The sequence below is a fragment of the Anopheles moucheti genome, chromosome 2 (assembly GCF_943734755.1).
Source record: "Anopheles moucheti chromosome 2, idAnoMoucSN_F20_07, whole genome shotgun sequence".
NCBI classification, from domain to species: Eukaryota; Metazoa; Arthropoda; class Insecta; order Diptera; family Culicidae; genus Anopheles; species Anopheles moucheti.
Genome location: NC_069140.1, coordinates 15,897,163 through 16,032,413, shown reverse-complemented (window position 1 = coordinate 16,032,413; position 135,251 = coordinate 15,897,163). Strand labels below are relative to the sequence as shown.

The 135,251-nt window shown below is 46.4% G+C and overlaps 25 protein-coding genes across 34 annotated transcripts in view; 13 read left to right on the top strand and 12 right to left on the bottom strand.

Moving 5' to 3' along the window:
- Positions 1-10,794, bottom strand: part of LOC128298511 (uncharacterized) — an 18,377-nt gene extending 7,583 nt beyond the window's left edge. The window contains exon 1 of the mRNA XM_053034262.1: positions 10,723-10,794. The gene's annotated coding sequence lies outside the window, so the exon portion shown is untranslated. The remainder of the gene's footprint in view (positions 1-10,722) is intronic.
- Positions 10,795-25,888: 15,094 nt separating this feature from the next.
- On the top strand, positions 25,889-30,050 carry LOC128296833 (COMM domain-containing protein 4). Its single transcript, XM_053032333.1, has 3 exons — positions 25,889-26,103; positions 29,345-29,485; positions 29,562-30,050. The coding sequence occupies exons 1-3, from the start codon at positions 26,101-26,103 to the stop codon at positions 30,027-30,029; spliced, it is 612 nt and encodes a 203-aa protein (XP_052888293.1). The 5' UTR covers positions 25,889-26,100; the 3' UTR covers positions 30,030-30,050.
- LOC128296832 (leucokinins-like) lies at positions 26,208-28,123 on the bottom strand. The gene is made up of 2 exons (XM_053032332.1): positions 27,409-28,123; positions 26,208-26,870 (listed from the first exon to the last, which is right to left on the bottom strand). The coding sequence occupies exons 1-2, from the start codon at positions 27,926-27,928 to the stop codon at positions 26,458-26,460; spliced, it is 933 nt and encodes a 310-aa protein (XP_052888292.1). The 5' UTR covers positions 27,929-28,123; the 3' UTR covers positions 26,208-26,457.
- Positions 30,051-30,545: 495 nt separating the features above from the next.
- On the top strand, positions 30,546-34,904 carry LOC128305379 (arginine/serine-rich coiled-coil protein 2-like). Of its 3 annotated transcripts, none has more exons than XM_053042797.1 (5): positions 30,546-30,792; positions 31,511-31,669; positions 32,847-33,125; positions 33,195-33,574; positions 33,641-34,904. In XM_053042797.1, exons 1-5 carry the CDS (start codon positions 30,727-30,729, stop codon positions 34,770-34,772), a joined length of 2,016 nt encoding a protein of 671 aa, XP_052898757.1. In that variant the 5' UTR covers positions 30,546-30,726; the 3' UTR covers positions 34,773-34,904. The 3 variants fall into 3 exon arrangements, with proteins under 3 accessions (XP_052898757.1, XP_052898747.1, XP_052898768.1); XM_053042787.1 differs by having other exon boundaries at positions 31,505-31,669; XM_053042808.1 differs by lacking the exons at positions 30,546-30,792; positions 31,511-31,669 and adding exons at positions 32,006-32,396; positions 32,500-32,726.
- A 51-nt stretch (positions 34,905-34,955) lies between these two features.
- On the bottom strand, positions 34,956-49,263 carry LOC128302322 (ubiquitin carboxyl-terminal hydrolase 32). Of its 3 annotated transcripts, none has more exons than XM_053039121.1 (11): positions 48,340-49,263; positions 44,797-45,031; positions 41,101-43,829; positions 40,719-41,027; positions 39,837-40,174; positions 38,383-39,032; positions 38,063-38,229; positions 37,696-37,964; positions 37,444-37,629; positions 36,687-37,370; positions 34,956-36,607 (listed from the first exon to the last, which is right to left on the bottom strand). In XM_053039121.1, the coding sequence occupies exons 1-11, from the start codon at positions 48,395-48,397 to the stop codon at positions 36,335-36,337; spliced, it is 5,898 nt and encodes a 1,965-aa protein (XP_052895081.1). In that variant the 5' UTR covers positions 48,398-49,263; the 3' UTR covers positions 34,956-36,334. The 3 variants fall into 3 exon arrangements, with proteins under 3 accessions (XP_052895081.1, XP_052895097.1, XP_052895090.1); XM_053039137.1 differs by having other exon boundaries at positions 39,894-40,174; XM_053039130.1 differs by having other exon boundaries at positions 39,837-40,153.
- Positions 49,264-49,629: 366 nt separating this feature from the next.
- Positions 49,630-54,336, top strand: LOC128301796 (ras-related protein Rab-8A). Of its 2 annotated transcripts, XM_053038430.1 has the most exons (6): positions 49,630-49,782; positions 49,894-50,541; positions 52,046-52,106; positions 52,185-52,389; positions 52,478-52,618; positions 52,686-54,336. In XM_053038430.1, the coding sequence occupies exons 2-6, from the start codon at positions 50,418-50,420 to the stop codon at positions 52,779-52,781; spliced, it is 627 nt and encodes a 208-aa protein (XP_052894390.1). In that variant the 5' UTR covers positions 49,630-49,782; positions 49,894-50,417; the 3' UTR covers positions 52,782-54,336. The 2 variants fall into 2 exon arrangements, with proteins under 2 accessions (XP_052894390.1, XP_052894398.1); XM_053038438.1 differs by lacking the exon at positions 49,630-49,782 and having other exon boundaries at positions 49,837-50,541.
- A 28-nt stretch (positions 54,337-54,364) lies between these two features.
- Positions 54,365-56,152, bottom strand: LOC128301785 (trichohyalin). The gene is made up of 2 exons (XM_053038418.1): positions 55,786-56,152; positions 54,365-55,708 (listed from the first exon to the last, which is right to left on the bottom strand). Exons 1-2 carry the CDS (start codon positions 56,063-56,065, stop codon positions 54,474-54,476), a joined length of 1,515 nt encoding a protein of 504 aa, XP_052894378.1. The 5' UTR covers positions 56,066-56,152; the 3' UTR covers positions 54,365-54,473.
- Positions 56,153-57,306: 1,154 nt separating this feature from the next.
- On the top strand, positions 57,307-59,471 carry LOC128305973 (peptidoglycan-recognition protein LB). The gene is made up of 3 exons (XM_053043629.1): positions 57,307-57,941; positions 58,624-58,947; positions 59,020-59,471. Exons 1-3 carry the CDS (start codon positions 57,857-57,859, stop codon positions 59,226-59,228), a joined length of 618 nt encoding a protein of 205 aa, XP_052899589.1. The 5' UTR covers positions 57,307-57,856; the 3' UTR covers positions 59,229-59,471.
- A 4,165-nt stretch (positions 59,472-63,636) lies between these two features.
- LOC128301517 (glutamic acid-rich protein) lies at positions 63,637-68,354 on the top strand. Of its 3 annotated transcripts, XM_053038051.1 has the most exons (8): positions 63,638-65,022; positions 65,207-65,339; positions 65,617-65,706; positions 66,025-66,652; positions 66,935-66,973; positions 67,204-67,457; positions 67,531-67,750; positions 67,827-68,354. In XM_053038051.1, the coding sequence occupies exons 1-8, from the start codon at positions 64,008-64,010 to the stop codon at positions 68,022-68,024; spliced, it is 2,577 nt and encodes an 858-aa protein (XP_052894011.1). In that variant the 5' UTR covers positions 63,638-64,007; the 3' UTR covers positions 68,025-68,354. The 3 variants fall into 3 exon arrangements, with proteins under 3 accessions (XP_052894021.1, XP_052894011.1, XP_052894030.1); XM_053038061.1 differs by lacking the exon at positions 66,935-66,973 and having other exon boundaries at positions 63,637-65,022; XM_053038070.1 differs by lacking the exon at positions 65,617-65,706 and having other exon boundaries at positions 63,639-65,022.
- A 493-nt stretch (positions 68,355-68,847) lies between these two features.
- Positions 68,848-71,652, top strand: LOC128299692 (solute carrier family 35 member G1). Its single transcript, XM_053035726.1, has 3 exons — positions 68,848-69,126; positions 69,206-69,516; positions 69,591-71,652. Exons 2-3 carry the CDS (start codon positions 69,314-69,316, stop codon positions 70,426-70,428), a joined length of 1,041 nt encoding a protein of 346 aa, XP_052891686.1. The 5' UTR covers positions 68,848-69,126; positions 69,206-69,313; the 3' UTR covers positions 70,429-71,652.
- Positions 71,634-76,989, bottom strand: LOC128299690 (tetratricopeptide repeat protein 39C-like). Its single transcript, XM_053035725.1, has 7 exons — positions 76,618-76,989; positions 73,992-74,482; positions 73,553-73,918; positions 73,110-73,479; positions 72,857-73,008; positions 72,652-72,784; positions 71,634-72,589 (listed from the first exon to the last, which is right to left on the bottom strand). The coding sequence occupies exons 1-7, from the start codon at positions 76,789-76,791 to the stop codon at positions 72,071-72,073; spliced, it is 2,205 nt and encodes a 734-aa protein (XP_052891685.1). The 5' UTR covers positions 76,792-76,989; the 3' UTR covers positions 71,634-72,070.
- LOC128299693 (nucleolin-like) lies at positions 74,996-75,714 on the top strand. Its single transcript, XM_053035727.1, has one exon. It carries the CDS (start codon positions 75,036-75,038, stop codon positions 75,618-75,620), a length of 585 nt encoding a protein of 194 aa, XP_052891687.1. The 5' UTR covers positions 74,996-75,035; the 3' UTR covers positions 75,621-75,714.
- Positions 76,990-78,764: 1,775 nt separating the features above from the next.
- Positions 78,765-80,904, bottom strand: LOC128299142 (apyrase). Its single transcript, XM_053035012.1, has 2 exons — positions 79,725-80,904; positions 78,765-79,643 (listed from the first exon to the last, which is right to left on the bottom strand). The coding sequence occupies exons 1-2, from the start codon at positions 80,571-80,573 to the stop codon at positions 79,197-79,199; spliced, it is 1,296 nt and encodes a 431-aa protein (XP_052890972.1). The 5' UTR covers positions 80,574-80,904; the 3' UTR covers positions 78,765-79,196.
- Positions 80,905-83,613: 2,709 nt separating this feature from the next.
- LOC128297988 (tubulin alpha-1 chain-like) lies at positions 83,614-98,833 on the bottom strand. 3 transcript variants are annotated; one of them, XM_053033709.1, is made up of 5 exons: positions 98,709-98,833; positions 97,126-98,626; positions 94,291-97,038; positions 92,871-94,193; positions 90,987-92,555 (listed from the first exon to the last, which is right to left on the bottom strand). In XM_053033709.1, the coding sequence occupies exons 1-5, from the start codon at positions 98,823-98,825 to the stop codon at positions 91,849-91,851; spliced, it is 6,396 nt and encodes a 2,131-aa protein (XP_052889669.1). In that variant the 5' UTR covers positions 98,826-98,833; the 3' UTR covers positions 90,987-91,848. The 3 variants fall into 3 exon arrangements, with proteins under 3 accessions (XP_052889670.1, XP_052889671.1, XP_052889669.1); XM_053033710.1 differs by lacking the exons at positions 90,987-92,555; positions 97,126-98,626; positions 98,709-98,833 and adding an exon at positions 83,614-85,128 and having other exon boundaries at positions 93,013-94,193; positions 94,291-95,041; XM_053033711.1 differs by lacking the exons at positions 90,987-92,555; positions 92,871-94,193; positions 94,291-97,038; positions 97,126-98,626; positions 98,709-98,833 and adding exons at positions 83,614-85,128; positions 85,881-86,027.
- LOC128297990 (tubulin alpha-1 chain-like) lies at positions 88,003-90,433 on the top strand. The gene is made up of 2 exons (XM_053033712.1): positions 88,003-88,149; positions 88,902-90,433. The coding sequence occupies exons 1-2, from the start codon at positions 88,147-88,149 to the stop codon at positions 90,249-90,251; spliced, it is 1,353 nt and encodes a 450-aa protein (XP_052889672.1). The 5' UTR covers positions 88,003-88,146; the 3' UTR covers positions 90,252-90,433.
- A 765-nt stretch (positions 98,834-99,598) lies between the features above and the next one.
- Positions 99,599-100,502, top strand: LOC128309651 (histone-arginine methyltransferase METTL23). The gene is made up of 2 exons (XM_053046088.1): positions 99,599-99,742; positions 99,900-100,502. The coding sequence occupies exons 1-2, from the start codon at positions 99,623-99,625 to the stop codon at positions 100,500-100,502; spliced, it is 723 nt and encodes a 240-aa protein (XP_052902048.1). The 5' UTR covers positions 99,599-99,622.
- Positions 100,503-100,544: 42 nt separating this feature from the next.
- LOC128309650 (SRA stem-loop-interacting RNA-binding protein, mitochondrial) lies at positions 100,545-100,932 on the top strand. The gene has a single exon (XM_053046087.1). It carries the CDS (start codon positions 100,545-100,547, stop codon positions 100,824-100,826), a length of 282 nt encoding a protein of 93 aa, XP_052902047.1. The 3' UTR covers positions 100,827-100,932.
- On the bottom strand, positions 100,907-102,948 carry LOC128309649 (probable ATP-dependent RNA helicase DDX55 homolog). Its single transcript, XM_053046086.1, has 2 exons — positions 102,761-102,948; positions 100,907-102,697 (listed from the first exon to the last, which is right to left on the bottom strand). The coding sequence occupies exons 1-2, from the start codon at positions 102,863-102,865 to the stop codon at positions 100,967-100,969; spliced, it is 1,836 nt and encodes a 611-aa protein (XP_052902046.1). The 5' UTR covers positions 102,866-102,948; the 3' UTR covers positions 100,907-100,966.
- Positions 102,949-103,050: 102 nt separating this feature from the next.
- Positions 103,051-105,287, top strand: LOC128296792 (cleavage and polyadenylation specificity factor 73). The gene has a single exon (XM_053032277.1). The coding sequence runs from the start codon at positions 103,158-103,160 to the stop codon at positions 105,228-105,230; it is 2,073 nt and encodes a 690-aa protein (XP_052888237.1). The 5' UTR covers positions 103,051-103,157; the 3' UTR covers positions 105,231-105,287.
- Positions 105,288-105,420: 133 nt separating this feature from the next.
- On the bottom strand, positions 105,421-110,856 carry LOC128297309 (uncharacterized). The gene is made up of 3 exons (XM_053032933.1): positions 110,523-110,856; positions 109,547-110,047; positions 105,421-109,486 (listed from the first exon to the last, which is right to left on the bottom strand). The coding sequence occupies exons 2-3, from the start codon at positions 110,023-110,025 to the stop codon at positions 106,438-106,440; spliced, it is 3,528 nt and encodes a 1,175-aa protein (XP_052888893.1). The 5' UTR covers positions 110,026-110,047; positions 110,523-110,856; the 3' UTR covers positions 105,421-106,437.
- Positions 110,848-112,061, bottom strand: LOC128297311 (uncharacterized). The gene is made up of 2 exons (XM_053032934.1): positions 111,854-112,061; positions 110,848-111,784 (listed from the first exon to the last, which is right to left on the bottom strand). Exons 1-2 carry the CDS (start codon positions 112,013-112,015, stop codon positions 110,963-110,965), a joined length of 984 nt encoding a protein of 327 aa, XP_052888894.1. The 5' UTR covers positions 112,016-112,061; the 3' UTR covers positions 110,848-110,962.
- Positions 112,062-112,181: 120 nt separating this feature from the next.
- On the top strand, positions 112,182-115,693 carry LOC128309656 (gamma-tubulin complex component 5-like). The gene is made up of 4 exons (XM_053046093.1): positions 112,182-112,343; positions 112,413-114,200; positions 114,263-115,481; positions 115,560-115,693. The coding sequence occupies exons 1-4, from the start codon at positions 112,263-112,265 to the stop codon at positions 115,601-115,603; spliced, it is 3,132 nt and encodes a 1,043-aa protein (XP_052902053.1). The 5' UTR covers positions 112,182-112,262; the 3' UTR covers positions 115,604-115,693.
- LOC128309657 (DNA-directed RNA polymerase II subunit Rpb4) lies at positions 115,623-116,265 on the bottom strand. Its single transcript, XM_053046094.1, has 3 exons — positions 116,104-116,265; positions 115,863-116,043; positions 115,623-115,797 (listed from the first exon to the last, which is right to left on the bottom strand). The coding sequence occupies exons 1-3, from the start codon at positions 116,165-116,167 to the stop codon at positions 115,623-115,625; spliced, it is 420 nt and encodes a 139-aa protein (XP_052902054.1). The 5' UTR covers positions 116,168-116,265.
- A 328-nt stretch (positions 116,266-116,593) lies between these two features.
- Positions 116,594-121,435, top strand: LOC128309837 (dynein light chain Tctex-type). The gene is made up of 3 exons (XM_053046318.1): positions 116,594-116,738; positions 117,754-117,919; positions 120,222-121,435. Exons 1-3 carry the CDS (start codon positions 116,718-116,720, stop codon positions 120,368-120,370), a joined length of 336 nt encoding a protein of 111 aa, XP_052902278.1. The 5' UTR covers positions 116,594-116,717; the 3' UTR covers positions 120,371-121,435.
- LOC128309836 (spore coat protein SP65-like) lies at positions 118,003-119,418 on the bottom strand. Its single transcript, XM_053046317.1, has 2 exons — positions 119,115-119,418; positions 118,003-119,042 (listed from the first exon to the last, which is right to left on the bottom strand). The coding sequence occupies exons 1-2, from the start codon at positions 119,416-119,418 to the stop codon at positions 118,084-118,086; spliced, it is 1,263 nt and encodes a 420-aa protein (XP_052902277.1). The 3' UTR covers positions 118,003-118,083.
- Positions 121,436-135,251: the final 13,816 nt, after the last annotated feature.

Sequence of the window (135,251 nt, the reverse complement as noted above, 5' to 3'; positions counted from 1 at the left end):
CTATCTTTCCCAACCCGCAGCCAAAGCCATTCGTTCACGACCATGTGGCCATTCGTTTGCTCCGTTCGCTGGATCCCTGGTAGTACACACTCTGTCTGCCGTGCGAGTCCGGAGGACCATATCACTTCTCTACCGGCTGCCAGCGGTGTTCACCAGGGCTCTGGTTTAGTCGTTAAGTGTTATTGGAGTTTAAAACAGTTTTGCTTTTATTTATTTAAAAAACGCTTCTCCTCCTCCTGCTGCTGCTGGCCATTTTCACCTGGCCGCTCGATGTGTTTGCACGATCGGTGGCAGTGCAAAGAATCTGGCTGCATCAGAACAGAAGCACAGAGAAGTGGCAGTACCTGATTTCAGCATGATAGCGCCAATAAATTTCACCGGAACGAGCACTTACAGCAGCAGCAGCAGCACCAGTGTGATGCTGGACAAAAAGCGGCCTGTACCCGTGGAACGAAACGGGAAAATTCCCCCCCAATCGTCCCTCCTATCACTCCCCCCACCGAAACCGATTTAGTGCCGCCGATGGGAAAATATTTATAGAGATATAATTTTCCTCCGATGATTATCTCCACCCGACCGACGATGCGGCGCCAGATCTTTCGTTAAGTCCATCATGGGTACTATGAATCACTATCACTTTTAGACGCTTCTTTTTTTCTCTCTCTGGTCGTTGTTGCTGGCGCTCTGTAGCGGTGTGCTTTCGCTAGACGCAGAAGCATTCGCACAAAACTACAGCACTGACGAACGGCTGCTGTGAGACTCCGGGATGTGATTGTATAAATACGCACGGATTAACTTATTAGGATTTGGAACGGTTCAACAAATAAATACTGACTGCCACAACTGAAGCGTGGCACTTCTCGGCACTTGCCGTCGACTGTAAGATAGGTCAATTCATTAGCCCCCGTCCAGGGTAGATGAATGTGATGTTGCTTCGGGGAGGGGACGTCATTCCTTTACCAAACAAGTGACAATTTCTTCAAGACATTAATGTATCAACAAGACATTTAACTGATAGACATTGAGGGATTTATGCACGTTACAATAGGCGTACCAGGCGCCTGCAAATAAATGCAATAAATATTACAATATTTGCCTACCGAAAGGTCAATGTAATTAACATAGGCAAACGGATCAACCTCACGGTGCAGGTTCAAAGTTACCTATTAACCTAAAATTGTGGCCACCGCGTCTGATCCGTTGTGACGCTAGCGCGTAATCACACACATCACACGCTTGCTGATCAAACAGGTTCAAGCGCACAATCTCATCAACAAAGTTGCCGGGATGCTCGCGATGCAATCGATGAAGCGATGCGTCAAACACACTTCAAGAGACGCGTCCCAACATCAACCCGAGCCACAAACGCGCTAATGCGGCGGATGCCATCACCGATAATCAATTCGTGCCGTGTTTGCGTAACAGCATACGGCATACGCTCAATTACGCACACCGTGCTGTACGTTGCGGTCAAGTTGCAAGTAAACCCGAACGGATTCGAGTGCCTCAAAGTGATATCGGAGCTGGTTGGTGTGAATTCCAGAAACGCTGCCAGGTCGGGATTTTGTCAGAACACCGGCGAGACCGCGGGTGGAATTATCTAATCTCTAAGTGTGTTATGAAATCATCTGCGTCCGAAAATGATTTCCCTCCCTCCCGGGATTTCTCAATCACAGAGAGAGAGAGATTTAACTCGTCCTGACATGAAATTGTCATACAAAAGCCTACAACTAACCACCACTAATAAATAGGCTGCATCTTCATCTTAACCCAATAACTCCATATTTTGCCGAATCAACTTTACTAGCTCCGTTTTTTTCTCTCACGATCCCTCTTCTCTTTCAGCCCATTTGGCACACGAGCTCGATCCTAATGATGTCCCACAGGACACAAAAAAAACCAGCCAAAGCCTAAACATCCACGTTCCAATGTGCATCTTTCAATGTGCCTTGCTCCACTCAAAAGCTCATCTGTTTTCACATCATGTTTATCATCGATACGGATCATTAATCGTTCTCGTGTCACTTCCGTTTGCCTCTGTGCTCGTTCGCTCGCTCGCCGAAGCATCGTACCAGAATCCAATATTAGGTCGGCCTACCTCAGGTCTTTTCCGCCGAAAGCCTCCGCTTCTGGAGGTGCAAAATCTACATGAAACCGGACCCACCATCATCCACCCCAAATGGCCACCTCCGTTCAGAGATATTGACACCGTTTGCTCATTTGTTACGAATTTTCGGGCGGTCGATAAACTTTTATGGACCAACGGCTATCTCGTCCGGGAGCCGAGGACTCCGGTTTGTCCTTTCCGAATGCCGGATGTGTATCGCTGGCAGGAGGAACGCAACAACAACCAGAAAAAAAACGCACACGTGTTCAAGAGCTTACCCGCAAACCGAAAGCTCTAAGTCGTCCACCGCACACACCGGACAGTAAAAACCCATTGGCCATATAAATTGTGCCCGATTGATATCCATCGACATTCGGCTCGGCGTTCTTCCAGCGTGTACGTGAACTGGAAGAAACTTTGCCAGGGACAGGTCGATTAATCGATGGCATCACTGTCGAAGTTGTTCCCGATTTGTTGTAACTTTTTCTCTTTTTTTCACCTCCCCTGGCTTGGCTTAGCAAAACTATTTGCCCACTTCAATCCTACATTACTTTTCGGAGACTCTTCCAGCGCAAACTTCTGGCTGGGGCAAAGCGTTAGCGACAGGTCATAATGCACTGCAATCCTGTCGCAAACGAGTTCCGCTGACGTAAGCTCACCAATTTTCACCCGTAACACATGATTCCCGACGAACCGAATTAGCCACTCCGGTAGACGCATCCCAACATTAGCTGGCCTGCGCTTCGTGGTAAATCACATTAAAAGCTTCAATGCCACGTCGTTAATGTGTTTGTAGGGGAGAGGAAAAGTGTTTTGCCGCTCAAATTAAAGACATCATTTACGCCCGCTCACCGTACCGTTGATGGACGATCGTTAAAGCTCAGCTCAGCTTCATATTTCCCAACCGTACCCCGGTCATGTAGCAATCCATTTTTCCCATTCGCCGCGAAACAAACATGCTGTAAAACGGGTGGGGGTTTACGGTAGCGCACCAACGTTTTGTCATCTTTTCATTAATGGAGATCGCAGATCCTATCTCATTACTGTTTGGATTTTGTTTTCGAGTCGGGTCGTTCTGGCAACAACAACAAACGACGAAAAAAAAAGAAACCATTTGCATTCAAATCCCTCTTACATGCGATGAACCCACGCAGATAAGCAGCGTGTATTACACACCGTGTTTACGCCAGAAACTGAAGCCGGTAACTGGAGCTGGAACTGGGGCTGGAATCCCAGAAAACACCAAACACTCCCAGCCCATAACACAACGCGGCAAATGAAAAACGAATCCGTCAATGGGGCAGCCACATTGGGAGGGCCAATAAAGAAACCATCGGCAGGCATGTGCCGACCGTCACCCAACGCGAGTGCGTACACGCAGACACGCTTTTTTGTTTTGCAATTTGACAGAATGATGAATGGCACCTGGGAACGGGCAAATCGGGGTGCCTCAGCTATTGCAGCAGCATCATTCCCTTCGGAAGCTCCCATTCGGCGCCATTTTCCGATCATCATCTTCGGGAGCGTGCCCCGGCCGAAAATCGCTCGCGAGCCATTTATCAACGCGCACACGTCACGAAACGGTAGTTAGCTGCTAATAAATTTCCATCTCCCATTTGGAAATGAGATTATAATACCCCCACGTGGGATACCGCCCCGCCGTTTCGGTGGTGGCGTTTTTTTCCGGAATGGGAAGAGAAGTTCCAACCCATAAGCCGTAAGATAACGAATTAAATATGTTCTTCCTGAGCACTTCATTATATTTGTATCACTCGTCACAACACACACCGGCCCCAGCGGATGCAGCGCTCCAGTGTGCGTCCGTTTTCTTTACACCACGAACTTATCAATCCACCTGTTCCACCAGCGATAACGGTGAGACATCAGCTTCCCCCTCGCACGCCATTTGGGGCGCGAGGAGGTGGAAAAACCATTGGCGATCGGTATTGCAAAAGTGCCTTCGTGGTTTTTGTGGTCCAACGTGGCCACACTGTCTGAAGCCGTCGCCGTCCGCGGGAAAAACAAACGCAAACCGCCCGGCACCGCAAACGGGCGCTCTCTCTCTCTCGCTTGCGGTGCCGGACGAAATCACACCCATAAATTTCCACCGGCTTAGCCGTGGCGGATTAAAATTGAATTTATGAAATTCGTGTTACGCCGCACGTTACAATCATCGACTGTTGAATTGCTGGTGCGGGTGTGTGTGTGTGTGTTCCCGCAAGCGGAAGTGGGTACAGTCTTGTTTGCTTGTGCGTGTGCATGTATACACCGGAGAGAGCTTCCGGTTTCCTTTTCCACTCGTTTTTCCATCCAACAGCCACCCCGTGCCACCGTGGATGATGATGAACGGTTTTGGCTGTGGCCCGGTAAGGCTCACGCTCGATCCGTACCGAACCGTGCCAGCATCCACTCCGGAGGGGCCGAACTTTATGAACTGTAAATTACTAGTGCCACATGGTAGCTTTACAGTTGGCACTCATTGAGACGGCAGTAAGGACTTTACGTCCTCATCTCTCATCTCCGCACACAAAGCCGATAATAAGTCGCGGTTGCGTTCGTCGCCAAATCGTACTCAGCGTTTGCTAAATTATTTACAACACAAGGCCTGGCATTTCCTGCCACATTTCCTCCAGTCCTGGCGTACCCGGCGTCCGGCCAAAACCTACCGCCTACCGGGCAAAAGTACATGCGTCGTCACCATCGAACCCGTGTGCTGCCAGCTTTCGCTCATAAATCCTTCCAACCGCAATCCGCTCGTTGATAGCGTGGGCTGTTTGCTGAGCGATGATTGAGCGTTCTAGCGCACTGTCTGTCAATTTCGTGCTAAATCCCATTCATTTGGTTCACCACGAACGTGTGTGTGTGTGTGTGTTTGTGTGTTTGTGTGTGGTAGATTTTTTTCCTCCTTGACGACAAACTTAATCGATCGGTTAACCTCGCATCAATTTCAATGTTGATGTGTAATTGGCATTTTGAGGAAATTTTCCATATCCGACGAACCCGTAGGATGATATTTTACAAAATGTAGCAAACCGCATGTTAAAGAGTAGTGCAAATGTAGCATGAAGCCATGCATGATTGATTCAGATTCATGAATCTTAAATAAGCTTTGAACTGTATTGCTTTGAACTTCACAAAACTTCAAAGATTCATGAAATGTCAAATATTTCAGATTGCTTAAAAATGTGTCAACATTCAATGATTCCAAAATCACCTGGACATCATCATTATACGCAGTTTGTTTTATTTCTAGTTCCTAAAATAAGAAATCAAGAACCTTTAAAAAACACTGTACTAAAATTAAGGTTTCTTCGCAAAAGATTCCTGAATCTATGACGATGCACAAATCTTCAGCAACTTATGGATCTATAAGAATTCCTTTTGGAAATTCATTTGGGAATCGCCTCATGAATTGAGTGACTCTTTACAGAAGATTCATAAGAATTTTGTTAAAATTCGATATAACATTACAACCATCATATTTATGCAAATACAGCGCCACGAACTATAGCTTAACATATAAGAACAATTGTAAAAATAAACCATCGCATTTAGACGAAGAAGTACCTGATCGAACTAGAACCTTCGATCAGCTAACAACGCACGAGATATTCCATCAAACGTTGTTTTTCAGGATGTGTTTTGCTTATATTTCTACCACCGAGAACGCACACTGACAACTGCGTCAAACCTGTTCATTTTCCTTCAGAGAAACCATAACCACCAAACAACACCTTCCACGTAGTTGCTTCCATATTCGGTCGAAACCGATTCCATCAAATGGCTAATCGGAAATGTAAAGGAATAAAAAAAAACTACAACACCGTACCGTAACATGTCTGCATTGCAACAGTTTGCACCGTCACCATCGTTTGTCCACGGATGCCTGGGATGCAAAAGTTTTCCCCGAAGGGAAATCCAATAAAAACTACCCCTTGGCAACACACACTCTCGCTCCCCATCGATCGACAGGTGAGGGCAATCGATTCTTGCTCGGTGCACCCTTTGCCTGGAACCGTATGGTGACCGTGTTCGGTTGCCTGCACGTGCAAATCACATCAACCTAGGCACACGCAATCAAATGTCCAAGCTTAATTGCTGGCGAAGGAATACGTGCACTGTGAGCCGGTTGTGAGAGAAAAGCGCAAGAGCCGGTCGAAAGCTGTCACCCTCTAACCGCAAACATTACACGGCGACAATCGCGTTTCGGTGGCGATCCTTTTCCGTTTCAAAATGACACGTTTCAGAGTAGTGTCACACCGTACCATCAAGACGGGGTCTGTGCCCGTGTTCCGGGTGGATGATCTTTCCGGATTGGTACGAACGGTTGGAGCTACGAACCGCTACCATCTGTGGTCAACACATACCGTGGTGGCCATGCATCGCGGCCAGCAGGCAAACCTCGGCAATAACCCCGGTTTGGTTGGGGCCGTTCGAAGGCTTGGGAGTGTTCAGCGAAAGTTCGAAAGCATTTGTCCAACAAGTTTGGTATATGGGTTAAACATGGTGTATTGATTTCCCGACTCAACTAGCAACAATCGCCCTTGCACCCTGTGCCCTCATTAACGATTCATCATTTATTGTCTGTTAGAAACAATTTCCAACCACCAGACATAACATCCATTACGGAATTGGTGTATCATTTCAGGGTCAGTGTTTCAGTCACTTTTGGCAACGTGACGTCCGTAAGCGCTGGTTCAAAGAAAAACGGCATCCAAGTATGCGCCAATTTTGAGTTTATTGTGATTTTGCCCGTTGCCTAGCAACCGACGTTTGGCGTTTGAAAGATGGAAATTGAAAATGGTGAAAAGCATAAAATTACCAATGCACCCTTAATGAACTGCTTTGGATGTTTTCGACCAAAGTGATTTCTTTTTTTCGTCTTCCTTCCATTACTTATGAACCCACATTCAAAAGGCAAATCGTTTCTGGTCACGATTGTTTTTTTTCCTGTCTCGAATCGTACTTCAATGCAAACATTCTTCATTTTCAATGCCCTCAAAGTTATGCCCCAGCTATGGACAGTTGGTTTGCATAGAAAAAAAAAAGCGGTGCTATTTCCCCGAACTGTGCTGCTCATCATTATGAGATATTTTCATTTGATGAGCATTAGGGCCATTTCTTTGCCAGATTTCTCAACGATGGTGGTATGGTAATGTGACGTAATAGTCTAAATTTGTTCAAAATTGACCGTTTTCATTCAATGCCGGGATCAGATCATTTTGAGACCATGGTTATCACTCCAGGCAACGAAAGAAATAGGTTCCACGAGTCTCGCGATATAGAATTTTGGCCTTGTTCAGAACAATTTACTCTTTACGCTACATAAATCCACACAACTAGAGCAAGTTATTGAAAATCTACGTCTTCTCCCGATAGAATCCCCGTAACTCACAGTGAATTGAAGTGTTTGTGAGCAGCTTACCTGTGCTGAAAAAGCATTAAATTATCAATTAAAATTTAATTACTCTTTGCAATCTTTAACGGTCACCCTTTGGTGCGGAAAAGCGGAAAAACCACGCTGAAGTTGACATAGTGACAACTGCCACCACGAAACCCCCGCTCGAAATCAACGCTCAAAACACACCCAAAAACCCTCGACAGGCGTTAATTTAACCTTTCCAATTAACTTTACCTCCTTCGCGGCGCAGATTACAGCGGCAAGGGACGCGAAATGTTTACAGATCCCTTTTCATCTATTTTTATGATGCTCGCGCGATGCGAGCGCACAATGAAACTAACTGTCCAGCGGCATACACACTGTGCCACGGTGCCACGGCGTTTCGCATTAATCTAATGAATGTTTAGCGAAGGGCTTGAACGCGATGATGAGAAAGCGGTAGCAATTTGAGCATTTAACACCAGGCCCGGTTTGATGTAACATCGTTAGTCAACTATTTTATGCTTCAATGTCCGGGAGAACCCTTTTTCCAGCTGGACCAGGCAACTTCCCTCGATCGATTTCGGATTGGTTGCTCAATAATCTTTAAGCTTTGTGTGTATTCTTATCAACTCATTGCCTACTGGCTTAATTTCGGCATCGACTTCAAAGACGCTTATAAACCTTTCTACCGGGGCCTACAGGAACTGGGCCTTCAGGGCTAAAAATGGCACATCAAAAGTATGCGCATTATTCAACAGAATTCATCTGCTAATTGCATTCATCAACTGTTTCCTTACTGTCCGCAACCATTGTGAGTTGCGTAACCCGAGCCCCAAGATCGCCCCCTTATCTAGGCCACCCCACAACAATCGGTTCGATGCATGGAACCGAGTGCTGCTAAAAATGAAACAGAAAATCAATATCAATCCATTCTGCTGTACCCGGGCACTTGAACCTGCCACAAATCCAGACGAATGCTTCTAATCGAATTAAACTTCCTTTCCATACCAGCGAATACCAGCACGTATTCTGCTGGGAGAATATTGCAACGTTGCCGGCAGTAGATGTTTTTTTTTTTTTTTGCTTCATACACGCTCCGTTGTCTAATCCAATCTGAAGGATGGACGGGATACACTCACACAACACAAAATGCACCGTGCATCGAGACGGTAGAGCGTTTGAGGGCAAAAACGCACAATCAAACGCTATCCGCCGATCCGGACTCGGGACGAGATGCGATGGAAGCTCGAGTTGAGTCATTCGCAGAGCAGAAACAAAACTGCAAATAAATAAAGCAAACGTACCACGCTAAAGTACAACCGATGCAACAAATTCAAGCAGCGATGCAGTGCGATTTTCCTGGAATGTCTTAGCATTCAGAGCAGAGGAGGAGGGCAACAATCATAAAAATTTAAATTGAATGAATCCTCTTCACAACTTCTTTTGATACTCGGAGCGCCTCGGACCTTCGTTGCATTCGTTGTAACCAATTGGAACGAACGATCGGTATGTTACTATTTCATCATTTCTTTACTCTCCTCCTTTGTCTCAACGCGCCCAGCACTGGGCCCGCTCCAGGGGCAATTTCCAGAATTGCTCACAGAACAGTTTTAAGCTTTTATGGATATTTCTTCATTTCGTTGGCCACCATCACGGTGGAAATGTTAACTGAGCTAATGAAAGAGCGAAAGTTTGTATCACCATCTAGCGTGGTTCAACCTTGAAAAATACGAAACAGGGAAAGATGAGTTCATTTGCTACTGCGCTTATATCTACGCGATGTCCAACGATGACTGCACCGACCACCGTCGAGAATCGACCATCGAATCATCGAATGCACCAAAGTCTCTTGCACGCGCGTCACACGTCGTTGTTCCATAATCATAAAGCCCCGTAAAGTGTTTTGATAACAATCCCAACGGTGGCACATTAGCGAGCGGAACACATCAGCCTCCAGCGAACGCAACCAGCAAACGACAACAACACTCGTCAAGGCTTTTTGTTTTTTGGGGCGCCGTGCCGCATATAATATAATGTGCTTTTCTTTCTTCGCGATCCTCCCGATTTCCTTCCCGGGGCCCGCGGGTACACTCGCCAGAAGTTATCTGCTTTTACCCGTGTGAGCACACATTAGCATAATTTCGTAAACATTTAAACGAACGCAACCGGCTACGCGCGTACGCATAGCCCGCATACACTAAATGCCAGTAGCCGGTCGGCTACCGCGTCCACCGAAAACGAAAAAAGATGGATGCGATACGCCTGGTCCAAGGAAAACCGCCAAATTTATGGCCAACACCACCGGCGGTGGCACCACCGGTCGGTGTGAGATGGTGTGAAACCCACCGCTACACCACTAAACGGCACCGTGAAAACAATAGATCACATGGGCATATGAGTGGGAAAATTAAGCGCACCCTGGAGGATGGTTCGGTCCGTAGTGAAATTAAGCAACTTAACGACGGACGGGTAGAATATGACGGTTTTGCTGTTTGGTAGCGACGTGGACGTTCCACCAGCTCAAAGATTGCGTAAATTCCCGCAGCCGTAGGTTGCAAGTCGCGGGGATATTTTCCGCATCGTCGAAGGATATTGCCAGATCAGTTCCAGATGATCGATCTGCTAGTCACCGTTCTACAAAGTACAATCTCCTTTCATCTACACGGAATTAGCTGCCCACGATCCGACCACGAACCAAGCCGTTGCGGATGCGCACAGGCGACGGAACGATCATGACGATGATTCCAGGTGTAATCGATTTAAAAAGTCTGCTCGTTACCATCCGACTGCTTCGCTCATCCAGCCCGTCTGCCCGTTTGCTAGCAGAAGCTGCGCCACGAACGAATAATAGCCCCTGTTGCGAAAGGAGGCCCGATACAATAAGCCATTAAGGTGCAGATCACTAGACGGCAGCTGCGATCGCGACCGTATTTACTTTGGCCCTACCGAACGCTTTGATATCCGCCTCAAATTCTTACCATCGAAACCATTGCGAAAGGAGAAAAATCACACAAACACTCCCTACCATTCGGTTGCCTTTCACCGATAAGCGTAATAGGTGCACGCTCCAGTCAACACCTTTCTGTTGCTTCCCGAGATTGCAATCAAAGCTCACTACCGCGGCCAGCTTACGGGGGAGCCGTCGGTGCTGCAATGATTTATTAAATCACATCACAAACTATCTCCCATCACCACCACCCCCGCCTTAACAAAACGATCGTTATCGACTCACTATGAATTTTGATGCTGATGGTTTCCGGGCGGGTCGTTGATAACGGGTGTGATCGTTTCACCTCAGCTAAACATTTGCACCTGTGTTCGGGGTGGTTCGCTTATGTCACAGACAGTTTGCTTCGCCGTTGCCGTTGTTTTTCACTTTTTTCGCACATCAATCACCCACGCCGAATACTTTTGCCGTACTTTGCTTAATGATCCTTATCGCTTCTGATTCATCAATCACTGTAAACACCGTCACTATGCTACACCCTCAGCGACCCACAGCGATCACCGATCTGCTTCCGACAGTGTTGAATCGTGGTAAGGCGAACGAAAGACTTCAACGCAACAGCAAGCGACGAACGCGATCTACACGCAAGCAAGCAAACACCATACCGTGCACCATGTCGAAGGTTCAAACACCAAATAACGCCATTATTTCGCTCGTGGTTGAATTTTATGAAAAACAACCCCAAAACGGATCACCCCAACCTGTTGCCTCCGACACTCCACGGTGTCGCGCACGGATCTCGTTTGAATCTTCACCAATTGTACACGCGCACACGGGGGAAGGGGGTTCGTGCGCTTTTTGGCCCCGTTGCAGTCTCCCGGGCGTTCGTGGCTCGTACCGTCTGCATTAGGGTTAGCATCTCTTTCGCTCATTCCCTTTCCGCTGTCGGTGTCGCTTTATCCGTACGACATCATCATCATCATCACCATCATCATCAGCGGGCCCAAAACAGGCCACAATGAAGAAACGGCACACTCGCTCTCTGTTTCTCTAATTCACGGTTGCACGTGCTCACCCGCAGCGGCCGCTCATCGGTACGCGCATCGGCTGTGTACTTGCACAGTTGTTTTAAACCATCCCAGCATGGGGAGCGATTGTAGTTTGTTGCCACCGCATGGCCAAACTGCGCCACCATTCCGGGTGAAGAAGGGTCGATTGCATGCAGTTGTGGCTCGTGCTTGGAAGCTACGAATGTACCCGCGCGCCCTCCGCGCAGTTTGTACAGGTGAGCAGGGTGAAGAGTTCGTCTTCATCTACCTCCACCATCACTGCGTGGAGGAACCGAACAACTCGTGTGAACTATTTCTGATCACGAGGCTACATTATGCGGGCTCGGAAACGCTCCAAGACAGAATAGAATCACCTTCAACGAGATCGAGTTTGCTGCGAGCGTTGCTCGTTTCACATGTCTTCTCCATCATGGAAACAAGTGTATCAATCGTGTTCGTTTTCCACTTGGCAAGAAAAAAGAGCCATTCATCATCGGAGCGGCAAACCCGTTAACACTTGAAGCAGCTGTTTTAAGACACTTCTTAAATCAGATCAATGTTTATTACCATTTAGACCTCCAAACCGGCTCGCTAAATGGATAATCGCATTTGCCACCTTTGCGTTATTATGCAAACAGATACTGAACAAGCTTATTTTTCGTAATTGAGCTTTTACCTCGAACACTTTGCGATTAACCATAATTGTATAAATATTATTTTTAAATTAATCATTTAAGAGTTTAAATTATCCACCAGTTACGGCCCAAGGTTGTGTGTTGCAATTATGGTTCGATAATTGGACGGTTCCACTGTCGGCTACTCTCTGCAAACAGTGTGTTTGGCTTGGGTGCTAAAGTTCGTGATGACTTGATCAGTGTGGCACCCCCCCACTTGCAAATTTTCTTCGCGCGAAAAATGTTTAATTTACATAGCTCAAAATTGAAGGGAAAAACGCTCAGGTAAAATTATAAGGTAATCCATTCACCCTTCTTCGAATGGCGTAACATTCGCAGAATGGCACTAAAGACACAGTCGTTCCTTTGGACGAGTCCTTTTGCGCTAGCGTAACCTCCGCCGGTTCCACCATCAATCAATTGACGCCGTCCAACCGTACGCGGCTTAGATGGCGAAAATAGTCCAAAATGGTCAATACTGTTAAGTCGCCGGGTACGGTTCTATTTTGCAAACCTTCTTTCCCTTCCCCAAGCTCACGAGCGCACGGTATAAACGGGCGAAGGAAAAATGTATCACGAGCAAAAGAATATTTTTTTTACCTTCCATCTATGGCCGCTCAAGGTGATTGCAGTCTGCCCGGGGTACTAACCCAATGTGTGATATTTCATACCGATGCACGGTGCGCGCACGACAGCCGGCGATGGTCAATGGATCAGGCTTTGTGGGCCGCCGGCTGCACAATGGGAAGATGCGCCGCAATATTGGAGCAACCGTGCTCACGATCGATCGCTAGCTGCCTGGGGTCATCTCATTCGATTGGTGCGATCTTCGGAGGGTTTTGACACCTTTAATTGTATCCTCACCTGATGCAGAACTGACTCGCTCTCGGGTCAATTTCAACCGAGATGGCGTAACCGTATCCACTTATCTGTCCGTTTGACATCACGGTGTTGAGGTGTTGAGGTTAAAAATGTTGCATTTCTCGTGAAATTCGCACACGAGCTGCTCGAGTTCTAATTCGACTAATAATTAACCAAGATTTGGTGTTTAATACCCTCTCCCCAGCACAGGGCTGCAATGATCGCGGGAAACCTCCCGCCCGAAATTTGCTACTACTATTTAACCCCCAACCCCGGTGGGAGGACCAATGAACCGCAAACAATCGACCGTTATGGAAATGGACTCGCGGTGAAGTTAGTGTTGCGTGTACATAAATTATGACCGATACCGAAAGTCAATTCCGAACAAAACGGTAGCATCCGGAGGCGATGTTGAGCGGCACTCACTAACCGCGTAGCAGCGTCCATCGTGCAGCAGCTTTCAAACGTTCAGCGCGCACATGAAGCTAAAAACCACGATTCACTCTTGTGAAAGGAAGAACCTTGACGGGCAATTACCCCAAACATGTGCACTTGTCCAACAAGTCCCACGGAGATGTTGAAGAAGAAAAAACACCAACTTCCAACTTCAAACGGAGCAGTGATCATTTCTTGATCTCCCTTCAGCCTGCGAACCCTTAAGCCCTTTTAGCTGGTGTGATGGAGAGTGAAATAAGCTTCATGATGATCGTAACTGGCCAGAAGAGGCGATCACCACAGCGTCATCGTTTCCGCATTCTTCCTGCCACGATCCCACCGACCACTAACGGTGCACATTTTTCTTCTGTCCGTCGCGCTGTGTGCAATGGGCCCGGGTGGCTTCGACACAAATCATATTTACCATACCGAAAGGGTGGCGAGCGTGGAGTTGGCAAGGGCTAACGCTCACCTGTGTATCGAAAGTGAACGTTCCTTTTGGGTCCAAAACGGTGCCGTAACTGTGTTACGGTCGCTTTTGTAACGCGAACACGACACGTTTACCGTACCATCCGGCAATAAAGGGACATTGATGAAGAAGAAAAAAAAAATCTAAATATATATATCATACACATGCCCAGCGATCCTCCCAACTCTCCCTCAACGCAACCGCAGTTCAGAGGAATCTTCAGCCCTTGTCCAATGTGCTTTTCCCTCACAAAGAGTCCACCGGGAAGGTAAATTGAACCGCTTACAGCAGTGTTGGATGTCAATCGAATGGACGAATGCACATCCCCTTTTACCGCCCGCTCCAATGTCTCGTTACCTTCAGGCGGCAGCTTTAATCAGCCTGGCAGAAGGTCCAATGATGCGTTCGACACGAGCCCCGAGCCTGGAGCGGAATCGATTCGATTCGAGGGCCCGATAATGCACCGCCACGACGACGGGCGCTGGACAGCATTTCCAAAGCATACGCTCACTGTTACCAATACGGAATGAGCTGGCTTTTGTGCGATCTTTCGTCGATGCTAATGCTAGATTCGTTTTCCAAGCAAACCCTCCCAACGGGTGTGTGGCGATTACATTGTAAAGATAATACCAACCATTCATGATCGCGTTTCGCTTCTTGCTGTGGCTCGCTTTACATAACGCTACCGAGCAAGCGGTACCGTAGCGGTGCCCCGTTGGAAAGGGAACTTATTTGTATTTTTGAAGCCAGATTGAATTAATAGATATGCAGAACTGTTGATTTTGTGTCCCATTCATGGTGGGTGTATGCGTTTTGTACAGTTCAATCATTACATTTTTTTTTGCCATTCCTGGTACAAATGAGAGCGTCATGATCAAGAGGGCCACTATCGAAAACGTATTCGTGTGTGAGATGAGTGAATATTAATTAACAAAAAATTGTTCTACATACGCGCAATGTGAAGGTGAACGATGCATTAGTGTATTAAGTATATTTCTGCATTTAACAAGTAATAATCAAAAATAATACATTCCTGCAATCAACATTTACAAAACTCTCAATCGATATTCCCTCACGATGTTCCCGTTAAAAAAAACACGCGATTGAAGGCTAATTAATTAAGTTTGCCGGAGGTAATTTATGCATCGATAGGAATAAATTAAAGCTTCCGACAAATTCTTGGTAACAGGCCTGTTTACTGAAGCTTTCAAATGAATCATTATGAAATTAATTTCCAGTAATACATACCTTTGTTGCACTGCGGATGGTACATGACGTTTTTCGGAGAACGGACTTTTAATTAGCACCAGCAGGTTGATTTCTTTTCGATTGCAATATTTCACGTTAAAGAATGCTCCACTTGGAGAAATCTCACCAACAATCGTCCCGCGGCTCGAGCCACATTAAGCTGCGCTCGCTGCATCACTTGGTTCCGTACGGCAAACTCTCACCCATCGTGATACAATTTAATCGCGGTGACCTCTGGCCAAATGAAAGTGACAATGTTTTACGGTTGTTTTTAACAACGTCGGTTGATTTTTACGAGCAATACCCGTAAACGCAATTAGCGATGCCACAGTTACGCAAGCACTTATGAGGGATGATTTTTCTTTTGCGCTGGCCATTTTGCGATCGGAAAACGGCATCGCTGGATATGCTTCACCCTGCTGCCCTGCCCTGTTCCAAACCTTATCAGGATGCATTCGGGCCGGTGTCAAGCGGTGGTGGTTGTTGGGGCATTACTTCACCGTGATCACCGGGGCGTTCGTACCCAACGGCGTCGCACACATTGCACCTGGGGGAAGTCCAACAACCCGTGAGAACGGCACCGTCAACACCTTTACCAGTTTGGCTGCAGTTTGGCCAGAAAATGAAACACAAACGGAACATGAATTTATGCGGGAACAGGCGGCTGGTCACACACACACCCCCGAAGGGGTCAGTACAAAAGCTAAGATCACATTTTAACCAGCGCACAATTAGTTGCACCTTTTCCACGACCGCAACATCGCAACACGACGGTTAGGAACGATGTTTTTCTAACAGCAAACCGATGTTGCTAAAGATATAGTCGAAAGATTACCTTAAACATAGATTATCTGCCGCGATGAAGTGTTTGGGCGTGATGGGGATCGGTGGTGCGGGAGACACTGCACTTTCAACACTCTCCATCATTGCCTCGGGTGGCCTTCCCAAGGAAACGCAAATTCTCATTACGAATTCGCGAACATAACAACAAAAAAATCCTACTCCATAAATCTGCAAACATGTTGGGCTATTCAATTTCGCGTTTTTTACTGGTTTGTTGGCTGTTGTTGGCACTTGCCACCCATTTTCCTTACCATACAATAGGAAAAGCTTCGCTCGCTACACGCTGCTTTCGGTCGATTTATATGCATTCAGAAGCAATGAATAATAAGAACCGGCGCATTGCATCAAGCCGACCAATGAACCATCGAAACCTGCTTCGAAGAGAATGTTTAAACTATGCTTAACGTTTGTTCGCATCGCCTTTTATCATTCCATCATTTGGGGAATGAGAATAGATCAAGCGAAGATCAAGCTCGGAAATCTTTCACCAGACACCGAACGGGGAAAAGAAAAGTAACATTCAACCAACCATTCACTTTCAACCTGCCCACTGCCGGGAAGAATAGGTATGAATCTAATAAAAGATGGCAAATAAAACGGCGCACTGTGGCGGGACATTTAATTGCAGCCACTTTCGCGATATGCCAGCACTGACGATTGATGACCGTGGGCTGCCTCGGATGCCGACTTCATCATTGGCGACCAGAAAAATAGCCGACGATGATGATAACGTTTTAAACGCTCGCAATATTGAGCCACCAATCAAATGATCCCCGACATCAGGGGACGCAGCTGTGTTACGTATTCTCGAGGGTGTTGTACTGACAGAGTACTACTGGTAGGCATTAAAAATGGACAGAGTTTGGATGATAGTTAAGCAAATCTTTTCGGGGGAAAATGCATCGACGTCTTAGTCAGAATCTTGTTGAGTTCGAAACTATTGGTATACATTGGACTTCGTTTGAGTTATATCCCAAAAAGTTCTTTCCTTCGCAAGCAAACTTCATCGAGAGGGATGGAGATCTTCAGTAAAAGGTTATCGATCATCAGACATACATGGGAGATTAACTGCTGGACAAATCTAGACTAACAAAACCTATCTTTTCCGGCTACTTCTTCAACAGTTTGAACGATTGTCTAAATCTCCAGAGCGAACGAAAGTGGAACGGTAAAGTGGATACTTTACCTCAGGGATCTTCATCTTTAGATTCTGTCGCACTGACGGGTAGATACAGTATAGAATTCATTGTTGATACTCAGGTCCCTCTTATCATTATTATTGCCATTATTGCCAGATGAGTTTCTTCTTCCTAATTTTCTACTTCCTCTTCATGGTTCAGTTACAGTACAGCACGTCGTGATCGTAGGCACGAAGCATCGATTGCAGATGCTTGACTGTTACCAGTTTACTGATAATGTTGTAAAACCAAAGAATTGCTACAAAAGGCGAAACAATTATGGGTAATCCACTAGGTGACAGGGTGCTTGTACTAATGCAAAGGCATTATTTACAAACACGAATACGTTTTTGTTTTTTTAAATAAATTTCTTAAATAAAATAATAAATAATTTTTGTCCTATAATTAAACATTAAAAAAATTTAATTCTGACGCAGGCAGTTGAATTGAAAACATTTTAAAACATTTATTCAATAAAACAGTGCATATTGTGTAACATCTCTAGTTGGCTGCGGTACATGAGATGTTATAATTTCATTTAACATTTTCCGTATAATGCGTCCAACAAAATAAAATTCACTCACACCGACAACAAAGAACCCTTGAGGGGTGATTTTCTCTTCTCTCTCTCTCTCTTTTTATTGCCACACTCACAAACCGGGCCGTTTCACTATGCTGCTGCTAGTATGTAATTATGCTCGTGTACTGTTTCATCCCAAAAACCCGACCCCGCATGGCGCGAGAGCACAATTCACCCAAAACAATCGCGGAAACGCGCGACGGCGAGTGTACCCTCCTGCCACCGATGGCTTATTTAGCCACGATCGTTAGCGATCTTCTGTCTGCTACCCCTCACCCCATTCGATGCGAGTGCCCATCAGGCCTGTACCGCTATCCAGCCTAATCCGGTCCGTAAACATGCAGTGCCACTCGTGTGGTGCCTCCCGCTGCTACAGGTACCGGTCGCGGTTGCAGACATTGAACTAGAAGGTCGCTTAATTTTCAATTTCATCTCAAACGCGCACTCCACGTACACACACACGCATTGCTGCTATGGCACTTGGCGGCAAATGGAATGGCGAAACACGGTGGCCGAGTGGCCAAATAGATGGACGAACAGCAGCAGTGGCAGCAGTAAGCCTAACGAGTTCCTACAAATCGAAGACGAACCGTCCCGTCGGCTGATGAAGATGAAGCTGACCCGGTGTCATCAAACGCATCAGTCTCCCGGCGTCGGGTTAAAACTGAAAGTTTACGCCGTGATTCTCCCCGCGAGCTCCCAGGGCAATCTGTCGAGCGTTTATCTAATCACCACTACACTTTGGAAGGCACGTGAACGCGAAAATTAATTAACATAAGTTCAAGAAACATCCGATCTATCACGGCTTTGTTCGGTCGGTTCGATGCCGCTCCCAGGTTATGTTTCGATGAGTAAAACACAACAATCGGTGCTCTCCGGTTGCCACTGTTTGCTTTCGGTTCAATGATAGTAGGCTTAGACAAATACCCCCCGTGCAGTTGCCCGAGAAATACCAGGCCGGGAGCTTCTTTAAAGCAGTGGATTCAATTACCATTTCCCGTATCGATTGCTGCCTTTTAGCAATCGGTGCACACCAGCAGTAAAAAGTGTCCTCTATTTATCTGCCAGCAGCGCCGTGTGCATTCAACAATATTTACCAAAGCCAAACGACTACCAAACAATTATGCCAACGACGATGTACACTCTTTTTCCGAAGCTGTTACTTCAATCAAAGCAACCCACAGAAACCCCATTCGCGTCAATGTGGGAACTCGTCCACGTTTTTCAGGGCATCCACGGCCCGCATCCAAAGCCTCCGAAGTCATCAGTGATCAATTGCGCGTGCGGTTGTGTGAGTGTCTGTATATGCATTTGCTGTGTTTAGTTATGCTATTTCGCCAGCACATAACGCTTCGACCTCCTCCTTTTATGCTTTTGCTTGTTTCGATTAACGTTTCCATCACGATTATCTTTCTTCGCGTGGCACGCGTTTGCTTTAAGACCGTATCGCGTGGTTGGCCGCCCTGGTGATGCACCTGCTCAATTATTGGCGTGCTTTCCCGCTTTTTTTTCCTTGTTGTTGTTGTGCCCTTTTATCCCGCATTGTTGTGGGTGACGCAATTACCGTAGTGCGCCCTTTTGTTAATTCGATATTGTGAGGGACGCTGTGTTGTTGGTTTTGTTAACTCATCTTTTTTACAGCTTTCAACTCTTCCCTTTCCCGACTATCCGAGCACAACCGAATGAATGAGAAAGTTAACACAATTATGATGACATCAAATCGAATGACACTACATTTTCTTTACAAGTTGCTTTTAATTGTTATCTCGTGGTTTTTTTTCTTTCTTCTTCTGTGCTGGCATCTTTTGTAATCTTGTTACATTCACACCACATCCGTCAGCGCACGAATAATCCACACTTCAAACGTATATAAAAAGGATATCCTTCAGCCTCTGAAGCTTAAGATAGGAGATATGTGCAAATAAGGAGATTGTAATAAAAATAAAAAGAACGACACACACATCACCGCAATAAAACAAACCGATGGATGACCTTGAGCGGCCATGGCTTTCGGCGAATTCCTCTTGGAGAGTGTGTCTCTCTGGTTCCTGCAGCGCAGCGAAGTTCAGTGTCGAGCGAATGTAACCTTCGGTCTAGGAGTAGAAGATGATCCACCAAACGGAGGGGCTACTCAAAACCATTTAGGAACAACAATCACCACCATTTGGCAGTTCACCGTCGAGAACCATCATAATCCGTACGTGGAGATCGCACGTAACCGATGCCGGAGGACGGATTCACCAAACGAAGCGCACTTGCACAGAATATCATTTAAAAAAAAACGGTCCTATCGGAACTCCGTATCGAAGGCACATACCTTTCTACAGCACCCATTTATCTTCCGCACTTTGGCTGGCGCAATTGATGCGACCTCTGGTACGTAATCCGCACAACCGCGCAACGGAGGCACCAAGGCACACTCTTTACGCACATATGTTCAAGATCATAATCGCGATCGCGAACGTAGATGACGCGTGGGTTGCCTTCACTGTGGTAGGGGTTTTTTCGTTTTTTTTGGTTGCCATTCCGTTTTTTACCCGCCATGCGAATTAGACGGCACGTTGGTATGGCGCAATGCACTCGCGCTTCTTTGATGAGCCGGTGTGCAGTTCCCAGCCAAACCGACCGCCAGCCGCTCGCAACGAGCTATTCCTAATGGCGTTCCTATTTGATCGATCGAAGCCGGTATTGATCTTCGATCTTTGTGTGCAATAGCTGCAGCAGTACCTTGCTTGCTTGGGCTGCATGTTGGTGACGAGTTCTTCACACCTTTCTAACGCTACATTCCTAAACCAAACGATAGCACCCGTTTGTTCGAATAGCCGGAGGGTTTCCGCTTCCATCGGGTCTACGTATATGCATATGCTTACTCTTCCGATTGACCTCCTTTGCTTCATCCACTTCCGGTGACTTCCATTCCCACGAGCTCGCTGCGGGTTCTTTATGTAAATTTTTGTCTGCTCGTTGATCGTGTTTCATCACACGCAACACCAGATGCGCAACCACCGAACAGACGCGTGTTTGCTACCTACGAGTGACGTATTGTGACAATCTGTCACATCCTGCACGAACCGGCAGGCGGTCGGAGTGTTTAATGTCTTCCACTCTTTCTCGATCACGATTGCGTTCAATCGACGCTACCGATATTCAGAATAGGCAATTAATCTGTTGCTTACGAATGAGGGCCCTTCACCCTTGCTTGTCTTGCAGTTTGGAAAGGGAAAAAAAGGGTCTGCCAGTGTCTCAGCGACATCTGAACGAACTAATTAAAAGCGACACCTTCGGAAAAACGGAGAATCCAAGCCCGAACCGTTTGACTGGAATGGGCCAATGCTGCTACAACTCGAATCAAACCATCAAATCGGTGTGGTGGTGCCATCGTTTGTTGCCGCGTTTTTCGCGTAACCGGTGGCTAAAATATCCGTTTTTCACCACCACGATGTTGAATGTTAAAGTGCTGTTGCGTTTCCATCTACTGTGCCCGGATACTGCTCAGCGCCTATCGAACGGTTCAGGTTTATTTTTACGATCGTCACCGTTGGCGTTATTACGCGTCCTGTTTTTACATGGTTTGCACCTCTTTAAACATTATTTGCCTACCGAAAACAACACTCTTTTTTTTTTCTTTCTTTCTTTCTTTCCTCCATTTACTGCCCTGCTGAACCATTCGTGTGGTGAAGTGTGGCGAATGTTTCGTACCGAGTGGACCACCACTTTTCGACACCTTCAACCGTGAGTGACCGTTAAAAAAGTGTAATTAATCATTATAATGAATAATAATAATGTCGTTGCTTGTGGCGTGTCTCGACAAATTCCATCCAGACCTTCATCACCGTTGGGAAAGGCACGCGAAACAAAAAAGCTGACGTTCGAAAACCAAAAACAAAAGTTGGAAAAGAACTTGCATAAAACCTTGCCGTGCTGTTATTAAATATTAAAGTTCGTTTAAAGTAGAGTTTAAAGTAACGGTTGTTATTGCCAGCGTTATATATTAACATGCTAAACGCTAATATGCCAACATCCTCTCCGTAAGGACGCGCCCCACATAAGGATGGTTTAATTAGCATCACGGTTCGCATACCAGCAGCAAATCGACATGAACCGGACAAAAAGATTTCTCGCAAAGTGTAATTTATGCCATCGCACCACTAATGGAATCGTCATTTTTCCTGATTAGTACCGTGCAGGATACGCCCGACTGCTTCGAGCACGTGTTAGCACGTGTAGTCGTCCACTCAGCCCATCTCAGCATATCTACGGGCCACATGCGTGGTTACCACATCCCACCGTACTAAACTTTACACTAACTTCACGGACTATTACACCCATTATACTTCAAGCCCTAGGAACCAATCCATTCGGTCCTTATCCACGATCAACATTGCCGGGCGCCCGGCAAGCCTTTCCCCAAGCCTCCCCCCCCTGGCCGAGTGGGTGTTTGAGAACACATTATAAAATCATTGCCACTCAAATATTTACGCCTTTGGCATCCCTCAACTATGTACTTTCCTTTTCCAACACGCACAACATCTCACTCTCTCTCTCTCTCTCAATCTCTCTCGTTTCATTTACAGCTTCCGAGGAGAATTCAATTCTCATGTGCATATTGCACTGTATGCACTGCGGGTCGTTTCATTTGCTATTGCTCCACCATCGTACTATGGCGGGGACGAGTTTTAGACAACTTTTAGCCGAGCCCGACGTGCAAGGAACAATCGATGAAATTTTCCATCAGTGCTTTGAATGAGTTGGATGAGTCTGAGAAGTATTGCGTACACCGTCATCACCATGGCAACGGTATGGTGTATGTTGGGTTGGATTGCTGTAATGAGTACAAGGGCCTTCCTTTCATCTCCGCTAGAACCACCGACATGCGTTCATACCAGCGTGATACATTAATTTAATTAGCACAAATCAATCCACGAAAATCCCGTATTTCTTGCCTACGCTACATTACACATCTCTGGATTTATTTTAACAACATTCGATCGGTCCAGAAAGATGGCTACCTTCGCTTTCCTTTCATCATCAACTCTTTTGCGCTTGCACTTCACTCTAACCTCCAGACATTACCGGCTTTCGCTCCATTGCGCCAAGTTATGATTTATAATATCTACTGCTAAGCCTTTATAGCATCAATTTCTATCGCCTGCCCACTTACAAATCCGAGCTTATCGATGGTAGGATATTATGTAAATTACTGACCAAACATCAGACCATGGGCCGGCTTCGAGGAGATGCAATCGTTACGCGCTCGACAAGGTAAATATTAGCTATTAATTAAGCGCAGTTAACCGAATTATCTCAATCCCTGCAGCTGGAGAATGCTGCAGACACGGCGAGGAGCTTCCCGAAACGCGTCCAAACATCCAAAAGCCTTCCATCGGCTGGAATTTCCCGCTTCCACAATAAGCGTTTTTGTCCGACCTCAGTGCACATTCCCCTGTTGGCGTTTAAACAATAAATTAATTTCGTTTTTGACCGGAGCTTTAGTGTAGTGTCTTGTTTTTTCTACTAGTTCATTATTTTTGTTCGTCCCTTCGCTTTCGATACGTCACGAACCCGTGCTTTAACGAGCTGTCACCATCACAAAAGCCCTAGAAATGTTTTACATGCTGCTTTATGATGGCCACTCCAAGAGAAAATGAGTTATGGTGTCCATATTGGGAATGGGAAATCGTTACACTGTTAAAGAATTTTATCCACTCGCGGTTGCTGTTCATTGCGCGGCGACTTCCCAAACGGTTACCAGATCCGGCGCCACTCCATTCACTGCCGAATGTGAGTGGAGGGTTTGGTTCGGAATGAAGCTAAACGATGCTCTCAATTTGCTCCGTTTCCGTCACGAACGGCGAAGGGCCCAACCACCTTACGGGTGGTCAATGACGGTGAAAATAAGACAAACTTCATTTTTCAAACAAAGGTAGTCGCTCGATCACGCGTTCGAAAGTCATAATCTGGCTGTGGCTCGTTACAAGACATAAAAGGGACGCAGGTTGTCATTTTCAAACGATGGACGCATTAACCGTGTAGTTTCTTTTCCTTTCAAACTCAAACGATCTTATTATGGCATTGGATGACATTCGAACTAACTCGTCGAAGATCCATTTCCCATCTGCCTTGATCGTATCTAGATCAGCGAATGTCGTCCACGGTCAACTGTACGCAATTGTCCGGCTTCTACCGATCGTTTATCGCATTCTTCATCGGCTGAGTACACTAGCAACTCAAATCCTGTCATTTCCGTTCCAATACGAGCGGGTTTTTACTCCTCACGAGCCCACCATAACGGCCTTGAACGTCGTACGGTGTACTGGTTCATCACGTCGTTGCTCTACATATCTGACGCCCTCAACTCGACCCACCATGAAACCATTCGTCCAGACATTGTTTACATGTCTGATGTCGAGTGAGCCTTCAAACGTATCGTCGTCAACTTCCCTTCTTTATGCTTGCTCCGTACATACCCCTGCCAAGAAGGGATCACCGTCCAATCCCCTTTTCTTACACCACCGACGCGTTAGACGACAGCAACGCCAAGGTCAAAGATCGTTTGTTTCGGTGGCGATCGATGGTCAACGTTACGCAACATTCTTGCGCGCACGTTCTCCATTCATCAATATCCAGCCAGTTTGGCCGGGACCAACTCCATGCAGCCTTTCCAAATACTTCTAGCAAAGATGTTACTGGAGATGTCTAACACGAGACGACAGTCGTAGCGTACACCTTTTAGATGGTGTTGCAAAGAGTGGTTCCATTGCTCACGTGCCACTGCTCACTCCCGTGTTCCATTTCCAGCGGCTACAAAACAGCAACAATGGCAACACAACAGTAAACTCCATATTTTAAAAAGAACCAACCACAATGGAATCGATTCTCCCGTCGATTGCATTTGCAGATGCGATGGAAAGTGCATCACGGTGGCGCTACCGAGAGTACTCACTAATGGTTGCTTCTTTAGTCCCGGGAACGCAGCTCGCCCTGTCGGAGCGGCTGTTCCGTTGCCCTAACGGGTGTACTTGGCGATTGCATTCGACAGACACGCTGAAACTGTTCAATGCTCGATTGTACCTAGACATTCCAGCATTGCTGCAACACACTGACGATCCTTTCGCTTCGCAAGACGCTTCGATCTGCTGTAGCAAAGATGCATCGCTTAAAGCTTGTTGGAAGCGGCAATAGAAGCGCCAGCAGCGTGTAATCGAGAAGAAAATATCTCCTGCTGGCGTTAACTTTGTGCCACTTGTGAGGCTTATAGCAAAAACGAATAAAGGACCAAACATCCTTTGGCGGATTATCAGCGACGTAAGAGATTAAAACATGCACTTATGACTAAACCCTTCAGTAAAACAACCAGCCCCGGGTCGCATTTGAAAACGACTCTCTGCAAGTTGCATTCTTGGGCGGTAGCTCGCCCATACCCTGCGGTAATTTCGGCGAGTAGGTGAAAGTTTGCTAAACATTTGATTGAATTACAGCACATACCAAAGCTGCTCGGGTTAGGTGACGACGGGAATCGGAATCTTAGCCAAAACTTTTCACACATCTTCATCCGACCGGGCAAATCGTCGGGTCGTCGCAAATCAACCATACTCTGCAAGCGTTTTGTAATCCTATGCTACCACCACAAGACTTACACAAGTTTACACACTTCCAAGCGCAATTTCGTATCCATGGCGAAGAGTTGGCGTGATGATGAAGATGCTATATGCAGCAAACCAATTTAATCGTTTTGCCCTAGTCCACCATTTAGGTATTCGGACGTCTCTTGGACGGTTAGATCTACAATTCTTTTTTGGACTATTATGCGCTGTTATTTATAAAGCACTTTTCCTGTAGAAAGGTCTGGAAAGAAGGCGAACATTTTACAATATTTAACATATCTTTTGATAACTCCGCAACGAAGAGTTTAAAACTCTCCGGTTCGGTTCTGAAAGTCATCAACAGATGTCAGTTCAAGAGAATTGATACTCACACATAGATGGCGCTCTCTCAAATATGTACCATGAAAACTTGTAGTATTCGCCTCTCCCACATAAACGGGTTGGCAAACATATTGTATTAAACACACGCACACACACACGCATTGTGATTGATTCCAACCCTACAAATCAAAACAAACACTTGCCGTTCTGTGATTAAAGAAAGTTTTTCGGCTTTTAAAGCTGCTTTCCGAAGTTTTAAAGCAATAAAATAGAGTTTTGGGTTTCTCTCCTGTGAAAAACTCATATTTGTGAATAGTATCGAAGCGCAATAAAATCAGTTCCGGTGCTGGTGCTGGTGTACTCGCTTATCACACTGACCGCCCTGATCGCCGATAAGCAGAATGGTAAGTTGCTTCCATTCTCATTCTCAGCATCCACCCTCAAAAAACGTACGCAATCGGGTTTCGGTTCGCAAACGCAAATCTTTATTCAAATATCCTTGCTGCTCTGTGTGTGTATGTCTGTTAGTATTTTGCGAATGTGCGAGCGAACTGCTTACGGGGAGCATTGAATGGCGTTTAGCAACTGGACGATAGCAATAGTATAATACACCACAAAACATGCACTGACCGGAGGGGTAAGCTTCGAATGGCTGGTGATCGGTGACGACGGTTGCTGGCGTGTTTCCCTCATCTTACCAGGGACAAAATCTTCCTACTACCTGAGAAGCGACGACTGTCTAGTTAACACCGGTCCGATCAGGTGGAGGACGAATCTTCGTCCGTCAATCCGCTTCGTTTGCCACCCCACGAGTGGAACGGATTCCGGATGACCACCTTCGGTTGTTTGTGGGCGCGCGGTATGGTGCGTTTACCACCCCACGGATAAAACACCTGTGCCGTGTTCCGTTTGCCGCCCCACGAGTGGAACTTTTGCTTCGACACGTAGCGCGGTGTGTCACGTTTCTGAAGCGCTGCCAAACTGCGGTCGAACGGACCCTGCCGGGAGCAGTACGATTCCAGATAGTCCCGCACCATCCCGATCAGTTGCTGATCGTTGAAGCGCTCCAGAAGACACTGGTAGTACTGTTTCACGTTTCGCGAACATAAACCATTATGGGTCGATCGTGTAAGTTGCATCGTCAGACCATCTCGTTGCAGTTGGTTCGATGCTGAAAGTTAATAAAAGTTAATTAATATGATATTTAATAAACTCTAATCATCGTCAGAACTCTCTCCGATTTCTAACTACTGTCAGAGGCTTTTCCATTAGATCCCTGCTGTATTTTCAGTGTATTTAATTGCTTTTTATAAAATTTTATTTATAGTTTTTTCTCTTTAATCACACTGCTAGCCGGTGCATTACTGTCCCGGAAAGGGCACACATTTAAAACACACATCTCCCCCCGTACGTACACGTCATAATTGCATGATTGCGTTACATTAATTCAACTAACTTTCCCGCTACCAACCACACCTACCAGAGAGCAACCTGGCGGGCAAAAAGCAATCACGCTAAAATGACTTACAGAACCGTCAACAACTAGCCAAAGCAAACATGCCACCACGTGTCGAATGGACGGCGTACATACAACAAAAAAAAATACACCGAGAGTTTCCGTGTGTAGAACACGAAAATATATGGTTCTACTAAAAACCGGGCACAACATCAGCACCTTCCAGCGAACATCCAAAATCAAATAAACAGACCGTTGATTTCCGGTCGAAACGACCCCACCACCCCATTACCCTTGAAGGAACTTCCGATGCTACCGTCCACCAGCGCAGTGGGGCGATCTCTGCTGTGCGATATTTCAGCGCGCGATTCGACCGCGACCTGTGGCGGTTCTCCAATCTCGTCCGCATCATCGTCCTCCCGGTCGCCCTCGCCGCCAAACAGCAACGAACACGCGTCATCAAACCGTACAACTCGTTCCACCATGTACTTCCGGTAGCGATTGATCAACGATTCGAGAAACATCAGCTCGGTAGATGGCGGTACGGCGTGTGGGTACTTGCCAGACGAAATCAAATTGTTCCCATCATCACCGCTAAGCACCCGCTCGCGGATTCTGCTCCAAACGTTACCACCCAACGCGTTATCACTCGATAGCGTAGCTCGGAGCGCTAAATCGCTGCCATCGGGTTGTGTACGATCACAGCGACACGGTTGTGGTGCCCCGGCTAGCACAAACGCAACCGTGACCAAAGCTAGACAAAACATGGCCATCCGGTGTTCTGCTCTTCCACACACGCCCACACGCAAACACACTGCACCGAACTGAACCACCGAAAATCCCAGCTCCAGGAGTTTGTTTGCACTATTTTTCCCCTTTTTCTTAATCCTTTGCGTCCCGAAATTTTTAAACTGGCGCTCTGTGTGTGTGTATGTTCTCTGTCGCAAGCCACACTCTTAAGCAACCGAACGCGACACCGGTTGCTGCATGTCGACGCGGTCACGGTCAATCGCAAACTGACGCACCTGTTGAACGGCGGATGTCCTTTTTATATACTCCCTTCCTTTCGCGAAAACGAAATCAGGTACGGCGCGTTCGGCTCGGCGAGACACGGGTTTCAACGGGTGCGTGTCCTCCGGTCCGGGGATTTTTTTTGGAGGGGGGGTGGAACCTACACAAATCATTGATTCGTAAAATAATTCCAAAGGGAATGTACTTTCCTCCTTCTGGTCCTGCTGCTGTAGTGAAGTATCCTTGATTGCAGACAATTACAAACGATTGAAGCACTTCCAACAAAACGGCAAATATAAATGCGCTGGTAGGCGTGGGATGGGAGGGAAGCGCCTGGTTTAAGATTTACATCCATTATCAAAGCCTCATCCTTCGAAACCATTTCACCCCAAAACCCGAGTGGCGGGCGCGCACACGCAGCGAGACGTGCGTAATGAAAAGTTTCACCCCTAAAGAAACGGGCTCTAGCCCGTTTGGTGCGATTCCTGGTAGAAGCGGACATCAAATGGCCAGCCGGAAAGTAATGGCGCTCAGACCTCGGTTGTGCTCCTGACGTGCAATCAAATCTGCTCAACCGACCGGAACCGATGAAGCACGTTGGCACTCATTTGAAAACTTACACCTTCTAAAGAGCCAGTGTCACCCACCGGTCCATTCGGCCCGAATAATGCTCCCATTGCTTTGTGCCGGTGTTACAAAGTTGAAGTCACCCCAAAGCTGGCGACTGTCCATTTGGCCATTTTACTACTTTCGTGACGAAAGCACATCCTTCGCTGTGGATCACGCTACACCGATCGCTGGAGTCTCGCAAAGGTGCGGCAGGGGCCCAAGTTTCAACGATTTATAACCCGCGCTTTAAGACACGACGCGGTCTACAGCTAATGCCAAATTCCTCCAGGTAAAATCCTGGGCCACCCAAAAAAGGTCCGCAGGATTGTACATCATTCGTTGCAGAGAGCAATTAAACCAATTCGACTATACCGAAACTTTGAAACTTTCAAACTGCCAGTCTTGCCCCTGCAGTTAACTGGCCCATTTCGTTTAATGAAGTTGGTGAAAGTTTGCAACCCCATGATGAAGTTGCCTTTCATGATGCTTCACTATCAGCAAATCTACATTCCGTGGCTGTGTGTTTGCGTGCGTTCTGTACCGTTGATTCTATTGCTTTGCCGTTTTAGAAATTTCGCTTCTGTGGCGATGGAGACTGTCCCGACTGGGTGCTGGGTGAGATCCACTCCAACCTGGCCCTGCTCACCACGAACCAGCTGAACGATCTCGGAGAACATACGGCAAAGTCAATCCTTGGAACGGAAATACCGGTAAGTAATGTGTTCCGCTAAGCTACGCTTGTTACTACCCGAAACCACTTTCGAACGCTTCTGACCTCTTTTGCAGGAGAACGAAATCAGCAAAATCTATTCCATCACCAAGGGTTCCATGGATGCACCGAAGGGTGGTATCGCCTGTCTAAGATTTCTGCTAACCAGTGCATCCCGGTACAACATGAATAGTGACGACTTCAGCACGGAACTGCAGCAGCTGGGACTGCCGAAGCAACACACGGTCATCATCTGCCGGTTGTTTGACGGCTACGTTCTGAAGATACGAGCCGTGCTGCGGGAGAAAAGTTTAAGCATCAATCAGCTGGACACATTTAGCTGCAGCATTCCGAAGAATACGATCGACTGCATTCAGCTGAAGATTGGCATACAGAATGAGATCGTCGACGGGTTGCCAAAGAAAACGTCCCATACGGTCAATCTGAATCGCAATGATGCGCTGCTGTTACTAAACGAGCTGAAAGCGGTCCGCGATACGATGGAGAGCTACAATTTTGATAAAAAATATTCGGAAGAAAAATAAAATGCCTTTGATGTGATGCAAGCGGAACGACGGGTTTAATTATCTTCATAAGCAATAAAATACGAATAGATCGATTCTGAAATGGACTTGAAGGTGATTTTCTTGGAGTTTTTTGGTGCTAGCACGTGATTAACGGTCGCATGTTAAATTGCAACCATCTACATGCACCTTAACATTTGCATGCAATACCCTAAGCACATTGGTTGACTTTACGGCCAACAGTTTCTTAGTGTACTCTTAACTTTTAATAGATTTTCGAAGATTTTGTACTTTCGTGTAATATTTACGAGCTTAAACAACATTTTTCCTACTTAATGCTCGTTTTATTTTAAAAGAAAAGATTTATAAACATTGCTTTGCAACAGGCGTATTGGTTTTGGTATCGTAGTAATCAACTATGCAACATAAACGTTCTGACAAGCTAATCAAATAGAAACACATACCCACATACACAGCACAGAGCGAAACCTGCGCATGTATAGAACAGGCGAAAGAAGCCCGAAAAAGTTCTCTAGAAATTTTCTGTCAAGTTGTTTGTTTGTTTGGGGTGCATTTTTACCGATTAAAAAGACTATTTTCACCTACTTTCAACGTCTGGCAATCCGTACGAAAGCATCGGCGATTGTTTTTGGCTCGTTCGAAGACCGGAGGACATTAAACCTGCCCTGTCTCCTATCCCGAGACGTAGGATAACAACATGGACTTTCTACGTAACTACGAAGCGGCGGATCAGGAAGAATCGGAGGATATGGAATCGAATCGGGTAAATAGTCGATGTTGAATGTTTGGTCTTACCTTTCCCGTAACACGCAGTGAACGTTTATGAAGAGCGCGCATTTCGATACGCATTACGAGCCCTTCAAGCCCTTGCAAAACTTTTGCTTTCGGGACGGCACATGCCACCCGCCAATAAGCCATATAAGGAAGCTATAGCAAATGTGCGATTAAGGACAAGTGACAGAAGCTGCAGAAAAGCTAAAAAAAGATATTTGCAAGATTAAATTTAGCCTTTTGGCGGTACCTGGCTGGATGTGATGAAAGTATCACCCATGTGGATTATGCCTTACTCGCCCTGTAGAGCGGACATTCTGCGCGGAACATTATCGATTTTTCATAGAACACTGAGATCAATAGCAAAACCATGTATGCCTATACTATCGTAGGCCGAAGGGCTTCATGGGATGGTTCATGGGGAAGGAAGATTATGTTTTGTTTAGATACTGTTGATAATGGGAACCGTAATGTTGGCAGTACCTTATTGTTATCAAGCTAAACATCTCTCTGTGCCTACTGCTCAAGGTCACGAAAGTGTCAATCCAATTCGGCAGTTCCATCTCGATCTGCGTAATGTGGAATGGGTTGTTACCGCACAAGCAACCGAACAAAACCCCTCTATCAGTTTGTGAAGACCATTTTAATAACACAATTCGCCTGTCTTGCCTGTACATGTCCTGAATAGTTGCCCCTTCCCATAGGAACAGACCGCGTCACCGACTGGTTCATCGAGCTCCTCCACGTCGGTCGAATCACCCAAAAGACGGAGTGGTTCTGGCAAACCATCGGCACGCCGCAATGAGCAGAAGTATGACGATAAGGACGATAATAAGGCCGGCCATAAACCACGCAAGGAGCTGAACGAGGTAAATATTGAACGTGCTAGGTTTAGCTTGTCTCGTTCACATTTTCTATCTGTACCCAATTTTGTTGAATTATTGTTCACCGATTTCTAAACACAAACAAGATGCTTTCAAATGCAAATGCTCTTGATGGCCGCACAGAAGCAAAATATCTGCGGACTTAAATTTCCCATTTGTCTCCTATGCCGTTTGTGTTTTCTATCTCTTCTAAAACGTTACGATCTTAAAAACCAGTTCCATCATTCTTTTGAACCACCCACCTAATGTTATTGCCAATAATTCTGACGCCTATTATGTTGTCGTCCAAAGAACACCACAATCATTTAGCCTATAAAAATGCATATGCCACAAAATTCCTCAAACACACACAAACACCCACTCAAAAGAACGTTCCAAGAGCAACATCCGGTGCGTCCTCCGTCAGGCCAACCTCCTTCCGCCGCAAGCGGTCTCAACCGAACCTTCGGCACCGAAAACTTCTTCTGCCGCAGGGAGCGCGTAAGCTTTCCCTGGAGGATGGTTTTCGGTTCGCTCTGGAAACGCGGTGTCATCTGGTAGTCATCAGTAATATCAGTGCTGCCAGTGCTTCCACGTCCTAGCAGAGTAGCGTGACCCCACCCCATTCAGGTGTTGTCGATGTCTGAAAGAGACATAGGGACCGATTTCGGGAACACTCATAGTAGCAAAACATTCAGCACCTCAGTCCGCTGTGAGTAAGATGCATTGCTGTGTAAGTATGGCCTAGACAAGAAATTTAACTCCAAAAACGAACACGTTTCTCACGCTTTCTTCTTCTCTACCACCAATCTCTAATAATGTTACCTCTTTTAAAGCCCAATTTACAAAGAATGTACAAACAAATCTTTAATCATACATTCCGAGCCTTGGCGCCCGATCGCCAACACTCGCGCCGTAAATGTTGCTAGTGAACTATGGAAAAGAAGGATTGAATATGGACTGTTTCTCATAACGTTCACAATACTGCAAACAATATGCTCGCCAAGACCCCCTCCGTGACGTGACGCATTAGTTTAGAATGGCTCCATTCAATGCGTCACTGGTAATGGATAATTTAGCACATCGCCACCATTCCGTATGACGTGGTGCGTGTCTGCGAGTGGATTGAGTGCAGTATAAAACAGCTGGGACATACGCATGGCGTTTGTTTCTTTCTTTGTAGAATTCATCCTCACCGGACGATCGCCATGGTTCGCGATCCTCGTCCCGTTCGTCCTCAACGGACGGTTCCGAGTCCAAGTCTCGATCCCGCAGCCCTTCACCTAAAGCAGCGCGAACTAAAAGCATTAAAAATGGCGCAGATGGGACGACAAAATCTGGTACTCCGAAAGCATCTTCTGCGAATAAGGATAGCAAAGATAGACAATCGAAATCTCCGCCTGATCATCAACGTCGTACAGGTTCTGCTACGCTCGCTGGTACTGGCAGTAGCAATAGCAAGGTATGTTGTCGCTGCTCCATTCAAAAAGATTTCGATGGTTATTATTGATGCTAATGTTATTTTTTCCAGATTGCAGTAAAAGCCAACCAAAAGGATAGGAGAAAATACTCCCCACCGAGGCAAGATGCAAGCAAACGAGATCGTAGCACTTCCCGCGATCGTGATCGTAAATATCGGGATAAGGGGCGTGATCGCACGCGAGATCGCGAACGTGAGCAGCGCAATCGGGATCGTGAGCGCGATCGTGAACGCGAACGCGATCGCGATCGGGAACGAGAACGAGAAAAGAATCGACAGAAGGATCGTGAGCGTAATCGCGATCGTGAACGGGACAGAGACCGGGAACGTGATAGATCTCGCGAGCGTAATCGTTATGATCGCGGCGACCGTGGCGCAGGACGGGATTCGCGTGGTGATTACCGAGATCAGCGTCGAGGAGGAAATTGGAGGTACAGAGAGGACAGAATTGCAGGTCGAAACAGATAATGCTTTATTTCTAATTCTCCATTCCACAGCAAATCTAATGATCGAGACAATAGTAGACGGGACACTCGCGGTTACGATCGAAAGGATGATCGAAGGGATAAGCGTAGTGGCCGGGATTACGAGAAGAAAGACCATCGTAAGAATCGCCGCTCAAATTCACGCGAATCACGAAACCGCAAACGATCGTCGAGAACGCGCGACTCACGTTCTCGTTCGCGTTCCCGATCGCGATCATGTAGCAAGTCATCACCATCGCGTGCCAGTCAACAACAAACACCGTCACAAGCTTCCCACGCCGGTGGTTTACTTCCGACACCAACCAGATTTACGCAAAGCACCATCTCTCCCACAAAACCACCTTCGCTGTTACCCACGCCGCCTGCCTCCCAGTCACTGCTGGGAGCGATTCCTTCTACTGCAGGCATACCGTCACTGATGAGCATCCCAACGATACCACCAATTGGTTCGCTAATTCCTCCGGCCGTTGCCGCCAAACTGAACCTCTCGAACGATTCGAAGCCCGGCCAGGTGGGTCTATCACCGCTGGCATCACCCGCTCAAGATCCAGCAGTTCAGGCTAACCTGCTACTGTCCCGTAGCGCACTGCTGCGTAACAATGCTAAAGCGGCCCAGCTGGAAAAGATGGGCATTGATGTGTTGCAGCAGAATCAGAAAGCAGTGGACAGTGTACCGCTTCCTTCGTACTACAATCCGGGCGTCGTTAATCCGGTCCGGTACGCCGATCAGGTGCAGAAGCGCAAATTGCTCTGGAGCCACAAAACTACCGAAAGTAAGGAAGTATCCTCCAACATTAGCAAATGGGAGCAGGCCAAGTTTGCGCAGGACACAGACGGACGGGTAGCGTCTAAATTTCTTCGGCTGATGGGCGTGAAGGATTCGGTACCAAAGGCTGGCGAAGAACAAGAATCACCAGTACCAGCTGGTGCTCCCACATCATCATCGCTATCGGCAAAGGTAAGCTCCAGTTCCGGAATGGCAGGGACCGGCGCTTCGAATGGTGGTAAATCGACGGGAGATAGTATTAAGAAGCAGGAAGAGCTCTTCTCAACGATGGAGCAACAGTACGAGGTAGCTCGACAGGTGACACATACAATGCGTGGCGTGGGTCTTGGCTTTAGCTCCCAGGCTCGTCAGTTCTAATTTTCTGAGACCATTGCAGCGTGTCCGGTCGGTGTGTTTTCGGTAGCCATTAGCTGTATAGTTTAGCGGACATAGTTCCTCGTGGGGGGACATACGCAGCTAAAGCATCATAAATGAATAAACGTGAAGCCTCTTAATTAAACAACATTTTTCTTTTCCTCCAATTTTCCGAACATTCGCACAGATTGTATAGATTATTCTTCTTTATTTAAACAACTACCAAAATAAAAACCTATGCATGTACAAAAATAACAATTAAACAGAGGATCAACCCAAACCAACAGTAGTGTAGCGTCCGCTTGTTTCCACGATCCACGGATCGCACGTTCCGGTATCTGGTGATGCTGAACTAAGTCATACGCAGCAGTATCCGCATTATGAAATAACATGCGTACGAAACAAAAATTTAAAGAATGACACGAGAAACGTAACGAGATATTTGAACGGCAGAAGACCAATTACAAAAGCTTACCACACATTCGTATTACCGTTATAACAAGGAACGTGTGTGTCTGCGTAACAACATATCAGTGAGTTAATTCTTCAGATTGCTCGCTGCAATATCTTGGTTTAATGGCTTTGAACAATAAAGGTACGAATAACCAAACAGTTAAAAACGAAAACAAAATCTATCATAACGAACCACCAAACGCGCACAATTACAGCTCACGGGTGTGGTAGTGAAGCACTCTAACACATAATCGAGGACAGATCTCCCGCGGCAAAGAGAGGCATCCCGCGACCATCAGCTGATGGTTTGCCTCCTCTTCAATAATATCTATTGCTTACAATATCGATATTCCATTAGTAAATTCCTGAATTCGCTTCGCTCATAAATCAAAAACTAAGCACAATAAACGCACAATTCCCCCATTCCCAAATGGCTTTCAAAAGGTCTAACGATAGTTTCACCGTAGGCCATATGTATGTGGAATGTTCTCGCTCTCGCTTCAAAATCATCCATCTTTCTGCAAATAGTACATCACAGCGCATCGAAAATTCGTAACACGCATTCGAAGCATTGGCCAACTTAAAGCAGGCAATCAGTGGTATGCTTATGTCGCTATATTTTTCGTAGAAAAATGTAAAGCCTATAGCAATTTATGCAAAAGCAACGCGTAAAAACTAAAATACGATGCGCCTGTTTACCAATATCCTTCCCATCGAAAGCACACCACGAACAACCCCTCATTGACCCGGACCCATTACCCAATACACCCGCAACTCCATCAATGTCATGCCAGCTGTTACACGGTGTGCCTTCTTCTAAACCTTCTGCCTAGTGATTCTGCTGTACGCTCCCTAGAGGCAATGGATCGCAAAAACAATCCCTATTTCGATTGCATAAGACGTGAAACACTTTGATTATACGGTTGATTTTATCAATTTAAGCTAAACTACGTTCCGGAACTAGTTGCTTGTGATTAAAGAATGGCGTACATTGAATTATATTGTTTCGTTTAGCTACCCTATATATCTTGGCGTCGAGCGGTTTAATTATTTCCTCCGAAAAGAAAATCCACAAAAGAAACTTCAACGCACCGCATCCTTGTTCCTCGTCCTTACATAAGCGAACACATCTTCTTTAAATCATTATCACTGTCATCGAGGTCGAGAAGGCCTTCGCTGGGCAACTGCCTTCCGTCTACTTTAGGTAGATACGGTCCATACTCCAGATCGCGTCGCTCGTAAAACAGCAGATAGGCCGTGCTGGGATCAATCTTTGGCCGTGTAGGTATTTCGCGACAGGAGCTATCATTGTAACAATACCACGAACCGTTCGGATTGGCCGCATAGGAGATATAATGTCCACCGTTAAGCATTCCCGAATGGCACTAATGGGGGAGGGAGAACCAATCATACGTATAATCATTTTACCATCGAAAACGTCTCTCGTACGAAGATACCACTTACCACAGCAGCATAAAGCTGATACTTCAACTCGAACGGATCACAATCGGGCTTCAGATGATGTTTGTGGAAATCTGTCAATTCCCCATCAATGATCGGAGTCTTCGTAAGACTAGTAGACACTAGTCGCTGTCGACGCGTGGAATCACTGCTGCGCACCGAACATGCCGACTTTATTCGCACAGACGTGGATGCGGTAGTGCTTTCATTACCGACCGAGGAACTACAACCGCCGCCCAGTACATCGCCGTCCGGCAACTGACGAGGACTCGACACATGATTGAAACCGACAACGGCCGGTGTTATAATACTGCTCCGCGGTTTGCCATCTAATTCGTCCTGTCGGCGATCGCTGTTAGTACCGCCATCGTCACTATCACAACCGCCCTCGCTATCCCTCGCACCGTTTAGCCGCAGAGATGATAGTGAAATCTCATCGCTTGCTTCATCGATCATGGACATTTCCCGATCGAACTCTACAAACTCCTCGTGGCAGTCTCGATTGCGTCCATCGCCACGCGGACCAGCGGATAAACCTTCGAGCAGATCGCGATGGCGTAGAATTGTCTCCTGCGGCACGGAGGCAAGATAGGGCGTTGGATCGAAGCCTTCGTACGGGAAGTTGACTACCTTCTGCGACTTTACCCATTTGCCACTGACGTAGTTGAAGCGCTTCAAATGCACAATCTGGCAGAATGGATGGAAATTAATACATCAGTAACAAACACTTCGATTTTAGGTAATAAACTAAAAAACCTACCAAAATGGGAGGTAATTTCCAGATCTGCAGCTTTTTAGTGGCTGGCTTTTTCTGTTTACAATGCGAACAGTGGTACCATTGTTCTAGCTTTTCTTCTGAGGTAAAGGCCCGTAGACAGTGATCCAGATCGACGGGTTCCGTTTGTTGTTTGCGGCATATCGCCACCGATTCGTGTACGGTCCATAGCTGTGAGAAAAAACATCGATTAGACGCTCGTCTCTATCTCTCTCTGGGGAAATATCATCCACATACCCGTTCGCGTGTGCTTTGGTAACGTAAGTGAAGTGCTGTTGGATCCCAATCTATGGCAATTTGGATGGATCGTGCATTGATGGAACTCTGCAACGATGCAACCGGTGACGACGATGATGTCGTCGGCAACGTACCCATCGAGGATGGTTGCTGTTGCTGGTTGGTAGCTCCATCTAACGACGAGCTACCGGACGAACTAGCCGCATATCCCTTCCGTCGTAAGGTCGGTGTTTGTTCGCGTGAAGATAGATTTGGTGTGGAGCTATTACCTGCAACAAATCGTTCAACGCGGCTCGTGAATCATTCGCAAACCATATGCATGTAAATTGATCGTTGGGCGGGGAAACAAAACAAACAATACACTTACTTGTTGAACCGGGTGCCGAACAAATCAATCCCTGCAGCAGCGGTTCATCATTGCACGGAATCTCACAACCACGGCAAAAACGTGACCACGGGCAGAGGGCACACATACGACCGCCGCTTCCTACTGCACGCAACGTGAACGGAAAATCGTACCCTAGACTATCATCACTGCCGGATTGATGGAGGCGCACGCAGGTGAGTTGCGGTAAAGGAAGAAAGCAGAAAGATAAGACAAATAGATCATTATTATTTATCGCCCATTCAAGCACCGTGCGCTTAATCACCAGAGGCGTGTTAAACACAAGCTAATCAATGACTCACCAGTCGGTAGCATGGTTCGATTGGTCTGGCGGTGTTGGTGGCAGTGGACTGAGTAAACGGGCCACCTGCAACCAAACGGAACAGTACAGCTCTTTGTTGGTGACTCCGTCGTAGCAAGGAATCAGCAGTGGTACACCGAACAGTCCCGGTTTCGATTTGTGATGCGACAGGAAATACGTATCCTGTCTGCTGAGCTTCCGATGGACCGCTATCAAATAGTTCGTCTTTCGCAGACCCGCTGTTCCGCCCGCAAAACCATGCGGTCGCTTACTAATTGCACTTAGACTTATCGCATCACCCTGCTGGGGATCGCCGTACGGTGGCATGTCCTCTCCCATGTAGATATTATCGCAATCGGTACATTCGTACGGGTGATGCAGATGGTGCGTATTCGACAAGTCGCACCCAACGCCGTTACCACTGCTCCAACCGTTATCGGCGTTGTTCAACAAATTGGTCGTCGATATCGTTTTCGATCGGTTGGGATCTTTCGATGGCTGCTGTGTGGCGGACGCATGCGTGTTTAGCTTCTGATTTCCGATTACACTGGTACCGTATCCATTGCTACCGTACCCCGTGGTCAGCTCGCTGTACTGCCCTGCGCCATATACGAACGTACTGTCCGGGCTAGTGCTGATTTCCGGAATGTGCTGTAAGTAAGAAGTCATCATCACAAACGGATTAAACGCGTCTTACAGACGCACATCATTCCGTCGTTTGCCACCTACACTTCTAGCTATACTAAGATTGGCAACTAATAACGCACACATTGCTTTACAGGTGAAAACTATAATTTACATTAATTGTGATAAAAAAAATTTATATAAATGCCCCCTGAAATGTTTTTGTTTTGTTGTTGTTTGTTTGTGTGAGGATGGTTTAATACCAACTATATTGCTACGGTTAATAGATTCTACGCATGTTATACAATTGCCAAGAATGTTGTGTGTATTGGAACGCTATTATCTTTTCCTAGCCACATCCAACAACCACAGTATTAATAAAAAGAATAAAATAGGCATAAAACCGATATATACAGGTCATATTTAGTGAATGTTTTCAGTAAAAAGTACATTACAATTCTAATCAATCATAAAATAAAAATATTTCATTCTAAAAAGCATTAGTGTTTTTTTTACCAAAATAAAACTTCAAAGTTATAAAAATAATTTACACTAGGTCGCGTATTTACAGTATTAAACGACCATGGTGCAAAGATAAATGTTTAGATCACCTGTGGAATGTTCAAATTTCCAAACAAACGTTCGACCTGATCCAAGTTCAATTTTCGTTTGAGTTTATCTTATATATATACTGAACCTGAGCACATCACAGCTCGATCTGCTCAACTCAAAGGAAACATTTCGGGTGGAACTGCACTTCGCTAGCTAAATATGTACGTACACATTAACACAAACTATTGAGTAAAAAATAACTTATATACACAACCATACCTTGAAGCACAACATATTCGGGGGCATGCAGAGTGTGTTGCCAAAGCACCGGCTTACCTTCGACGTGGCCGAAGTCCTGCGGTTAGCCACCGTCGCTCCATTACTGGCTCCACCATCGACACCTCCTCCTCCGGCTGATCCGCCATTACAGAGCACTCCGTTCGTTAACGGCTTAGATCCGCCACCTGTAGCGGATCCCGGCTTACGTCCGGTAATGGCGGCCGTATCGTCAGTCGTGGCCGTCGAGGAGGAGGACGCTGACGACGATGTGGACGAGATTGTGGTGTTGATCGAGCTTGTCGTAAGCTGGTGCGGGTCTAATGATGGTATTAGAAGAGCTGGATTGCAGTACGGTACAGATTTTCGGAACGGATTTTGTGTGAAGGAAGATGTTTCGGTCCTCATTGAGAAGTGATGATGTGGTAATGAGGCACGATATGATGAGAACCACGCCACAGAATGGTGAGATAGTTGGAACAATTCAATTCAGGCATTCACATGAGAAAATGAGAAGAACACACAGATATGAAGAGGCAACAGTGATTATGAGCAGTGGGGCATGCCGTGTGAAAGAGTAACGTCGTTTACAGGATTAACGTCGATGATCATGAGACGGAACAGGAAAAATGGGTCAGAGAATGATTGAAAAAAAAAAACACATGAGGAACAAAAATGAAAAAGAAAAACAAACACAATTAAAATCAACATTATGATACGCAAACTTAAATCATGTAGTATCATGGCCAACAATTGCTTGGGGGACATTATTCCTCCTTCCATTATAAAACAAAAATGCACAGAAAACGTAAACTTTACGAAACAGCAATGGCATATACATAAAACGGATATGAATTTCACAAATTTGCGTACGTTGCAACATACCTTGATTCCGCTGAATATCCTTGAGTCCTTTCTCGATGTTAATGGCCAACTCAGAACCAGCGCGAGATCGGAGCACACTGTCGACCTTTGGCAGCTCGTACGCATACAGCTCACAGGCAGTACTCGGCTTAATTCGAATCTCGTTGGGCAGGATGAGTCGTATTTGCGAGTTCGATAGTTCACAGATCAACATTTGATCCGGCTCTAGAGCGCACAATTCACTCAAATGTTTCTTGAGATCCCAGTACTTCATTTCCGAATTCATCCGCAAACCATACTTCACCGGTACAGAGCCGTCCAGTAGCATCACTGCAATTCAAAATGCAATCGTCAATGCTAGCCGTAACGCAATTATTGCCGCATTTCTGGCAGGTCTACTCACCGAGTACTTCGCAGTATGTGTAATTCTCCACAGGAAGTGGTAAACTTAGCAAGCTGAACGGGTCGAATCGGACCGAATCTCGGCCACAACCCTGACATGTTACCTTCGACTTCAACTGTCCGTAAAACAAGTCAACAATTATACTCTGATTGCGGGCATGGTGCTGACTCCATGCTTCCGTCGCTACGATCACATCCGAACGTCCATCCGAATCCTTCAACTCCGTGTACGGCTTCTCCATCACGCGATTCAAATCCTCGTGAAGCGAATCCAGCAGCCAATCGAGCAGCTCCTGAGAATCGTGCTGTCCTCCGCCTGAAAACTGAGGCGCATGCTTTGTCACACAAAAGCGCAACTTCAGTGGAGCAATGGAACGTGTCGAGGCCGTCCATACATCGCGCAACAGTTCTGCGTAACGAATCACTAGTTGTCCTTTCGTGCCCATCTTGTTCGTTGTATTCAACTCGTACAGATGCTTCTTCTGGATGAAGTACTGCGTGAGTGGTTGAGTGTTGAACAGGACCTGGAGAGCTGCATTCATGAAGCATGTATTGCCCAGGTTGTGGAGTCCTGTCGCACCCGGAGGATGTTGGGATTGGATCGAAGCAATTGTACCTCGCCGATCCAAACTAGTGCCTCCGGAGCCCTGCGAAAGTGCCAATGAACCGAGCTCCTCCGGCCAGGTGAGATCTTTATTACGGATCTCCAGCAGAATCTGATCGGTATCACCAATCGATAGCTCATGCAGCGTCAACTGATCTTCCTCCAGCAGGTAAGGGAATTCGCTGATACCAGTAGGTGTCGGTACGAGATGCCAGAGCCGAATATCCTCCGGTTTTAACTTCAATCTTTGGCATAGGAACTCGGCTACCTGCTTTATAGTGGCCAAACGACTGAAGGCAGCCGTGTAAGCGAGATATTTCTTAGGCGGATGTAAAACGGCTGGTACCGAAGAGACCGTAGTTGGATAACTGCCCGTAGTTAATGCACCGTATCCTCCGGACATGCTGGCCCAAGCACTACTTCCAGCCATCTGACCATGCTGCTGCTGTGCCGGTTGGTTTTGGTGACGTAGTATCCTCAAGTTCAACGGATAAAGTTCCAATTCGACATCCCCAATACTGTGAGGTTGAATGACCTGTCTTGGCAAGGGCAGCGGACCACCGTACCATTGGGCTAATGCTTTCCAGAGCGAGTCCGGAACTAATTCGAAGTCACGATGCTGCACCAAAGTAAGATCTCTCTTCAAGCGTCCACCTTCACCGGTCAGTGTCGGTATTTGCTTGTAAATGTTCGGCGCTATTAGGCAGCTGTTATCGATGGGACCGGGTGCACTGCCTGCATGCCGACCGTACGAAATTCCACTGCTTCCCGAGCCCAGACTAGATGAATCCCCCGCTCCCAGTAAATCGCCCATACTCTCGGTCGAGTTGGACGTAAAGCTTTCATCACAGATCATTGCCTCATCGACCGTTCCGGCGCTTGTACCACCTCCTCCGTTGGGCATTAGAGAGTGCACCCCACTAGCACTGGCATTGGCGCGATTGTTCGCATAGCTTGTACCAGTGGTCTTACAATGCACGCAGGACGAACTAGGCGATGACAGTTGCGTGTACTGTGACCAGTGCTGCCACCAGTCTGACGATATCAAATACCAAAACTGTCCCACTTTGTAACCACGACGGACCTCCCGCGACAACCAACCGCGCACTATGTCGCCTTCGAGATGACGGCACTGTGGCCGCAACCCCAACACTATGTGACAAACTTCAAACAGGAGGTCTAGAAATGGTTGGACCAGATTCGAACTGCTTTCGATGCTCCAGATCAGGAAATCTTCTTGAGTGAACTTAAACTCGGGGATATTCGCTGCACAGGCACTATCCAGCGACGACATCCTTTCGGCCTCGCTAGCATTTTCTTTACTTCCATTTCCCCCCTTCGTTGCTCGTCGATGCAGCTCGGCAAGCACCTTGTCGTGGTTCAGATTCCGATATACACTAACATTTGCTTCACGAGCCACCGACAGCAATATGTCGATCATCTGCCTTATCTCCACAAAACTCAACACTCCATCACGATCAATATCGAATACTTTGAAGCAAAACTTGCTCCGTTCCACGCTGGGTCCTCGACAGGCGGCACTCACACCACAGCACAGCTCTTTGAAATCAATGTGTCCGTCGTGGTTTTCGTCGAACGCGAGGAATACGCCACCGAGGGCCGCTTTTGGAACGGGTGGACTGACCAGCGGCCCGAGCGATTCCAAGTCTAGCTGTCCCGTGACGGCGGCACCCTTCAGCAACCAGAACACCTTTTCAAGGTCACCAATGTCCTGCTCTTCCAGATGGGTGACTCCGGCCAAGCTCTGGTAAAAGGTAGGCGTTTCTAGCTCGGAACTGAGGTTTACGCATGCATCCTGCAGCAACCACTTCGATAAGGCCGTCGCACCACGGTGCATCTGTATCCATGACTTGAACTGCTCGAACGTGACGCGATCGCTCTGGCCGAATAGTGACACCTGAAACCGGTTCCAGTGCAATTGTTGCTGCTGATTGTTCCTATTCACTACCGATTGATTGTTATTATTAATATTGCTACAATTGGTGGTGTTGCTGGTGCTATTGGTGGCATTGCTTTGGTAGGTAGTTTCGATTTGTATGGCTTTTTGGAACTCCTGTTTGAGTATATGCGTGCCAGAGTCGTTGCAGTACAGCGTCCAAAGAAATCTGGAAATAAATCACAAAAACACAAATCAGCACTATTAGCAACAGAAATAGAGCGTTGGTACATTTAGAGTATGTCTACCAGTAACTATGATTTTCAACAACCAACCATCAAACAGGCTCAATTAGTGAACAACAAACATTTACGTTAAACTATAATCACCAGTATCCGCCACTCCCCATTGACAAGAGGGCAACAACCCTGGCTTAGAAACCACGCACGTCATATTCTGCAGGTGTGGCCTTGCATTCTAATTGGATAATTGGCTACCCTTGGAACGATCCTTTTTCGTTCGGCAGATTTGCTCAATATGCCCCAAAAGGTGTTCAATTAGCGTTTCCGGCAACAAGTGGAATGTTTCACCGTTTAGCAGTTTAACTGCTCAATACTCACATAGCGCATAGACAATAATACAGCAAATACACACACATCCGAATGGTGCATCATTTGAAGAGAAAAAAAAACAGATAAAACGGAAATCCGCAAGTAACTGTGACAAGTAGTCGCTATATCATCGTCCATAAGCCTTTGCGGATAAATGTACAACGCGTTGGCTATCCTTTCCATCGTTTGCAAATGCGTCCAATCGAACTGATCGCGTTGCGTTCTGTTATCGATGATAAGATACGTACACACACACACACAAGTACTGATACCGTTAGCTGCCCTTAAGCAATGATGATACCAAGCGATATCAAAAGCCGTCGATAACAAGACAATATAAATAAACTTCCACGCATACCACACACTCGCCAGGCGGTGGGGGAGGGTGGTTTGATGATGGAACATTGGAAATTGATAGGTTTTGAAGGTGGTCTCTACATTGGCTTCGGACATTGGAGCTGTTCGTAAAACGGAATAGCTGGTTTAGCATTCGAACAATGGGTGAACTATCGAAGTGTTCGATGATAAGAAAGTGCCCTCGTCCTTGAAAGCAAGATTGCACACCACACGCGTCCACATGCTTACTTGATTTTCTCATCCTGTGTTCCTTTCGTCAGTAGAACGAGGCCGCAAAGCAGCTCTTTGAAGGCGATCCCCTTGGCGGTACCGCCGCACGCCGTGTACAGCCAATCGGCCACCACCGAAGGTACGCCATCGCCGAGTACATCCTGCATGAAGGCACATTTGCTCAGCACTGATCCGCTGGTGCCAGCCGATCGTTTAAACGCATCCTTGATGCGTCGCAGCTCAGAGTCCGTCACTGAAAAGAAAATAGCAAAGCGGTAATGAATGTTGCTAGCATAAATTAACAGAATAAATCGACATTCTCATAACGATATTTCATTTGCAAAAGGCGTGCTAGTTCCGGTGGTCTCAAACACAGTGGAACAACTTATATTCTGATCGCTTTATCTGCACTCATTTATTAGCAGGCGCTTTCAGCCACACCCAGCCCATTTCCATCTAGAGCAACGTGCCTTCGGTTGGTGCTAGCATCGGAAGAGCCACAAACACGTTCGCCCTTATTATGTGTTTTTGCTGCTCGGTAGCAGCACCTTCTGCAGAAAACACCGACCACCAACCAAGAGAGGGTGTTTAATCCACTACAACCAAAACTATTGCTGTTGCAGCTCTTGAGGCTAGATAAAACGATTAACCCTTAGTGTAGCGCAATCGAAACCCAAACGGAAATAAACGTTTACTTAATTGTCATGCAAAATGGAAATGGACAATCCTTTCAGATACGAAATAAGCTTCCGTTGATACAGTTGATGGTTTTACGCTTTCTGATACCCGGTTTGATAAGAATAAAAATACACTTCTTTTCAAAAATCCATAATACGGTACATTGAGAGTTAGAAGCATGTGGCCTCTGCTTGCATAAAGAATCCCTTCGTGTGTGCGGTGGACTAGCGGGAGTTGCATGTTTGCGTTGTTTGCGCCACATTCATTCCTTCTCGCGTTCAACACATTTCCGCTCGCAACGAAGGTGTTTACAAGTGCAGGAAAATGCCCGGGTTTAGCGCACACTGGTTCCACTCTATTACATCGACCCAGTGCTGCGCTTCCCGCGATCAGCATCCCACCAATCGTCCAATTCCTTTCCCCGTGTTTCAATGTCAACCAGTCCGAGCGAGAAGGCGCAAATCAAGCGAGCGGAATTATCCCCCTAGCCAAGCAACAGCAGCAAAAGCTCAATCTATTCATGCAATGTTTTTTTATAGCCACAGCGCAAACGGCGGCTATCGCCATTCATAACTTCAAGCGCTGTAGTAAGTCATCAATTGTAATTCTAGACGAAAATGGCTCAGCAATCCATCGCAATCTCATCTGTTTGCGCGTAAATATCCGAGGTGTTCTAGTTGACTGGCAGAACAATACTAATAGCTCAGAACAGCATTTTTAAAACAGAAATGCATAATAGATTTTAATGAAAGTTAAACGATCAATCTTTTTTTCTTATTATTTTATTTGCACCGCATAACGCATATCAGGCAACTCAAGCAAGCCATGGAACAATTCATTCCCTTGACGTTTCCGCAGCGCTCTTCTCACTCATCAACCAACATTACAACGCAACCAGATCTCCTCAGTTTTTAGTCTCGCGTGTAAATATTTACCTTTTGATTAAACTCAAATTGTCACCAACTGGTAAATTCTGTTACGCAAACAAAACTCCAACCAACGTATGATATTTCGTTACTGTTAAAGATATCCCAGCACCAAACCTCACAAATACCCGGACAACCCGGACAATGAAAAAAAGGAGAATTTCCAAGACTGGCGAAATAACCTTTAACACTCTTTAAAGCATTGCTACATTCAGAAGGCGCGTAAAAAGTATTCCAATGTCCGCGTTACTCTTAATTTAAATAATCTTAATGGCAACAGCTCATTCCACTTTCCACGCGTAATTAGAGCACATAAATGCAAACTCTCCAAACCTGCTTATCATTTCACCTTGGGCGCAAATCAATCTTCGATGAGACAGTCCAAAAAAAAAAAATAACAAAAAACATTTGAAAACGATTCCAGTAAATGTGTGTCTTGTTGTCTTGTTAATTGTCTCAGTTCTGACTCCAATTTCGTCCCATCGTTCTTCTCATTAGGTAAAAGTTCCAGTCCAACACAGAACCACAAAAACGCACTCGCTTCCCGGCACGCTATTACTTTTGTTCGACGGTACTCAGAAAACTCAGAAAATTAGCAAAACAACGCAGCGATAAAAACGCTATCAGCGTGGAAAACTTGCACTGCACACGAAACAATGAACACACCACCAGTGCTGTGTGGGTCGGTCCAAAATTTACACTCGTACGATTCATTGCTTGTCGATGGTCAACCATCTAATCAACCTACTGCGACCTAATGACGAAAGCATTAGCTAATCGTTATTCATTCCATCATCACCACCACAACACCGTAAACAGAGCAGCAGCAGCAGCAGCAGCAGCAGCAGGAAGTGATTGATACTTCTCCCAATCAATGTCATTCTTCTCCACATCTGTTCCATGGGGTTTCTTCTTAAGACCGTTCCGCAACAGACGCAATATGGGATGTTTAAGTGAAGTACAGCTTTTGTTTTTAAATAAAAAAAAATGTCACACAACGTTAGAGACGGAAAATTTTCTTTATGTACATACATTGAAAAGGCGCAGTCTAAGGCAAACAGTCTTGTCTAATCTAATCTTTGCCGGACAACGGTGGAATGTGTCTCGCTGCGTCCGCCGTGTAGTGGCCGGTTCAGGTTTTTGTTTGATTTGAATATTTAAAACAATCCTTGACTTCAGCAAAACATCCCCGTGGCGGTTGGGACACAAAGAAAACCCGGCAGCTAAATTTTCGCCTAGATGCTTATGTGTGGTACAACGAAAAGTGCCGTCTGCGCGAAAGGACCATGTTTTCATAAAGGGAAAGATATTCCCACCTCTAGAAACAGTTGTGTTGCAGTAGAAAAAGCAAACGGCCATTGGAACGGAACTGCAGCATAACGTAAAATCAATAAATTCCTTTGTCATGTTAGTTCTGCTGGTAAAGTAGTCGCACTGTCAGCATAAAAAAACACCTTCCAAACTAGGGAATTACTTTTATGCATCAAGCAACCCATTCTCACTCAGCCCAACGCTATGCCCCAAGTTAGCAGAGTTCTAGCCTGCTGAGTATCGTCCACTTCACATTCTAGAACGGGCAAGTGTAATGCTGCTATAAATTCTGTCTCCATAGTAAAATCCCCACACCAAGCCACGCACAACGACCGGACATAGCGCAAAAGGGAACATTATATTACAACTCTATCGGTGACGTGATGTTTGCTAATTAGCTTTCATTCGCGGCCCGCTGTATGTCGTGGACGATGAGTGTGGCCAAGTGAATCCGCACTACCGCAGCACTCACCCCTATTGCCGCTATTCGTTCATTGAGCTGCGCACTTCAATTGCACTCCTCTAGTAACGTGGACGTTAAGGGATGGTTGCAGGTGTGCATCACGTTTTGACCCAGTCGTAAGTGGACATAGTGATGAGAGGAGTTCCACGAACCTGACGACTCACAAAAAAAGCCACTACTTACCCCGTTTGACGGCCTCCTCGTAGCTGATGCAGGACGGCTTCGAATCCTTCGCTCCCATGATTGCTTTGTGTGTGATTGCGTTGATCGAGATCGAGACCTTTTCCCTTGCCTCCTCCTTCTCTTCAACTACTCCTACCCAGGCTCCTTCAGCTGCAGTTACGGGCAGTTATCCAGTACTTCGGAACCTAGCTCATTCATGTCACTTTGCATGGCTTACGTTGATGATTCCCCGGGACGGATCGATCTCGCGGAGAAGGAGCAAAGCTACTTGCACGATTAAAATACTTTACTCCACCACTTTTGCACACAAACATTCACGTTCGCGAATTTGATCCTTGAACAAAACAACACACAGGCTACACTAATTTACTTGTTTCCCTCCTCCTAAACTTTTCGCTTTCCCCGTTGTAACATGATTTCAAGGTGCTACTGCGTCGATGGGAATGGGTTGAGCGGCAGTCAGCAGAAGCGATTTTTTCATTGCGTCACACTTTCTTTACTACACACTATCAGCACACGTTCGCCCCCGTACACTGATGGGCGCTTTTCTTCTGCTCAACGGGAAAGCCCCATCAAATAGCGAAACGCGAAAAATTCCACCCTGTCAGCGAGACGTGTGCGTGTGGATGTGTATGGTAATACAACGCAATTTGCTCCCTTGTTTTGTACACTGCACCTTTTTTGCCCGTGAATACGTCGCACAGATATCAAACGCTGATTGCACTTAAACTAGCCACACAACACCCGAGCGCCTTGCCCGACAAGTGTATCTTGTTAACTGACAAACAAACACAAAACGCAACGATTTGGGCTACCACAACAATTATCACTTCTCAAACACCTGCCACCGTCCAAAACAATTTTGCAAAACGGGACGCACTTGCAAATTCCTCGTTTTCCGCAATGGAAATGTTTAAAGGTCTCTCTTGTTGGAATCCATTCGCAGGAACGTCAAAACTGAGGCACGGTGGGAAAACATGAAAAGGCGATCTCGTCAAATGTTTACATTTTCTAACGATTTTTAAAATGAAATTTTAACATTAGCGATTGGTATATAACACTAATTTAACAAACAAGAACAAAAGGCACTTCTTCTGAGACGCCCTTTTATCACCAATTGCCAATTTTGTAATTTTAAACCAATTTTACATCCCATTTATCGAAAATCGCCCATCACTATGCCTCTGAGCGCCAGCCATCGATGACAGCCTGGAATATTTTGAGCAACTTCCACCTGTTATCTGTCAAAGCTAGTTGCTCATTTGGTCTATGGTCGCGATTTTTCTCCTAAACGGTAGCCACTTTAGTAGTTTTGGAAAGCGAAATTGCCTTCAAATCGTCCTTTTTTCTTTTCAAAACCGGATGTTTAAGTGTTGTGATACAAACTCAAATATTGTGTCTTTTCCCGGTCTGGTGAATTCACGACGTATAGTTGTGCCTTCGGTATGTTTGACGTACCCAGTTTGACGTTTTCTGCGTGCGTGATTGCAACAAAAAGCGACGTCGAAGTCTATTTCTCATTTTCCCGTTTTCGTTTTACGTTGTTACGCTCAGCCACAGGAAAACGGTGTGACGAGTAAAAGGAAAGTTTTTTTCTTGCCCGTTTCGAAAATACCAGCCCCCGGACGGACTTTGCAGGCTTACCATCCCCGTGCCGTGTTGATTTGTCTCGTGTCGCGTTGTTCTGCCTGCTGGCTGTTAGCAGTAGTTTTCGTCATCGCAATCGCAGCGCAAGGAGCACCCACCGCACCTCAGATCCCTGAAGCCGACTTCGGGACCCTCACCAAACGAGCCGCAAAACTCAACTCTATGTGAATTGGGTTCTAGCGGGACGTGTAAAAGTGTCGGAACGAAATCAAACCCCGACCGCGGAGCTGTGAATTGCACGTCTCATAGGGACGGTGGACAAGAAAGAAACCCCTCTCGCAGTGTATTGTCGCCGAACGGGGTTTTTTTGTGTCTTCTGACAGATCACAAAGCAATAAGTGTCGACGACCCAGCTCCCAGCTAGCTACCCACCCCCTCGTCATACTTACGCACGCACAGAGTTCCGGTGCCCAAAGTCCAACGAAGCAGACATGGCGAAAACTTACGACTATCTGTTCAAACTTTTACTTATCGGCGATTCCGGCGTTGGCAAAACCTGCATACTGTTCCGCTTCTCGGAGGATGCCTTCAATACCACATTCATCAGTACAATCGGTGAGTAATAAACATGATGATGTCGACCTTGTGCCTTCGACAACTGGGCAACAAGCAATCGCGATTTAATAATGCTGCCTACTACACACAGAAAGAAACTGGTCTTACTATGAGTAATACCATGACGACGACGACGACACCTGTCGTTATGACAAGGTGGTAAAGCCTTCTTTCTGCTCCACCCACCCACTCACTTCCTTCCAGACTATCGAGAGCAGTCCGATCTGGAGCAGCTTTTAGTATTTCCAAACACCCCAAAACCCCAAATCTCCTTCGGTCAACTTCCACTTTCTTGGGCGAGGCCTTTTCCGGCCATATATCGGACAAAGTTTGGTTCGGATATATGTGGCTTTTCTTGCCGCTTTGTGTGTAGGCTGATAGATCGGTCATAAGCAGAATTCCGTAGATATATACGGGTGGACCCCGCAATCATCTACTCACGAGAGTGTGATAAGAAGTTTTCTGTTATTTGTTTTCATTTTTTTGTCATGCTATTACTTCACAGCTGAACATTTTGCACCAGAACGAGAACTATTAGACCATTTTAGATAAGCTTACCCCGGGGGCAGCCAGCGACAACCTTATCAATTATTGATTCCGTGTGTGATACACTGCAGTCCAGAAGCATCGGTCCCTTATCCGGTGTGCTTCTCATGTTGTTTTGTTTGCTTATATTTAGCAGTTTATCTACCAATTCGTTTCTAGGAAAGGTTATCGAAACCTGTACGCGGCTGTTACGCACAACTGCTAGAAAAAAGGAAGCATGAATCGCTTTTGCAGCAAACGCATTGCCATCTAAAAACAATCGAAGTTTTTTTTTCTATTCCATTCGCCTAAGGAGAGCGATATTTATACAACTCAAATAAAACACTCGCGCCCCTTCCCTTGCTTGGCACCGTCGTTTCAGCTTTCGTCTTAATCCGGTCTCTTCCTATCCGTCATAGTCCATCGGTTTGGATACGTTTGGAATTACGACCGAAGGGGGGCTTTGCTGTAGATCAGATACGGAAACGTTAAAATATTGCAAACTGTGTGTGTCCGCATGCCGTCGTCTAGCTGCTTGCAATGTTCGCATTTTGCAACACATTCAAGGGATATGCGCGACTCAATTGGAAGCAATGCAAATAGAATGACAATAAGATAAAAATATCTTTGTATGATCATACTGCGCCACACAAGCAGCGTCTCCTGTCCCTCTGCCGCTTCGTAACAGTGAACTGCTCTCCCTGCAACATCCAATAGTAGCTCTGTTGTGATTAAATCACTACTTTAGGGAGGTTTGTCCCGCTCACTGATGTGTGGCAAAAAACGATCGAATCTTTGGCAACCATCTGCCGGATTAGCTTAGGAGCTCTCAGTCTTATTCGTTCATCTCGTACTTAATCGGATTAGCACGTGAAGGCACTTCCAAAGTTGTACTATCACTGACAACAACAAAACCATGTTTTTATATTTAACCAACGACAAAAAGTAAATTAAATTTATCATTTTCTTATTATTTTAGGCATCGACTTCAAAATAAGGACTATCGATCTGGATGGGAAAAAGATAAAGCTGCAAATATGGTCAGTTTCCCTCAGTATCTTAATCATACGCCCGCGTTTGACTCAAAGATTTGGCTTTTGAATCTTAATCCTCCATAGGGACACAGCGGGACAGGAACGATTCCGTACAATCACGACTGCCTATTACCGGGGAGCTATGGGCATCATGCTGGTATACGACATCACACAGGAGAAATCGTTCGAAAACATCAAAAACTGGATTCGAAACATCGAGGAGAATGCAGCGGCCGACGTGGAAAAGATGCTGCTCGGCAATAAGTGTGAGCTTAATGAAAAACGACAGGTACAGCGCAATTGGCCATTAATGGGCGCAGCGGGGTGGTACGCAACAGAAGAATGTTTAAACAACCGTTTTTTCGCATTTCGTTCAGGTTACCCGTGTTAGAGGCGAACAGCTAGCAGTTGAATATGGCATCAAATTTATGGAAACTTCGGCAAAGGCGAGCATCAACGTGGACGAAGCATTTTTCACCCTTGCCCGCGACATTAAATGTAAAATGGAGAAGCGAATGGTAAGCTATGGTGCTTTACGTCGAAATGCGATATTGCTAACATCTGTTTCTTCATTTCGTCTTGTAGGAAGCGAACAATCCACCGAAAGGTGGTCATCAGCTGAAGCCGCAAGTTGAACCACGGAAGGCACCGAGTTGGCTATCAAAGTGCAATCTGTTTTGACCTTGTAGTAGTCCTACTATTAATAATTATTATTTTTTTATATAACACACTAAATAATAATTATCATTATTATTATTTAAAAATGTATGTAAACGGATAGTGTCGAGGGACAACAGGATAACGCAACATTCATCACTGCACGTCACATGCATAGACCCCCCTGAGACACAAGTGGTAGGGAAGATGTCTCCACTTTATGCTGTCTGAGGTTTAAAAGAGAGGAAAGCTTCTTCAAAGCACACGAAATCGAAACGTTCTCACGGCGCTCGGACGTGGTTCCGTTTGTCAGAAAGATTTGTCATGTAGATCAATCTGGAATCAATCGGTTCCCGATAATGCTTTTTCAAGGGTAGTAGTTTCTTGCAATGCTTACCGCTTTCCGTACGGATTGCCGTGTTTTAAGAGACCTGCGATGGCTGTAGGGTGTGTTGTTCAACACAATTCATTTGATCGAAATGGAAGAAATTGTTTCGGTAACGAAAGCTAGTTTTTTAAGTAACGATGGTTTCGGAAGAACATGAATTCTAGAACTCATAGTTTATTCTTCGATAAAAAAGCTGTAGTGGTTGAACGGAGACAGATAGAAGAGTATGTGTTGTGCAAACGTCACTTTAGCAAATAGATGTCAATAGAAAAACCTTCATTAATGTGCGTGTACGCTTTGTGTAAAACAATAGAACAAAACACAAGGGAAACAATAATGGAAGAAGGATTTTTTCTTTTATTTTTCTTACGTACCCGCTTTTTTGAGACCTTTTGCTAACAAGCAAGAAACAAAAACGAAATGACTCTCGTTGGAGTATTACGGAACAATCACACTTTGGAGTGGAAACACTGGATATACAACAAAACATGCCATTTCAAAGGCCTAAGCGAAACGCTAAACAAGTACTCGAACCAATACCCATCATTCCATCAGCAACATAGTTGATATTGTGTTTAGCATGTCTTTTGCTTAAGCTTGCTGACGACCAAGTCGTTTTGTAACGTGAAACTATGATACGTACACACCAATATTTGCAAACATACATTTAGTGGCGAATTTCGCATCTTCTCTGCCTATCGACGATAGGTGTAGACTTGATGAGAGCTAAAGGATCCAGAAGCTAGCCAGGTTGGAGTGATAGCAAACCTCCTCATCTTATACACACACACACAAAAACACCACGTGTACCATCATATCGCGTTAAAGTTCCCGGTGCCAGAATCACAAACCGAATGCAGAACACCGACCAGTCAGATGAGCGCAAGTGTGTGTATAGTTTTTTGTTCCTGTCACATGTAACGACGGTTGACCAGGTGAATAAGGCTCCGGAGTCCGTAACTCATTGTTTCCCCCATATTAGAAACCGCTCAATCCCGTCATTTTCCACTCAAACGTACATACATGTAGTCTTTTTTGCATATTAAACTTTACGTGATTGGGGATCCGTGGGCTGATGGATGTAGAACCTAAAGAATAAAAAAAAAACACTGGAACATGTAAGATAGTAATTTGATTTTTGAAAAGTTGAACGAAACAGAGGACTAAACCCGAATGGAAAAGATGTGTTTCTTATAAAAATATATTTCCAAAGCACACAACCACAACTTAGTCCTATAAATATTCTAAAACCCATTTTACATCTAACATGGCGGATTTGAAAACTGCTCTCGGACGGAATTGAGTACTAAAGGTTGTGCAGTCCAGCCCTAGCACCAGGCCACTTTTTTCTTCCCAAATCGTGGTGCGCTCAGTCCTTCGGCAGGTGCCTCACTGCCTCTACCAGTATAGGACCGATTTTCAGCAAGCTTGTACCCGGTACATTGGTCATCAAATGGAAAAATGCTACTGAAGGTACTACTTCGTTGCGAGTTCTGTGTTGAGGGTCGCCTGTGTTTCCCACTGTCACCTCCACCACCACCATCACGCTCCACTAGCAGATCCCGCAACTGGCTATTATTCGACGAGGTAACGAACTCATCCCGCGACTTATCCGACATCAGCTCCTTCAGTCTCTGATTGGCCCCTTCGATGGCTTTGATGTGCTGCTCACGGACCTCGATGAGTTCCCGTTGCCTTTGCGTACACTCGACCAGCTTCGTCTCAAAGTCCATTAACCGATCCTCCAGCAGGCAGCGCAGCTGTTGCTCTCGTATGATCGCTTCACTGTTCCATTTGTCTTCACATTTCGACAGGTTGTGTTTTGCCTCCGACTCGTACATATTTTCGATGGTCATCTGCTGCTCCACCTCGAGATCGTGCTGGAGCTGAAACTTTCGACGCAGATACTCGATACCTTCGGCGCTATCGGACGACACGGGATTATCGATACTGATCCGTTGCAGCAGCTGTATGTCATGCTGCAGGTCATTGCGCACTGCCTCGGAACGTTCGCGGAGCAGCATTTTAATGCGCCTCAAGTTATGCATCGCAACAACACGATCGCGCCGAAGATCGTTGTAGACGCGCAGCTGCTCCAGCTCCGTAGCCATCTCGTCCTTTTTCGTCTTCAATCGCACCTCGTACATCTTCAGCTCGTTCGCTTCCTGTTCGCGAGATTTCAGTTCGGCCATGTGCACTTCCTGCATGCCGCGAAGCTCTTTTAATTCCTGCTCACGCATTCGATTCTTTTCGAGCAGAAACTCCTCGCGGCGACGGGCTTCCTCGCACAGCTTCAGTTCACGCTCCTGCTGCTCGCGACGATCCTTGTCGTCCTGCAGCTGTAGCTCCACCTGGCGATCGATCCAATTCAGCTTAGCCATGGCTTGATGGGTCGTTTTGGAGTCCATAATGATTGCGTCCTTATCGAAGCCTAGGCGCCACTTGCTGTACAAATTTGCCTCGAGATCGATGCGCTTTTTGGCCTCTTCCGCGCTGTGCAGTCGCGATCGGATTCCTTCCAAGATTTCGGTTGACACGGCTTTTGGTTTCGGTCGGGATACATCTAAATGTGGATGAAAACAAAGTTTGAATTTCTGGAGACGCACACGCAAGAAAACTTCGCCTTTTTAAACCGCTTACTTTCCATCTCACTTTGCAACTGTTCATTTTCCTTCTTCAACAAGTCTTTCAGCCGGTTGCGCTTGGATTCCAGTGCTTCTTGTTTCTTCTTTTCATCCTCCCGCTTCCTGAGCGCTTGTTCCGCTTCCCGATAGTACTGTGGCGTTGTCCATGATTCGTAGCGACTTGTTATGCGTCCCCACTGGTCGTAGTATCGTTCTACGGCGGCCGATTTTTGATACTTTATTTGTTCAGCTTCACGACGCTTCACCAACGCGGCTTGTAACTTTGCGCTACGCATTCTGCAGAGCCGGACATGTAACTTGTAACGATCGCTGCTGCAGTAGCTGTCTTGCAGGAATGAATGCTTAAAGCGGCGATCACTGATACTGTTCCGGTCCTTCCTAGGATGATGACAAATAAAATAAGAAATACAATATTGTTATATACATGCTCTCTCCAAACGAAAGGTAAGCAGATAAGCAAAATAGATAAAAAAAAACTTTTCGCAGTCCTACCTCTTTCAATCAATCAGACATAACTTGCGCAATTGTTGGTTCGTCGGTAGCACCCACTCTTGCTGTTGTGCAAAGAGATGCATTTTGATAAGAAATTAATCAATAAGCACCTCATGGGGGGGGGGGACAGTATGTGAATCATTTTTTACCGCTTCGTTTTAAATGTTTCGTTTGTTTGGTTTCGTGATTATACAGATATAAGAGCGAGTAAACAACAGCCGATTGTCGACCGGCAATACAAACGGAAACAATTCCTCCCATCAGCGCTGCAGAGCGGCTAAACATCGCGTGAGAAGTTACACCCCTAATGGCCACCACGAAATCGGTACATTCCCGTCTTGTGGATGAATATGGGCTCTGTGAGCAATTTGTCACAACTGCACGCACTGACAGCGAGTTACAACATTTTTTCAAGATATTAATGTTGAGTTTTAAAAATTTCTGAACTGTTAAACGAAATCCGATCCAGACATACTCCACCTGAGATGCATGAATAGCGAACCATAAAGTATTATAAATTTATCCTTCAGAAATTCCAACATAAAGAAATTGACAACATTATGTCATGCCTTAGACGACCTAATGAACCCGCTTGTGTCGACACATGAATCATATGTCAAGAATTTTCCGATCCCCATTGGTCATCGTAGCTTATCCTTTTTTGCACTCGACACTCGACTCAATCACCGACGGCGATCGTATCTTTACACCCGACCGATCGGTGAATCCCCGCGAAGTAAAGCCTGCTGGGAAAGCGTCCACTAGCTTCACGATGCGCCCAGCAACCCACCCTTCCGGATTCAAGTGAAACCGAGTCCGATTATCTCCTTCCCCACGACCCAGCACTCGACGGGGATCTTCATTGATCACACTCTGCGCTCTCTGGTGCCGCGGTTCTCTCGCGGTCGCGTTTACTCGCTGCTAGATTTCACGCAATGTTGGCTCAGCGTTTGGAAACACACCTCAAACATTGCGCGAATGTATTTAAACGCCAACCGGCTGCCTTCTGTCACGACAGTATCAATTCAACCTGCGCGCGACAACCCATTGACGATAAGTGCGTATTTGCGCGAAACGCAGCACGCGGAGCACAAGTGGTATTCCATTCCATTCGTACAGTATTTATTCCCTGTTATCATCAAAAACCCCATTGCCGGGAACCCAAGGACGGGAATCGCACGAACCTACGGTACACGGTAGAATTCGGACGAGTGGCGCTTACTTTTGTACTGCGAAGTTCGACCCACTTCAGATACCTTCTTGTTGGTAATGATAATATTACTGTTGGCCCAAAAAAAAAACCAACTCGGCACCAAACAAAGCCTACCGTCCTCAAAACACCTGCCGCCGCGTCCTTATCCCGCGCGTGACAGTGATTTATTTGTTCGACGCATCAAATGTTGGACAACAATTTCGGAACTCATTGTGTTTGCTGATGAAATGACCGGTTTGCGTGCTGGCAAATTGTTCACGTGTTTTACAAATTGTTGATGAACTGGTAGTGGATAGTGGAGTTGTGAAGTAACGTGGATCGCTTAGTGGGTGAACTAATTCTACTAATCTCCTGCCCAAATATGGACATAGTGAAAGACTTTTACTTGTGTCTCGCTGCCATTGTGCTCACACTCGCCTGCGTTGCCGTGGACAGTAAAGCGTGTGGTAAGTCTGGTAACAAAAAAAAACCTTAAAAAAAGGAAACAACAATTGTAATTGGTTTTGCCAATGGGTGTTTGCTAAGTGGTCGGTGAAGTGCGTAGCACATCATTCAACCGATCATCCGTCCGTCTGACATTCAGCAACATACAGACAAAAATCCCCTGTCACGAAGAACTGGATTTACACGCGAATTCCAATGGCGATGTCAATAACGCCATGGAGAATGCATTTTTGAAGTACGAAAAAAGAGAAATTCTGTAGAAAATTCGGTACAATATTTTCTTACACGGTCTGTTCACATTGACCTTTACGTTGAATTCATGACGCACAATCTATAAATGTACTTGTTATCATTTAAAAGCTATTTACGTCGGTAAAGCCTTACACAACCTAAACAAAAAACGGCTGACCAAATAGAGATTAGCTAAAAAGGGAAATGTGTGTTTTCTTCCAATCCAGTAGTGAATGTAAAACACTAATCCCCCCCTAGACACAGTCTAATCGAGATCGTGATCAACGGTAGCCGCTTCCGTTTGAGCAAACAATGTAAATGCCCTTTCACGAGCCAGAGCTGGAAATTTCCTCCCATTCGATTACAATCTCCTCCAACGATGACGATGACGATGATGTCCCAGGCACAATTAACGATTTGCATTGTGTTTTTCTGTTTTTTTCTTTGTTGCAGAATCAGTGCCCTATGTGACACGCGACTTCTGGAATGCTGCGCCACCGAAGCGGGTAGAACGTTTTGCCGGTCCGATCCCGTACGTCATCATACACCATTCCTACATACCGGCGGCGTGCTACAACGGTGTGACGTGCATTGCGGCAATGCAACAGATGCAGCAAATGCATCAGGTCGTGCGGCAGTGGAATGACATCGGCTACAGCTTCGCTATCGGCGGTGATGGCCGTGTGTACCAGGGACGCGGATTCAATGTCGTTGGTGCTCACGCACCGCGGTACAACGATCGAAGCGTTGGGATCTGTCTAATAGGCGATTGGGTTTGTGAGTACGCGGTCTCGGACAACGCGAATTGAACGATCTCTAAACCGCTCTACTGTTCCAATCTCGTTACAGCGGATTTGCCACCCAAAAACATGCTAACTGCAGCACAGCAGCTGATCGAGTACGGTGTCCGCAACTCTCTCATAGCGCAGAACTACACCTTGCTCGGACATCGGCAGGTGCGTACCACCGAATGTCCCGGTGATCGGTTGTTCGAGGAGATCAAAACATGGCCCCATTTCAACCCGATGACGGACATCGTTGATCAGAACAGTGTCTAAAAAGAGGATAATGGTTCATTAATCGCTTTTGAAGTATTTTACACAAAAACCCCTTACTTACGTGCGTTAATTATTCTACCTCGTGCAAACATGATACGTTCCTATTGTGATTTATAAGAAAATAAATAAAAAAACAGATCGCCAATATAACGATGTAAAGTTGAAGCGACATCAAGTTGGGTCGGGCCAGTGGCCAGATCCAGCCACCGGGTAAACAGAGTCAAAGAAAGCCAGAAATGACAGACAGTCTAGATCTCTTGAGGTTGTTGTGCCGATAAAGAAGCTTGTTGAAGCCGTCGCGTCTATTTGTATCTTCCCTTCAACACACGTGCCCTTGGATGAAGATAATCTTGAAGAGGCAAGGTCTTGCACATCCCGTAGCTCCTATCACGTAATTTATGTCCCACTACTCGCAATCTTGCTCTTGGCCTCATTGGCAAAACGGAATCGAACGTCGTCGTCGTACTACCAGCCATCGCTTTATAACTTCATCGGGGGGATTTTATCGTACAAAAGACAGCAGCAATCAGCTGAGTTGGGACTCGCCGTGCGCTCGTGCGGCGTGTCGATGGTTGAAAAGCAAACCAAATAAATAAAATAAACAACTAATGCATGGCGCTCGTGCATGCCACAACGGGTCGAATCGGTAAACAAAGCAAACCCCTCAATGATCTCAAACGGTTTTGGGACGGTTTTGGGGGGTGTTTTTTTATTTTAATTCCTTTTCCGCAGGGAGAGATGCGTTAGACGAAAACTTCCCACCGAACCGAGAGCGTGAGCAAATTACCACCACAATCGTGAAGAAAACGGACATAATTTCTCATTTTTTACCTCAATTTGCCACGCACCCACTTTCCACGCGGCCGGGAAAGCCACCCGACGAAGTCGCGCTAGTCAGAAGAATTTTAATTTTAGCTTTGCGCGTGCATTTCTTGTGCACACACTGAGCCAGATACGAACGAACAACCGGTGCTGTGTGTGAGAGGAGGGGGTGTGGAAATTCGGAAAAACCACCTTATGACCGCCGAAATACGGACGGAGAATGGTGTTCTCTCGTGCTTTCGGTTCGGGCGTACATCTCTCTGCATTTTCGCAACGTTCCGGACCCCCGGTTGTCGGATCGTGATCATCGTGCGTAGAGCGCATTCAGTCGACTAAAGATCGCCCTCCGTACGCGGCCCTACTGGCACACGGGTAGCTGCTCTGGGTGCATTTTCCACTCAGCCAAAAGAAAGATACCAGCAAAAAAAAAACGGGACTAAGAAAACAACAGTTGCAGAGTGTAACAAGAAGCCACAGCGACGCAATAGCTCTAAGCCGCCTCTGAAAAGGTGATGGAGATTAAACGGGCGGCCCCGCATTGGAAATCTTTCCAAATTCCGGGCGCCCACCTTCTAGTGATGTGGAAGAATGTGATCTTTGCTGCAAGCCGTTTCCATACCGATCATCGCAAACAAGTGTGCAAGTGCTGCTGCTGCTGGGTGCAAAAGACACGATAGCGTATTGCAAAAATCCCGTGTCGTAACGCAGCCACAGTCAAAATCACCGAGAATCAGACGAAACACGGCAGACAGGAATTTCAATTTCACCTGATCTAGCGCGCGCGTCTGTCTCTGTGTGGCGTGATGTGTGTGATCCTTTTAGTGTGGGCCCCGTGTGTACTCTTCTCATGCGTGTGAATGTGAATGTGAGGAAAATTGCACGATTCGATCGTTCGATGAGCTAATACATCTTCATCGAAACACAAGGAAATCCCACTATCGTGCAACTGTGCCATTGTAGTTTGTCCGCGTGTGTACGTGTGTGTGTGTGTGTGTGTGAAATTGTTTTCCGTCCGAAGGAAAACGGAGGGGAAAGGGGAAAAAGGGTGATCGTACATCGCGGTGCGCAACAAGAATAGTGAACACGCAAGCAGGAACCGCAAACAGACGGCACGAGCAGAGATGCGTATCCGTCTTTGCGGGTGGAATTTCGACGTGTGCTGACCCACTTTGTAACGAGTGAAATTTTCAACATTTCTTACGAAAAGAAGATTTCTTTAGTTTTTTTTTTTGCGCATCATCTCATGATCGCTTATTGCGCGCACCGATGTCTAAGGAAGTGTCGCGTTGAAATTGCGATTGAACATGACAGCGCTGTTCTGTATTCTTTAACGTGACACCTACAGATTAATATTAATAAAATCCCCAACATTCACACACACACACTTCATGTCGTGATATCATTCGCCGCACAGACACACAAGCACACACCACACGCGCAGGACACATTAGGTTACAACATCTCACAGCACAAGCACGCAAAAAACGATCCCATGAACCCATGATCATCCATTCCAAAGTGACGTCATTCGGGAAATTAATTGCAAAATCTGTGCAGATTCTACGTCCATGTTCGTCTGCTACTTTGAAACTGATGGTACATGTGTACCGCTTTACCGTCCAGAGAAGGGTCTTTCCAATGCGAGGAAAAGTGTTGTGTGTACTTCCTCCCTTTCCATGTACTCTATAAAATTATTTAATCCTTGGGCGCGTCTCTCTTAAAATCCACCGAAGGGGCGCGCTTTTATTACTGCGCCTCGCTGTCGTATCTGGCCTTCAACGAGCGCACGGACACGCTGAACGTCGCTGGTGCTGGTTGTCGCTCGGTGGCCTCCAATAAAACTGTCGTCTTGACCTTTTTGTTTAAGATCTTCGCCCAAGAACAGGCAACATTCGGCATTCGGTCCCCGCCACCGGTTGGGTGGTGGTTATGAGCTTACGCTTCTAAATTAAACTACCCTAAACACAACCGTGATCCAGTCACGATCGTGACGCTCTCGGTCGGGGGGTTGGAGGAATTGTTGACAATAACCGGTGAAAGACCGTACGCCTCCATTGAGGAAGCACGTGCAGGAGGATGTTGTGTGCGTATGAAAGCCGCGGGCATAATATACTGCTCGTTGTTTCGAACAGAAGTTATTCTTAGCAAACTTTAAAAAATAAACCTTCACGATCGCCTGTTACGCATTATTACAAACGTACAGCCAAACCGTCGTGTGAGGGACATACGCCACTTTGTCTAGAAGATCGACAGCGACAGCGAACCTCGTAAAAATAGTTAATCACTCGTATTATACTCATCGCCCAATTAAGATACTGGCCAGATACGCGCACAACGTGCGCACAGCTCAAGGCTACCCAAAAGGGATTCGCATCAATAAACGCCCAATGTCATGGACAAAACGAGACCCTTGCTCGCCTCTAAGCAGAGTATCGTCTAAGCAAAATTAAAAGTGCGGAGTACTTGTGGCCCACCTAAAAAAGGTGTGGCATTCTCAATAGAATGAGGTATGGCCCACGCAAAAATGGTTGTCCCATTATTGAGATGATCGAATTATGGTGACAGGGCGACGTTGAGATGAGTTCTATGTCAGTAAATCAGTCTAGTTGTTGCATTACTGCGAGCTGTGCGTTGTTTTTAAGGACGGGCAAAACAATAACAGTCGGACAATTCCACGGACAGCACCGTAAGGTCAAGTTTTTCAAGCATCTTTTAGATCAGTCCACCAATGTCCGAGGTCGAGATGAAGAAGTGTCGTAGAATGGAAAAAAGTAGCAGATACGTTACGTTGTTTTGCAAACCGTTCGCTGTTCGCATATTCATGAAAGTGTTAATGTGATACAGGTGAATATTCTGTACGGCCAGATGCCGAGTTGCGATGCCAAATGAAGCCAATGAGGCGACGAGTTGTCCAAGACTTCTATTTTGGATAAGAAGATCACGATCGCTTTGCGATAGTTTGTGTACGAACATGAGCATGTTCTTTTGCATTTAATTGGACTGTGAATCACTATGGGGAAATCGGAAAATTCCCCTACATGAGACCACCTGCAGTAGTAAACAAGCAATCAAGAGCTCTCGATTGTTGAGGCACGATACGATGACTTTTCTCGATAAGAAGCAAACCATTGCGAATATTCGCTTCCCACACGCTTCCCCGTACGGTCCCCTCTTTCCCTCCGCTATCGGCATGAAGGGGGGGATTTTATTTTTAGGCAAATGTTGTACACCTTTATTTATACCAACATTTCATCTCCGCCGGTCCCCATGCCTGTGACACCCTCACAAACGCCCCGTAAAAGATGTGTGACAAACGATGCTGCAGACGTCATCGAGTAACGACAGTGGCGACAAAGCCAAAGATCTTCGCGCACAGCCCACCGGATGATTGGGGGGGGAATTTTAATTGCAAATCCCACCCACCCCGTTCGCCCCCCCTTCTTGTAGCAAAAATGACAAAAAAGTGATGTTGCTTTTTTGCTTACTTTTCGTTACTTTGTGGAGCATGAGCTGCTTGCTTTTAAGCGAGTGAGTGATTGATAACGAAATAAATGTTCTTTTTTGCACATTTTACAAGCATCGCAGGAGGTGGCCGGTGGCGGCACCACGCGCAGTTGGGGAAAGATCGTCAAACGGTTATTATGTTATGTTTTAATGCCATTTGCCATTGGCGATGATGAATCAAGACTATTTTTAACACACACATTCATGCTAGTTGTTTTTTTTTAAATTAATGTGATTATTTTTAAATACGAAGAATCCTCAAGAAAACCGGTGTCCTGTGAAACATTGAGTTGAAAATAAACTATTTACCTACGGGCACGAGGCCGACAGGAAACAGTGTCGCACAAAACAATCGGTCGTGAATCAGAGTATTTGTTAGTGAACCGATACAGCACAATCTGCACACCGGAGTCCCCAAACGATCACCGGGATTTGCGCTCCGGCTAGCTCAGCATGCCGGTTAACAGTCGTCCACCGTGGCTGAAGGATCGTCTGGAGACGGTTAACAAAGCCGTACCACCGGCATGGACGCGCAAGGCAAGTGTCACACCCGCCACAGATACAAAGGAATCTTCACCATCTGCCAAAGCGAATGCGACCGAAGGTTCTCCAGCCGCCAGTACAAAAACGGCCACACCAACGGCCACCACCACCGTAAAGAAAGCTGTCAGCACACCGGCGAAAGAGAATGGTGATACGGCCGCCAAAGCTACCACCACGGCCAAGTTGCAATCGAAGGAAATAAAGGTGCCGGTTGTGGTGGCGCAGAAAAAACCGGTCAACCCTCCACTGACCAAACCCGACTCGACGGTAGGACTTAAAAACACGACCCCCGTCATGACGGTGCATCGGGAGGTGGCTAAACCGAAGCCGAAACCCACCGCCAAAGAACCGACGCCCGAATCCGACGATGAAGAGGAGGAAGAGGAAGAGGAAGAGGAGGAAGAGGAGGAGGAAGAGGAGGGCAGCACCGAGTACGAAACGGAGACGGAATCTGAAGAGGAGCCACCGGCAAAGCCGGCCCCAAAAAAGCCCGAACCGAGCCAGCTGAAGCGCCAAGATGCTGACGCAACGCAGCCACCGAAGCTGCCCGTGCAGCTGCGCAAAGTGACGCCGACGCGAAGCCCCGACAAGTCGGACGCCGAAAGCAAACCATCGTCGAGGTCGGTATCGGAAAAGTCATCCTCCCCAGAGCCGAAAGTATTCGTCCGGCCACCGCTTAAGAAAGTGATCCGACCGCAACAGGATTCGCCACCAAAGGAACGCTCCGTATCGCCGGAACCGGCAAAGAACTTCCGCGTGCAGTTGCGCAAGGTACCGTCCAACCTGAAGGCACCCCGTGTGAAGGAAAAGCTGCCGGAGGTACAGCTGAAGAAGGTGGAGAAACCACTGCTGGAGGACATACCGAAGAAGGAGGAAGCCTATCCGCACAAACCGTCGATGCTGAAGTCGGAAAGCAGTAAGAGAAGTAAGTATACCGAACCAAAAGCCACGACTGACCTTGATCTAGAAATAGGTGGAAAAAGTCGAACGTCTGCAAGAAGCAGGATGATTCACGACGTGTCGCTGTGCTCTGTCCTTCGCAGTAGATCCTAATACGCGGGTATCAGTGAATTAACTCTCGAATATTCTCCATCCGCCTTGCACAACAGTTCCTCCACCGCCACCGATGCCGAAGTCCAACATACCTCCACCACCTCCACCACCACCCAGCTTGAAGCCTCCGCCGGATTTCGAGAAGAAGGAGATATCCGTCAAACAGAAGGAAGTGATAGACAAGCTGAAGTAAGTGTTTACGCGAAAGCCAGCTACGCAAAAACCGTATCACACAAAAACCCATACGAACATATGCATATTTTGCCATTAATGTGACCAATTATTTCCTAGCTGTGATGAAGATAGGCTTCACTGTGTACCCAAAAAGAAAAGAAAACCGTTTATCGCAACACCCGCGTACTAAAAAGTCACCCGTCACTAACACGTTGTGTTCGTGAATCGTCACCCTCGACTAACAACGACTAATCAAATGTTACGTTCTTTTACGAATCTTCCATTCTTGCAGACGTCGTCCACGTCGACGTCCGGACTGGTCGGACATGATGAAGGAGGTTGAGCAAGGCAGAAAACTGAAACACGTTGAGTGTAATGACAGGTACAGAGACCGAGTAGCCAAATCCGTTGCTGAGCAACCAATGATCCTTCGCAAGAATGTTTCGCGCTGTCCCCCGTGGCGGATCGAGCCTCCCGGATCCGATACTCGTCTGTGTGTTCTTCTTTGTGATTCCAACCCCTCGGTGTGGCTGTTGTCACCGTTATATTTGCGTACCTTGCTTTCTATGTGATTAGTGTAGTCAACAACATCTTCCTCCCAGTCGCTCCCTGTATAGATCCCGCATTGGTCCTCTTCTTCCGATCGTGCCGTAGTTGATTTTGTACCCATTCTCGCTTCCCTTTCACCCTTTCTCCATAGATCGCATCCGATCATAAACTCTAAATCGATCACCAAGGTAAAGGATCAGTTCATCTTCGAGACGGAGAAGGCCACGGCACACAATCAGCTGCTGAAGCAGATTCAGGGTGGCGTCCAGCTGAAACCGACCAAGTGTAACGATCGCAGTAAACCGATACTGGGAGGTTTGCGCAAGTTCCGCCGTCAGATGACGCTCGAGGAGCAGCTGGCCAAGTCGGAGTCGCGCGCCAACATGGAAGCGCCACCGGCGGACGAAGAGGAAGATGAGCTGGACGACATCGATAAGGTGCGCGATGATCTGCAAAGCACAAAGCAAATGTTGGCGCACGAGCTCCGGAACAACGAGGCAATGGAGCGGGAAAACAAACGCCTTCAGGCACGGGTACAGAACCTCGAGGCGGAACTGTCCCGCGAGCGATGGAATCCGTTGAGCGGCGAGGAACGAACAACCGTCACCGGGCCACAGTCCGACCTGATACAGTCGCTCAAGGATGAAGCGCTAACGGCCCAGAAGCAGTCGAAGCAGCTGGAAGAGAAATACCAAACGGTGGCCAAGGAGCTCGACACGGCGTACAAGCAGGCGGACGAGCAGAAACGAAAGATTGCCGAACTCGAACGGAAGCTCCAGGTAATGGGGTTATGGGCGGGCAGGTGGGAAGCAGCTTCGAAACGTTACAGACTACATGATCCGTTGCGAAATTCACGGCCGTTACAAAGATCTTAACATTTGGTTTGCGAAACAAATGTCACTAACGGGTTCGATTCGAAACAGCTAACAGTGAACGGAACGTAACGAACGCAATTCCTTTTGGATTTCCTTACACTCGACCAACTCTTTGAAATGCTCCCACGGCTTTTGGCTTTACTGGATGCTAATCAAAGTTCTATGTTGCTATCGTTTTAATCGCAGTGCTTAACGGACGATGACTTCTACTTGAACGAGCATCAGGTAATGTATTGGGGGTTATGGAGATGGATCTGTTGGTGTCGTGGGTGCGGTATGGGGGTCTAACAGCAAAGCATTCAGAATTGCTTGGAAGCAGCTTTACGTATTACTCACTACTCCACCTGCTTATCATAGTATGGCTGATTTGCAATGGAGCACTTAGTTCGTAGCTGTAGTGATCGCGAACAATAAAGATCACGGCGTTTAACCTAAGTTCCGCCTCAATCGCGCAGGGCATTACGGATGATCGCAGAGCCACGGAGTCGGCCCAGAAGGAAAGCTCGCCGGAACTGCAGCCCGAAGAAGAGGAAGAGGAGGAGGAAGAAGAGGACGAGGAAAAGAAGGCAGAAAAGATGGCCAAACGGTTGAACCGCGAGGTCAACATGCTGCAGGCCCGGCTTACGAGATTGAAGGAGAAACAGGAAGAGAAACACGCGGAACGACAGGCCCTGAAATACGCCATGAGAACCAATCAGTATGCCCTAAAGTAGGTTCCCATGCCAAAGTGTGTGATCCTCGGCATCAAGTTCTACAGTTTTGCATTTCTTTCTAACCCACAGGGCTGAGAAGAAAAAGTATAAAAAGCTACAGAAAGAGGTGGAAAAAATGGCCGCCATGATGAAGCTGGAGGATGATGATGATGACGAAGCAGCGGAAGCCAAGGAGCCACCGCCCGAGGAACCGGAAGACGAGCAGGAGGAAGAGGAAGAGGAGGAGGAGGAAAGCGAATCGGAAGAATCGGAATCGGAGAGTGAAAATGAGAGTGAAAATGAAGCAGAAGTAAGTGAACGATCGATCGATCGATCGACTTATGCAGAGTGAGTAATACGTTTGAATTGTTTAACCTTTTTTCCAGGATGCTCCGGATGACAAAAAGAAGACCAACCTGGAACCCAGAGTCAAGCGGCACGAGGGCCGGCTGGCCTCGCTCAAGAAGGGTAACTACTTGCTGCAGGCGAACGTGGATCGTATTAAGGATGAGATCAGCAAGGTGCGCGAAGACTGTTGCACATTGCAAACGGATCTGGACAGCGTAATAGCGGACCTAGGCTGATGACACACCCCTCCGGGTGGGGGCGCGTAATAGATTATCTTTACCGTAATAGTAAAAGGGGGCAGCATGCAGTCTGCACTTGCAGGCTGTACGCTGTTCGTTTCCTAGGTACAATACGGAACAGGCCGATTGTTCTTTTCTCCGGTTCCGACCGACGTTTAGCACCGTGGCAGTACTTTATACTCACAAAGGAGAAGGAAAAGCTATCGCTTCAGAAAAATATTGTCCGCATCAAAGCAACATATGCAGCAACTGCAGAGTGGCACGTAATACAAGTATTTTTGTACATCGTTACTTTTGTATACACGTATAATAAACTTACCTTTATGTACGAGACTCTGTTCCTCTATTTTTCACTAACTACTGATAAAATTAAACACATTTTTATACTAAAACCGAGCTGAACTGAAACACCGACCGTTGTTTGTTGTGATGTGAAGTTTTTTCCTCTTTTGTCGGTTGATTTGTTTTGGCACAGTAAACAAACTGAGCTGCTGTCAAATCTCAAATCCCGAAGTGCGGCCCGAAGTAGGCCGAAGTTTGAAGTCCTTTTCGAATTTCGGACGCATTCGAAGATCCTGCGAAGATTCTACATTTTCCTGCATTTGAACGGTTTACAAACGTTGTTTTAGTTTTGTAAATTTATACATTGCAGCACCAAAATAGTGCAGCATCAGCTCGATTGATAAGAGAGTAATTGCCAAGTTTAAAAAGTATTTTGGTTGGCGGTTACGGTTTGTTGTAGTTCTGAAACGTCAAGCAGTGTGTGGGAGTATTGGTGTGAAAAAGGATTATGAACACACCTCCTTTCCACGTACTGTAATCGATTCACGAATCCTTAAATGCATTCGTATGAAAAAAACACAGGAGGAAGGATTCGCACGCGAGGAAACACTTTTCCGACATTAAGCTTATTGTAAAAACCAGTGGAATCTTGTTTTAATAATAAATAGCTACGGAAAATGTGTTGCGTGAATGTGACCTGTGCCCAGACGCGAGTGTGTTTCGCATAGACATGGTTTAATGGTGCGACAACATCTTCCACTACTCGGTTCCGTCCTGTGCCAGCGCAGTGGCAGTAAAATATGCGACCGAAACGAAGGTTTGTTTATCGTAGGGCGCATTTCTTCGTTCACACCCACTAATCCGCACCTTTGGGATGTCGTTTTCTTTTCTTGTAGTGCCGCGCCGTGGAAGGTTTTTGGCTAATCGCGAGTAGAATTCATAGAACGCTTAGAACAACGGATCGGAAATCGGACACGGCCCGTCAAAGTTAATATCCCTCAGAAATGCCCGAACATCTCGAACTGCAACAGCTGGTGGACGGTGTGTTGCAGGGCACCACACGTCATCGATCTCTGTCCTGGCTGCAATGCTCATGCCCTTATCTGGGCATCATCCTTGCCACGGTTTCTTCCTTTTTCTTTTCCTTGTGCTCCGTCATTGTGAAAGGACTTGTTGATGTTAATCCTATCGAGCTGGCCACATTTAGGTGCGTACCGGTGGGCTTTGGCGTTGAAACTTTGGAGCCTTGCTTGATTGTTTTTATTTTCTCTCTTGTTGCAGATTTATCGGCGTGCTGCTTCCATCAATCCCGATAGCAATATATCGCGAGGAAACCTTATTCCCGGAAGGGAAGCGGATCATACTAGTGCTACGATGTTTTGTCGGAACAACCGGGCTTATGCTTAGCTTTTACGCTTTCCGTCACATGCCACTAGCGGATGCATCCGTGATCATCTTCTCCACACCAGTGTTTGTTGCCATATTTGCACGGCTGTTCCTTCGCGAGGCATGCGGCATGTTCAACGTTATCACGATCGTCCTCACGCTGATCGGTGTGGTGCTGATCACCAAACCACCGTTCCTGTTTGGAGACAATCAGGTATCGATTGTGGACGAACAGGTAATGGAAAATAGCTACGACATCTGGGGCCCGGTGGCAGCTCTATCGTCGACCCTGTTCGGTGCGAACGCGTACGTGTTGCTGCGTGCCCTAAAAGGGCTGCACTTCTCTGTTATCATGTCCAACTTTGGCGCCTTTGCCTTGCTTTACACGCTTATAGTTTGCTACTACATTGGGGCACTCTGTTGGCCATTGTGCGGGACGGATCGTTTTCTTGTTATAGCGCTAGCCCTGTTTAGCTTCGGTGGCCAAATACTGCTCACGCTTGCACTGCAGTACGAACAGGCGGGTCCTGTAGCGATAGCCCGGTCGGCCGACATCGTGTTTGCCTTCATCTGGCAGATAATGTTCTTTAAGGAAACGCCCAGCCTTTACTCCGTGCTCGGTGCGCTGCTGGTGGTCAGCTCGGTGGTACTATCCGGTCTGCGCAAATGGGCCCTGGCATTGCCGAGAGACTCGGAAACGAGGAAAAAATTACATTTCCTGTATCTGGAATAGATAGATGTAAGAGACACCTAACAACCATATGTTACCAGTACATTCCCATCATCGTTATGGCTCAACTTCATCACCATTAAACGGTGCTCATTTCACACCTCGTTTTGTAATAAGAAATGACCCAGACGGCGGGTCAGAAGCGCACCCAAAGTAATTCAGAACAGGCCGGTTTACAAATTATCCTCTAAAGAAAATCATTCAATTTTAAGCCACTAACAATCTCTCTTAACAAACCAGCAGGCTCGCATCCATTTTTATCACGATTTGATGTTCCTGTTCCAGGACGAGGAACGACAGGAGCATTCAAGCATGGTGTGGAGGAGCGTTTAAGCAACCAACAAAATGATAAACTGTAAGACTTTATGACGACCAAAATCAGAATGTAGGTGGATAAGAGATATTTTTAACGATAATATTATTCAACATAATGGAATTGCTTTCCATCATTGGTTCAACACAAGCAATGGGATCTAAACGCTAACACTACAACCCACACACAAAACTGCAAAAACTAACGCGCACTCTCGACCTTTCCAAAACTACATTTACCTACTGGCGGTGGTGCAGAGACAGAAGTTTGGCAAGAACTCTGCAACCAGCCCCACACACGATTTAATCCTGTGCAGGGACAGTTTTTCAAAGGACGAGAGAGAGAGAGAGAGAAAAGGGAGAGCATGTTATGATTCTAGTCAAGAAAACGTTTTCCGTCACGTTCAAAGGACATCAGCAAAGTAAAACTAAGCATCACGATATTAGGAGAACTTAAACGCTTGTCACCAAAAAGGGAAGGAGAAGAAACGGGTTTCTGTCCGTGTTTCTTGTAATATGAAATATTAAATAGTCTAATAAAACTGCATTGTGATTAAACAGTGGTCTCACGTTCATACCGCCAAACATGGTGTTAAGCAAAGATTTTCGATAAATAGTTGTATCGTTTGATTTTAGAACATTCCACTTTACCCCAGGTTCCTTCCTTAGTTAGGTCGAATCAACGACGATATCCTGGCAAATCGAATCCTTACAGCATCTTTTACACAATAACGCACGCATTAAGAAACAAAAACGTTGCTGAAAACACCTGATCAGATATTATAGGAACAAAGATCACCGATGTACCGATTGCTGTAGGAAGTGTACACAGAGCGGCTAGAAGCATTACAACTATTACTTACAATAAATCCTCCAAAACGAAAACCGGCTCCGCTTAATAGCATACAATTTTATTTGGACAATTTTACAATCTACATTAACAGTTGGACATTCGTGTTTTGTAACTGGTATTGTATAAAATTTATTGTTTCCGGTTGACGCTTTCTTCCCCGTTGGCGATTGTTGAACCTTTTATTGTGTTGCTTTGGGATTAGGTAGGAAATATCATCAACAACAATTGCTATTCTACTTTTGCTTCAGCACTGGTGAATAACAGGCCAGACTATCTATTGCTATCTATATGGATTTCCTTGACCAGCAAGAAGTACGTACGCAAGCGTGTTACTACCCAAAAAAGCTACCATTCTTTGTAATATCTGTTCCTATATACCCTAAAGTGTGTGTGTGTTTTGGGGGGGATTCAATAAATAAGGCACCAATGCAAACATATCGTCTCTAACATTAAAAAAAAGCCCTTCCGCCCGAAGCGCTCCTAATTCAACCGCTTCAGCAAGGTGTGAATGCGCACGCTGACGCGATTATCAAAGTCGTAATTTTTAAAGTTTTGCTGCGCATGCAGAAGCAACCGATGTGCCTCGGCGGCACCATCGTTCTGCTGGCGAAGCAAAAGCACAGCCAGTTCGTAATAGGCAAAGGCTGAAATGTGCATATCCTGTTGCTCCTGATGGTCGAACTTCTCCCGCATGGATATGCACTCGCGGAATGCACGAATCGCCTCATCGTACCGGGCCCGACAGGTCAGACAGGCGCCTAGAATTAACCGAGAGATTCCCACCATCGGTTCGCTGAACGCGTCCGTCGGCTGTGAACAGTCGGCCACCATGCTTTCCAACTGCTCCTCATTGCAGCTGCTCAGTGTGTTCCACAGGAACAGCATCTCGAACACAAGATACTTCCAGTAGAGGGAACTTCTGTACTTGGGCTGTTCGCCACTTTCCGCACGCGGTAGTTTCAAGCTGCGTCGAAATATGTACCTTTCGATTTGTGAGTCCTGCAAACCAGAGAGAAAGTTGTTAAACAGATGCTGTAAAGTTCTCTTTGTTCCAGATTTACCTTCTGTGGCGATCTATTAATCAATTCCAATATTTCCGTTCGCCATTTGACGAGGTTGGAAAATTGCCCGAACGATCCTTCGCATATTGCGGTCAGATACGAGTAGAAGCTCTTGGAAAACTGACTGCACAGTCTGCAACGAAAGCAAGGACAATCGTTAGGTTGGCAACCATTAAGTTCCTCAATATGAAAAAAGCACACTCACTTTAGCTCGTTGAAGTTTTTCATCGCCGTACCAAAGTCTAGCTGTATCAGCCGGCACCATCCGATTTCGTGAAGACACAGCAATTTAATCTCCCGCTGTGCCGATGAACGGTACGCCAACTCGTAGGCACGTATTGCATCCTGAATGTTGGACTGTGTTTTTGGCAAATTGAAAGCATAAAAAGAAAGAGAATGACAATCATTACGTTGCAAACTACTGTCCACTTCCCTTCTCCAAATGTCCCAATGCTTACCTTTAAACGCTCGACACGACCTCGAAAGAATAGGAAAAGCGACGATTTGGCAAATTGACCGTTCGCTTCATCGATCAGCTCCTGGGCGGCAGCAATTTCGAGGCTCAGGTTCGACCCATCCAGGGCGAAAAACGGCGTCACGATGGTGTAGTACCAGAGCAGGGCCAGCGTAGCCAACGGTGCCCGCATATCGTTGCTTTGGCGGGAAAAGCTCAAACACGCAATTCCCATCGCCCGGTCACCTTCGAAGCCGAGAAAGCTGATCAACTTGAGCAAACTCGGCGGTAACAGCGAAATGCTCAGTTGAAACACACCGTACCCGAAGCTGATGGCGCCCATTAACCGGTGGACGTCTTCTGGGTGTATAGCTCTGAAAAGGGAGTGTATGCGCCTTGTAAGTTGTTGTTTAGCAAGTATTGCAGCGCCCATCAAAAGCTCACTACCTTTCGTTAGGACCCGGCTCACAGGGGGCCGTCAAAAATCGACAGCTTGTAGTTGCCCTTGGCGTCATTCCGTTCGGTACGTTTATTCGCCGTTCCCTGCCCTGGTTAAAATCTAACGTTAACCGTTCCCGAGCAGCAATACTACTTCGCTCCACTCCCAACGGTACGCTGTGTTCCAGTGACTCGGTACTCGATCCTGCACCCGACGGACTAATAATGCCCACAAAATCCGTCGTATAGCTCTTCTTTACACTGCCGCCACTACTTCCGCTCGGATCTGATTCACTCGAGGTCATTTCGTTGAAAGGTTCGGTAAGCTCAAAGGTTGTCGTTTTCGATTTGCGCAACGCTTCCAGTTGTGATGACCTACGGAAAGTTAAATCCAACGAACAGTGTGTGCAATTTTGCTTAACAAAAACCGCCCAATTAGTACACCTACCACTTGCAATCATCTGGTGACTGAAGAGTGGAGTTCGGCACCGTCCAATCCGTAGACGAGGGAGTTCCCAGATCGAGCGATACTCGCATCCCCGCACCGCTATCCTTTGTGGCTGGTGGCTGATGACGCAATGGAGCCTGTGGCAGAGACATTGCTCCATCAATGTCTTGCGTGTCGGAATACAGTTGATAGATCTGCTGGTACGTATGCTGGTACACCTTCCAAGCCTTCCGCAGCAACCATCCGCCCTTAACGAAACCGCCTATATCCTGACCCAACGACACCAGTATCGCTAAGCAGAGCTGACTGTCCGCCAGTATGATTTGCTCCTCGAGCGTTTCGGTGAGTGATTTCCGTGGCTCGCTAGACCCGAAGAGCTTTGAGCGGACCGATTTTAACCAACCGACATCGCCAGCACACTGTTTCTCAAGCTCTCGGAGGCGTGTCTGGGCGTCGTTCATCTTTTCCGTTTCCCACGATATTACGGCGTTCTGTGGAAAGGAAAACAAGACGCATTGAGGTGGAAAATGTGCGAAAATCCGTGACGCATGGTGCTTAATATTGCATGAAATAAGCTTCGCGAGGTTCTTAAACATGTAACGTCCAACGTTTCTGGGGGCGGATTTGGTAACTCAATTTAGAACAGGAACAGAAAAATTGGTCTCAATAATGCATGCGAATTGTACGTGCGTTGCGTTCCATTCAGCTCTCACAAGAGAATGATCTGCTGGAAAATTACACTTAAAATATGTCACGTTCGGTAGTGTTTAATGTATGATACATGAAACTCGTCAAAACGTGAGCAATCGAATGGGGTTTACCAGCTGAAGTGCTTCACAAGTGTACAAGACGTTTACTTCACCAACAATTCAATTTTATCTACACGTATGAAGAAAAGGTAAACGATATCGTTGTTTTGTGTGTAACCATATTTCAAGTGGGGCAACTGATTCTACAGTCAAAACAACACTCATTAGGCACTATAAAAAGCTGACCAACTTTTACTGATTGGACAGTTCGTGTGATAGTGTCTACATTAGCATCATGAAGATCATTGCCTTAGCTCTCGTTTTCTGTGTCGGTTTGGCCGTGGGCGCTGAGGTCGATAGCGCACCGGAAGTACCATCGGATCTAGAAGTATCAGCAGATCTCGAGATCCCGGAAGCACCCGAAGCACCTATTCAACCAGACATTGATCAGGACGCTGCCGAAGAACCTTCATCCCCTAGTGACGATCAAAATTCAGAAGTCCCGGAAGACTCAGATGCTCCTATTCAACCAGACATTGAACAGGACGCTGCCGAAGAACCTTCGTCACCAAGTGAGGACCAACATTCTCACCCTGCACCAGAAGTTGATGCGGAAGATGATGAGGCCGCAGAAGAAGAGGAGGAAGATGATGACCAGTCGGATGATTCCGATGAATCGGACGAAAGTGACGAAATTGAAGAGGCGCGTCAGGCTGTGGAGGAGCTGGAAGAACGCCAGCAAGAGCTGGACTATCTGAAGCGCTACCTAGTCGGACGGCTTCAAGCTACCGCTCTTCTTGGTCGTCGTGTTCGCCCGGCTGTGATTCGTCGTCCTTGGTATCGCCCCGGATGGAGAGTTCGACCCCGGCTAGTGGTCTAGATACAATTCTATCAACCAACACGGTAAAAGCAGTAGATCAAGCAACCCAATGAAAAAGCCATGCAATAAAATTTCAATCTATAATTTCCTGCAATCCTGAACAGTTTGGGACCTATATTGCTAAGCGACCGAAGAGATGTAATTAATCTTTCTCGCTTGACATAGGGCACCGGATTCATTAGGCACTGGGACGCCTTCTGTCTCTATGTTTCTCCATCACTTATCACTGCGGCAGCGGAAGGGTGAGAGTTCAGTACAAGCAATTGTGTACACATGAAACGGTCTAGCCTTCTATTGTGACACGCAGCACTACGAAGCGTGTCGTGGTAGAACGAATTGTCCCGGCGCAACACGGGAAACACCATTAATGTTAGAGCAATTTATCAAATGACACTTCCAACGTGTCCGAATGTGTGGGACGCCAGAACCATTCCATCCAGATGGCATATTGTTTGCAACCGGTAAAGGGAATGAGAAACAGAAACGGCAACCGTGCTACACACGTGGGCAATGGAGGCGCCTGGTTGATTTCATCTTGCTTTAAAACGTGATGCCTGTGATGCCTTGAACGCTGTGCTTCACCATAACCATAGCAACCAAAAGCTCTATTCGCGAGCAATCTTCATCCAACACACACGCAGCAGATAGCACATTGCTTTTCAGTCAAAGCAATTTCCACTTAATGTTCCTGGTGAATGCTTGTTTCTGACATCCTTTTCTTCTATTATTAGCATACGGCGCAGCATTTTCACGGTATCCCCACGGAGGGAGGGAGGGATGGAAGGGGCTCCCTATTGTTATTGTTCTGCTGGCTTTATTGTTTCGCAGTTGCGATTTCTGTCTGTCGCACAGTTTTAACTGCATAGAAACTACGCTTTTCATGGAGGCAGAACAAAGCGACCCTTGCTCACCTTTTATGCGATGCACAATTTGCTCTTTTCGCATCGTTACCCTGAGCTGGAAAACTGGCCCAACTGAAAAGACATTATTTACTTACCATAAACGAGATGAATGTGTGTCCTGCTACGATGTGCACACTGGACGGCCGATCCTTAAAACTATCCTCGGCTGCTTTAGGCATGTTGTTAAGCCACATGGTGATGCCCCGCTTGACGTACTCCCAATCCTGCAGTTCCTCCATCGTATCTACTCGCACGGAAGCGGCACACATGATGCGAACGGTGGCTCTAACTGACGGGACTTGCCGTACAACAATTTCATCAATCCACTACCGACGCGGCACGTTTGTCGCAAACGAATTTAAACCAAGCGTTCCGAATCGTTTGCGTTTACCCTAGCACAGTACCCTTTCAATAAACCCGCAGCATATTGTCGTTTTGCTGGGAAATTGTTTCACAACAAAACACCTTCGGCAATGCGTCAAGCTATTGCAAGAAATGTAATTGATTTTTTACTGCACAAGATAATAAAAACACGAAACCTTCGTACACTAGAGCCAAGTTCAAGCCAGTTTAAGATTCTTCTTTCTCGCACAGCTTTAAGCGCACAATGAGGAATTCGTGTTCAATGGGCACGTTTCTTGCAAGTACCTTTTGCGCGATATAATATACATAAAGCAAGGAGACATTGATTTTTGCTTCATCGATTCAATTCCCCAAAGAACCCCTGAACGCGCACTATACTACTGCATGACACGCAAATCTGCAAGGTACCTTCCTGCAGTAAGTATGGATCGTAGTATGCTATGCGTAATAGACACCAACAAACGTTTCAATAGAATGAACTTCGAGGTCAAATGCGAGCTTTACTTGGTGTAGAGAATTTGAATAGAAATAGATTTACAGTAAAGTAACAGGTAACACGACCGGAAAATTGTGGAAAAGGGAAAGGGCATTACGATAAACCCGGTTCATTTCCTTTCAAATCTAACGGCTCTATTGTACACGATACAATAATTGATTTTGTGTGGGTTTTAGCACCAAGATTTGTGTTTCAATTTCAGTCATTCAGGTGCAGAACGCGAACTGAAACAACTCCAACGACCGGAACCGCCTTGTCTATAGGAAGTTATAAATGTTAAAAATAAAAGTCGTCTACAACGGATTGTCCCTCTGTGATAACATTGCAATGAGTATAAGCACTTGCACTATGAGCGAACAATTTAGTAGGATCGATTTTCGGATCGAATATTCAATGCATCCAATGACAAATGCATACAAGATGAGTAGTGTTCCGGAGTTTTAAAAATAGCTTTGTTGCTGTTTGCCCACCAAAAACCACCACTAACCCTTCGCGCTGGACATACACAAAACACAACGTCTCTACTTTTAGGGATCGGTCTGGTGCGGTTGGTAATGCTCATGCCGTCAAGTCACTCACAGTATCCACTTCACAACACTTTACCGAAACACAAACCCTTTTTGATGCTAGCAAGTGCCGTCACCAAACCGTGACAGTTCCTAAATTTGCTAGGGTGGCCCTCGGCATGACCTCGTCCGAAGGCACGCTCGGGGGGGATTTAGTGTAGTGAGTAAAAGCGAATAACCGACGCCAACAAATGAAACACCTTGCGACTGATAACATGTGGTTCACACTTTTACACCTTACGACTTCGTCATCCACTGCCACAATCACTAACACTTTACAATGCTTGGCTACGAACGGGCGGATAAGATTTAAGGCAGGTGTGGGTTTGGCTTTCATTTGGACGGCATAACTTATAGATATACCCGCAACGATTGTCCAAGTCCAACTTGCCAACTACGCACAAATGTACCACCTGAACACTTGGAACCTGACACCGAACACGGAACCTTCCGTTTTTGTCCCAAAACACGGCGAATGTTTTTCTACGGCAAAATGTGGAGGATTCGTCGCATTGCAGCTCCTTCCTGAAGAGGTTGGCCTACAACAGCGGATAATCTCTCCAGCTGTACGCGTGGACTCCTTCCGTCGGCAGGATCGGCCAAATGTCATCCACGTGAGCGAACGGGCCACATTGCTTTGCTCCGCATTTTACTCTCCCAGTCCGGTGTGGTGCCGGCATTTGAAAGGCTCTCTGTTTTGGTTGCCGTAATGGGATGCGAATGCGTGGATAACACACTCACACACTCGCAATTGCGTTGGCTAGAGCAAACGCATTACATTTTCTCCCGGGAATCGTAATCCGGTAGATAAGAGGCGTATCGGAGCGACATGGTTGCATTTATTTTAAACTAAAATAGCTGTACAAAGAACAACACTGAAATACTATATCACAACGGATGGGTTCTTCGGCTAAACAGACGCCATGCTTTGTTATCCTTCCACGGAGCGGATATACACATGACGCCGTTCGTGTCCGCTTGCTGTACGAAAGAATTGCTACGGAACAGAGTGATGATAAAGTTTGGCATTTAACGCTTCTTGATAACCGCAAAACTTAATACTCTCCATTGTTTCATAGATCATCGTTCTCTCCGTTCGTTTTTATGTGAAATGCTCTAGCCAAGAAGCGTTATCGGTTGGTAGGATCAAGAAGGATCATTGTCTAACTAGCTGCTAACGGGTTGAGAATACAGACAACGGCTATGTACATGCATGGAATTACCCTTACCGCCCTTTTCGGCGGGAACTCTAGATAAACTCTAGTCCTTCGTACTTGTACTCGGTGTTAATGCGTGTTTCCACCATCAGCTGCTCTCCTTCGATGGTGAACGCACTGATAAAGCTGGACGTTTTGCCGTTCAGCTCTTCCGTCGCGAGAGCAACGATTATTTCATCGTTGCTCGTAGGCAGAAACTTAAAGCTCGAGTACCCGTGCGTCGATGGCACATTGTTCCGACGGAGTTCGATCGCGCGAATACTTTGGAACGTTTCGTCACTCGATATGAGAAAGTTGCAACCCATGTGTTCGTCCCGCGTTTCATTGTACCGCTCCCGGGAACAGCGCCTTGGCAGGAAGAACCATCGCCTGTGCACTTCCGACCAAGCGCCAGATTCGTGAATCATATACCCAGGCCATTCGATGCCGATCGACTTACGGATGGCTTTGTAGTTGTTGACCCAATTTAAGTGATACACCTGCAACGATAACGTCGGTGGGATAAGACAATGTCAGGGAGTGATGGAAGATTGAACTGAACTCCTCGCTCCACTACTCACCTCTCCGTGTACCGTGACCGCCTTCACGTACATGGGATCGTTCGTTTCGAAATCCCCTGCCGATGTCGTCCACTCTTTGCCCATCGAACCGACGTACAGCACCTGATCCTTCACGGTGGCCCACTCCGCTTTGAAGCCCTTCGTCGTACGGCCATCGCCGTCCATCAACAGCACCCAGGGTAGCACCTTCTCGCCCTCGATTTCGTACACCAACCCCGTACGATCGTCAAACGATAACAGCTTGCCGTTAAACACGACCAACTCGGACAGCTCCATCCCTCGGCCTTTCAACGAGAAACCCGATTGTAGTGCCTTCGGTTCACCATCGTCCCAGGACACGGTGAGCGATCGTTTCGATGGAATGAAGCTGAGATAGCCCTTCAGATAGTAGCTTCCCCATTGATTCTTCTTCAGTGCCGAGCTGGTATCGAGATCGGCTATAATTCCTATCCGGAACGAATATATGCCGCTACTTATGATCGGACTGGTCAACGGGTACGTGTGGTTGTACACTATGACCGAATTTCGCAGAAAGCTGTTTGTGGGCGCTGGTGCGTCACTGATTAATGGCGACGGGCTGGATGAGATGTACAGCACCAACAGCAGGAATGCACACAGTATCGCTAGCACCCAGGTAAAGTGCACCTGCAAGCGTATCGTTCTGTTTCCTATCCTGTACGAAGGAGGCGAACGAAGCGCTTTCCGCCAATCACGCAGATACATCCCTGTGTCGATGATGGTGGAGCCGGACGACTGCTTGGAAGTGGTTTTCCCCGACCCCAAACTAGTGTACGGCAAGGATGATGACGACGAGGACGACGACGCGATAGAGCTGCTGAATTGCTTCATCTGAGGCGACGTCTCCGCCTCAGGAGAGAACACTTCTCCCGATCAATAAAGGGCTGCTTTTCAAGGCAAGGTGCTTCCAGTGTGCCAATGCGTTTGCAACAGCAGCGGCACGGGGCACGGGGATACACGCACGTTCCACTACACGTCACAATGTCATCGTTATTAGAATAATTAGTCTAGTCTATTTATCTATCTCCCACGACAACACCGAATTCTTTGCATTTCAAGTTCCGAACAAAACTTTCTACCCCTCGATGTGACATTTGGCTAATCAGATGTCAAATGAAAGTAAAAGTTCGGGAGATTTTTGAAAAACACAAACGAACTGTTCACGGCTGGGGAATGAGATCGATTACATCAATTCAGTGTAATCGAAATGGAAATTTATTGGAACACTAAATTATTACACGATGCACATTGAGGCAAACGAATTGGATCGGTTTGAATATTTACATCCGCTTCGTATGATGCCCATGCAGCAAAATAGGGTGTCAAAAATATTCCTGACAGCGGTTTCGGAGCACAGGGTGTATAAGTGCATGGAAATAATAATTGTAGAAATGAAAATGATTTAAAATTATTTGGAAACATGCTGCCGTATTATAAAAAAAATATCTTAAATATGGAAAGGTACTACAGGCAAGACAGACCAGACAGAAACTGCGAGTTGTATGTGGAAATCTGAATACTGGTTTCCACATACAACTCTCAGTATTCTGTGATCCGGTCATGCTGTAGGAGGGTAACGATTTCACGCACCATAAAATCTGCCTTGAAGTAGAGGTTGGCATAAACATTTGCCCTTTTAGAAATGTTCTCTCTGTCCTAAAACCAAACGATCAGAAGTCGGAGGGGAACACTGGAGAAGTGATGTACACCAGGCTGTTTTGCGTCGTGGTGTGTTCAGAGGTTCTCTTCAACCGGTCCCAGATCAACCTGTCCTAATACGAACAAAACTATTGGGGGCTGAAGAATTTATGCGTGTCAGATGACTTAGAACCAATAAATTCTGTCCAACTGAGAATGAAGATTTCCCTTCCTCCCCTTTTTTATTATCGTTAGAACGGCCAGGCCGTATATCTTATAAACTACACTTAATATCTAGTAGTTATGCGGCGTCCTTTGGTCGGAGGTGAGTTTTATTGGTCTTATGAACGGCGTCGTGACCAGCTTGCCAATCAGCATCTTGGGGACCTTTAATTCGTTGACGTCCGTGTGGGCGTCATGGTAGCGTCTGTCTCAACCTATATAAGTGCGACTGTCCAAGCCTCCCCAATGTATCTCTACAACAGCAATAGAACATATAACAGTAATGACAACAGAAACGAGGGACAAACATCTGTAACAAGGACTAAACAAAAGGAAGAACAAATAAGAACAAACGATAGTGCGTACTACCTATAGGATGGGGAAGGGGAGGGAATCATAGGGTGATTCCGATCTCTTTCGCGAAGTCGAACAAAATCCGTGCGTACTCGTAGTCCTTCTGACCCAGAATGTCACGAATTGGCACAGTAGGGGATCTTCCTGATGCCCAAACGGCTGCTAGAAGTCCGGGTCTTACGGCATCGAATTCCCCACATGACCTGAGGATGTGGTCGATGTCATGGAATCCAACACTAAAGCTACAAACCTTGGAGTCAGACTTACCTATACGTTGAAGGTGCGCATTCATTGCATAATGGTTCGACATAAGTCTAGACATCATACGAATGAACGCACGACTTGCCGGGAGCCTGTAAAACCAAGGACGCAGGGATACCTGAGGTGAGATTGAATACAAGAACCTCCCGAGCTCATCGTCATCCCACATGCTCTGCCAGCGAGCCATGCATAGCTGTTGTGGGGTGCGAAGAAACTCGTAAGGGGGAATCGACCTCTCAAAAAAGTTGCCCTCAGAGGCACCTCGTTTGGCCAAAAGATCTGCCTTTCCATTTCCGGGGATACCGTAATGAGCAGGCAACCAGATAAGCGATATTCGGAACGCTTTGTTGAACAGAGAGCTTAGTATATCCAAAATTTTTCGGATAAAGTAATCCGAGCTCTTTATAGCCTCAACTGATTTCAGTGCTTCGACAGCGCTGAGGCTGTCTGTGAATATAAAATACTGATCCGGAGGACTCGCACTTATTAGAAACAGGGCGTAAAAAATAGCTGCCAGCTCAGCTACATAGATTGAGCATGGCTGTCTAAGTTTGTGGAAGATTACGGTGCATGTGTTAAATACTCCAAAACCCGTTCCCACATCCGAAGAGAATCCATCAGTAAAATACTGGTTATCCAGCGAAGCTCATTTGGGATGTTCTTCATTTCCTCCCTCATCGAGGTGTCGATTACTAGAAGGGAATTGTAGGACTCCGGTAAACTGGCGCAGTTAATTGCTCCTGTGGCGCTAGGGTTTGCCTGTAAAGATACAAAATCACGATATACATCCATGATTTTGCATTTAGAACCTGCCTCTTGTAGCGATTTAAAATTATCAATCACTAGAGGATCAGATACTGTGGAACGTAGTAAAAGGCGAAGCGATAGTCGCAAAAATCTCAGTTTCAGCGGCATCACTCCGGACATCACTTCTAAGGACATTGTATGGACTTCATACTGCCCAGCGCAATTCTAAGACAACGATATTGAATACGTTCTAGTTTTAAGATATGCGACTTGGCTGCCCAATGGAAGCAGATGCATCCGTATTCCAAAGCGGATACCTAGGTTATTTGCCCACACCTGTAAATTGTCAAGCGTGGTTTGCAACGGGCTTTGGAGACCTACGATGCTGTTGCTAGCGACTTTTCCTTCCTCCCTTCAAGCAAACAAAAAAGGAAGTGATTCTCGCTTTGAATCGATCATCCCGTCGATATACCAAAATAGGATCGACAAATGAGAACGTGTGGGACATGCAGAATCAAGATGATGTCATCGTGATTCCCTCGTTTACGGATGAAAAAACAACTACGAAAATGTTTTCCTGAACCGGATAAAAATTAGAAAAAACATGTCATCACGAAGTTTCTCAATTTTTAAAAGAATTACTAATAAATTTCTTGTACAGAAATAATTTATTCAATCATTTCCTCATTTTGTGGGGAAGAAGCTAACAATGAAATCAAACGAAGCGACACATTGCCAGCTCCCTCCTATTTGTTGTTGCTGCTGTTGTTTGTTGCTGCTGCTGCTGCTACTGCTGGAGAAGTACCTCACGTATTTAGTACTCCTCAGCTCCCTCGCCTTCTCCTTCGCCGGAATCCATGCCGACTTCCTCGTAGTCCTTCTCGAGGGCGGCCAAATCCTCACGGGCTTCGGAGAATTCACCTTCCTCCATACCCTCTCCGACGTACCAGTGCACGAAGGCACGCTTAGCGTACATCAGATCGAACTTGTGATCCAGGCGAGCCCAGGCCTCGGCGATGGCCGTGGTGTTGGACAACATGCACACGGCACGCTGCACCTTGGCCAGATCGCCTCCCGGTACGACGGTCGGGGGCTGATAGTTGATGCCAACCTTGAAACCGGTCGGACACCAGTCCACGAACTGGATCGTGCGCTTCGTCTTGATGGTGGCGATGGCCGCATTCACGTCCTTGGGCACCACATCACCACGGTACAACATGCAACACGCCATGTACTTGCCGTGACGTGGGTCGCACTTGACCATCTGGTTGGCCGGCTCGAAGCAAGCGTTGGTGATCTCGGCCACCGAAAGCTGCTCGTGGTACGCCTTCTCGGCCGAGATGACCGGAGCGTACGTGACCAGCGGGAAGTGGATACGCGGGTACGGTACCAAGTTGGTCTGGAACTCGGTCAGATCCACGTTCAGGGCACCGTCGAAGCGGAGCGAAGCCGTAATCGACGACACGATCTGGCCGATCAGACGGTTGAGATTCGTGTAGGTCGGACGCTCGATGTCGAGGTTGCGACGGCAGATGTCGTAGATGGCCTCGTTGTCGACCATGAAGGCGCAGTCCGAATGCTCCAGGGTGGTGTGGGTGGTCAGGATGGAGTTGTACGGCTCGACGACAGCCGTCGACACCTGCGGGGCCGGGTAGATGGCGAATTCAAGCTTCGACTTCTTACCATAGTCCACCGACAGACGCTCCATCAGGAGGGAAGTGAAACCGGATCCGGTACCACCGCCGAACGAGTGGAAGATCAGGAAGCCCTGCAGGCCCGTGCACTGGTCGGCCAGCTTGCGGATGCGGTCCAGCACAACGTCGACGATTTCCTTGCCGATGGTGTAGTGGCCACGGGCGTAGTTGTTGGCGGCGTCTTCCTTTCCGGTGATCAACTGTTCCGGGTGGAACAGCTGGCGGTAGGTACCGGTGCGTACCTCATCGACGACGGTCGGTTCCAGATCGACGAACACGGCACGGGGCACGTGCTTGCCAGCGCCAGTCTCGGAGAAGAAGGTGTTGAACGAATCGTCACCTCCACCAATGGTCTTGTCCGAGGGCATCTGACCGTCCGGTTGGATGCCATGCTCCAGACAGTACAGCTCCCAGCAGGCGTTTCCGATCTGGACACCGGCCTGTCCGACGTGCACGGAGATACATTCACGCTGTTGGAGAGAAAGACAACAATTTAGTGGATCCGGTACATACACATTCCGATGCGGGATAATTCCTACTTTCCCACTGATGGCATTCAATGTTCATCCCTCTCAAACACATTGTGGCCACTGAATATGCCAACATGTCAAATATTCAAAGGACTTGTCGCTATTGCCTCTACTGATTAAAGATAGAAAATGCCAGATATTGAGCATATGCACCTTTTGCCCAGTGTGAGGCGAATTAGTCAGCGGTCATAACCTTTTCTTCCTGCATCATGACCTCGATGCACGATTCTCCCCAATCATTTCCATGCGCACAGCAGGCGGCTTCTTCCTGCCAAAGTGGCCTTCTTTCTTCCTCTTGCTGGAATCCAACATGGCATCGCATTGCGGCAAATATCGTATGACTCATCGTCGTGGGCAAGGCAGGGCAAGATTATCGATTCGAATCAACGCCCTTTTCATTTGTGACTGTGCTGGGGTGCTTACTAGAATTAAACGAATGCAATCGACAAGAGCGAACTGCGCACCAGATAAAACATTCCCAAATCCGTTCTAATTGGTTCTAATGAACGAGTCTGCCTCGGACCGCCGAAAATAGCAGCCGGCAAAGCCAAAAAGATGACGTGGAAGCACCCCAGCAAATGAGGTTATGGGATGCCTGTTTTCGACCCGCGACGGATGGTCGGGCATTATTCCACATAAAACTGTTTCCCTCTAAATAGAGCGGCCCCCTACTTCCCACATCGTTTACTTACCATGTTGACTAAATGCCTTGGTTAACACTTCACACACAAAATGGAGTAAATTCACTTAAGAACGGAATTCCGCTTGGCGCAGCTGACTAGGACGCTTTCCAAACAGATACAGTTTGAATGAAATCCTCTCAAATTTTCAGTTTTATACAACCGGCTGGAACGGGCCGGAAACTGAAACGACGCTCTCTCTGCTAACGGTCTTGACTGACGCTCTCGGTCTAGCGGGTGGATATAACACGTGGTTTAATACTTTTGTCAACCAAAAACATTGCACAGAGGCGGAATTTTATGCGGTTGGACGATCCGAAGCGATAAATGCTTTATTCTCAGTCTACTGGAGGCTTTGTGTTTGGATTATAATGCATTTATGTTCGTTTGGTGCAGATAATCGCCCGGGATTAGCCATGTGCTTCTCGGCGGGGGTCGAGTATTTCCAGGAGAGAACTTTTACCCGAGAAGAGAAAGTTGCGCAGTGTGTCTTCTCTATTTTTTATGCTGTAAATTATTTTACATTTGCTTTTTTGATTTCACTTCTATAAACTCCTTTCTTTCGCTGTGTTTTTTATGATCCCCTCGTCAACAATTTATTTTTCCATGTATACTATGATTTTACCAAATGGACCACATTTTTACACGTATCGACGTCCACAGACACGCAATTTGATAATGTGTTTAATTGTTGTTCTTGGGTATTCGCGCGTTTTCTAGCAGGATTCTTCACAAGATATTCAAACAGATTTTAAGTTTGGTCGGTGATACAGTTCCCCCATCATGTGCCACCGGGCCGCCCCAAAGCCTCCAAGTGTCAAGTGAGCGCAGGACTCACTATCCTGATTGATACAAATCAAGGAAGACCATAAATGACCATTGAACCCACAAAGGTAGCAGCATAGAAAAGGATACCATGTTTTACAGTATCTTATATTATACAGGTTTTTATGAAGCTGTTTTACTGCTTGATTCGCTGCAATTCTTCATAATTTTACCATCAGATACTACTGTGTCATGAGCAGCTGTTGTTGTGCTCCATTGTTTACTTCTCTGGTTATACAGAGCAATACTTCTCTGGTTATACAGAGCAAATTTTATCAAACCAGACAACCAAGAGTCTAGAGATGCAGAATTTTGTGGAGCATAGTCACAATGGCCAAGATCAAATGCTAATAGGTAAAATACTTATTATTGCCATAAACTTCAGGAAAACATCTTTTGAATGAAAGGCTCGGTTAAATCATAGGCAACAATCGTCAGTTTAAATCACACCAGCCAAGAGAATTGACTTCCATCATCATATGGATCATTGTACTTCACCGGATATTTCGGGTTTGTAATTACAGAATTGTTGCCGTAAATGTATAGAGAGACAAAAAGATTTATGTAGGGTAAATATTTGTTTTTTTTTTTTGCAGATCGCCTGTGCTTCAATAATCCATTACACATACTTAGCGGAAAATCAAGAGATATAGGCCTGCTAATTCTGGGCTTTTTTCAACTTTATTTACCCATAACCTGGATAGTTGTTCCTGGCAACGAGGGGTAGGTTCGGATGTAAATTTGTACCGGTCCTGTCGAATGAAGACTGGTGCAGCTACCAAATATGATACCAGGCACATATAATTAAATGGCACCGTATGAAATCTAAACATGTATGTGCCTGTTAATGGAAAGGTATGACTCATATTTAAATATATTATATAAATTTTTATATATCTATATTTTTTTTCTTCACCACCATAGAGACACATTTCCGTGTAAACACTGCTTAATCAGATCCAAAATGAGTAATTTTCTCTTTTGATGTACTGTCTCCCGTTCTGATCAATAATGCTCTCCTGGAAATACTCGACCCCCGCCGAGAAGCACATGGCTAATCCCGGGCGATTATCTGCACCAAACGAACATAAATGCATTAAAATTCAAACACAAAGCCTCCAGTAGACTGAGAATTAAGCATTTATCGCTTCGAATCGTCCAACCGCATAAAATTCCGCCTCTGTGCAATGTTTTTAGTTGACAAAAGTATTAAACCACGTGTTATATCCACCCGCTAGACCGAGAGCGTGAGTCAAGACCGTTAGAAGAGAGAGCGTCGTTTCAGTTTCCGGCCCGTTCCAGCCGGTTGTATAAAACTGAAAATTTGAGAGGATTTCATTCAAACTGTATCTGTTTGGAAAGCGTCCTAGTCAGCTGCGCCAAGCGGAATTCCGTTCTTAAGTGAATTTACTCCATTTTGTGTGTGAAGTGTTAACCAAGGCATTTAGTCAACATGGTAAGTAAACGATGCGGGAAGTAGAGGGCCGCTCGATTTAGAGGGAAACAGTTTTATGTGGAAAAATGCCCGACCATCCGTCGCGAGTCGAAAACAGGCATCCCATAACCTCATTTGCTGGGGTGCTTCCACGTCATCTTTTTGGCTTTGCCGGCTGCTATTTTCGGCGGTCCGAGGCAGACTCGTTCATTAGAACCAATTAGAACGGATTTGGGAATGTTTTATCTGGTGCGCAGTTCGCTCTTGTCGATTGCATTCGTTTAATTCTAGTAAGCACCCCAGCACAGTCACAAATGAAAAGGGCGTTGATTCGAATCGATAATCTTGCCCTGCCTTGCCCACGACGATGAGTCATACGATATTTGCCGCAATGCGATGCCATGTTGGATTCCAGCAAGAGGAAGAAAGAAGGCCACTTTGGCAGGAAGAAGCCGCCTGCTGTGCGCATGGAAATGATTGGGGAGAATCGTGCATCGAGGTCATGATGCAGGAAGAAAAGGTTATGACCGCTGACTAATTCGCCTCACACTGGGCAAAAGGTGCATATGCTCAATATCTGGCATTTTCTATCTTTAATCAGTAGAGGCAATAGCGACAAGTCCTTTGAATATTTGACATGTTGGCATATTCAGTGGCCACAATGTGTTTGAGAGGGATGAACATTGAATGCCATCAGTGGGAAAGTAGGAATTATCCCGCATCGGAATGTGTATGTACCGAATCCACTAAATTGTTGTCTTTCTCTCCAACAGCGTGAATGTATCTCCGTGCACGTCGGACAGGCCGGTGTCCAGATCGGAAACGCCTGCTGGGAGCTGTACTGTCTGGAGCATGGCATCCAACCGGACGGTCAGATGCCCTCGGACAAGACCATTGGCGGAGGTGATGATTCGTTCAACACCTTCTTCTCCGAGACTGGCGCTGGCAAGCACGTGCCCCGTGCCGTGTTCGTCGATCTGGAACCGACCGTCGTCGATGAGGTACGCACCGGTACCTACCGCCAGCTGTTCCACCCGGAACAGTTGATCACCGGAAAGGAAGACGCCGCCAACAACTATGCCCGTGGCCACTACACCATCGGCAAGGAAATCGTCGATGTTGTGCTGGACCGCATCCGCAAGCTGGCCGACCAGTGCACGGGCCTGCAGGGCTTCCTGATCTTCCACTCGTTCGGCGGTGGTACCGGATCCGGTTTCACTTCCCTCCTGATGGAGCGCCTGTCGGTGGACTATGGTAAGAAGTCGAAGCTTGAGTTCGCCATCTACCCGGCCCCGCAGGTGTCGACGGCTGTCGTCGAGCCGTACAACTCCATCCTGACCACCCACACTACCCTGGAGCATTCGGACTGCGCCTTCATGGTCGACAACGAGGCCATCTACGACATCTGCCGTCGCAACCTCGACATCGAGCGTCCGACCTACACGAATCTCAACCGTCTGATCGGCCAGATCGTGTCGTCGATTACGGCTTCGCTCCGCTTCGACGGTGCCCTGAACGTGGATCTGACCGAGTTCCAGACCAACTTGGTACCGTACCCGCGTATCCACTTCCCGCTGGTCACGTACGCTCCGGTCATCTCGGCCGAGAAGGCGTACCACGAGCAGCTTTCGGTGGCCGAGATCACCAACGCTTGCTTCGAGCCGGCCAACCAGATGGTCAAGTGCGACCCACGTCACGGCAAGTACATGGCGTGTTGCATGTTGTACCGTGGTGATGTGGTGCCCAAGGACGTGAATGCGGCCATCGCCACCATCAAGACGAAGCGCACGATCCAGTTCGTGGACTGGTGTCCGACCGGTTTCAAGGTTGGCATCAACTATCAGCCCCCGACCGTCGTACCGGGAGGCGATCTGGCCAAGGTGCAGCGTGCCGTGTGCATGTTGTCCAACACCACGGCCATCGCCGAGGCCTGGGCTCGTCTGGACCACAAGTTCGATCTGATGTACGCCAAGCGTGCCTTCGTGCACTGGTACGTCGGAGAGGGTATGGAGGAAGGTGAATTCTCCGAGGCCCGTGAGGATTTGGCCGCCCTCGAGAAGGACTACGAGGAAGTCGGCATGGATTCCGGCGAAGGAGAAGGCGAGGGAGCTGAGGAGTACTAAATACGTGAGGTACTTCTCCAGCAGTAGCAGCGGCAGCAGCAACAAACAACAGCAGCAACAGCATCACCGTGAAGAAGAAGCTCGCAAAGAATATGTCAATTGACAAAATTTTGTATAGCTTCTTCTTCCGCACAAAAAATGAGGAAATGATTGAATAAATTATTTCTGTTCAAGAAACTATAGATAATTGTTGTAGAGGAATTTGAAAACTATTTGATGACCTTATGTAGAATTGGAACCGATTTTTGCAGCTCCGTCGCCGTCATCCATTTGGAAGCATACTTATGACATCATCAAGATTTCACGGCCCCCACATGTGACTTTATTTCTCGACCCCGTTTTGGTATAGCGATGGGGGGATACGCACAGACGATAAATATTTCTTTATAAGGTAATGTTTTCGTTACCCTGGAAACCACGCAGCGCTCACAGCGTTGGTGTGGGCATTGGTCGCTGTTGTAGCATGCTCAGTCGTCGCCAACGCGATTACGCTCAAAACGAAAAGACCATGAAAGTACTTGTGGGCGCAGATCGTTACAGACTGGTTTGTACCGTCCCACGTCGTCGCTGGTTAACCTGTATAACCATATCCGTTTGCTGCATGCATGCCGTCATCAATGAAGAGAGTGACAAATTAATGTCTGCCTACCATATTACCTTCAATGGAAGAATTGCGAAAATAGTACGATCGGACGAGCCGGAATATGAAACGCAACACACATGTTTCATGTTGAATTGAGTTGATTTTTATTTAACTTTAAACCTTTCGCACCACGCGCCTTTCAGCTTGTTCGATTAAAGTCACGAAATGCATCAGCACGATGACAAAATTTCAAACAAATGAGCAAACAAAACCGAATACCTCAACACCGTTTGAAATAAATGCAAAAATAAATAGAAAAAGTATTTCAAACCTCGTGATAGATTGCTGTTAGAACTCAAATCGCTTTCGTCTCGATGACGTGTATAGCGCAAGTAAGAGTGAATAGCGTCGGGATTCGCGATGGAACATGGAATTATTGGGCGGGCCCTTCAAAAGCACACATCCATGACAGATAAACGCTATTTTATAAGAGGAAATTGAGATCGCTTCACACGCTAGGAATTTTAAAAAAATAGCGAACGTTTTCTATTCTATAAACATTCAACTCTTGTACGAATCTAACGGTCTTCTTCCTTGCTGCATTGAGTCCTTGTACGGACGGACCGATGGAGGCTAACCGCAGAAGGTGAGTTCGTTTTAACTGTCGTGACTTACAAAATATTATGTACAAAGTTGTTTTCTTCGTTTCTTATGGGCCCAGAAATCTTACCTATTGGATCGATATTTCTCAGCAAACAAAGAGAACCTTTACATATAAAAATGTAACTTAATACTTTCACACAACCTTCACAGCAAGACAAACCACACACGTGTAAATGAAACTAGAAATTGGCCCGTATCACCTATCTCAAGGCACCTTCCTATTTCTAATTGCCGTTCTGCATGGATTTCTGCATGCTAACCTTGAGGACATAACTTAATAAGGAGAAATTTACATGTTAAATAAAGTATAAAGATTTACGGAAGTAAACATCAGGAACCTTGCGTTCCACTTTATCCTTGACTTGTGCGCTTCTTGCGCCGCAAATGCTTCCGATAGCCCTTCCCATACCATCCAGGCTTCACCTTCGGTTTGTGCGCAGCAGCACCATTCGTTCCAGTGCCATTGACGCTAGATGAAGAACCGTCAGCAATTGCGTTGGATTCACATTTGGGCCTTTTCGACAATCTAACTTCCGCCTCCTTAGTTTGTTCCTCTGCCAGTGGGCGCCGTTTATTTTCTTGCGCTTCATCGTTCGCTCCAGTCGAAGAGACGGACGACTTTGCTTCACCGCTACCACCTGCCTTTGATGACGATGCAAGCGTACCATTTTCGGGCACCAGTTCGGGTTGAGTTTTCTCATTTTCTCCATCGGAAAAATCGCAACATTCGCACACGACCACCTTGCCCCGACGAAACGTTTTAACTGCAAATTCTGCTGGCTGGGGTTGATAAAACTGGCAACTGTACTGGGCATAGTTCTCAAAGCAAAACTTGCATTCGATTTCCAACGGTTGCTGCGGTTCCAATTTGATCGATGATCCACCCCACAGGTTAACGTCCGGTGGTGGGGGATGTATAATGCTGTGCAAACCGGAGTAGGCGTAGTTCACATCGTACCATTGCGGTAGGGCATTAGGAGTGCTGGACTGCTGATGTTGCTGTATCGCGGTGTTGTAGTAAGTAAGTATTCGTTTGTACTTCTCCTGTTGGGAAATTACTGAAATGGTAAACAATAAATAACAATCAAACCTTAAATTAGTAAAAAAATACTTTTTTTCTTAACATCCCGCAACTTGAATTGAGGCCATTTAAATTGCAAATTACTGTTTAATGTTATCGCGTTAATGGTTTCCCAAAACGACACGTTTGAATAACATTTACTTAATCTTTTACGTTGCCAAAAAAACATAAACCCTGAGGAAAAATAAATAAACCCTCTTTTTATCGTCTAGCTACGCTATCATGGGCAGAGTTTTTGCACCTTTTAGCAAACTTTAAAACACAAAAACACTAGCATTCTTCTGTCACTTACTTGCGCCTGAGCTTGCTCCCAACGATGAGACAAATGGGGTCGGAAAATATGCAACTGGAGCCGAGATCGTAAATAATCGGCTCGCGCCAGTAGACAATGAGGCCGTAGTAGTTGTCGTTGTTGCTGGCTCACTGTTATCTGCCACCTTCACCTGAGAACCACCGCTCGTCGAGGCCTTCAAACACGTTGCCGTCTCCGACGACGGTTCTTCATTCGTACGCTTCTTTTTCTTCTCCGGATGTTTGATGTTCAAATACTCCGGCTTCCGTCGTATGCGGAAACTGCGTGACCGTCCTGCACCACCGCAGCTACTGTCACCCATTTCGTCACTTTCATTTGTCCCATCGAATGATCGACTAGAGCGATTACTGTGCCGCCTTTCCTGAGGCGACCACTGGTCACCTGTGGTATCGGTATCCGAGTCAGTCTTTTCCGGTGTCACCAGCTGCTTATGCAGGCGGGCGGATTCGAGACGCTTGGAACGCCGCTTTTTAATACTATTTCCGTCCTCTTCGTCCGTCTGTTCGTCCGATTCGACGCGAAAGGACTTCGCAGGTGTTGTGGGAGTTGTGGACGTTGGTGAGGTAACGACCGCCGGATCACTGCTTGGGGTCATAACTTGATGTTTGGGAGGACTTGTTAGAAGTACCAAATTTGTACCGAGCCCAGTGGGAAAGCCCAAAATATTCGGGAACCTCGTGTTCGCGCCGATGAAGCTATTGTTCTTCAGCATATACGCCGCCACACTGGCGTTCGTTGTTAGACCTCCTTGCAAGGGTATGAAGGAAGGAGTTATTGCGCCTACACTACTGACCGGTGGAATACTGCTACCAGCACCATTTGGTGGGGTCACCTTTAGCACACTGCTGATACAGTGCATCGGTGGAGCAAGGAGCAATGCGGAAGGCATTTGTATCTTCTTGCAGGGCGGTGCAGGGGAAGTTCGGGGCGTCATGGTAGAATGATCCGCTGTATGCAATCCAGACGAAGTTTGCATAGAATCTTGCTGCTCTAGGTTAACCCCGTCAGTCTTCTCGTTACCAGTTACACTTTCCACCGTTTGCAGACTGTCTGGGTTGGAAATCTTTCCCACCACATGAGACGCGGGAAGCTGATATTTGACCGGAGCTATCAATTTAAGTGCCGGCGGATAATTATCGGTGAACCTTGGAGCAGCTTCATACAGCTCGAAAAGAGCACTATTGCTGAGCACAACTTTGACCATATTTTGATGTGGCGTGGGTTTTATAAGTGACGCTGTCTTTTCACAATTCATACTCGTGTCAAGACACTTCTGGTCATCTTTCTCTGTTTGAAGACAATCTGTCGGGGAGATAGCACATAGCAAATAGTTAAATGGTAAATTATTGCACATTTCAAATACAAAAAATACAATTCATTAAGCTTACAAATTACTCACTTTCTGTAGGTGGTTGATCACTGGTATTGAAGTCCATCACCATTGAACTTTCCTTTTCAGATGTATTGTTCAAAACTATCTGCAACTGATCGTTCGCTTTAAGCCGGTCCAATGACTTTTGGATATGCATGGCAACACATTCTTCCTGTCCAATGAGTTCTGCTTCGGTATCAGTTTTGGGTCTTTCTAGTGGCATTTCTTCATCTGAAGATCCTTCGTCAACTGTGCTATCATCGTTCGTTTTAGTGATCGTTGAACAGTTGGTTTCATTTTGCAGTTTCTTCAGCATTTTGGCGATGGCTTCCTGTTCCGTGACTGTGTCTAGTTCCTGGTCTTTATGATCATTATTCGTGTCCGGTGAAGAACATGCACTATTAGCTTTCTTTAATGTGTCATCATCTTCCGGGTTGACAAATAGTTCCCCGAATGAGTGAACTGCACTGTCGGTGGACTCAAAATTCGCAACTTGTCCATGGTGTTTGGACTTGTTACATTCAACGATGTTAAGATCTTGCACAGGAGATTTTGCCTCTGTTGTAGGAAATGCAAGGTTCAACTCATTTCCATGTTCATCAACTGCAGTAACATCATTGTCATTCTTTCTTCGTTCTTGGTAATGCCTTTCGCACTCAAGCTGATCATCTCCATCGGAATAGCTAGACCGTTGTACCACTGCATTCTCTGATTGCAGTACATCATTTAATGTATCATCAGGTTTCTCGGCATCTCCATTCATTTGTATGGTGGTAGAACTGGCAGCCACAGGCGAACCATCTTCAGGTATGTCCTCATTTGAATCCACCGCTTCAATCAAAGGGATTTGCAAACATTCAATATTAGTGAGTTCTTCTGCGCTTTGAAGCTTTTCCGAATGTATTAAATCTTTGCTGGCTGAATTTAGTTTATCGTCATCGTACGTATCATATTTGCGCCATGATTCTTCGCTTCCCAAATCAATCGTTACCTCGGCCACTTCATTTTCTTTAGTAGTTAAGGGTTCCGTATCATTAAATGAACCTCGCCGGAACGAAATGGGTGATTGTAGTTCACTACCCGATGCATCTCCATTGCAAGGGTTTGACTCGGGAGGACAGCCTTCAAAAGGTAATAAATGGTCAGCTATATGGGTAGTATCCGTTACATCCGTTGTTGCTCCTTCAACAATAATATCATTGTTCATGTCCTTCATGTTCAACGCCATGGAGTCTTCACTACTAAATGCATCCTTTTGCTTGGATTTCATTGGTTCAGTTACAGTATTGTTGTGTTCCATATCGCCATTTACCGATGTGTCCAAAGAGAAGATCTCGTTTAGATCGTGGTCTGGATTTTCTTCTGTTAATCTGCTTGATGTTGAATTCGTTGATCCTTTGAATTCGATGGCTTCAACTTCCAAATCGATTGTTATATTGTTTGTTGAAGCGTCTTCAATGTTATCGTCTTTGGGCGAAGACGCACACTGTACTGCAAGCTGATTAACTGTTTCTGATGTCTGATCAAATTTGTCTTTTAAATCAGATAGATCTGTCGATTGCTTTAAAATCGAAACAACTTCATTGGTTGTTGAAGAATTATATGCCATGCTATCTTGCACTACATCTGGTTCAAACATCTCTGATGCTTCTGAAATTACACCGGCAATTGACTTATCAACTTCATTCTCAATCTCGTTAGCTTCTTGGTCGACAGGAACAATTGTATCTGTTGGAACATATCGAGTATTAAGCGATTGTTCCATATTAATTGCATGCGCAATTCTTAGCAAATCTTGTTGTATCGTTTTATCGATTCTACTCAATTCAGAATTATCAGCATCTTTATCGGTGCGTTGTTCGATGTTCGTTTTATCGTCCGTATGTACACTAACACCTGTTGTTTGTTTTGTAATCATTTTAGAAGCGGCGCCAACACTGAACCAGGCAATATTTGATTCAAAATCAATCTCTCTTTCATCGCCGTCACTCTCAGACGATGATGAATGTATAGAAATGCATTCTATATCATCTATGATTGGACTTTCTTGGTGTTCTGTACACGGTGGCTTCTTCTCTGGTCCATTCAACAACAAAGGACTGTTTACAGTGCCTGCTCCATGATCATCTGCAGAATTTAGTTGTTCCATAACTAATAATTCACCCGAACTGCTTTTCATTTCTATGCACGGTTCTGTTTCACTGCTGTTTTCCGCCTTTACTGCGTTGATATCTTCCGTTAGTTCAGCTTGCACTGCGTCTGGTTTATGTTCTTCTTTAATTTGATCCAGCACTAATGGAGAGTTCTTCTGTAACATATCTTTTTCTTCGATATTTCCTAGTATCATCTTCATCGGTACAGGATTATCAGTCATATTCACTGAATGAGACGGTACGTTCGAAACGTTTTCACTTTTTGTAGTTAGCTTATCAACATCGCCATTTTCTTTATCCTGCAAAAGATCCTTTGGCACACATTTGCTCATCAATGAAGGTTCGTTGGTAGGTTCCTCTTTTAGGGCAGTGGATGAGCCTTGATTGGCAAGCACATTCGCATATTGCTTCACATCTTCCGGACGATGAAGATTCAACGGCACCAAGCTTGGTGGATTGCTTACAACTACCGGCTTTACGATCAGTTGTATTTTGTTACACAGCGGAGGTTTCTGCTGCGAATCCGAACTAGGACTATTCATGTCTGATGCATTCGCTGCCATGAATGACTGCTGTACTAGAGTTACACCAGGTTGTAGCAATAGCGGTACGGGAACGTGCACTAAAACGCAAATTAAAATATTCATTTTATAGTGATAGCCAAGCAAAAAGCCCATATTACCTGGCATAAAGTGGTAATTATACTTACAAAGCTTTTCCGTTGGTCTATGAGATTGTTTTTCTTGTCCATCATCACCGACTGCATCAGATTTACTATCGATAGCAGCAGAATTTTCGCCAGAATTGGCCATGGTGCTTAATACTTGTCGCAGGTTGCCGAACAGATTAGACGCTGTGTCGATTTTAATAACGTTGACAGGTGGAGGAGATAACGGTTTTAGTTCATTACCTAAAGAAAGATTGGATGGTTCCTTTTTGATTTGGTCAGCGTCACTAGATGTCATCGAGCACGGCACTAGTGGCGGAAGGCTGCAGGAGGACAGCAGAGAATTTCGCCCTTCCGAACGACCAGCAGCATTTAGTAGAAGATTATAATTGTTACTAATTTGCTGTTGTTGCGCGAGAATCAAGTTATTGAAATACATCTGCTGCGGTGACACGGTGGTGCTGGCAGCTACGTTCGGTTCCAGTTTGACTTCTTTCTCTCGTTCGCTGCTCGATGATTCCTCCACTGTTTCTTCTTTGGTGGCAGTGATTTTCTTCAGCATTGGTTGCGAAGCTGTGTGTTGTTCGTCGGACAGCAGCAACGTTGCATGCGCAAAGATCGGATCCTTCAGCCGGTTGTACAGCGGAACCTCGATACTGAGATGCTTCATGACCAGCGTCATCACTTGATCGCATTTGCCATTTATTTTCAACGTCGATACCTTATCTTTGGGTGTCCACTGCAGGTTGATGATAAAGATCTTGGGTCGCTTTTTTATCGGCCGATCGGTGGCCCAAAGCCACGTATATTTGCGAAGCACCTTCAGGCTCGATCCAATGCATAGAATTAAATCAGTCTTCTCTGTATGGGGTGTCACACCAGCCCAATTGAGTGGCCATTTTAGCTGGCCACGCTCGCCGAAATGTACAATGGTGTCGATAAGTGGACCACCACAGCGCCGACATCGGCGATTTGTCTTGTGATAATGGCGCGCGGTAAACTGAGTCGTATCGAACAGCCTCCAATATTCTGCATTGGGCTTGCATTGTTTGCACACTTCCACGTACATATTACCGTGCACTTCTGAAAGCGACATTCGAGGCAAACCGGATCGTAAATGCAGCCCGTCACAGTTCTGCGAAAGCACATGCTTCAGTATGCCTCTTCGATGTAATTCGAAGAGTGCCATGTGGGTGAAGGTAGGGTCAGCCAGCGACAGATCGTACTCTCCGATGTCTTTCCCTTGCTCCAGCAACGTCCATATTCCTTGACTTCCGCGGTAGTCCGGTATTTTAGCGGAAGTACTTATACCAGCTCCGGTATAGACGATCAGATGATTTGCTTTCGCAATAGCTTGTGCTAGCTTTAAGGCTTTTCGTTCGATAACTTCCGGGTCATCTTCCGTCTCAAGCACACGTTCCTTGTACTCAACGTTGCGTTTACGACGCTCGAGGATCTGTTTCACTACATCCGGCTGACTCTCCAAGAGCCGTTGCTCTTCAACTGTCCGTTTGCTTTCACACTTGTTCAATACTCCTGCGATCTATAATACCAAGCAGAACAGGAAAATTAATCGTAACCAAACCACCCGTTTCGTCATGGTTCATTCAAAATCAATTGTTTACCTTTCGCCAACAGTCACGTTTTTGCTTTTTGGGGCATTCCTCTTTAGGCGGCGATTTGCGTCGTCGTGTAGCACCTTGCTCCAGTATAGCCGACAACGTTATTCCCTTCATCCGCATTTTGCATACAAAATTTAGTTGGTTCCAACTGAGACATCACATTAATTAGATCTAATTGCAATTAGGTTCTGTACCGCAAAGTGGCCAAGCTTCTCAAACCTATCGCAACCAACCAACTGCACTTAGGACTACCAATTACAGCTTCTTTCGTTATCCGCGCCGTTCTCACCGAATTCAATTGCAGCAATAATCGCAACTAAATATTACGGAACATTTTCTAGGAAGCCTTCCTAATTTAAGATCCTTTTATCCCTGCAAAAGCCTCGCGAGTATGACAGCTCGCCAAGCAAAGGGTGTTTGGCATTTTTTTATTATTGTTTATGTGCTTTGCTTTTGTTCGCATCTTGGAAATGATCCCGCTTCGAATGCGATCGAAGCCGAATTCGATTGTATGAAATCCGACGGACAGTATTAAAGCAAGCTTGAGCCGTGTGGATTGCGGGGGATTTGTTTTGATTGGTATTCGACTCTAACTCAACTACAGCGGTATATACGACGCTGCTAGACGTCGGATGAGATGGCAGGGATGCCAGAAAACAAAGTCCATATATTTGTGTTAATTTATTTTTATTGTTTTTCAATCATTTACTGTTAATACTTACGTTAAAGGCGCAACAATGACACTAAATAGTTTTTGTAGTACTAAAATGTTTACGATTTATTCAGTTGCATGCTGATATAGACGATTTATTCTTCAGTTGAATAAAATATGTCATCGTTTGAATTTGAGTATGACCGATAGAGGAACCGTAGTGCATACTCTACGATTGCCAAAACAAGGGTCAGTTTGGACGAAAATGACCAAATTCCAACAAATGGAAAACGATGGCGAGCAAATAAAAAGGTTTGTTTTTGGCAGTAAATCCAGAAACGGTGCCTCGTACGTAGGGGAAAAGTTAGAAATTCTCATACCGGAGGTAAGTTTCTCACGGGAAACACTAGACGCGGTCACTAGTCGATTTTGTTTGGAGTTGGGCTGACGCTTGCGTCCCACCAAGAAGTGTCAAACCATGAATTCCTAATCTCGTTCGCATACACATTGTATTCAAGTAGAAACGATTTATCATTTTACAGCTTCCACTGCCGGGATATTCGTTCTACACTTGGCCTTCCGCACCGGTGCTTGCCTGGTTTCTTTGGGAAAGACGACATTCACTGATCAACAAGCGAGTACTGGAAATAGGAGCCGGTACAGCGTTGCCGGGTCTGCTGGCAGCAAAGTGTGGAGCTCACGTAACACTCAGCGACTGTAGTACGCTACCGAAAACCTTAGAACACATACAACGTTGCTGCAGACTGAACAATCTAGTGCCCGGGCCTGGAAAGGACATCGAGGTGATCGGGCTTACGTGGGGCCTGTTTCTGGATCAAGTACTACAGCTTGGACCGTTGGACCTGATACTCGGTTCGGACGTATTTTACGATCCATCAGTATTTGAAGACATTCTGGTGACGGTTTCATTCATACTCGAGGCAAATCCAGGAGCCAAATTCATCTGCACCTACCAGGAAAGGAGTGCTGACTGGTGCATAGAGAATTTGCTGAAAAAGTGGGATTTGGTGTGTTCCGTGATAAGCTTAGACAATCTCAGTGAGGATCTCGGCGTTGATCCACAGGAGTTGATGGGCAACCATACCGTGCATTTGCTAGAAATAGTTCGAAAACCAATCGGATAAACAATTCCTCCGGTGCATCTGTAGACTGTAACTGTTACGGCTATGTCTTCCACCACTGCTGCTGCCAGTACCATCGCCCGAGGCGTGCAAAAATTGTTCGTTGGCAATCTGCCGTGGACAGTCAGCACGAAGGAGCTTAAAACGTACTTCTCCAAGTATGGTCATGTCCAGTCGACGAACGTAATCTATGACAAGACGACTGGAATCAGTCGGGGTTATGGGTTTATCGTGTTCAGCACGCGCGAGGGCTTCACTAGCGCCACCAACAACCGGTTACACGTGCTTGAGGGACGTGTGCTGGACTTACAACCTGCCTCTTCTTAATAATAAGCGTAGGAATAGTTACATTTCGGAGGTTATTAGTCCGTTAATCGTCTGAAGACATCCAATGTAATCGAACGGATGATTTCATTGAATAGAATCTTTATTTAGCCTTACAAAACTAATCGCAGTCAGCGTGTGATTTAATCCGAATCCATTAATGCATCTGTTTCCTTTATACCCATCTTATCCTCGTATTCCTCTTCTGTGATTCTTTTCTTTTTCACCTGCTTTAACAGCCGTATATCGTTGGCTAGTTCTTCTAGCTCTTCCTGTGAAAATTTAGCTCGTTTCTTTTTCACCGGAACTGCGTCACCCGCCTCGATGGCGGCCTTTCGTGTTTGTTTCTTTTCTCTCCGTTTCTTGCGGATTTCTTTGCGTTCTTCGCGCTCCTTATTGGCCAGCTCCCAGGGAACAGACTTCTTTTTAATAAGTTTCTTTTTGCCCTTCCATTCGCCCGTTTCGGCGTACGTTTTCAGCTTGTTCTCGAACGACGCTTGCTTTTGCTTATCCTTGTAAACGAGCGTGAATACGTCCACAGTCTGCTCCGGGCCAAGGAAGGATTCCTTGAAATGGGGTTTCATTTCGGGCATGCGGGGTAACTGCAGTAGTCCGTAACTTGTCGCTACTCGACCGAGATCCAGATCCTTCAATCGTAGGATTAAATTACACTCGTGCTTACTGTATGCCTGCACGTGCGACACAAACGCTCGGTTAGCTTTGTCAAACGTAGCACGATCGGTCTTCTGAAGTTGATGCAACGTTTCTAACGTTACTGCCAATTTTCCCTCGGGTAGCTCCAAATCTAATTGTTTTAGGGAAACTTTTTGATTGCGTGTTAGAAAGTCTACGTACGCGTCTTCCGTGGGAAGCAGCATAATGAGCGCATTTCCTTCCGATCCTTGGCGTGCAGTGCGGCCGACACGATGAACAAACGCTGCTGCATTTGATGGCGGTTCCCACTGGAGTACCCAGTCCACTTCGGGTATATCGACACCTCGGGCAAGTACATCAGTGCAAAGTAACAACGCGCTGCCCGCTTCGCGAAACGACTTCAGTATTCGAAAACGCTCCGTTCGCATCTTTCCGTGCAAGGCCAAGACTTGCATGGACGGAACGAGCTGCGCTAAAGCGATGGACCAGTACTCAACGCAAGCACATGTGGGAAAGAATATCATAGCCTTCTTGATGCTCTGGGTGTTTATAAACTCCAGTAAAGCAACCAGCCTTTGTTCAGGCTCTACGACAATGTAATAGTTTTGCAACAATTTCGGCGTGCTGGTGGTTGCTTTTTCGCGTACACTGACCAACACGGGATTACGCAAACCTGCGCGCATCAAATCTTTTACCTCCTTGGTTTGTGTGGCCGAAAACAGGCCGGTCCGGCGCTGCCGTGGAAGATAGGCTAGAATGGTGTTGATTGTCGCCTCGAACCCCATATCAAGCAAACGATCCGCTTCGTCTAGCACGAGCAGCTCTAAACTCTTCACTTTTGCAGCCAGACTCAGGTCTCCTTTGCGCTCGAACAGATCCTGCAGTCGGCCAGGGGTGGCTACGAGTATGTTGGCACCTTCCTTCAAGATCGCGAGTACATCTTCTTCAACGGCATTTCCTCCGATGAGCATCTTCTGCCGAAAGCAGCTCAGCTCCTCGTGGCAGAGGAACTCGGACAGGACGTCGTGTATCTGGGTGGCCAGTTCGCGTGTGGGTGAAACAATAATAGCTCCGATTTCGTGCTTTTTCCATGCCTCGTTGCGTTTTCTTTTGAGTAGCAGTTCTAACAAGGGCACGAGAAAAGCTAGCGTTTTTCCGGAACCTGTGACCGCTTCGGCAGCGACGTCTTTGTAACCCAAGAGCAGTGGAATGGTGGCAGCCTAGAAGATCAAGAAATATACCGTTTTCACCGTGTGTTGCGAACCATTCTTTCACGCTAATACCTGAACTGGTGTCATCTTCTCAAAGCCAAGTCCCGCAATCACTTCGAGCACCGGCTCACTTAGTGGTGTGGACAAATCTGTCCATTTTACACTTGGTCGAGGCATTTTCTGCGCTGCCGCACTTTTTGAATTTTAGTAACAATCCGGACGAAAATAATAACACATTTGTGATTCCGCTCAGCACATGTCCATATTTACATCAGACGCCGCATTTGACAGCTACCTATGCGGGACTGTCTGACGTTTCCCAACCCGCTGGAAGTACAAGCAACTTTGCGGTGAAACAATTGTTTACCTAAGCTTTTGCGGCTTGTTCTGGCGAGCGAAGCTAAATTCACGGGGCAGTGAAAGAAATTCCAGGGAAACCGTCCAACGTTTGCACCACAGTGAAACGAAAATGGCACAGAAACGCGCTTCAAACGGAGCACGGTTGCTGAAGGAAGAAAGCGATTTGATGGTCATACGCCCGCTTGGCGCGGGACAGGAAGTAGGCCGATCTTGTATCATGCTGGAGTTCAAGGGTAAAAAGATCATGCTTGACTGCGGCATCCATCCGGGATTGTCCGGCATGGATGCGCTGCCGTTCGTTGATCTGATCGATGCCGATCAGATCGATCTGCTGTTCATCTCTCACTTCCATCTGGATCACTGTGGCGCATTGCCATGGTTTCTGCAGAAGACCTCATTCAAGGGACGATGCTTTATGACGCACGCCACCAAAGCCATCTACCGGTGGATGCTGTCCGATTACATCAAGGTGAGCAACATTTCCACCGATCAGATGCTCTATACCGAGGCCGACCTGGAAGCCAGCATGGAGAAGATTGAAACGATCAATTTCCACGAGGAACGCGATATTCTGGGCGTACGCTTCTGGGCTTACAATGCGGGTCATGTGCTTGGTGCCGCTATGTTCATGATCGAAATTGCAGGCATCCGAGTGCTGTACACGGGTGACTTTTCTCGGCAGGAAGATCGGCATCTAATGGCGGCAGAAATTCCGGCCATGCGACCGGATGTGCTCATCACCGAGTCGACGTACGGTACGCACATTCACGAGAAGCGAGAGGATCGAGAAAACAGGTTCACTTCGTTGGTGCAAAAAATCGTCACCCAAGGTGGTCGGTGTTTGATTCCGGTGTTTGCGCTGGGCAGAGCGCAGGAGCTGTTGCTCATATTGGATGAATATTGGAGCCAAAATCCGGATCTTCAGGAAATTCCAATTTACTACGCTTCGTCGCTAGCGAAGAAATGTATGGCCGTGTACCAAACGTACATCAATGCCATGAACGATAAGATCCGGCGCCAGATTGCCATCAACAATCCGTTCGTGTTTCGGTACATCTCGAATCTGAAAGGAATCGATCACTTTGACGATGTCGGACCGTGCGTAGTTATGGCATCGCCCGGTATGATGCAGAGCGGATTGTCACGGGAGCTGTTCGAATCGTGGTGTACGGACCCGAAGAATGGTGTCATCATAGCGGGCTACTGTGTGGAGGGCACGCTTGCCAAAACGATCCTCTTTGAGCCGGAAGAAATCACCAGCATGAATGGACAAAAGTTGCCGCTCAACATGTCCGTTGACTACATTTCCTTCTCGGCGCACACGGACTATCAGCAGACGAGCGAGTTTATACGGCTTCTCCAACCCACCCACGTGGTTCTTGTGCACGGTGAACAGAATGAGATGGGCCGGTTGAAATCTGCCCTGATGCGAGAGTACGAGGCCAACCCGAAGGTACAAATCACGTTCCACAATCCGCGCAACACACAACCGGTGGAGCTTTACTTCCGGGGTGAGAAAACGGCCAAAGTAATGGGCACGTTGGCTGTCGGTGAACCGGCCGATTGCCAGCGGCTGAGTGGGGTGTTGGTGAAGCGCGAGTTTAAGTACCACCTGTTGGCTCCGACTGATCTCTCCAAGTACACCGACATGAGCATGTCGATCGTCACACAGAAGCAGAGCATTCATTGGCCTGGATCGCCGGTCGTGTTGAAGCTGCTGCTGGAGCGTGCCGGCGGACCGGGATCCGTCGTTGAACGGGCAGTGGTCGAAGGAAGCACAGCAACGGCCCGATTACGGGTGTGCGATTGTATCGATCTTACGGCCGACGGCAAGATAGTTACGCTCGAATGGCAAGCGACACCGGTGAATGACATGTACGCGGATATGGTGATGGCATGCTTGCTGCAGTGTGACATCGCGGGCAGCAGCGTCATTGGAACTCGGATGTCCAAGGTGGACGAAAAGCATTACCAGGACTGCTTGATCGAAACGTTGCAGGAAATGTTCGGCGAACAGTCGATGGAGAAATTTATCGATTCGGACCGGTTGACAGTGACCGTGCGGGGTAAGCGGATCGTGATCAACTTGCAGACTCATGAGGTCGAATGCGACCAGGACGAGCAGCTGTACCAAACCGTGTACATGACCGTGCGGAAGCTGCGACAAAGCTTGCTATTGTAGATGACGTCTTAGGATAAGCATATGTACTAAAATGTAATGAATATGAATAAAATGCATTTAACGCGTAAAATTAAGATTATTGTCGAAGTAATAAACTTTTGCAGGAAATTTCCTTCACAAGGGACACAGAACACAAGGCAAGGTAATTTATATAAATATATATTATATACTATATATGTATATACGGATCGTACGGGGTATTGCATTCATCGAATATTGTTTTTTTTTTCTTCATTTGCAGTCTGTATAAACAAGGTTGGAGGTGGATTAGCATTGTTGTTCGAGGCAAGGATAAGGTTGCTAAACGTTTGTTTTACATACTAGACAAAAAAAAACCATTTACCCTGCGATCCTCGATCGTTATGGAATAAAAGTTTAGCGCAACACAGAGCTAGTTTTTCCTTCTGCTTTCGGGATGAAACGATGTAAAGAAATGCACTTTGCGCGTATTACCTTGCTGTCTGATAATACTGAACATAGGCTACACACGATAGATAGCTGCCACCTTCTCTAGCGGGGCTCTATTGCATTACAATTCTACTGTCCTAGACCTACACACGCTACAGCCCCACTGACTGACTCCGTTGTAGTTCGAAAGTGTAATAAATAACGTACATAGTAAAACGAAGTAATACGAAAATTAATGTAGTGAAACGCGTTCACAACCAAACACACTAGCTCTAAACGCACACAATACCTGTACAAGTACCAATAATGCTACATTTTGGTAATATCGTTGAATAAAATCTTTGCTTGCAACCCTGCGCGGGGGGAGCGATGAGGTTGGTGGCTCTATCTGATTATTTTATGTTCCTGTGTGTGCCTGTGCGGTTCTTGGCCAAATTCCTACCGGTGCGATCAGTGCGTAAATCGGCTAACTTGAAAGTACTAATTTTCACTCATCATTACGAAGCATTCCAGTCTCTTGGTTCAGTGCATGTTCTGTATTCTTCTAAAGAAACGTACCCATGCTTTTTTACTTCTTAGCGAAATGTTTTGATCAATATCCCCCCTCAAGCTGCCCGGTGCGCCCTTTGGAGCAGCAGCAGCAGGAGGTTTTGCAGAACCAAACAGTGGTACATTACAGTACAAAATAAAGAAGCAATAACTTAACGTAACGAACGTCTACCATCACTGTACACAACCTTTCACCGTAGCTAACCGGTGTATGTCCTCACTTTCGCTTCTTGTATCCTTCTGCGTACAATCAGGAGAACGGATTGCTACGGCGTTTCAGCGAACCAAACTTTTTCTCCGCCTCCAGCAGCATCTTTTCGTTGCGAATCACCTCAAATGGGGCCATCTTTAGCAGCTTCCCGCCAGCAACGCCACCCGTCAGCCGGGTACCATCGGCCGCTCCAATCGCTTCATCCGCCAGTTCGTCCGAAGGGAAGTCCTCGAAACTCATATTGCTGAATCCCATCGCTTTGGAGCTTGATTTGGAGCTTCCCTTCGGTTGTTTGCCCGTTTGGTCATCTTTTCGGCCCTTGGCGATGCTTGCGACACCGCTTTCCAGCACTGCCTTCCGGTAGCCACTAACGTTGGCCTTCATCTTTTGACCAAGCGTACTTGTTGGTTCGTCACTGCGCCCTTGCCCGGTACTGGCACTGCTGCTCTTCTCCTGCAAATGATTATACCTTACCTTTTGCTTTTTGGTCAGAAATCCTTTGGAGGAAACTTTCACAACCGTATCGCTGCTGTTGTCGTCGTAATCGTCCGACTTGAGATTGCGCACGTCGTCGTCGTCCTCGTCATCTGGGCAGAAGTTTACGTAGTTGTTATCTGGCGAAATAGAGGTTACGCTATGCGAAGGGATCTGGCTAAAGTTTACGTAATTGCGCCGTGCGGTCAAGTGCTGCTGTCCGGATACAGCACCTACATGCAGCTGGTTGCTACCGTAGTGGAGATGGTTGGTCATAGCTGCCTGCTGGTTTTGGACAGCAACTGTCGCTGACATAGACGAGCTTAACGGCACTGAAGATGGTGGCGCAGGGAGTATCGGTATAGCCGGTACAGTGGTGCTAGTGTGAGGAATAATGTGGGTCAATGTTACGCCACCGGACTCGAGGGTAACTCGCGAGATTAATGATTCCTGAGGTGCATTTGTAATAGGAGCTTTCGGTGAGTGGGTGACCGTGCTGGCTAACGATGGTGCTGGTTGTACCGTAGGAGAAACCACCAGTTTTGTTGGCAGTGCTGTCACCGTGCCTGGCGAAAGGTTCGATACAACCGGAACCATTGGAGCGATGGGAAACGGTTCCAGTCCGAACAGATCGCGCCGTGCATTGGGGGAAACTTTTTCCCGCTGTGTCGACGATATCGGTTCTACGTTCAAATCGAAAAAGTCGTTACAAGATACAGGATGTACGGGTTCGCAGCTCGTTGCTGTCGGTTTAATCGGTGTAGATGTGATGAAATCATTCGATAGTAGCTCTACCGTTCCAACGGGAGGGCAGTGTTCCGGAATGGAATGTACATCGGGCAGAAATTTTATACCACTGTTTCGCTTTGGCACGAACGGCTTGCGGAAGGGAGCCATCGCAAACGGATCCAATTCTGCGTCCGCTTCATCGTCTTCCTGGACGCTTGGCTGCATTTTAGCGACTATTTCATCTTCTGGCGTGAATGGATCCATCAGGACCTCCTCACCGCTCGTATTATTCTCGGCTGCCGATTCGTAGTCCAGCTCGTCGTCCAACAGAAGTGGCTTTTCGCCCTGAATCATGTCCTCTTCGGCGGAATCATCTTCATCGATGACGCTGTGCTTCGAATCCAAATGTTCCCGCTTCTTTACGCGTACCCTAGTCACTATACGGCTCGTGTTGTCCTCGTTGGTGGTGACGCTTTCGCATTCCGCATGGTAGGCACTTGATCCGCACGTTTTAATACTCTCGCTAATGCAATCATCCACACTTCCCTCACCGCCAAATACTCCCCGGCCGAACGGTTTCCTGCGCGTGGGTTCTTGCGAAGCAACTTTCGCACTGGTTTCGTCTCCATCCGCAAAATCATCATTCGCGCGGAGATCCGATGCTGATCCAATCGAATCATCATCCGAAGCATTACCATTTGTCGGTGCATTCGCCTCTTGCCTATTTACACGATCACTTTTTCGCGCTAAACGACGATCAGTGCCCTTGGTTGCTGTTACGCCGGTGGATGATGATTCTTTGGTCGCTTGAGTCACCTTGCTGCGCAGCTTCTTTACCAGCGGTACGTTTTTCATCTGACTCTTGTCGACCTTATGGTACACGGCTTGCAATTTTTCTGGAATGTTACTCTCTACAAACTGTTTGAAACTGTGTTTCTTTGCACCCCCACCACCGGTACTGCCGCTGTTGTGAATGTGGCCTATCCCCACGAGACCACCAGATCCACCGACCGTGCCACCAACGGCTGCCGATCCGATGGATTCGGAATAAAACTCGGAATCGCTGTCGTCCGACGTGATGTCGTTAGAGTTGAGCTTTTCGTACTTGTTACGATCGTCCAGCGGCAGTTTAATGAAGCTGGGCGATCCCTTTTCCCCGCTGCTAATGAGATCGTCCAGTTTCAGATTCTTTGGTCCAAGTACTGTTTTGTCTATTCCCAGATCCTTGTGGGGATTGCCAATACCCACGACGTCGATGCCATTGTTGCATGGTTCCGTCGGAGTGTTTTCTATCAGACTTTCCTTGCCAGCTCCTCCTTGGCCACTGCCCACAGCGTACCGCCAGCGATCGCTTATCTTGGAAGCAAGCTTCGAAGAGCTACTTTTCTGTTTGAACCGTTTCGGAAGCGTAAACGGTGCGGAACCGAAGGGATCCTCTTCCAGTGTCAGTAAATCCTTCCCGGATAAACCTCCGTTCGTTGCTATCATTCCGGTAGATAGGGCCTGCGAAAGAGATCCACGCTGGGGTCCCCAATACGAGACGCAACGGTCCGACTTCATTTCCTCCGGAGAGGTCACGATAGAGGTTTGGCTACCTTCGAGCCGCAGTTTGTCAAACTCTGCTCCAAACAGTTGATCTTCCGTGAGCGTCGAGATGGGGCTGAACGGCGAAGGATCTCCGAACGGATTCCACGTGGACGATCCGGACAATGGAGAGACTAGCGATTTTTCACTGTTGGAATTGCTCAGCATGTGCTGCTGCGAGTGCGACAGCACCGTTGGCCTCGGCCTAATGGAAACCGTGGTGGTGGAGGTCGACATTGGATCTTGCTCGAATGGGGACAGCAAAGCAGCAGGTGATACAGCTGCTGAAGGTACCGTGAATCTGCAAACACAGAAGAAACATGCATTAAATGTGCCTTTGCCTATCGGTACGCTTTCATACTTAAAACTGTTCGAATCTCCTTCTACCGGGCTTTGTCTCGGTATGGAAGCGGCAAGAAACTTATCGTCAAAATTGGCCACAAACTTATCACATTCTACGATAGCTGCCGGAATGGGCGAAATTACGTTTTTCGGCGAGGGATTCAGTGGTATTGCTGCCAACGTGAGCCCAATCGAAGGTGTACTCGAATTGTGTTGAGTTGGTTTCGGTCTAGATCGCGGTGCTACACTAGTCCCGTGCCCGATGATGTTTGCCGTCGCAACCGCCGACATTACTGTGGTCTGTCTCGAATCGTTCGCCATAGCGGTGGCCGCATCGAACGAGTGCTGCTGGTGCGAACCGCACACGTTCACGCCAACGTTATGCTGATTGGTCGTCGACTGGGGCATCTCAGCACACTGCAACTCCGTATCCGATAAGCGAGCTTGTCTTGCTTTCCCGTGGTACACTCTTCCTTCACACTCGGCTCGCTCAATCATTCCCCATGGTTGGGCTGCTTACCTGGGGAGAAAAGTAGGCGACGCGTTGCATGCGTGAAATCAGTAACACTGCCTGCGTACCGAGCACTAGATACGGTGATGAAACGGGGGATGCAATCATAACTGGACTTTTTGTTTACATTGACCGATAAAGCAAAACCCGTTCGGGTTGGTCTGCGTGGGTGCGCGGATGGGGTGCAAAACAAATGTAGAAGATAGCAGGAGGAACAAACACTAACAATCCAGGCGGCCTGCTTAGGCGATTTCTTCGGTCTATCGCTCGCTTTGCATTTGCACTATTCCGGGAGGACGAGCAGCCACTGGCTCAATGTAAATAACAGCTGCTCTTCTTCCTCTACCATCGCTACGTCAGCGATAAAAAGTACGCAGAATGATGAAATGTATCTGCGGCAAATTGGATACGACTCACCACTAATCTTTCGACCTTCGTAGATGACTGAGTTCGCGGTGACTTTATAGACGGCCCATTCACTTACCTACGCTAGTTGAAGTAGGTGCTTTTTGGGTAATGAAAATGTTTTACGTAGGGCTTGAATCCGAAGTGAACCTACACAGTAAAATGCACTGATATTGGCCACTTTTGGGGGAGAATAGGCACGCGTGTTCTGTTATGCAGCACAGGTATTAAGTACGGTTGTTTAGTTACTGATTCATCTTTGGCAAAGTGTTGTTTGTAATATAATTCCGAGACCACACAAAATTGCACCTCCGATCCCGTAATGTTGTGAAGTTCTTTCCTTGGCAGTTGCTGTCAAACCCGAACAAGCGAGCCGATGCGAAGTCGAAAGTGATTCGAACCAGTGTTTGAAGTTGTAGAAGAAAGTGAAAATGCGCATGAAACTAGGGTTCGCAGTTGTTTTCGATTTGGACCGACGGCAAAAGAATACGTTTCGTTCGTTTTCATCTGTTGTACTCTTTAATTCACATTTCTCTCTGTCGGATCTGTAGCTATTGTTGGCAATGCTTCGTCCAGGCAGCAGAAAACCGGGGAAATCATAATGAGCATCCTGTAGTCATGGGGATGCTCTGTTTTCAACCGAGCGATAAGCATTTCAAGGTCAGGATCGTTGGGATTTATAACTTCGTTCATTACGATAGCGTATGGTCGGATTCTCAACGGGAACAGGGCAAAATATTCTTTACTCGTTAGCTGATCCTTGGTGGCTCGAATACAAGCACTTATCAACGGTTGGACTCGAGCTCGATTTTGATTTGCCAGGTAGGATAGTGCTGCGTAAAAGGATTCACTTATCGTAAGGCAACGCGTTAGGTATTTAAATTCTTTCAATGACTTCAGCGTGTCATAACCTATGTCTTGAATTTTCATCAATTCATCTACGAGAGCGCTGAGGAACTGCGGGTATATCTGTGCGAGGGATTCTATAAGACTGGGACAATAGAATCGAACCGCAAGTTTCCATAGCCTTATCAGGAAGTTGGTTAGCGAGACGTCGTCTTTAAACGCTAGAACGAATGGCTTCAACAGTTGCAGTTTCTCAAGCAAGGATTGTTCTGGAACGGGTTCTATATTAATTTCTCCTAGTCCCGCATCGAGTATTGTGGACATCCTGCTGCTAATTACTTCACAAGTGCAAGTACTTCCGGACGGAATATGTTTGCTAATACTTTTCATGATCGCCAGATCCTTTTCGCAGCTCGGGAGCATTGGAATGGTTTCACTGCAGGTCGGCGGGTTGTTTAGGTCGCCTAATATGCTGGCATTATGGGGAACAAACATCTAAAAACATGATTTCATTATTGAAGCATCTCAAATGTAGCCGTAGGAGTTGGCATATTAGGTACTTACCAGCTTGGAAAGTATTTCGGGATCTGCTTCATCCCACGATTGATCGACGATCGTGCTCAACCGATCTTTCATTCGTAGTTGATAGTTGGTGTCGTGCAAAATGCTGACTGTAAGTTTATTTTGGATTTTGCAGGAACATGCGTATTTGAACTGGAAGTCCATATCCAAGCAAGCAATCCAATAGCAGATAACTGTTTGTCCAATTCTGCTTTGGCTTCGCGCAATTCTTTTGCAAAACGGACTGTTCAGTTTGACAGCTGCTGTCATGGAAACTGCACTTGGAAAGACGCGAAGGAATGTAATCACAACAAACTGTGCAAAACGGACCGAGAAGATAGTTCGTGTATGAAAAGCGGATAAATTATAATTTCCAGTTTGAGTTTCGGAAGCTGAAGCAGCAGAAACAAACATGTCTGCAATGCTAGCAGAAGTGGAAGCGCTGGTGCTTCAATATGTCCCTGAACTGATAAAATCATTAACCGGGTTTGGTGTAAGTATGATCGCAAAAGTTTGTAGCGATGAAGAAGTTAGTGAAAAAACGTGATATGTTTGGTTTTAGGAATCGGAAGAAAATTTTGCTATCTGTCACAATTTCACGTTGGGTACGATAAGAAACGACCGGTATCTATCAGTAAACAGCCACGAAATACGGAGAAAGATGCAGGCGATCATAGAGAACATGGAAATTACCAACTTTACCACCGAAGCTGGCCAACTGCGTCGATGCTACGAGGAGTTGATCAATGATCCGGCGTGTCTCGATCACTATGTGCATGACATTCACTGGTCGGTATTGTTGTTCCTTCTGACCGTAGCTTATAACCCCGTCGGTGCACTGAAGGAAAGGTTACGAACGGGTGAAGTCCTTCAGCTTTACGAACCCGAATCAACGGAAGTACGTTACCAGGATAAGCAGCGAGAAGAATTAATTGCGGAATTACTGGAAGACAATCTTCCGCTTACCCCGTTCGACGACAAAGAAGGTTCGGAACTGAGTGATTGGAGTGATTTAGAGGAGAATGCATCGGGAAACTACCACAGTATAGAGCAAAAGGAAGTGGAAATAGAATCCATCGAAGTTGGTAACAAACTGGATAGCAGAAACATTCAACTTCATGAACAGGCTGTGTTTAACAGAATTGAACCTCCGAGACAGGAGGTAAGCTACGAAACCTTTAATGATGAGATGTCCGAGCAATGGCTAGAGCACAACGTTCAAGTGCCCTGGTGGAACGATGCGCAATACAAGATTGAGGTGAACAGCGAACACAGAGGAGCATCATTTTGCGATTTTTGGACCGAACGCATCGTAAAAGTGTCCCATGGTTTTCTTAAAAGCGAACCCGTCTCGACCGTGTCGGAATATAGCATGCTAAGGGAAATTTTGTGGATGTTTACCAACCCCGTCGATTGTAAGCTGTTCCGCATCGATGACGACCAGATTTGGATCAACACAAATGTCTCACTGTCCAGCACTACCGAACACGGCATACAAACATTCCTGTTGAACTTCACCGAATATATGACCATTGCGTACCGCTTGCGCAATTTCTGTAGCAACATTTTGGAACATACTGCCCGAAGTCTTCCTGCACCACACTCGTTCGAGTGCTATGCGGCCGGTGTGAAGAGTTTTCTGGACAACATGGAAGCTGTAATGATACAGCATGAAAAGGAGCTTATTAAACAAGAACCAGGCAAGACGTACACCATCATAAAGCTCTTCCACGAGCTAGAACCGGAGCTGTTTGTGCTGAAGAAGTTGTACGATATTCATAAATTTTCCGTGCTCGATTGGACCAAATTCCCCGCGCACATTGCCGTGGCGCATCTGCTGTCTGGGCTTTTCCGTAGCGTTAAGCTAAGCGCCAATCTGGAAAAGGGAAACCTCGCCTTTGCATTGCTTCTCGCGGCATTGAAGTGTTACATGAACATGATCGACACCTGGTGGACGGAAGGCAGACTCGATGATTGGCGGGAAGAATTTCTGGTGGAGAAAACATACGCAGAAAATTCTTCCATCGGTTTGCAGACCGGGTATCAGGCAAGGCTGTTTTCGAAATGCAAGATACGATCGTTTTACGTTAGTTCTGCCATTTCGGAGGTGATTGAAAACGATCCGATTATAAAGCTCTTGCTGCACCATTCATTGGAGGCTGGTTACACGCTAAACATTCTGAATGGATTGGACAGAATAAGCGACATGCGGAAGGAACAAGGCACGGATGAAAATTTGATCTATACCAGCTTTCTAGAAACGATCGTAGAAGAGTTGGAAAGATTCCGCACAGAAATTTCCACGGAGAAAAGCTGCGAAACTAATCTACAATCCGATGGTCAGCAAATGGTATGCATAAGGTTGTCTTTTGTTTTGCAACAGTTTGGTTGACATATTTTATTAACTTACAGAAAAACGAAAATGCCATGCTAGACAATCTGCGTAAACAAATGCGTGAAGTTTGTGATGATGATCTGATGCTGTTAGCATTCAGCAGTACTCTCCAGTTGGTGAATGAGAGTTCTCGACAGACTGGAACAGTTGAGATGCAGTCTGCGACCAAACAATCAACTCGGAAGCTTTCGAATGCTTACAATCTCTATATGATTCTGAACTCGATTTCATCTCTTCAGCTTCCACTCGAGCACGTGTTGTTTAATGCCATTAAAAACCTAATGGAAACGAAGCGCCAGGCAGCAAATCACTATGTGACGTACATCTATAAGGACGAGTTTCATGTGATGGATCATCTGAAGAACATTCGTAAGGTTCTGCTGCTTGAGGCGAGCGATCTCATGGATTATTTCTATAGCGATCTGTTCCGGCGGATTGAAGCAGGTGAAAGTTGGGCCAATCCTTACCTTCTCACGATACAGCTAAACGACATTTTGGCGTCACGGTTTAACGATATGACGTCGCTGTTTACGGTCGAGGTAAATCGAACGGCTGGCTACAAGCTCGATACGACCATAGTTCTGATGGCGATCGATGAAATACGCGTGTTGTACAATCCAAGCCAAGATTTAAGCAACATGATCAACGACGAAACCATGGCTAGCTATAACAGTGTGTTCCGGTTTTTACTAAAAGTGAAATGGGCACTCGGCACGCTTGAAATGTTACGCTTTACAGAATCGCAGAAAAAGCGACCACCGTACGCGAGCTTCGGAATGCTCGATCTGATACTGAAGCGATTGGCGATGCTTAAATTTTGGATGATATTTTCCGTGCAGTCCATTCATTCCCACCTGATGACGCACGTGCTGCAATCGTTTGGCGAACAGCTCGACGAGAAGCTCGATTTGGCCGATAATCTGAGTGAAATGATAGCCGTTCATCAGTCTTACATTGGGACCATATTCGATCATTGCTTCCAGCAGGATGATAGCAAACCCGTTATGGAAGGTATTATACGGCTGTTGAACTTGGTGCACATTTTGCGCGATGAATGGAACAACACGGTACTTTACACGGAAATGGACGCGCGAGGAGATATCACGGAAAACAGTACGATGGCCGATTTCATTGCGAATTCGCAGGTAGATGAGTTGGAACGAACGTATTGCAAGTGTCATCAGCAGCTGGCGAAACTACTTAGCCGGGAGGCGTACGGAAAGCACAAGTTGCATCGTAAGTATTTCACCACGAAACGAGAAATCTGGAGTTTGTATTTTGATGGATTTTTGCATTTCGTTTTTCACTTTACAGTTACGGGATTGGCTGATGCGTTTAGTTACAATGTGCCCTACTAAGAACCTGACTAAGGATGGATTAGTATTGCAAACTGCGCTTCGTGCCAATGTCGTCCAGTATCTGCTGCAGCTCGTCGTCCTCAAAGCGACCCTCGAGCGAGGGAATCAGAGCTTTTGCTTCTTCCGGTGACGCCGGGCAAAGATTTCCCAGTGCTGCGAGTTCGAACTTGTGGAGTTTTTTCTGCATAAGCAAACTAATACAACAAGAGTTACATGAAATAAAGATTGCATTGATCGCACCGGTCGCTCGACCCCATACCTTCTAACGCTGGCAATCGTTTCCTTGTTGCGGAATTTTCGGAACTCGTTCGTATAGGTGTATGTTTTGTGAAACACTTCGGAAAACTCTTGCTCCTCCTCCGACGATTCGTTCTGATTCTTCCGATGCTCCAGAAGCATGTGTACTTCGCTGATGAGAAGAGTTTCGGCGCTTTCGAATTCTGTAAACAAACGCGCTGGATGTATTCTGTTTTAGGCGAGTTACGAGAAATTATCTGTACCTTTAGGGAACTGCAAGTCGGCCGCGTCCTCCTCGACCATATCCACCGGATTAAAACCAGCCATTGTTTAGTAGGAATGTTCAATTTCCGTTTTTTTCTGCGGAATAAATACGTTTAGTGCCGCAACTATCGTCCCTGGCGTAGATGATTTGTTTACGAGTGAGTTTTTCTGCATTGTGAAATTGACAACTTCAGTGTGCAAACAAATCGAGTTTTGTAGCGTGGGTCAAGTTCTGTACGGATGTCGCGGAAAAGTTATGACGGTTTCCGCTTTGATACAGCTATATGAAATAATGATAACATTTTGTGCATCTTGAAACTGTATTTGTGATAAAATTAACAAACATTTTTGGTGTTCCAACGCAATTTTTAGAAGATTATACCGTTGTGTCTCATACGAGTAGCATTTTGCAGAAGAGAGAACCCACAATATAAACGCACGCTACACAGAAGGCGAAACAATAGGACTGTCAAAATTCGTAGGCGACAAAAGCATAGAAGCTGAACGGAACGTTCTAGGCATTAATGGTGATCAGCTTTTAGCGGCTTCGGCTTGTTCAAAACAGTGCGTGAAAGCGTAAAAGTTTCGACTACCAGCACTTCACAAAATCGCTATGGAGGACGGCAAAGAGGAGGTAAGTAAAGTGTAGTATTAGAAGGGCAATTCTGGTCAGTGTCGTGCTTGGGTTTGGATGCCGTGATATTTGCATGGTCAGCCAATAGGAGCGCTATGTCCAGCTGACGTTGAAGAATTCCGTCATTCTACTGCTTTCGAGGTGGTCGATGATAGGGTTTTTGGTGAAGGGAGATCTCTTGCTATATTGGAAATATTACATCCCGTATTTTCAATGTGTACTAGATACAACCACAAGTTGGTCACAATGAAATCAACCAAATAACTTCTACCATCTAAAAAGCTGTTTACAGAACCATGTTTGGGGATGTTTTAGGATGCGATGCATCGTGAGGTCGATAATCCGGTTCAAAATTAGGAAACGAAACGTCTTCATTTAGCATAATCTTCACAAATGGCGCGGGCGTAGGGATTAGATGAAAGTTTGCGTGAGTAATGCGTCAGCGACACCCTATTCAGGGTGCGATGATGCCATACTTTACAATTGATCGCGCCTGGTCATGCAACGAATGGCGTACCGGGCTGGATGATGGCTTATTTGCCGTGGACATGTACGGAAGTAGAATCCTATGGATAAGGGTAGGTAATTTATCTATGGGCAATCTCGTGCAAACAAACACGTGCGAGAAAAAAGTGAGAAATTACCAACGTTTTGTTTGTGACCTCGTTCGGGACACGCAGCTCTGTAGCATTTTATGCGGAACTTGGTATGAGTTCACAAGCAAGCGCATTGATCAAACTTTGGCGCGAAGTAATTCGTGTTTGACGCTAGTAGAGGATGTTGTTTCCTCAGAGAAGGAACCCCTTAGGATCAGGAACGGGATATGAACAAGGTACGGGAAATAATAACAATCCCCTCTCCCCTCTCGTCCCCTTCCCCTGATGAAACTTTTGAGCGGATGATTGTCCTACCATCCCGGTAAACCGTTCGGTCGCAGTTGGTGGACAGATCTAGACCGCCGTGCATGTTACTATTCACGCATTAGCCTAATATTACGATGTTAATTCTTCATCAGCACCAGTTCGTTGTGGATGATGTGAGCAAGATCATCAAGGAAGCGATCGAGACGACGATTGGAGGCAATGCTTACCAGCATGATAAAGTCAACAACTGGACCGGATCGGTTGTCGAGAACTGCCTTAGCGTGTTAACTAAGCTACAGAAGCCTTACAAATACATCGGTAAGTCGGATATGGCACAGGAGAAAAACACATCTCGGTTCGACATGGATTCTTTAATTTATTGCTGATTTATAGTAGTAGCTATCTTTTTACACAAAAATCTCTATTGTGGTCTGTGCGGATGGGTGTGGGTAACGGAGGGCTGGGTGAGGATGAGTTGTTACTTATCCGTTGAAGCCAACACCGAAACGGGCACCGAGACCGATTCCACTGCCAAGGCCGCCTCGCGATGCCAGGCCTCCATTGATTCCAGCACCAAAACCTACGCGTGGGGCGATTCCAGCGTTCACTCCGGCGCGTAGTCCTCCATTAAGCGCGCCACCAGCGGCAGCTTGCAGTCCCGTACCGATACCACCGAGAGCACTGCCTAATCCACCAAGGACGCCAGTAGCGGCGTTGGCCACACCACCGACGAGACCGGTAGCGAGGTTAAGTCCTGATCCAACGATATTGCCAGCAGTATTAACGGCTGTTCCGATTACATTGCCGGCTGTGTTGGCAACAGCACCCACGATGGGACGAAGAAGTCCGGGTCCGCGAATTCCAGCACCGATTCCGACCCCAAAGCCGATGGGTCCGCCAAGGCGTGCACCAAAACCGATTCCGAATTCGCCGCTGTGACGGTGTCCTCCACGGTGGCAGCCACGTATGACAACGGGAGCAGCCGTGGTGGTAGTTCCGGCGGCACTAGCTGCAGTAGTGGTGGTCGCGGCGACGGTCGTCGTGGACAGGCTGTTCAAAATTTGGGCGAGAATCGACAGTAGGTTGGGATCGGTCGAGGAAATGGTTGTCGTTTGACCATTGATGGTGACCGTTATCGTGACAGAGGTAGCGGCCGTTGTCGTGGTAGCAGCGGCAGTGGTCGTGGTTGTCGCAGCAGTAGTTGCGGCTGCGGTGGTGGTGGTAGTAGCGGCCGTGGTGGCAGCAGCGGTGGTAGTTGTTGCGGCAGCCGTAGTGGTGGTGGCCGCGGTGGTTGCTGCCGCGGTGGTGGTAGTGGCTGCCGCGGTCGTGGTGGTTGCTGCCGCCGTGGTGGTGGTTGCTGCCACAGTAGTAGTAGTGGCAGACAAGGCTGCGACAATAGCGGCGATCGTAGCTTGGTCGGATGAAGCAACGGTTACAATACCTAAAAACGAATTTGAAAATTTGAGCGCTTAGCTACCGGTTTTATTAGCTTAATGTATCGCTCAGTACTTACTTCCATTGATATTGAAGACAACGGTATTACCCGTTGCAGCGGTAGTGGTTGCCCCCGCAACGGTGGTGGTTGCCGCCGCAACGGTAGTGGTTGGCGCAACGGTTGTGGTTGGCGCAACAGTGACTGGTGCAACGGTGGTAGTCGCTCCCGCGGCTACCGTGGTGGCCACAGTAACGCCAATGATTGAGGACGATCCAAGGACGGTAACTCCGATGCCTCCGACGCCCACCCCAATCTGGGCAAGGGTTGGGCCGGTGAGCAGGCACACGGCGAGCAGGATAGTAGTAAGAAAGTGCTGCTTCATTTCGGCAATTGTCCGTTGAAATGAGTTGCTGATGATAGCCGTTGATTCTGATCTGATCGAAGATCCTTTGGTTTTATATACGCGTAAGCCATGGGTTACTCGAGAAATAGCTATCAATAAGCTAGGTTGTTCTTGCACGGGGAGCTACTCCTCACGGCGAGACACATTTTGGCGTGTGTAAAACGATGTAATTGTTCTTGCAGAGAAAGTGCGTCAATGAACATTTTTGTTTGCTATTTTAAGGATAGTGACAATGACTGTTCTATCTTCCAGTTCGATCGAATGCCCTTACAACAAACCCGTTTAGCTTGAACCATCTTTTTCAGCAGCAAACATTTTGGAATTGTGTATATGGGTGGTTGATTCGGATTTTTGTACTGGCAACTCATTAAAGGAATCTGCTTTCAGAGTGTGTTGTACAGTTACACCGGAGTTAGTGGTTGAGTGTGTAATTGTAGTCTATCATCATGCTTTTTTGTATTTTTGCAAAGTGGTACAGATATGATTTTTGTATTGGATTAATAGGGTGTGCTGAGTGCCTAAGAGGCAATATGTTTGGGACATTTTATTGAGACACCGACACTCCATAATATTGCGTGCTGCACGCAGGCCATTAATTCTGTTAGAGCTGGCCTATTCTCGGTTCGTAGTTCTGGTCTGGTCTTATGGATGGAATCGCATCAAAATCGTGATGCTAGTGTCACTCTTGCATGTTCCTATCGTCAGCCGAGAGTGTGTGACAAATTAAATGGTGCGCTGATTTGATTTAAAAGTTAACTGCCTACTTTATTTTCTCTTTCTAGTAACGTGCATGATAATGCAGAAGAATGGAGCTGGGTTGCACACGGCAAGTTCTTGCTATTGGAATAACGAAACTGATGGTTCTTGCACAGTGCGCTGGGAGAATAAGACGATGTACTGCATCGTATCGGTGTTTGGACTTTCGATCTAATGGAATGCAGTAACGTGTGCGGATGAAAGATTGAGGGGGTATTTGCAAATTTCCAGGAAAAAGAAAGCAGTCAATTTGATTGTCCATTCATTGTGCGTCTAAAATATCTTTTCTCACTCCTTTATTACGATGTATATTCCGCACAGCACCAGTTGTACATTGTAGTATAATCCTCCGATCGTATGCATAAGAAGGACAACTTTTCCCGTGTAAGAAAACGCTTAAACAAGTTTGTTGAGTTTATTTATTTTTTTTTAATGGAATAATATTCCGCAGTAGTACATTCATCGCTCAAGTGACAAAACTTACTAATTCGTGTATGGCAATATTTGTCCCTTGTATGAGCGTTGTTCTTATCTGCATTAATTTCTAATAATATCAGCCCTTGAAAACAACTGAGCAGAAAATCAAGCTTTTTTACGCTGTTGTGGCTTTTTGGCTTCCTCCTAAAAGCCAGTGTCTGACAAGTGGACAAGATAGTGTGATATGCCCAATGCAAAAATCGAATTACAACGTTAGTCATAGGAAATAGAGTACCGCATTTTCCTACTCACTACTATATCGTGCAAGGCTGTGCAGCTGCACTGGGAAATGGAGGAAAACAAGCAGCAACAACTAGTGAGATAGTAAGCAGATTGTTGAAGGCTATAGCACAACTGAACAGAAAAAAAAAACGGATACTAATTGTGCTACGGCACAGCAGGTGACGGTTTGACGAATAATTGGCAAAATAGAATTTAAAAATTTTCGTGTCCATACAGCGAGAGAGAGGTGAAGATAGGTTACAGTTAAGGTGATGAATGGTGTAGAGCTATACACAAGATAAAACGCATTGTTTTCGTTGAGTTAGCCGATAGAAGACGCGTTGAATGAAGAACTATTGCATGAAGGATTCACAATATACATAGAATATAAGATCTGAAACACAGAACATTATGTGCATAACGTGCTGTAACTCACGAAAGAACACAGTTCTTAGTTATTTTGGGAGTATTTCTCCATTGGTGGGTTTTCACTGTTCAAATAATTCACCGTACGCTTGTGGGTTGGTCGTGCAACTGGGGAGTGAATAAATCGTCATGCTGCAAAACAAGAAGCAGTTCCGTGAGTCCGTTCCGTAAGTTACCGGGTATGAATGAAACGTATTTTACTATCGGATTTCGTGTGGCGAATAGTTTCTTTTCAGGTTCTAGTTCCGTATTGGTTTAGCGGTATCAAAAGGTACGTATAAGTAAGTGATCAATATACAACATTGATACAGGTGGCCGTACAATAAATACTATGATTTAAGGGACACATCTTTCTGAAATGTGAGGCGTCACAATTTACGATAGTGCGTTTCAAAGAAACGTTGTCTTTGTTTGGGTTTGCGCTGTGAACAGGAACAACCTTCAAAAGCGTTCGCCCAACGTGTCGTGTACTTAGCTGTCCGTTTATATTCTTGTTATGAGATCGTTTAACAGGTATTCCTGGGTTGAATGCTTTCCTTTCCGTGAGGTATATAAGTAGTAGATGTTTCGTAGCATCAAACCGTGAGACAGCATTTCACCTGAGGGTGTTTGCTTGGGCAAACATCGAGCGTAAATTTGTATCCCTTCTTCGACCCGATTCATATAATTAGCCATGAATTTTCATGATCCTTTTCCGCACTGTGGGGTCAGTAGGGGGTTTTATTTGATGAAAAATGAAAAGAACCGACATTGAAAAGCAGAGATGAAATAGACTAACGTATGGGGATACCGTAACAGCACCGTACGACGGAAGAAGCATGAAAAACGCTAGTGGTGTGTGGACTCTAAGGAACGAAGCTGCATCATCTGTTGTATCGAATCCTTTACTTCGTTCGAAAACTGTGTCAGTAAACATGTGCAATAAATAATGCATCATCGGTAACGATATTATCTGTGGCGGCAGGGCTATAGCAAAATGCTGGCGGCTAAGGACTAAGGAGCAGCAGCCTCAGATTCATTGGCGATTTAAGGCGCAGCTAAGTAGGCAACAGAAATGGCGTCGAAAAAGGGTATACGATGATGACGTTTAATGCGGGTTAGCATGCCACATGCTAAGGGAAATACCCGGAAGCAATGCAAAGGGGTGTGCCTATACGGTTCACCGTGCAATGCTTCTTCGTAGTCGTTGGTTGGTGGAATTGGCATGCACGAGGAAAGTGGGATGGCGGGCGTACGTTTCAGTGCGCGCTGGCTCCTGCACCTGCCGGCGGGAAAAAAAATGTTCATGAACCTTCTCACGTGCGCGCGTTTTCGTCTGCGTGGTATGCAATTTAGATGATGTACTACGGTTAAACCCCGAAGTACGCAGAAGGAAGCGAGTCTGACGAACGGTATATGACTATCATGACCGGTTCGTCCGCCAGGTTTGGGCCAAGTCAATCAGAGGAAAATGTTCCTTCAAGGAAAATGGAAGAGCAGAATCATCGGGTAGCCGGAACGATTGCAGGCCCTTTTGTGCTATTCTCATGCTGTGCTAAAGAGAAGTTTTTTTATTCACTCGAGAAAATATGAAACGATAAAGAATTCCCACTAGAACGATTCAACGATGCATGGAATTTCGGGATGTGATCGGAAACAGTTATTCAGAATGGTCGTACTGGTTGAAGACACTACGACAAATGAAGGAGAAATGGGTGCAATTGCATGTTGAATGCATTTGTAATGTGTAAAGCAAAGCTCTCGACTCATAGCAAATATGGCAATTACTTACACATTGTAAATTGTTCAGTTGATTGTGAATTCTCCCTTCTCCAGTTCTTGTATTGATGATAAAGTAGAAATGAAGAATCCCTTTAATTGAATTGTTAAACGAAGGAAAGTTTTCCTCATTAAGTCCTGGAGGAATGGGTGTTGAAATACAATCCGGAGAGAATATTCCGAAAACAGAATTTATTCGGCTGGAAACCCTTTCGCTTAGCGTGTTCACGAAATCAATCGTGTAGCGTCTAACCTCTAGCATGTTGCATTATGTATGAAAACGTCCCTTTAGGTCTTACATAAACAAGTGACTTTCCTTTTACCATTCTACCCGGCGCCGATGGTGTGAAGCAGTTGATGAAACTTTTACTTAAGGAAGGAAAATAACACTCACACACCGGGGTACGCAGCTTAAATATTATTATGCAAAAAATAGTAACGAAAGCGACGGAAAACAGAAACAGAAAGCTTATCATAACAAACCCTAAGTGGAAGCGATCGAGATGAAAAGAATGGGTGACTGGAAGAAAGTAGTAAAAGCAGCCAAGAAGAATCATTCACCTCATGCTGTTTTTTTTGCAAATGATGTCCTTTTTCACTTACAACGATAAGAAAACTGTTGCGAAGGCTGGCGGATACACACGGGACGCAGTGTCAAAGCGAATTCGTTTCAGGCCTTCGGATGGTTATGCGAAACACGCACGCACGTGTGTGGTGAAAGGAAAACATACGACGAACAGCTGTTTTAAATGAATCGAAAATTCCAACATCGAGAGAGTGGGTGACATCAACGAAAGAGAGCGAAATTGTTCAGTGTTCATCAATTGGTTGTTCATGGCCATTCAAAACCGTTGTTTGCGGGCGGTATGTTTTGTAACAGGGTTTTGGGATTGGGAAGATTTACTTTATTGTTTCCCATACAACATCAAGGCTTTGCAGATTGTCTTGTGTTGGCTGTCTAGGTGAGATTTAACCTTTAAACGGACTCTAAAACGTTCGAAGCACCTCATGTAACTGAGTTCATTACACGTGTACGGACGGGTTGTTGTTTATGCATCGTTTTTAAGGAGTTAAACACAAAGTGCTCATGTTCTTTCGATAATAATGTTAAACACAATTTAAACCCGGGATATCACAAACATTACATATAGCGTTGGAAACGATAATCCATGCCGTTTACGTGGAAAGATGTGGCACTTGCTGTGAAACATGCTTCGATGCGAAACTACGCTTTATATAGCTGATTCATCATTGCGAGAGTGGCCGGAATAGAAGAGCGAATGAACACAGACCAATTCTCTCATTTTATGCTACCTCTATTGCGGGAGAACTAAACGCATTCTGTTAACTTATTTAGTTATTATGGTTGGTAGCATTTTGTTTATTTTAATATTACATCATCATGTAGAATACTTAAAACACATTACTAAGGGTAGATTTAGATACAGTTTTATGAAAGTTTTTATATTTAATTTTAGGTTACCTTCCTTCACCACTGGCCTTTTCTTAGTTTGAACAGCAACGATGAACCGTCAGCATGAACTGCGTTGATGCTGACCGTGGAGAGCATGCGAGGTGCATGCAGCATTCGCGAAATATTCGATGCGTTTTCCGTTACGAGACTTCCAACGAAGCGGTCGCACACATCTACGCAACGGAGCAGCTCTTCGCCGTACGTCTAAATTACGCGAGTGGAAAAATCAAGTGATTTCGGAAAAAAGCTAACCATTTACTAAGCCTACCATTACGCGGCTTTGAAACAGCCCTTGAGGGGGGAAAAAAGCCACATTGTTGATTGTTGAGTTTATTTCGCCGTTAATTGGCCATCGTAAAGCCGGTCGATCGAGCGGAGAGTAAATTGAATGAATAATTAAAAAGTTTCTCGATCGCTGACCGGACAGCTTCGACATTCTACGTCAGGTAATTGCTACTGCCCCATTCGCTCCTCGCGAATCCATAGGGGGGTATCGCGTTTTTCCCGCTCCACACGTATCACAGTGATCTCGCTTACAAAAGGGTTTCCTCCGCTGCTGCCGTCAACTCTACCCACGTTCGTGCTCTCTCAGGTCGGTGGTTGCAAAAAAAAACGCCAACCCTGAATTGAAAGGCAGCGTGTGCGTTTGATGTGTCCAAATCTGACCTAAAGTTCCCGCCTCCCGTTTGAGTGGTGCGGTTACACGGCCCCGGTGAATACGACGCGAAAAAGTGAGTGTTACATTTCAAGAATCGGCGCGCCGTTACGCCTTCTTCATCTTCAGGCCCGGCCTTTCTCAAGCAAAAAAAAAGCGTGACGGTCAAAACAAACAGGCAGCAGCAATAGCAAGACGTAAACCATCTCGCGCAAAGGCTGTGTGCTGCATTTGTTTACCCTTTTACCGTGCGGGTGTAAGTTTTCGCTCGGCGGCCACTGTGTGGTAAAGTGATGCGGATTTGGATTTGATCGCGTATTCCAATTGCTTCGGTTCGGTTTTGCGGAAGTCGCTGACGGTAGTTTACGGTGCTAGACCCAGGTCAGGGCAGGTGCAAAAGCGCGCGCTCTTCTATTGATCTAATCAGAACCACTGCAACAGCGCGAAACCCCGGAAAGCTACGGTCGGAACGCGACAAGACTTTTCTCGCACACCAGGCAGTGGTGTTTAATTATTCACAATATTCGCGCAAAACGAAACGAAAAGCGGAAGCTTCTAATCCCCAAGTGTACGGCGTGAAGCAGAGAAAGATCTGTGTGTTTTTTAGTGGTTGTAAGTCGAGTCGTGTTGGTATTGAAAAGTGTTTAGGCGGAAAAAATAATTCCAGTGCAAGTGAGGTCTTTTCCCGCCAACAGTAAATAGTACGCATACCATTGTTTTGCAAGTGGCGGGGGTGTGTTTGCGTGGTGCTACTGTCAAAAGTGAAGCTTAATTTCAAGGCCTGCTCTGAGTGAGAGTGTAACCAAAACCGAATCCTGCTTTCGCTATCCATTTCCTAGAACCAGATTGCTGGAAGAAAAGTGTGCTACGATTCTTATCACGTCACCATCCTTTCGGCTCAACATGAACTACATCAGCGTTCTTTCGATACTAACTGGTAAGTCAGCTAAAATATATTGGGATGGCTGTAGGGGGACGATTCTGTTCGATTGATTAATTATGGATGACAGCACGCAAATTGAGACAACCGTCCGCACGAGCTGACGTTCGTTCATTGCTTTCATCAGGAGACCTCAAGGAAATGAAGGTTTCCTCGAACCCGGGAAGCGAGCGAGGCGGAACTTGTTCTCAATGACGTTGTTAGTTTTATTTATCGAACGTCTGACAGTCATTGTCTACGATGCTGGGGAGGTTAAGTTATTCGTAACGATAATGACTGATTACTCTCGGTAAGTGGTTTGGCGAATAGTCCTACTGCCGGGACTCGGTAGGGATTGCTTCCTAACCCAAATCTCTGCCTTAAACAGTGTAGTGGAATTGTGTACAAGATACATCCAGCAGTGAAGACGTCCTTGAGTAGACGTAAAGGACCTTGCCGGAAGAATGGCCGTTCAGTGGACCTGAGAAATTGCTCCCTATTTTAGACCATGTGTGCCCTCGGTGTGCATCATCATCGTGTCACCTATCGACGTCCAAGTAGGCAAACAGCATCGCCATTTGCATTGACTTATGGGCTCGATCGAATTTGACGTGCAAGAGATTATACCGACTTTTGCCGGCTTATTGACCATCATCCCCGAAATGGCCACACGCTACTTCCGGCCGATAAGACCCGGCCCGGCGTTCGTTTTCGGGGTGTGAAAAGAGGCCTACTCAAAGTCAACCATTTACATCAAATTATCGAAGCAGGCGGTGGATCTTCGTTGCCCGTGTCCCCGTGTTCCCGGGCTCCAGGGCGTCAAACACACGGCTTGTTTACATTTCGCAGGTTTTGGTTAGGTTTTTGGCTTGAATGCTATTTGCTTTGTCAGGCCATTGGGCCATTGGGCTCCGGTGCAGTGTTTGGCATGGCACCCTAAATTGCCCATCTGTCGTTTGCGTGCGAGGCGAGGTCGGGCGAGGCCCGCCTTATGTCAACACGGTCCGTGATTCAGCCAGCCCGGCAAACAAGGACTGGTTTTCAGACGTACGCACATTTGCGGTACAACACCGGTGTTTAGAAGGTATTTTTTGCGATAAGCATTTGTTGTTTTTCGGGCCATTTCGCTTTTGCGTGCCTCTCTGCGTCGTGTCTTGCGATTGGTTCGAGCAAACAGGAAATGGCAAAAAAAAATAACAAGTTCCTATACGGGCCCGTATTGCCACTCCAAACTCCAAGCGCCTGGGCCGTACGGTCTTCTTCAGCTGACTGGGGTGGGGTCGGGTTCTGACGGGTTTCTTGCGTCGGTCAAGTGCGTGCCTTCGTTCGTTTGATATCTGGGTACTTATCTTGGCGCTTGTACGTTGCTTGCGTACTTTCAACGCCGTGAGCAGATCAACCTCTCAAGAGAACCATAAGGGATGGTGTGAGGGTTTTTTTGTTGTTGTTGTTTGTTGCTCCTCTGTTGTTGTTATTTTTTTCGAGTTCTTTATGGTCCCGTATCGTCGCGTCGCTCCTTTCACCAAATTCCAAAGCAAAAAGATATATTTCTTTCAGATGTTTTTCGTTTGGGTACTGTTCCAATCCGTTCCAAGACTAGGCGACAAAAACGCTGGTCGCAACATGGAAGAGAACAAGTTTTCCCACCAAATGGGGAACGGGAGACACTCGCGTCCGTGTAAACAAACCCTTATAATATTGATGATGTACCGTGATGGACGAAGGAGAAGGTGATTGTTTGGTGGATGGGATTGATTAACATGCGTCGATTATCATCTCAATCAACAAATTAGTACGATTGATGAGGTGCCATTAATATCTCACTTCCCGCTCACGACAGTATATCGGGGCGTGTAGGTGCTACGCCTCATTCTGCCGAGATGTCATAATCAAACGGGACCTTGTCCTTAAAGGCAGCCTCGAGAAAAAAGCTGATCGGAACGGAATCGAAATCGAAGGCCATCCTGTGCCGGTCTAATCACTAGCTGCACGCGTTGTTTTGTGTCTTTTCGCTGTTGTGTCCCTCCTAAAAGGGATTCGAATATGCTTGATAAACAAAAAAATGTATGACCAGTATCTTTCCTCCGTCCAGGCATGGTGTGAGTCAGCATACACTGGACCATGAAGCATGAAGGGTGCATCTTTTGGACCGGAAATCAAAATGACCTGAGCGGGAGGGATTAGGGTAAAAGGATGTGAAGCTACCGTGAACCAACGAGATGTACACAGCTACAGGAACGCTTACCGTCTTGATGTAGTCCTGAAGTTGTCCACCGTCGATATCTCGCTGTGCCGGCGACGGAAAGCGGGTCGTCTGAGGAGGCAACTTCGCAGCAGGACTTTAAGAGCTGGGCTTGCAGGAAAGTAAACCTTTTCTTAACCGTATGGCGCTATAGGGAAAGCAAAAAAAACCGGCAGCAGAGATTAGCAGTGAAGCTGAGGTTGAGCAGGAGGCAGCTCTATCCGAACGCGCCTGGTAGTTGGCCAAAGAAAAACAAAGTGAACCCAAATTAATGGGTTCTAGAATGACTGCAGCGCAACCGACCCTTTCTTGATTCCGACCAAATTTACGGGAAATGTGTGCGATGCTCATCGTACGGGTGTGTTCCCGCTCCTAGCTTCACTCCACAAAGCCACCATGGAAGGCTTTTGGGGATGTTTCGTATTTCGGAGAACCCCGAGGAGAATCAGCACAGTTAGCTTTGTTTGGGGTGTTTGGCGTGATAATGAGATAATCAATGGAGATGATCTTTAATTAGGGTTCGCTCCGTTCCGCTCCGTCCGTGCTGGTTGCACTCGTGGTGGAAAAACTCCAATCTAGCAGATGTACACAACGTCGTCCACCGAGCAACCAAGTATTGCTCGGGTTTAATTTGGACAACGTGCTGGCGTCTTATCGAAGGTACCAATCGGAACCGTGTTCGATTCTGCAATTCCGCAACATAGTGTCAAAGGCCCGGTCGAATATTTAGTACGTGAGACTTCTTAAAGCTACAACATGCACCCAAGGATTTCCCATCTTTTGGTTTAGGTTGAAGAAAGTTTAAACCCTAACATGTGAAACAATCAACAAAGTTTACAAAGGTTTTTAAAGTACCAACTTTGCTCAGTTAGCGTTTTGCTGCAGCTTTTAATATTCATCAACCGAGCTATTTAAATAATTTGTCAAACGGTCACAAAGTCTTGCTATTTTTTTTGCTGCTCTCACACTCCCGGTGCGTTATCTCCAATCAGAAGATCAGGAAAAAAACGACGCCGACTATTAATGGCGTCGTTGATCGATAATCAGTGTGTCCAGTTTTGACGTTGAATGATGATCGATCGTACCACGCTAGGCGTGCGGTCACTTTGAGTTAAGTAAGAGGGAACAAAAAACCCACCCTCAATCAACCCCCCTGTGGGTTCCCAAGAAGTGGGACTGGTTTCTATTGATCTTGATATGATACTCGAGCGGTAGATAACAATCGCGATTTTACATTTAAGGGTCGTTTTTTTATGCTGCTTCCCCTGGACATGGGGACCCTTCGTTTGGGGACCTTTTGAAGATTTTTATGTGTTGTCGCGAGGTTGACCTGCGCGGGAATATAAATGTATATCGATGTTTCTGGTCACACGGTCAAAATGAGTTCGCGTTTAAGTGCGGGACTTGAACCGTAATGTTTGGGGTTTCGTGGTTTTACGCTGTCTCAAAGGGAGATTCTCCAGATCCTCCCCCGAAACTTCACTTGCTCTGGGTGATCAGAGAGCAATGAAGTGTGCTTCCGGATTTTACGTTCCACGTTTGGGTAATCCACGTTTGGCATTATCTTTGATAGGACACATTGAAATTGCACGGAACGCCCGGAGACACCGAAATGGGACATTCGACTGGTTAAATCTCTTGCGCTATAAACTCGTCAAATAGATCAACAGATAAAACTTGTTGTTGGTCAGTGGAGTCAGAATTTGGGCGCTCTGTCCATTCTTTTCTCCCTTACATCTAGTTGCTTTCGTTTGTTACGGCCACCGAACCGGTTGGTCAGCTGGTCGACTTAAATTCGTTTCGAGTGCGAGTGCAGGAACAATTCAAACTTCCTGTTCCTGCTGCGCTTAGGACAGCGTGACCGCGCTCGTTGGACGAGCGAGGGTAATAAAATTAATTCCCTTTCACAATAAATCTGTTTAAAGCCCTATTTTCTCGTGTACACACACACGGGTTTGATCCCGAAGCCTTCCAGGATTACGGCAGTGGCAGTGTGGGGCAGTTTGGGCAAATGCCTCTTGCCCTCCGATCGTTGTTTGTCTGGTTTTATGTTTACGGCTTCCAAACCTCGTAGATGTCACCGTCCGCGTCTCTGCCAGCGGTGTACGGTGTGTGTATGGCGGGATGCGGTGCGTGACAACATCTGCCCAAACGGACGGAACGGATGGTCGACATTAAAACGAAATTGTTCCCGCGGCTTTCGCGTACGTTTGATGGCCTTTTTTTTTTAGCTGGTTGGTATTGTTTTTATTCGGGTTTCGATTGTTTTTTCGATCATATGTACGTGAAAAGAGCAGTCAAACATCAACATTGACCTCAATAGGGCACTTATCTCTCGGGAAAAGGAGCAAACGAAACAGCCTGGGAAAAATGGAAAAATGATAAAGTACGCCACCCCGGATAGAGAACTGTACTGTTGATTGGAGTGATTAAAATTTATCCGCTTTGATACTCGTGTTGCAGCGCGCAAACACTCGCAAAAAAGCCAGTATGATTTCGCGTGGAAGAGTTTTCAAAAAAAAAGTAATAATTTTATAGAATAAAATGGGAATTAAATTTCCTCACCGGCTGCCAGCACGGAGTGTTGCTGCAGGCTCGTTGTGTGCAGTGATTGGACCGTTCATTTCCCCGTTGATCCCATACAATTACGACCGCCATGAGCGATTTATTGATTTGAACAATGGGAAAATATCTACCCAAAACCCCTCGTTTTTTTGCACCGCGACTTCTGGTTTTTCGTTCCACAAATTTATTGCGCCATCGATCGGTTCGGCGATGGATGGTTTGGTGCTGGGTGAATATGTTTTGTTTTTTCGTTGTTTGGGTGGTATTGTTGTTCGATTCGATGTTATTGTATGCTGTTATCTTGAGCATTGCATCTGTGAGCGGTACCGTCCGCTTTCGCAGCACATCATCCGCCTTTTCGCCGCATGTTTGCTCAACGTAAACTCACCAACCAACATGGCTCAATTGTTGTTTGTGCAGGCTTTTGCTCGCCCAATGGCACACAGTCCTGTGCAACGGTGCGGTGTGTGCGTTACGAAACGCAGCGCAACAGGATTAAGTAAGCTTGTGCAGGGTCGAAAATTATTGGCCAGCTTTTCATCACCGCCAACCCGCCCGGGGGTAGTGGCTCCGTAGTGGAAAATAAATGGTCCGGGTCCGGGTCCACCCGGAGCCCGACAAAACAATAATAATAATTCAGTACTCGCGTTCGATTTATGGGGCTATTTAAAATTAAATATTGGACATACACATACGCGCGATACGCGATGTGTCTCGCGATCGGATTCGCCAATCTGTGGGATCTCCGGTGGCTCAGTGCTGAACGCTTTCCGACAAGCGTTGGTGCTTGTTGTGTAGCGATGGATGGGAAAAAATGGAAAAAAGTCCCTCCCTCCCTGGCTATAGCAATATTGCTCGCTTTGGTGCCTTTGAGGTTTACACGTGGAGCGGTTCTGATTTGATCGCTCAATTTAATCCTCCATTGAGCTCATGTTCAAGCGATCTTCCGGCGGCTTCAAATGCTGTGCTGTTAGGTTTCGAGAAAAGGGCCACACAGGGTAAGCCGGTTAAACCACCCCCTGGCGAACATAAAATATGTCAAAACCACCGAACGACTCATGCATCAAGGATGATGCCGTGTGCCGTGATGGGACCGTGGTTCAATTATGCCACCTGTGGTGGTGAATATCATGCTGACTGAGGCAAATTGAAAATTTTCCCCTATCCCCCCGGTTCTACGTACGGAAAACGCCTCACACGTGCCATTTTCTGCGGTTGTGTTCCGTTGATGCACCAGGTTCACCAGTTCTCGACATTACATTAACCGTGATTTTAATGAAATAGTCAATGCACTGTCAGATGATGTTTGCCTTCTTTCCCGGCTGGCAAAAGGTTGGAGACTTCCTAGCCTGCCCGGTCATGATTAAAAAATGCGGTTGATTAGCCAAGGCGAGGTAAGACTTATGTCTTTTCGGCAAAAATCAATCTACCTGTGTTCGATCCGGCGCCAGCTTCCGGAGTTTTCCGAACCCCCTACACGGCCCTCCGGTAAATCAAATTAAAATCAATCCACGACAAATCGAAACCGCAAAAGTAAACGAAATATACGGAGCATGTCGCCGTATCCCTTCGGCACCGGTGGGGGGGGCGGATGATGAGATCTGAACAGCGGCAAACTAAATAATAAAAACTCCGCCAGCAAGGACAATCGATCGTGCCACCAATCTCCGGCAGATTCGAAGTTTTCCTTCGACCGGATCGTTGTAGGCATGGCGAGTTTCGTAAAACAATGTCCGAGCAGGGTTCCGGCAGCTAGTGGGGAAAAGGATGGCAAGCGCCGGAATCGACAAGAAAACGGAAACAACAGCCACGAAACTGGAACGAATCCGTTCATTAATTTTGGTGGTTTGGTGGGGTTGTTGTGCTGCCGCTTTCTTCGCGTGCCACTGTCGGAGCGATAGCCTTCGGGCAGGAAGTTTTTCGGTACGATTTCATCGAGCATCCGAGCGTTCGATTGTAAATTAAATTTAAAAGTTTTGCGAACCGAATGGTGTGCATTTTCTTTCCTACGTTTTCGTTTCGTCTTGCACAGATCTGCTGCACGGACGGGGCGCGGGGGAAAAAATGTGGCAAAGAACCGACGCAGTCCTTAGTTCTTCGCTTGATTGTTCCTGTTTATTTTCCTCGCGATTGTTGTTTGATGGTTGTGATTTTGATTTTACCGATTGGTAGGCTCATAAAAGAATGAATTGAACTGCGCTGTTTTCTTTTTCTTCTTTTGGTTGTGTTCGATTGTTTCGGTCTCAAAGGCACCCTTCAAGGATTTATTTCGGGGCCCGTCTTGCTAGAAATGAGATGCCATCCTTCCTAGCAAACAAAAAAACAACAGCGATGTGGAGAGTGTTTCATTGTGCTTTTGTAGCAAAGTGGAATTTTTATCCAATTAGCGAACCCTATCTGCAACACACTTGTTTTGTGGTTGAATTTATTGAAACTGAGCAAAACACAAAAAGGACACCGGAAAAATTTGGCACAATAGCTCCCCAGAGCTCACGCACGATTCGATCGATCGGCGGGGACTACTTATCACCTTTAGGCCGGATAATCTGATTGTAGTTTCGCCGCTGCCATTGTCAGTTGTGCCACTTGTCCGCTGTCCATTAGGGCAGTTGGCGTTTGTCGTCGTGAGTTCATTAATTATAGCTAATTAGGAGTCGTAATTGAATCATTAGTGTTCAACATGGGGCTCGACACTTGAATTTGGTTAACCCTGCGAGCGGCCGTGCCCGGTGCAAGGCTGCGTATGCAATTGCAATAATGTAATTACTGTCAGCACGATGCAGGGCGATGGGCGAGTACACCAAGATCCTCCAACCACGGCCCAAACCTGTCGGCAAAAGGATAACGAACGACACGTGACGGTTGGTGATGTTTGGGTCCGGGCACGTGTTGAATTTTAATCGAAAGAACAAAACAATTGATGCTTTATTTGATGTTGGGGAATGCATTGGAAATGGGGGAACACTTTCGAGCTCACTTTAAACTCACTCGTTGCCGTATTCAGATACGTTTAAAGTGCACGTGCCCAAGAAATTCCCACTCATGGTTTTGTGCCATTCCCGCACGCATGATTGAGCATGGTTTTACGATACAAATTCTACAATTCAAAATGAACACTACAATCCAATCCAGCATACGGTGCGGGCGATGATTATGTGTCGGCAGAAGAAAAAAAAAAGACTGGAATGTTGTGTCGGAAGCGTTTTCGAATTAAATCGAGCACGAATATCGGCACGATGATTAACTCATGCTCGATAAATCACCTCATTTGTGAGTGCAGGCGCAGTTTATTGTTGTGTATTTATGTGCGGAATGTGAAACATGTCAAGTGGATGCCTCCTGAATGGACAGCGTAACGATAATCATAAATTTCGTGCACTTTCACATAGACCACCCGTTGCTCTAGAATTGCTGAGGTTGAGGGGCGGCCCCCTGTCAGGGCAATGGCTCGATCTGTTCGAAGGTGCGTGGTGACTGGGTGGTGTGTGTGTGATGGAACTTAAAATAATCCTGTTTGATTCGTGTTTGAGTAGGTTCCGAAAGCGCTCGCAGGTGATACGGGTCGTCGTACCATTCCCGAATTCTTGGCCGATGGATGATGCATAGATAACAAGGTTGGGAGTTATGGTGCTGTTTAAACCATTGCGACTACTTTGGACGTGCCAGAACCACGGGAGAGCACATACCACAGTTTACCAATGCATTATAGATTAGAAAGTAATCAATTTGCAGGTGGCTGCTGCTGCTGCTGCTGCTGCTGTGTCATCCAGCGTGTCGGTTCTGGCTCTGACGTTCTTGGCTACCTGTGCCATGGTTTTTGGTGGCGTCTAGACCATGGCTGAGATGTGCTTGGACTCGTGTGTGTTTCACCCTGGTTGGTTACAAATTTATGACTTGTTTTTGGCTCACACAAGACTCCTCCGGGTCCGGGATGGCGAAATTGGCATCTTGAGCAATGATGCTATTGACAAAACTTGCTCGTTGCCCTACCGTGTGTCGTTGAACCGCGGTTGTCTAGATGTCACATCAAACTTCTGATCCGACGGTTGGGTGTTGTTTTGCGTTGAGTTCCATCCCAGTCGTCCGTCACATTTTGGCGAACGCGTCCCCAAAGGAAAAACAGTGTCCGGCAGGATGAGAATAAAAAGTGGAGTGGCAGCGTAATGTGGATTGCAGTGCTCTGGTGAGAATTTTGAAGTGGTCTGTAAATATTGATTCGCCACATTTAAGAGGTGAAAGGTTTGGCTAAACAAACGATCCTTTGAAGGTGTCCGAAGGTGTTGAAGGACAAACGGTGCGTGCGTGCAAGTAGAACAGT

Coding starts and splice junctions, on each gene's coding strand:
- LOC128296833 (XM_053032333.1), top strand. Junction 29,486..29,561: donor TCCTTGGAACGGAAATACCG/GTAAGTAATGTG, acceptor CCTCTTTTGCAG/GAGAACGAAATCAGCAAAAT.
- LOC128296832 (XM_053032332.1), bottom strand. CDS start 27,928: ATGGCCATGTTTTGTCTAGCTTTGGTCACGGTTGCGTTTGTGCTAGCC. Junction 26,871..27,408: donor GTTTCGACCGGAAATCAACG/GTCTGTTTATTT, acceptor ATTAACTTTCAG/CATCGAACCAACTGCAACGA.
- LOC128305379 (XM_053042787.1), top strand. CDS start 30,727: ATGGACTTTCTACGTAACTACGAAGCGGCGGATCAGGAAGAATCGGAG. Junction 33,126..33,194: donor CTGGCAGTAGCAATAGCAAG/GTATGTTGTCGC, acceptor TATTTTTTCCAG/ATTGCAGTAAAAGCCAACCA. Junction 33,575..33,640: donor CGTCGAGGAGGAAATTGGAG/GTACAGAGAGGA, acceptor TCCATTCCACAG/CAAATCTAATGATCGAGACA.
- LOC128302322 (XM_053039121.1), bottom strand. CDS start 48,397: ATGGGAGCGAAGGATTCGAAGCCGTCCTGCATCAGCTACGAGGAGGCC. Junction 38,230..38,382: donor TCGAACCATGCTACCGACTG/GTGAGTCATTGA, acceptor TCAATCCGGCAG/TGATGATAGTCTAGGGTACG. Junction 37,965..38,062: donor TTCGGCACCCGGTTCAACAA/GTAAGTGTATTG, acceptor GATTTGTTGCAG/GTAATAGCTCCACACCAAAT.
- LOC128301796 (XM_053038430.1), top strand. CDS start 50,418: ATGGCGAAAACTTACGACTATCTGTTCAAACTTTTACTTATCGGCGAT. Junction 52,107..52,184: donor AAGATAAAGCTGCAAATATG/GTCAGTTTCCCT, acceptor AATCCTCCATAG/GGACACAGCGGGACAGGAAC. Junction 52,619..52,685: donor GTAAAATGGAGAAGCGAATG/GTAAGCTATGGT, acceptor TTCGTCTTGTAG/GAAGCGAACAATCCACCGAA.
- LOC128301785 (XM_053038418.1), bottom strand. CDS start 56,065: ATGCGTAGCGCAAAGTTACAAGCCGCGTTGGTGAAGCGTCGTGAAGCT. Junction 55,709..55,785: donor GTTGCAAAGTGAGATGGAAA/GTAAGCGGTTTA, acceptor ATCCACATTTAG/ATGTATCCCGACCGAAACCA.
- LOC128305973 (XM_053043629.1), top strand. CDS start 57,857: ATGGACATAGTGAAAGACTTTTACTTGTGTCTCGCTGCCATTGTGCTC. Junction 57,942..58,623: donor CGTGGACAGTAAAGCGTGTG/GTAAGTCTGGTA, acceptor TCTTTGTTGCAG/AATCAGTGCCCTATGTGACA. Junction 58,948..59,019: donor TCTAATAGGCGATTGGGTTT/GTGAGTACGCGG, acceptor ATCTCGTTACAG/CGGATTTGCCACCCAAAAAC.
- LOC128301517 (XM_053038051.1), top strand. CDS start 64,008: ATGCCGGTTAACAGTCGTCCACCGTGGCTGAAGGATCGTCTGGAGACG. Junction 65,340..65,616: donor GAAGTGATAGACAAGCTGAA/GTAAGTGTTTAC, acceptor CCATTCTTGCAG/ACGTCGTCCACGTCGACGTC. Junction 66,974..67,203: donor TCTACTTGAACGAGCATCAG/GTAATGTATTGG, acceptor TCAATCGCGCAG/GGCATTACGGATGATCGCAG.
- LOC128299692 (XM_053035726.1), top strand. CDS start 69,314: ATGCCCGAACATCTCGAACTGCAACAGCTGGTGGACGGTGTGTTGCAG. Junction 69,517..69,590: donor ATCGAGCTGGCCACATTTAG/GTGCGTACCGGT, acceptor CTCTTGTTGCAG/ATTTATCGGCGTGCTGCTTC.
- LOC128299693 (XM_053035727.1), top strand. CDS start 75,036: ATGAAGATCATTGCCTTAGCTCTCGTTTTCTGTGTCGGTTTGGCCGTG.
- LOC128299690 (XM_053035725.1), bottom strand. CDS start 76,791: ATGTGTGCCGCTTCCGTGCGAGTAGATACGATGGAGGAACTGCAGGAT. Junction 74,483..76,617: donor ACACATTCATCTCGTTTATG/GTAAGTAAATAA, acceptor TCCTTTCCACAG/AACGCCGTAATATCGTGGGA. Junction 73,009..73,109: donor GTCGTGTCGAGCGTTTAAAG/GTAAGCATTGGG, acceptor CCAAAAACACAG/TCCAACATTCAGGATGCAAT.
- LOC128299142 (XM_053035012.1), bottom strand. CDS start 80,573: ATGAAGCAATTCAGCAGCTCTATCGCGTCGTCGTCCTCGTCGTCATCA. Junction 79,644..79,724: donor CGGTCACGGTACACGGAGAG/GTGAGTAGTGGA, acceptor TTATCGTTGCAG/GTGTATCACTTAAATTGGGT.
- LOC128297988 (XM_053033709.1), bottom strand. CDS start 98,825: ATGCGGATGAAGGGAATAACGTTGTCGGCTATACTGGAGCAAGGTGCT. Junction 94,194..94,290: donor TGATCAACCACCTACAGAAA/GTGAGTAATTTG, acceptor TCTCCCCGACAG/ATTGTCTTCAAACAGAGAAA. Junction 92,556..92,870: donor GGGAGCAAGCTCAGGCGCAA/GTAAGTGACAGA, acceptor TTACCATTTCAG/TAATTTCCCAACAGGAGAAG.
- LOC128309651 (XM_053046088.1), top strand. CDS start 99,623: ATGACCAAATTCCAACAAATGGAAAACGATGGCGAGCAAATAAAAAGG. Junction 99,743..99,899: donor TAGAAATTCTCATACCGGAG/GTAAGTTTCTCA, acceptor ATCATTTTACAG/CTTCCACTGCCGGGATATTC.
- LOC128309650 (XM_053046087.1), top strand. CDS start 100,545: ATGTCTTCCACCACTGCTGCTGCCAGTACCATCGCCCGAGGCGTGCAA.
- LOC128309649 (XM_053046086.1), bottom strand. CDS start 102,865: ATGCCTCGACCAAGTGTAAAATGGACAGATTTGTCCACACCACTAAGT. Junction 102,698..102,760: donor AGAAGATGACACCAGTTCAG/GTATTAGCGTGA, acceptor TTGATCTTCTAG/GCTGCCACCATTCCACTGCT.
- LOC128296792 (XM_053032277.1), top strand. CDS start 103,158: ATGGCACAGAAACGCGCTTCAAACGGAGCACGGTTGCTGAAGGAAGAA.
- LOC128297309 (XM_053032933.1), bottom strand. CDS start 110,025: ATGATTGAGCGAGCCGAGTGTGAAGGAAGAGTGTACCACGGGAAAGCA. Junction 109,487..109,546: donor GGAGATTCGAACAGTTTTAA/GTATGAAAGCGT, acceptor CTGTGTTTGCAG/ATTCACGGTACCTTCAGCAG.
- LOC128297311 (XM_053032934.1), bottom strand. CDS start 112,015: ATGGACTTCCAGTTCAAATACGCATGTTCCTGCAAAATCCAAAATAAA. Junction 111,785..111,853: donor CCGAAATACTTTCCAAGCTG/GTAAGTACCTAA, acceptor TCATGTTTTTAG/ATGTTTGTTCCCCATAATGC.
- LOC128309656 (XM_053046093.1), top strand. CDS start 112,263: ATGTCTGCAATGCTAGCAGAAGTGGAAGCGCTGGTGCTTCAATATGTC. Junction 112,344..112,412: donor AATCATTAACCGGGTTTGGT/GTAAGTATGATC, acceptor GTTTGGTTTTAG/GAATCGGAAGAAAATTTTGC. Junction 114,201..114,262: donor AATCCGATGGTCAGCAAATG/GTATGCATAAGG, acceptor ATTAACTTACAG/AAAAACGAAAATGCCATGCT.
- LOC128309657 (XM_053046094.1), bottom strand. CDS start 116,167: ATGGCTGGTTTTAATCCGGTGGATATGGTCGAGGAGGACGCGGCCGAC. Junction 116,044..116,103: donor CGACTTGCAGTTCCCTAAAG/GTACAGATAATT, acceptor GTTTGTTTACAG/AATTCGAAAGCGCCGAAACT. Junction 115,798..115,862: donor ACGATTGCCAGCGTTAGAAG/GTATGGGGTCGA, acceptor TTGTTGTATTAG/TTTGCTTATGCAGAAAAAAC.
- LOC128309837 (XM_053046318.1), top strand. CDS start 116,718: ATGGAGGACGGCAAAGAGGAG. Junction 116,739..117,753: donor TGGAGGACGGCAAAGAGGAG/GTAAGTAAAGTG, acceptor ATTCTTCATCAG/CACCAGTTCGTTGTGGATGA. Junction 117,920..120,221: donor GAAGCCTTACAAATACATCG/GTAAGTCGGATA, acceptor TTCTCTTTCTAG/TAACGTGCATGATAATGCAG.
- LOC128309836 (XM_053046317.1), bottom strand. CDS start 119,418: ATGAAGCAGCACTTTCTTACTACTATCCTGCTCGCCGTGTGCCTGCTC. Junction 119,043..119,114: donor TGTCTTCAATATCAATGGAA/GTAAGTACTGAG, acceptor ATTCGTTTTTAG/GTATTGTAACCGTTGCTTCA.